This window comes from Saccopteryx leptura, chromosome 2 (genome assembly GCF_036850995.1).
Source record: "Saccopteryx leptura isolate mSacLep1 chromosome 2, mSacLep1_pri_phased_curated, whole genome shotgun sequence".
In the NCBI taxonomy this organism is placed as follows: domain Eukaryota; kingdom Metazoa; phylum Chordata; class Mammalia; order Chiroptera; family Emballonuridae; genus Saccopteryx; species Saccopteryx leptura.
The window spans coordinates 368,223,100-368,367,278 of record NC_089504.1 but is presented as its reverse complement, the minus strand read 5'-3'; the positions used below and the strand labels follow the sequence as shown (position 1 = coordinate 368,367,278).

Below are 144,179 nucleotides of genomic sequence, written 5' to 3'. Positions count from 1 at the left end.
AGAACAAAAATTATATGATTCTCTCAATGCAGAAAAAGCATTCAGTAAGATACAACATCCATTTATGTTTAAAACACTTGATAAAATGGGTATAGAAAGAAAGTACTTCAAAATAATAAAAAACGTATATGATAAACCATCAGCTAATATCATAATAAATGGTGAAAAACTGAAAGCTTTTTCTCTAAAATCAGAAATGAGACAAGGATGCCCACTCTCTCCACTCTTATTCAACATAGTACTAGAAGTCTTAGCCATAGCAATCAGCAAGAGAAAGAAATAAAATGCATCCATATTGGAAAAGAAAAAGTAAAGGTATCACTTTTTGCAGATGACATGATCCTGTATATAGAAGACCCCCAAAACTCCACTGAATAATTTTTAAAAACAATAAACCAGTACAGTAAAGTTGCAGAATACAAGATCAATATACAAGAGTCTACTGTATTCCTATATGCCAAAAATAAAATTTCAGAAATGAACTTGAAAAACAATTCCTTTTACAATTGCAACAAAATTGGAGAGACAAGATGGCGCTGGAGTAGGCGGACGTACCAGCATTTACCTCCCAGAACCAAAGTGGATTACAAACTAATTTTATGAACTATCATCTGGAAAAACCAACTTTGGACTAAACTAAGAGGACTCTTCAACCAAGGAACACTGAAGAAGCCACACTGAGACTGGTAGGAAAAGCGGAAACGCGGAAATGCTGAGAGGACTGCCCAGCTCCTCGGAGCGAACAGCAGCAGGGAGAGACTCGCGTGGCGGGAAGTGAGTTTAGCAGAGGGGAAAGGGTCCTGAGCCCCAGGAACAAAGCCCCAGCCTGCAGCCCCAGAGCCCAGAAGAGGCGTAAGGACAGTATTTAGCTGGAAACAAGTCAGGATACTGTTTGTGAGAGAGTCTGATTTCTCAGACCCAGGATCCTTCTTAAAGGGACCAAGCAGAACATCTCTCTCAAAAACAATCACCTGGGGCTCCTGGGGACGGGGGGGAGAGAGGAGAGGACCAGAGTAACTAGAAGAGAGTGTAATCTAGGAGGCATAGGGAGAAACATTTTGGGAGATAGCCACCCTAACCCCTGGGACGAGTCACTCCCCAAAGCTGAAGTGAATATTTCCCCCGGAAACAGCAATACCAGCAAAGGGAAGCAGGAGAGCAGCCAAACAAGCTCCCCTGCAGCATTCAGAGCAGAGTTGCATAGAAGGAGGGAGCTTTCGGGTCTACAGTAGTGAGTCTTAGGGTCCGAGCTGCAACGCCCCCACCCACGCAGCTGAGGGCGCACCGGAGAGCGGGCTGCAGTGGGAGACAAAAGCGCGGTTCTGCTTGCAGGGACGGAAGCCGGCTGGCCACCACTGGGCTCAGGTGTGAGCTCAATCTTGCCCGGCTGGGGAGAAGGGGGCATGCAAAAGCGGTCAAGCTTAGCTGCCAGCAGCCTATAATCCAGCCTCCGGGAGAAGGGCGGGAACCCCAGAAAGGGTGGAGACCAGCCCCGGAGCAAGGGCAGAGGAGCACAGCCCTGCCCCGCCCATACAACCCAGGCTTGCAGTCTGACTTGATAGCTGGCTCCTCCCGCGGGGGTGGAGCCAAAAGCCCAGAAGAAGTGGAGTTCCGCTAAGGAGCTCAGCTTGGGGCACGCAGCCTTGCCCAGCGGTAGAGCCAAGGCTAGCAGCTGTTCCTTGAGTTGGATCCTCCTGCAAGGGCAGGGCGAAAGCTCAGAAACAGGTGGAGACCTGCAGCTGAGCAAAGGTGCTCGCCAGTGCCCTCAGGACCAAGCATAACGTCACACACGGGGGCAGGGCAAAGGCCAAGGCCACCAACGCTTGTGCACCCGAGCACGTGATCACAGCCACTCCCGTGAAGAGAAAATGCGGAGGCAGAGAAATACGACACAAATAAACCAAGAGAAACCCCCAGAAAAGGACCTAAGTGAATCAGATATAACCAAATTACTAGATGCAGAGTTTAAAATAACGATTGTTAGGATGCTCAAAGATATTAGAACAACCATAGATGGCCATTACGAAACCTAAATAAAGAGATAACAAATATAAAAAAGGACATTGAAATAATAAAAAAGAATCAGTCAGAAATGACAAATACAATATCTGAAATAAAGAATACAATGGAAGGAATTAAAAGCAGGATGGATGAAGCAGAGAATCAAATCAGTGAGTTAGAGGACACAATAAATAAAGGCACGGAAGCAGAGCAGAAAAAAGAAAAGAGACTCAAAAAGTCTGAGGAAACTCTAAGAGAGCTCTGTGACAACATGAAGAGAAATAACATCCGCATCATAGGGGTTCCTGAAGAAGAAGAGAAAGAACAAGGGATAGAGACTTTGTTCAAACATATTATAGTGGAAAACTTCCCCCAATTAAGGCAGGAAAACATTACACATGTTCAGGAAGCACAGAGAACTCCATTAAGGAGAACCCCAAAGAAACCAACACCAAGACACATCATAATTAAAATACCAAAGCTAAATGATAAAGAGAAAATATTAAAAGCTGCTAGAGAAAAAAAGACTATCACCTACGAAGGAGCCCCCATAAGGATGACTTCTGACTTCTCAACAGAAACACTTGAGGCCAGAAGGGAATGGCAAGAAATATTCAAAGTAATGCAGAACAAGAACCTACAACCAAGACTACTTTATCCAGCAAGGCTATCATTTAAAATTGAAGGAAAAATAAAAAGCTTTACAGACAAAAAAAACCTCAAGGATTTCACTGCAACCAAACCAAGGCTGCAAGAATTGCTAAGGGACCTGTTGTAAACAGATCAAAGGAAAAAAGAATATAGCAAAAGAGAAATACAGTTTTAAAGAAAAACAATGGCAATAAACAATTACATATCAGTAATAACCTTAAATGTTAATGGATTAAATGATCCGATCAAGAGACATAGGGTAGCTGCGTGGATAAGAAAACAGGACCCATACAAATGCTGTCTACAAGAGACACACCTTAAATCAAAAGATGCACACAGACTGAAGATAAAAGGATGGAAAAAAATATTTCACGCAAATGGAAATGAAAAAAAAGCTGGGGTAGCAATACTTATATCAGACAAAATGGACTTTAAAACAAAGACCATAGTTAGAGATAAAGAAGGTCACTACATAATGATAAAGGGAGCAATCCAAAAGGAAGATATAACCATTATAAATATCTACACACCTAATATAGGAGCACCTAAATATATAAAGCAGACTTTGATGGACTTAAAGGGCGAGATCAACAGCAATACTATAATAGTAGGGGATTTCAATACACCATTAACATCATTAGATAGATCCTCAAGAAAGAAAATTAACAAAGAAACAGCAGACTTAAAGGACATATTAGATCAACTCGATTTAATAGATATCTTCAGAACCTTTCACCCTAAAACAGCAGAATATACATTCTTTTCAAGCGCTCATGGTACATTCTCTAGAATAGACCACATGTTAGGGCACAAAAGCGGGCTCAATAAATTTAAGAAGATTGAAATCATATCGAGCACTTTCTCTGATCACAATGGCATTAAACTAGAAATCAACCACAATAGAAAAATTGAAAAACATTCAAACACTTGGAAACTAAATAGCACGTTATTAAACAATGAATGGGTTAACATTGAGATCAAAGAAGAAATTAAAAAATTCCTAGAAACAAATGATAATGAACATACATCAACTCAAAATTTATGGGACACAGCAAAAGCAGTCCTGAGAGGGAAGTTTATAGCATTACAGGCATACCTCAAGAAGCTAGAAAAAGCTCAAATAAACAACTTAACCCTTCATCTAAAAGAACTAGTATAAGAACAGCAAGTAAAGCCCAGAGCTAGTAGAAGGAAGGAAATAATAAAGATCAGAGCAGAAATAAATGACATAGAGGCTAAAGAAACAATACAGAGGATCAATGAAACCAGGAGCTGGTTCTTTGAAAAGATAAGCAAGATTGATGAACCTTTAACGAGACTCACCAAGAAAAAAAGAGAGAGGACTCAAATAAATAAAATTAGAAACAAGAGTGGAGAAATAACAACTGACACAACAGAAATACAAAATATTGTAAGAAAATACTATGAAGAACTGTACGCCAAAAAACTAGACAACCTAGATGAAATGGACAAATTCCTTGAATCATATAATCTTCCAAAAATCAATCTGGAAGAATCAGAAAACCTAAACAGACCAATTACAACAATTGCAACAAAATTAAATAAAGTAAAATACCTCGGAATAAACTTAACAAAGGATGTGGAGGACCTATATACTAAAAACTACAAAGCATTATTAAAAGAAATTTTTAAAAGACACATTGAAATGAAAAAATATTCCATCTTCATGGATTGAAAGAATCAACATAGTTAAAATGCAATGTTACCCAAAGCAATATACAAATTTTATGCAATCCCCATTAAAATTCCTCTGTCAATTTTTAAAGAAATAGACCAAAAAAAAAAATCACCCAATTTTTATGAAACTATAAAACATTCCAAATAGCCAAAGCAATCCTGGGGGAAAAGAATGAAGCCAGAGGTATCTATCACACTGCCTCAGTGGTTCTCAAAGTGTGTGCCAGGGCACACTGGTGCACCCTAGAAGATTTCCAGGTGCATCCTATGGTATTCCAGAGAAATATGTGCCTGTTGGGGACCGTAAATGGCAAAAAGCCATTGTAGATTCGAGGCTTAGCAGAAGGCTAAGTTCTCCCCACTTCACCTTCATATTGGCTATAATGCTGAGTATTTGAATCCATTTCACTTGCTTCCTTAAGTTGCTGAAAGCAATTTACATGCCCTTCTTCTTACTCTTTGTTCAGATGTTGGTTGATTTCACTTATGCATGGTGGGGGGATTCCTGTTTTTGTCTTGGGAGAGTTCCTGCTTTAGCCTCAGATGTGTAACTTTGTAAGAAGGACTTCCTTGATTTGCATATGGCTATATAATAAAGCAAACTGAGGCTATGGGGCACTCAGATATTGCCATCAGCATTTGAAGAGTCCTCCCAGTCCCATTTTTTCTTAATAAGTATGTTTCCTTAATTCTGCACCATTATTAGGAGCTGCGCTGGTCCGCGGCAAGTGGTGCCTGAATAGGGACTTGAGTATGAGTACGAGGAAACTAAAACTGAAGGCAGGTGACGTAACTCCCCAAAGTGAAGTGCGCACAGTGAGTAAAGAAAGTTTTGGGGGAAAGTATAAGCGGGAGTAAAAGATTATGGGACAGATAGGGTAAAAAATAAGGGACCTTTTTGTAGAAATGTTTCCGTATAAGGACAAATTGTTGTCTGAAGAGTATCAGGGTGAGCTGGAAACAGAGGGATGTGAATACAAGGATAACTTGGAGTCTGAGGATGACTCAGAGGATAAAAAATCCGTGGCTATGGCTGCCTTAGGCGTGGGGCCTCCACTGCCCTGGGCTCCTTCCTATGTTCAACCCTCTGCTCCTCTGTTCCCTTATCGGGCTGATTCTGGAGTCTATAGCTCAAAATCTTGGAAATCCCCTCTCCAACAATCTATAGACCAGGCTCAAAATATAGGGGCAAAAATAAATGGCTTTACCTGTTTTTCTGTTGTAGAAAGACAGGATGATACAGGGAGACTAGTGTGGGAACATGAACCTGTACCTTTTAGAGCTCTGAAAGATCTTAAACTTGCTTGTGTTCAGTATGGGCCTACTGCCCCTTTTTCACTTGGTCTATTAGATACTATTAGTGCAAAGGCTCTTCCCCCAAATGACTGGAAAGGGATTGCTTGTGCATGTCTCTCTGGGGGTGATTATTTGCTGTGGAAGTTGGACTTTCTTGAGAATGGATAGAAGACTCAGGTATTAGGAAAATTACAGCTTTTCCTGTCATGGTCTGATTTTTCTTTAATGTTTTAACTACAATCTTCTGAACTATCATTTTGTTTCTTTCTTATTCTCTGCCTGGAGATTGAGGCAGGGGACCTGTGTTGGATCTGACGACTATAGAAAATATCCCAGCAGCTGCTGAGAGCAAATTTTCTCGGGGAGATTCTGTTTAGTCCCATCTTCAGTCCCTCTGTCAGAAAATGCCCTGACTAAAATCAGGCAGGCATCTTTCTAATCTGGATGTGCTCTGAAATCCCGGATTTCTCTCTGGTTTGTCTGGTTCATCTAATTCTTGTTTCTGTTTAATCTTGTTTAATGTTGTCTAAAATGTGTCTTTTTTTAAGGCCTGAATTAAGTTCTTTCTTTTTTTTTTTTGCATGCAAAAATTGAAAATGCTGGCTCTAATATTTAGGAAAAAAAAATGATTTTAGAACTTGTAAGAAGCACTCATTTAAATTTAAATAGAATAGAATGTAGATCCTTAAGACTTACTGATTTGTTTAGTGCATTGTGAGGTGTGTTCAGAGTTAGGAGCCAAATAGCAATTTAAGTATTAGGATTGATCAAAGTTATATGTTATACTTGTGTTTTTTTGTGCGTAAATTGTCCTGTTTATGTGTAAGGTTATACTCAGTTAGGCAAAACAAAGGAATTGAGCAAAATTAAGCAAGACCCTAATAAGTCATTTCAAGAATTTGTCTCACGGCTAGTTCAGGCAGTTAGAAGAATAGTATAAGGATGCTAATTCTGCTTCTCAGGCCCCAAGGAAATTGGTGATTTGGCTCCTCTGATTTTGCCAATTGGATTCAAAAAATAGGTCAGGAACGCCCTGAAATGGAACTAACAATACAATGGCATAAATTTAAAGGACTTTTAGATACTGGGGCTGATGTATCTGTTATTGCTAAGCTACATTGGCCTCCTTCCTGGCCCACTCATGCAGCAGCCACAGAATTACAAGGTATAGGGCAGAGTGAATCCCCTCAACAAAGCTCTAGTTTTTACAATGGGAAGATAAAGAAGGTCATTCTGGATTTTTTCAGCCTTATGTGCTCCCTGGATTGCTAGTTAATTTGTGGGGTAGAGATGTTTTGAAAAATATGGTAGCATTGCTTGTCAGTCCTAATAATTTAGTCAATACTCAAGTGCTTAATCAGAAATTTTTGCCCACTAGGGACTAGGGAAAGAACAGAGGGGAATTCTCACCCCCATAGAAGAGGCACCCAATACCAGAAGGCATAGATTAGGATGTCAAAATTTAGCATAGGGGCCTTGGTAGCTCCTGCTACCCCAATAATGCATTGTGCAGACCCAGTTACTTGGAAATCAGATAATCCTGTATGGGTAGACCAATGGCCCCTTTCTCAGGAGAAACTTAAGGCAGCTGCTCAATTGGTATGAGAGCAGTTACAGCTTGGGCACATTGAACTATCTAATAGTTCATGGAATATGCCTATATTTGTCATTAAAAAGAAATCAGGAAACTGGAGACTATTACAAGATTTGAGAGCAGTAAATAAGACTATGAAAATTATGGCTCCTCTCCAGCTGGGATTCCTTTCGTCTACTACCATTCCATGAAAGTATCTCCTTGTAATTATTGACTTGAGGGTTGCTTTTTTACTATTCCTTTAAGCCCTCATGATTACAAGCATTTTGCATTCAGTGTTCCTTCACTTAATTTCCAGGCTCCAATGGAGCAATACCAGTGGAGAGTTTTGCTTCAAGGTATGGCTAATAGTCCTACCTTTTGCCAAAAATATGTTGCTCAAACTATCTCTGTAGTACAAAGGCAGCACCCTAAGGCATACATAATTCATTATATGAATGATATTTTTATCGCTCATCCAGATAAAGACATTGTGTTGACCTGACCATTTTGCAACAACTAGAATATTCTTTGAAAAAATCAGGACTTTATATAGTTCCAGAAAAGGTATGGCAATCTTTACCTTTTTCTTATTTAGGACAAATTATTGAGGGACAACAAATTCGTCCACAAAAATTAGAAATCAGAACAGATTATTTGCAAACTTTAAACGATTTCCAGAAATTATTAGGAGACCTTGAAATTAACTACTGGGGAACTGAAACCACTTTTTGATAGTCTTAGAGGCTTGGCTGAACCAGCTTCTTCTTAGCTACTTACACCTGCAGGACAGCAAGCTTTAAAGATCATAGAAAAAGCCTTGCAACAAGCACAACTAAAATGCATAAATCCTAAAGAATCAATTGCCTTACTAATTTGTCCCTCGAGTTACACTCCAATGGGACTATTGTGGCAAGCTTCAGGTCCTATTGAATGGATTCATTTAGATGTTACTCCTAAGAAAGTTTTATCTTCATATTTTGATCTTGTCACCTCCTTGATTATCAAGGGATGCAGGCGACCCTTACAGTTTATAGGTTTTGAGCCTCAACTTATTGTTCCTTTTTTCAAAGTATCAACAACAATGGCTCTGGAAAACTTCTACTAAATGGCAAATTGCTTTTGCAAATTTTACAGGCCAAATTGATTCTCACTACCCAGCTAATAAAATAGTTCAATTTTCATTTATTACTACATTTGTATTTCCTAAAACAGTTGTTAATGAGCCCATTCCTGAAGCACCTATAGTCTTTACTAATAGGTCCAGCTCAGGAATAGTAGGCTTAATAATTAATGGACAAGTTTATACTAAAATAATTCGCCTTGAAATCAGCTCAAAGAGTAGAATTACATGCCATTATCATGGCTTTTCAGCATTTGCCATGTTCCTCCTTTAATCTGTATACAGACAGCAAATATTTACTTACAGTTGTTTCCACTATAGAGACTGCTGTCTTAGGGACAACTACTAATGAGGAACTATTTCAGCAATTTCTCCTTCTTCAAGGACTTATATGTCCATGTTTTATAGGACATATTCAAGCTCACTCCATGCTCCCTGGAGCTTTAGCACAAGGGAATGCCCTTGTTGATCAAACTACCCAAACGAAAATTATTCGAGCAACCATGACAGATCAAGCAATTCAGTCTCATACTATTCATCACCAGAACACTGCAGCCCTATGTAAACAGTTTCAACTTTCTCAGGAAGCAGCATGGCAGATTGTTAAATCTTGTCCAAGGTGTCCTATACTACCATCTGTCCCTTCATTTGGAATTAACCCTTGAGGACTCCTATCAGGACAACTTTGGCAAATGGATGTTTCTCATATACCTTCATTGGCAAACAGTCCTTTGCCAACATTACAATGGATACTTAGTCTGGATTTATAGTAGCCTCTGCCAAACAGGAGAGGCTGCTAAACATGTTATAGCTCATTGTCTGCATGTATTTTCTATTATTGGACTTCCTAAACTGATTAAAACTGACAATACTCCTACATATGTAGCAAAAGCATTTACTATATTTTGTAAACCTTTCAAATTACGGGTATTTCTTAAAATCTTTAAAGTCAAGGTACTATTAAAGTGTACCCAAAAAATATTTAAGGTCAATTAAAAAAATATAGAAGGAGGAGTCATATCTTGGAATTCCTGCAAATCTGCCTTATCGTTAAAAAAAAAATTCTTTTGAATGCTGTTGAACAGGAGATGCCAAATCTTTTTCTCCTTCAAACTTCTACCCTCTTTATTTGATCCAACTAGTAACACTGTTTTGTCTTTTTCCAAATAGCTCCGGATATATGGAAAATGTATATATAGGCAGATGGGGATCCTCAAACCCCTCAATGAGATCTTCTGAGCATGGCTTTTAAGGTCTATAATGACCAAGAGGCAGAAAAAGCCCACAAGAGATCAGGTGAAATACCAGCTCTTGACACATGCCCTTAATGGCTCCAACGCCCCAAAGGGGTCTCATAGGACTCCATCTGGGCCCTGCTTCAATAGTGGAAAGGATGGTCATTGAGCTAAAGCCTGCCAGACTTATATACCTTTGCTGTGAGGAAAAAGAGACACTGGAAGGTAGGCTTCCCCATTGTTCCTGTAAGGGAGGGTTCAGTCTCTTCCAGCCCTGCTCCAACCACCTGTGACCTAACCTTGCCCAGTCTGCTGAGATTTGCCACTGAAGGCTAAAGATGCCCAGGGCCATTGGCCCCATCTACGTCACTGTGGATGAGCCTAGGGTAGCTAGGCTCCAAGTAGCAGGTAAACTGATCTCATTTACACAAGGGCTACTCAACTATGTCTTGCCTGAATATTTGGGTTTTTACTCATCCCTCGAAGATCTCTGTTGTTGATGTTGATAATCCTATTTTCTGCTGTTTTGTTTAATATATAGTGCTTCCTTTATTCCTCCTGCTCAATGCCCCATTCATATTTTAGGCTGGGATCTACTCCTAATTTAGAACTCTCTTTCCCCTTTTTTCCAACTTCTATTGCGAATTTACCTTTGCCACCCAGCTTAGTGTATCCCAAGGTTCTCTTCACCATGCCACGGTTGCAGAGCTCCAGGGAAATGCACCCTGGTCTCATTTATCCAGGCTGAGGAGAACAGAAACTCCATCTCCACACATGCTGCAGATGGCTTTTCCAGTCTACCTGAATCATTACCAGCTAGAAGCAGCCATCATTGGGACTTGGATGCGAGCTGCAGAGTGTAGAAATGTGACAGCAATTCCAGTGCCATGTGGACTTTTCCTGGACTCCTGCTCCTGTGACAGCTCCTAATGGACTGAACTGGGGTTGGGTTGCATTTGCAGGGATTTGGAATGGTGTTGGTGCCAACTTGGACTTGGTGAACATGTTAAGGACATTACTCTTTTTATAGATTCTTGTTATATTGGCTAAGAATTTGCTTAAAGGCTTTAATCACTGTAAAGTATTAGAATATTTGTTTGGGTATCTGTTAGTATTGTCTATACTAATTTTGTGTTTGTTCTTTATTTTTTCAGTCTGCCTCCAAGTTAGAATCTGGGAAACTAGGAAATCAGATGAGTGTAAATCTCAGCACACAAATTAAAAATAAAAAAGAAAAGGGGGGTATGTTGTGGACCGTAAATGGCAAAAAGCCATTGTAGATTCGAGGCTTAGCAAAAGGCTAAGTTCTCCCCCCCTTCACCTCCATATTGGCTGTTGTGGACCATTAATGGCAAAAAGCCATTATAGATTTGAGGCTTAGCAAAAGGCTAAGTTCTTCCCCCTCCATCTCCATATTTGGCTTTGATGCTGAGTATTTGCACCCACTCCACTTGCTTCCTTGGGTTGCAGGAAGCAATATACATGCCCTTCCTCTGACTCTGTTTGTTTCAGATGTTTGTAAATTTCACTAATGTATCCTGTTTTTGCCTTGGGAGAGTTCCTGTCTTAGCCTTTGATGTGCAACTTTGTATCAGGGTCCTTGATTTGCATATGTCTATATAATACAGCGAACTGGGGCTATGAGGCACTCAGATACTGCCAGGCAGATGGGAGTCCTCCTGGTCCCATCGTTTTTGTTTTGACAAAGTGTGTTTCCTTAATTCTGCACCGTTATTTGGAGCCGCGCTGGTCCACGGCAAGTGGCGCCCGAACAGACGACTTGAGTACGAAGAAACTAAAACTGAAGGAAGGTGACAGAACTCCCCAAAGTGAAGTGCACACAGTGAGTAAAGAAAGTTTTGGGGGAAAGTGTAGTTGGGAGTAAAAGAATATGGGACAGATAGGGTAAAAAATAAGGGACCTTTTTGTAAAAATGTTTCTGTATGAAGACAAATCGTTGTTTGAAGAGTATCAGGGTAAGCCGGAAACAGAGGGATGTGAATATAAGGATAACTTGAAGTCTGAGGATGACAAGGGGGATGAAAAATTCATGGCTATGGCTGTCTTAGCCTTGGGGCCTCTGCTGCCCTCAGCTCCTTCCTACATTCAACCCTCTGCTCCTCCATTCCCTTATCAGGCTGATTCCATAGTCTATAGCTCAAAATCTGGGAAATCCCCTCTCCAACAATCTATAGACCAGGCTCGAAATATAGGGGAAACAAAAGATGGCTTTGCCTGTTTTCCTATTGTGGAAAGACAGGATGATATGGGGAGACTAGTGCGAGAACATGAACCTGTACCTTTTAAAACTCTGAAAGAGCTTAAACTTGCTTATGCTCAGTATGGGCCTACTGCCCCTTTCACACTTGGTTTATTAGATACCATTAGTGCAAAGGCTCTTCCCCCAAATGACTGGAAAGTGATTGCTCATGCTTGTCTCTCCAGGGGTGATTATTTGTTGTGGAAGTCAGACTTTCATGAAAAGGCTGTAGAGCTGGGTGAGAAAAATCAGCAAGAGGAGGTTGCTGTTACTGTAGATATGTTAACTGGAGAAGGACAATATGCCCATACAGCAACTCAATTAGAGTATAGACCAGCTATTTATGATATAATTAATCAGATAGCCACACAGGCATGGAAATGCCTGCCTATTCCAGGGACCAAACCAGAAGAATTTGGTAAAATTAGGCAGGGTGCAGACAAGCGATTTCAAGACGTTGTCTCACGGCTAATTCAAGCAGTTGAAAGAATAATAGAAGATAAAAATGTGGGAAAGATTTTAATAAAACAACTAGCCTATGAAAATGCTAACTCTGCTTGTCAGGCTGCACTTCGGCCTCACCGCAAGAAGAAAGATATAGAGGACTATATTAGAATATGCGCCGATGTTGGGCCTTCATACATGCAAGGTCTTGCTTTTACCACAGGTAATAAGGCAAGATTTCCAGGACAAAACTTTGATAAAGGACAGAGCAGGTGAAGGAAGGAAGGTCAGGGAAGTACTTTTGCCCATGGAAACTGTTTTCAATGTGGGGGTTCGGGTCATTTTGCTAGAAACTGCCCTGCTTTCCCTGGATATTGGTCTTGGCCTCTCCCTCAAGGACAGCCAGCCCTTAAGGCTCCAGACCTCTGCCCACTTTGTAGACAGGGGAAATATTGGAAGAATAAGGGGAGGCCTAAATGTACTACCGGAGGGCAGGGAAATGGACAATGGGGCCCTCCCCGGCCCCATCAAACAATAGGGGCGATGTCAGTGTTTCCTCAGCAAATTCAGATTCCAGCAGGCCAAACATTACCCAACTATCCCAGGCAACAACAGGCAGTACAGGACTGGACCTCAGTCCCACCTCCCAATTCGTATTGACTCCAGAAATGGGACCTCAAGCCATACCCACTGGAATTTTTGGGCCACTTCCCAGTAACACAGTAGGAATCTTGTTAGGCAAAAGTAGTTTAACTATGAGGGAATTCTTTGTTCTTCCTGGAGTAATAGACTCTGATTATACAGGGGAAATTAAAGTAATGGCTCACACTTTGAGGAATATAGTCACTATCTCCCCTAATATGAAAATTGCTCAATTAATCCTTTTACCTCTTTTAAGACAAGGCCAAACCCTGCTAAAGGGACCCCAAGAGAATCAAAGATTTGGCTCCACTGATACTGCCTATTGGATTCAAAAAATAGGTCAGGGAAGCCCTGAAATGGAACTAACAATACAATGGCATAAATTTAAAGGGCTTTTAGATACTGGAGCTGATGTATCTGTTATTTCTAAGCTACATTGGCCTCCTTCCTGGCCCACTCATGCAGCAGCCACAGAATTACAAGGTATAAGGCAGAGTAAATCCCCTCAACAAAGTTCTAGTTTTTAACAATGGGAAGATAAAGAAGGTCATTCTGGATTTTTCAGCCTTGTGTGCTCCCTGGATTGCCAGTTAATTTGTGGGGTAGAGAGGTTTTGGAAAATATGGGGGCGTTGCTTGTCAGTCCTAATAGTTTAGTTAGCACTCAAATGCTTGATCAGGGATTTTTGCCCACTAAAGGTCTAGGGGAAAGAACAGCGAGGAATTCTCACCCCCATAGAAGTGGCACCCAATACCAGAAGGCATGGATTACAATATCAAAATTTAGCATGGGGCCTTGGTAGCTCCTGCTACCCCAATAATGCATTGTGCAGACCCAATTACTTGGAAATCAGATAATCCTGTATGGGTAGACCAATGGCCCCTTTCTCAGGAGAAACTTAAGGCAGCTGCTCAATTGGTACAGGAACAGCTACAGCTTGGGCAACATTGAACCATCTAATAGTCCATGGAATATGCCTATATTTGTCATTAAAAAGAAATCAGGAAACTGGAGGCTATTACAAGATTTGAGAGCAATAAATAAGACTATGGAAATTATGGGTCCTCTCCAGCTAGGACTTCCTTCTCCTACTGCCATTCCATGGAATTATCACTTTGTAGTTGTTGATTTGAAGGATTGCTTTTTTTACTATTCCTTTAAGCCCTCATGATTGCAAGCATTTTGCATTCAGTGTTCCTTCACTTAATTTCCAGGCTCCCATGGAGCGATACCAGTGGAGAGTTTTGCCTCAAGGTATGGCTAATAGTCCTACCTTGTGCCAAAAATATGTTGCTCAAGCCATCTCTCCAGTACAAAGGCAACACCCTAAAGCATACATAATTCATTATATGGATGATATTCTTATTGCTCATCCAGATAAAGACATTGTGTTGACCATTTTGCAACAACTAGAATATTCTCTGAAAAAATCAGGACTTTATATAGCTCCTGAAAAGGTACAGCAATCTTTACCTTTTTCTTATTTAGGACAAATTATTGAGGGACAACAAATTCGCCCACAGAAAATAGAAATCAGGACAGATCATTTGTGAACTTTAAATGATTTCCAGAAACTGTTAGGAGACATTAATTGGCTTAGACCTTCCTTGAAATTAACTACTGGAGAACTGAAGCCACTTTTTGATATTCTTAGAGGCTCAGCTGAACCAGCTTCTCCTCAGCTACTTACACCTGCAGGACAACATGCTTTAAAGCTTGTAGAAAAGGCCTTGCAGCAAGCACAACTAAAACGCATAAATCCTGAGGAATCAATTGCCTTACTAATATGTCCCTCGAGTTACACTCCAACAGGACTATTGTGGCAAGCTTCAGGTCCTATTGAATGGATTCATTTAGATGTTACTCCTAAGAAAGTTTTATCTCCATATTTTGATCTTGTTGCCTCCTTGATTATGAAGGGGCGTAGGCGACTCTTGCAGCTTATAGGTTTTGAGCCTCAGACTGTTGTTGTTCCTTTTTCAAAGGATCAACAACAATGGCTCTGGGAAACTTCCACAAAATGACAAATCGCTTTTGCAAATTTTACAGGCCAAATTGATTCTTACTACCCAGCTGATAAAATAGTTCAATTTTCATTAATTACTACCTTTATATTTCCTAAGACAATTGTTAATGAGCCCATTCCTGAAGCACCTACAATCTTTACTGATGGATTCAGCTCAGGAATAGCAGGCTTAATAATCAATAGACAGCTTTATACTGAAACAGTCACCTTAAAATCAGCTCAAAAAGTAGAATTACATGCCATTATCATGGCTTTTCAGCATTTAACGTACTCCTCCTTTAACCTGTATACAGATAGTAGATATTTACTTATGGTTGTTTCCACTATAGAGACTGCTGTCTTAGGGACAACTGCTGATGAGGAACTATTTCAGCAGTTTCTCCTTCTTCAAAGGCTTGTATGTCAACACACAGCTCCGTGTTTTATAGGACATATTCGAGCTCACTCCATGCTCCCTGGAGCTTTAGCACAAGGGAATGCCCTTGTTGATCAAGCTACCCAAAAGAAAATTATTGGAGCAACCATGACAGATCAAGCAATTCAGTCTCATACTATTCATCACCAGAACACTGCAGCCCTGCGTAAACAGTTTCAACTTTCTCGGGAAGCAGCACGGCAGATTGTTAAATCTTGTCCAAGGTGTCCTATACTACAATCTGTCCCTTCGTTTGGAATTAACCCTCGAGGACTCCTCCTACCAGGACAACTTTGGCAAATGGATGTTACTCATATACCTTCATTTGGCAAACAGTCCTTTGTCCATGTTACAGTAGATACTTATTTTGGATTTATAGTAACCCCTGCCAGAACAGGAGAGGCTGCTAAGCATGTTATAGCTCATTGCTTGTATGCATTTTCTATTATTGGACTTCCTAAACTGATTAAAACTGACAATGCTCCTGCATATGTAGGAAAAGCATTTACTACATTTTGTCAGACTTTTGGACTTGACCTAAGGACGAGAATTCCTTACAATCCCCAGGGTCAAGGCATTGTAGAGCGTGCACATCAAACACTTAAAAACCAATTGGAAAAAATAAAAAAAAGGGGAATTATACCCTCAAACTCCTGCAAATCTTCTTTGTCATGCTCTTTTTACTTTAAAATTTTTGAATACTGATGTACAGGGTCATTCAGCAGCAGAGAGACTCTGGAACCCTGCAAGGAAAGTCTTCCCTGAAATGCGATGGAGGGACCCGCTCACAGGAATCTGGCAAGGGCCAGACCCTGTTCTCTTATGGGGCCGAGGATATGTGTGTGTTTTTCCTAGGTCTGCTGAAGCTCCTCAGTGGATCCCTGAACGACTGGTGAGACACCATGATTCTAGATGAGAGACTCACTTCACAAGAGCAATTGCTCTCTTCCCTTTCTCAATTATTATTACCTAATTTTTTAAATGTTTTAGATCATTTTATTTCTTTCCTGCTCCATTGCTTAAAAAGAGGGCAAAAGGGGGGCCTGATTTGGGTGTTGCTGAACAGAAATCTCATATGGCCATCTTGAGATTTTTCGAGATAGATCTCTGTTTAGTATTTTTCCTTATTACGTTCCTATTAAGGTAGCCCTACTTAAGATCAAGCAGGCCATAGTTTAATCTCTAAAACCCCGGGTTTCACTCTTGATTTGTGTGATTGTATGTGAAGTCTTTGTTTAATGTCTAAGTGTTTTTGTTTATAAGGCCTGAATTAAGTCCTTACATGAAAAGTAATAATGATAATAGTTTTGGAAGTGCCAGCTCTAGTATTGAAAACAAAATGGGGATAATTTCATTTCCCTATATAAATATAATTTTGTTTGGAATAAGTAAAGCATGCTCATTTTGGATCCAAAAGACTTGCTGGTTTGGCCAGGCTGCTCCAGGCTGCAAGTGAAAGGCTTGAAGCAGCATAGATTTACATAATAAAAGTATAAAGATTTTTTTTTTTACTACAGGAGAATAATGAAGATCACACTGGGATTTTTCAATTTTGATATGTACTCTTTAAGGTGCCTGTTAATTAATATTAAGGGGGTGTTTAGATAAGTGTGAGAATGTTGCTTGAAGGTACATTTACTCTATTTTTGTTAAAAGTTAACAAAGTCAAGAATTTCTTGCAATCTTTGAAGTCAAAATATTGTAAAGTGTGCTTAACATTTGCTTGAAGATCAATTGTAAATTATATAAAAAGAAAAAGGGGGGGAGTCATGTCCTGGAGCTCCTGCAAGTCTACCCTATCATGCTTTTTACTTCAAACAGTTTCTTTTGAATGCTCATGTATAAGAAATGCCAAATTTTTTTGTCCTGCAAACTACTACCCCTTTTTTATTTTTATTTGATTCCAGCTAATAACACTGTTTTGTCCTTTTCTGAATAGCTCCAGATATATAGGCAGATAGGGATTCTCAAGCCCCTCAGCGAGATCTTCTGAGCATGGCTTTTAAGGTACCAATAGGCTGAAAAAGCCCAAAGGAGATCAGGTAAAATACTAGCTCTTGGCATATGCCCTCAGAGGCTCCAACGCTCCAACTGGAACTTCATCAGGGCCCTGCTTCAATAGTGGAAAGGATGGTCATTTGAGCCAAAGCCTGCCAGGCTTACATGCCTTTGCTGTGAGGAAGAAGGGACACACTGGAAGGTAGGCTCCCCCCTCGCTCCTCTAAGGGAGGGTTCAGTCTCTTTCAACCCTGCTCCAGCCACCTGTGACCTAATCTTGCCCAGAATACTGGGATTTGCCACTGAAGGCTAAAAGGTGCCCAGGGCCGTTGGCCCCATCTACGACACTGTGGACAAGCCTGGGGTATTTCTTCCAAGTAGCCGGTAGACTGGTCTCATTTACACAAGGGCCACTTAACTATGTCTTGCCTGAATATTCAGGTTTTTTATTCTTCCCTCGAAGATCTCTGTTGTGGGTATTGATTGTCCTGTTTTCTGCTGCTTTGTTTAATATATAGTCTTTACTTTATTCCTCCTGCTTCAATGCCCCACTCATATTTTAGGCTAGGACCTACTCCTAATTCAGAGCTCCTTTTTTCCTTTTTTGCCAAATTGCAAATTTACCTCTGCCACCCAGCTTAGTGTACCCCAAGGTTCTCCTCTCCACCCCATGGCTGTAAAGCTCCAGTATAGGACCCCAGGTTTCGTCTTTCCAGTTTAAAGAAAATGGAAGCTCCGTCTTCATGCGTGCTGCAGATGGCTTTTCCAGTCTACCTGGGTCATTGCCAGCTGGGAGCAGCAGTCATTGGGACTTTGACGCTCACTGCAGAGTGTGGAAGTGTGATGGCAATTCCAGTGCCATGTGGACTTCTCCTGAATGTGGACTTTTCCTGGACTCCTGCTCCTGTGACAGTTTTTGATGGACTGAATTGGGGTTGGGTTGCATTTGCAGAGATTTGGAATGGTGTTGGTGCCAACTTGGACTTGGTGAACACTTTAAGGACATTACTCTTTTATAGATTCTTGTTGTATTAGCTTAAAGAGTTTGCTTAAAGGCTTTAATCACTGTGGTGTATTAGTATACTTGTTTTTGGGTATCTGTTAGCATTAGCTATACTAATTTTGTGTTTGTTCTTTATTTTTTCCGTCTGCCTCCAAATTAGAATAAATCAGATAAGTGCAAATCTCAGCACACAAATTAAAAAGAAAAAAGAAAAGAGGGATATGTTGTGGACCGTTAATGGCAAAAGGCCATTATAGATTTGAGGCTTAGCAAAAGGCTAAGTTCTTCCCCCTTCATCTCCATATTTGGCTTTGATGCTGAGTATTTGCACCCACTCCACTTGCTTCCTTGGGTTGCAGGAAGCAATATACACGCCCTTCTTCTGACTCTTTGTTTGTTTCAGATGTTTGTAAATTTCACTAATGTATCCTGTTTTTGCCTTGGGAGAGTTCCTGTCTTAGCCTTTGATGTGCAACTTTGTATCAGGGTCCTTGATTTGCATAGGTCTATATAATAAAGCGAACTGGGGCTATGAGGCATTCAGATACTGCCAGGCAGTTTGAGGAGTCCTCCTGGTCCCATCGTTTTTGTTTTGACAAAGTGTGTTTCCTTAATTCTGCACCGTTATTTGGAGCCACGCTGGTCCGCGGCAATTGGCTATGGTGCTGAGCATTTGCACCCACTTCACTTGCTTCCAAATTTACATGCCCTTCCTCTTACTCTTTGTTCAGATGTTGGTTGATTTCACTTATGCATGGTGGGGGGATTCCTTTTTTTGCTTTGGGAGAGTTCCTGCTTTAGCCTCAGATGTGTAACTTTGTAACAAAGACTTCCTTAATTTGCATATGGCTATATAATAAAGCAAACTGAGGCTATGGGGCACTCGGATGTTGCCATCAGCATTTGAAGAGTCCTCCCAGTCCCATTTTTTCTTAATAAGTATGTTTCCTTAATTCCACACCATTATTAAGAGCTGCGCTGGTCCACTTCAGGGACCAAAAAACCAACAGGGTTTTTGGAGTTTAGATTTGTGGGGGACAGAGGTATGAGAAATTGGCTGTAAGCTGACAGTCTGCCCAACCCCCCACCTCATTTGCCTGATTAGGTTACAAAAGGCTGTTAAGCTGTGGTGCTGGATTGTTTACACTACCCCCTCAAGTTCCCCGGAAAGACTGGAGGCAAGTTTCTTCTATCCTTTGTTTGGTGTAAAGTTAAGATGATATGTATGATGGGGGTTTACTGCACTTGGTAAAATTCTTGGGTTGCCTTGGAAACGTGATCAAAGATCTCAATTTGCTAATGGCCCACTTTGCCCTATAAATAAAGCAAGATGTGGTTTTGGGCATGCTTTGTTCTTGCCAGCAGCAATTACAGGGCCCTCCCAACCCATATTTTCTTAATTCCATGTATTTTCTTAATTCCACACCATTTTCCCTCGGGACCTGGAATTACTAGCTATGCTGGTTTGCAGCTGTGCCCAGATATAAAAATAAATATAGTTATTCTATTATACCATTTTATTACAGAAATACTGCTCTTTTTATTAACACATCATTATTATATTTATTAACACATCATTATATTATTTTTAGATAAATACACCAAAATAAAATGGGTAGATTTCTCAAAAAGAAGCATGATCTTGAAGAATCTGATTCTAGAAGTGAGCAAAAGTTAAGTGTAAATAAAATAGGACTTGAAGGCTGACAGGCAGAATTTAATTTATAGCATTTTCTATTTAACACTGAACAATACAATTGGATTAGAAACCCATTCATGGAAGCTTCAAGTGATTTTGGTTTAACATTAACAGAAGAAAAAGAACTGGTAGCTATATCCACTGATTGTGGATTGATGATTAAACATAGGAATTGTCTCTTGAAGCCTTTTGGATTTCTATAAAAGAAGAATACATGGCAATATCTAAAAAAGCTTTGAACATTTTACTACAATGTTCGACATCCTATTTATGTGAATTAGGATTTTCTATCCTCAATACAATTAAAGAGTAAAAAGAAAGGAATTCTTCAATGTATTGACAAGGAAATAAGAGTTTGCCTTTCAAATATATGCCCAAACATTGAAGAAATCTCTAGGACACATCAGGCTCATGTTTCTCATAAACATAAGAATGAAAAAACTTAACACATTCACACTGGGACCTGCCAAATTTACTAAGTCTTACTAAGAATGTATTTATATATATATAAAAGAATAACTTTTTGTCATTTTTTTTATTCTTTAACCCCTCTTTTCTATGAATTCTAAAAAGCATAACTCAAAAAATGTAACATAAATATGTTTTGTATTTTGGGTTTTTATAGGTTATTTCTTTTTTCTTTTCTTCTTTCTTTCTTTCTTTATTTATTTTGTGATAAAGAGACAGAGAGAGGGACAGATAGAAAGGGGAAGAGATGAGAAGCATCAATTCTTTGTTGCAGCACCTTAGTTGTTTATTGATTGTTTTCTAATATGTGCCTTGACCAGTGGGCTACAGCAGACTGAGTGACCTCTTGCTTGAACCAGCAACCTTGGGCTCAAGCTGGTGAGCCTTGCTCAAACCAGACAAGCCCGTGCTCAAGCTGGCAACCTCGGGGTCTCAAATCTGGGTCCTCTGCCTCCCTGTCTAATGCTCTATCCACTGCACTACTGCCCAGTCAGGCTAAATGTTTTTTAATGTCAGAATAAATTTAATTTTGTCATATTTATTTTGTTTAATTACCATAAAAGCACGCTTGGACTTTATATTTTTTCTTTAATATTTGACTTAATTATTATAACATATTTCCCAGAAATTTGTATATAGTGTGCTATTTGTAGGATTTTAAATGCACCCTGACTTTAAAAATGTTAAGAACCACTGCACTACCTAACTTCAAATTATACAACAGAGGCACAATAACCAAAACAGCATGGTATTGGCAAAAAACAGACATACAGACTAATGGAACAGAATCGAGAACCCAGAAATAAAGCCACATATATATGGTCAAATAATCTTTGACTAAGGAACCAAAAACACACAATGGAGAAAAGAAAGCCTCTTTAATAAATGGTGCTGGGAAAATTGGAAAGCAACCTGCAAAAGAATGAAACTTGACTACTGTTTGTCCCCCTGCACAAAAGTTAATTCAAAATGGATCAAATACCTAAATATAAGATCTGAAACAGGGGTGATGTCAGAGAAATGGCACCATGAGGGGTGCTCCTGATATCTCCCCTTGAAATTTCAACAAATCCAACAACTAAAGACAGAGAAAAAAATCTCAGGAGCACCTGAAATATACACACACCAGACAAAGGTATGATTAGGCAAAAAGGTGGCTGAATATATAATCCACTCTGAAGGAAATAAGACAGAGAATGGGGTATTTCGCTTTCCTCACTGATCTGAGGAAGGAGCACTTTCATCTGAGGCCCAGCAAAGCAGAGGGTCGGAGGCAGAGGGAAGGAGCAGGGCTAGGGTGGATGATCAAGCAGGAGGAATAACATGCCAGCTCTGCCTGAGATGGAGGCTGTGGGGTGCACACCAGCAGCAGGCTCCGACAAAGGTTACCAGTGAGGAGTGCTCACAAGAGCCGGCGCTGGCATCAGCAGGTTTGTGTGCTCCCTGCTCCGCAATCACGGGCGGTGTGTGAGTGGCTCCAAGTATGATTGTATTATTGTAGGTTTTTATTTTTAGATCAGTTAGTAGATGTCTTATATACTTTGGTGCTCCTTGGTTTGGTGCATATATATTAAGAAGTGTTATGTCTTCTTGATTCAATGTCCCCTTTATCATTATGAAATGACCATCTTTGTCTCTGATTACCTTTGTTGTCTTGTAGTCAGCATTGTTAGATATGAGTATGGCTACACCTGATTTTCTTTGGATATTATTTGCTTGGAGAATTGTTTTCCAACCTTTCACTTTGAATTTGTTTTTATCCGTGTAGCTTAGATGCGTTTCTTGAAGGCAGCATACACTTTTTGATCCACTCTGCTACTCTGTGTTTTTTTATTGGTGAGTTCAATCCATTTACTTTTAATGTAATTATTGACACTTGAGGGTTTCCTATTGCCATTTTATATATTGCTTTCTGATAGCTGCGTATACTATTTAGTTCTTCTCTTTTGTTTTTCTGTCATTTGCTTTTCTTTGGTTGTGAAATACAAGAAAGCTCTGTTTCTTCTTTTTTTAAGCCATGGTTTCTATAGTGGTTTTTTCAGGGGTGGTTAGCATTAGATATTTAAAAGAATATATATCATATTCATTGTAGACCATTGTCTCATAAGTGCTTCTGCATTCCATCCTCCTTTGCTACTGTTAATCTTTGTCCTCTCTCCTTTTTTGTTTTTGATGTCACAGATTATTCTTGTTTTTATTGTAATCTTGTTGGAGCTTTTACTTGTGATTTTTTTGTTTTTTGTTCTTTGTATCAGGTTGGATAACCCTCTTTAGTATTTTGTAAAGTGGGGTTTTTCTGATGATAAATTCCCTCATCTTCTCTATATCTGTGAATGTTTCTATTTCCCCTTCATATTTGAACTATAGCTTTGATGGATATAGTATTCTTGGCTAGAAGTTCCTCTCTTTCAGTACTTTAAATATTGGGGTCCACTTTATTCTGACTTGTAGAGTTTCTGCTGAGAAATCTGATGATAGTCTAATGGGATTTCCTTTCTATGTTGTATTCTTCTTTTCCCTAGCTGCCTTGAGGATTTTTTTCTTTATCATTGGTTTGTGATAATTTCATGATGATGTGCCTTGGAGTAGGTCTGTTTGGGTTAAGATAACTCAGTGTTCTGTTTGCTTCTTGGATTCGAGGATCTAATTCTTTCCACCAGCTTGGGAAGTTCTCATTGATTATTTGTTTGAATATGTTCTCCATTCCCTTTTCTCTCTCTTCTCCTGATATACCCATTATTCTTATGTTGCTCTTTCTGATGGAGTCTGACAATTCTTGTAGGGCTTTCTCATTTTTTTTTTAATTCATGAGTCTCTCTCCTCTCTCTCTATAGTATCTCTAGTTGCCTGTCTTCTATGTCACCAATTCTCTCCTCTATCTGGTGAGTTCTATTAGCTAAGTTTGTTACCTCCCTTTTCAGTTCATATGTTGAGTTTTTCATCTCTGTTTAGTTCCTTACTATAGTATCATTTTCCTTGATGAAGTATTCTTTTTGTTCATTAAATTGTTTTTTGAACTCTCTAAATTGCCTTTCAGAGCTTTCTTGCATTTCACTGAGTATTTTTAGAACTTCAATTTTGAATTCTCTGTCATTTAACTCCAAGATTTCCAAGTATTTGAAATTTTTTTCTAAAGATTTTTTATCATCTATCTGAGCTACATCTCTGTCTTTTGTATTTATGATATTTGATTTCTTTTTCCTTAATGGCATATGAGAGTGGTATTGTTAACACTAATAACAGATAATTAAAAAAATAAAATAAGCCTGACCACACTGTGGCACAGTGGATGGAGCATCGGACTGGGATGTGGAGGACCCAGGTTCGAGACTTTAAGGTCGCCAGCTTGAACACGGGTTCATCTAGTTTGAACAAAGCTCATCAGCTTGGACCCAAGGTCACTGGCTCGAACAAAGGGTTACTCAGTCTGCTGAAGACCCACAGACAAGGCACATATGAGAAAGCAATCAATGAACAACTAAGGTGTCACAACAAAAAACTGATGATTGATGCTTCTCATCACTCTCTGTTCCTATCTGTCTGTCCCTATCTATCCCTCTCTCTGACTCTCTCTCTCTGTCTCTGTAAAAATAAAATAGAATTTAAAAAAAAATACAAATTGAAAAAATACAGTGATAAAATGAAAATTCTATAATGATATGTGGAACAAAAAGTACAGAGAACAAGGAGCAGAAACTGAGGGAAAATGACAAAAGATAGAAAAAATGAAATAAAAAGCAAGCATAATGCCACAAAGAAAAACATGGGTTCAAATAATAATTTGATGATAAATGATGATTGGATGAGAGAAAAAAAAAGAAAAGAGATGAAATGGGAAGAGAGAAGAGAATAAAAAGGAACAGATAACAACAACAACAAAAAAGTAAAGGTTTCTGAAATAAAACTCTCACAAAAAACAAGAATGAAAAATGTAACAGCTATGAATAATGAAGTTCAAAAGGAAAAGTAGGAAACAAGAAAAAATGACCAAAATGTGTTACAAAAATGTAATTTTTTCCTGGTTTTGAGAGGTGACATCTTCCTTTTTTTTTTCCAGACGGTGGTGCTATACTACAAGTTTGGCTCTGTGGTGCTCTTGGGCAGAGGTCTTTTGGTGTGTGACTATGGCAATGATGTAGGCTGGGCCTCAGCCCTGTTGATAGGTGGGACTTTTTAGGGCTTTGCAATTTTATAGCTCTAGCAATGGCAGTCTCAGTTTTCTAGGTGCCTCTTCCCATGTCCCTCCCACTGGAGCTAGTAGCCTGGGGACTTAGCTGTGAGGTTCGCCTCAGCCACTGTCTGCAGAGCAAGAGGATCTATGAGCTGCCAGGTCCTTCCTCTAGTACCGCTCAAAGCACAGTTATGGGCAAGGCAGTGGCAATGAGAGCCACCAGCGAGAGCAAGCAGGCCTGGGAGCAGATCGCAGATCAAGCGCCTTTCTGTTACACATAGGTAAAATTCTATGGGCTGGTGGGTGAGTCTAGCACACCTCAGCATGGGTCTAATGTCCATGGGCTTCTCCCTCGTGCACTGTTTGGTAGCCCACAGTAAGCCACGTGTATGTCCAACTCCAACAACTCCAGCAATGCAAACAGAGGCCTGCAACCCCCCCCCACACACACACACACACACACTCAGGCACCCAGCTCCTGTGATCTCAGTCAGTGCCGGGAATGTACTCAGACGCTTGTATGGGCCCAAGGAGGCACCCAGCACAGGCAGTCTCAAGCTAAGGATTTTAGCCCACACACATGCCCCTTACTGGTGATCGTGGAGTCAGGAATGCACAAAGATGCTGGCATCAGCCCACGCGGGCACCCTGCATTGGTCATTTTAGGTGGAGCCAGCCACCCATGTGCATGCCCTGCCTCTGCAATCTCAGGCAGAGCTGGTGTGTTCTTTCTTTTGTTTGAGCACCTACCCTAACTCACTCAGCTCCTTCCCCTCGATCTCAGTCTCTCCACTTTGCTCTGCTCCAAACAAAAGTGCCCCTTCCTTAGATCAGTGAGGAAAGCAAAATACCCCATTCTCTGTCTTATTTCCTTCAAAGTGGATTATATTATATATTCAGCCACCTTTTCATCCAATCAGACCTTTGTCTGGTGTGTGTATATTTCAGGTGCTCCTGAGATTTTTTTCTCTGTGTTTAATTGTTGAATTTGTTGAAATTTTGAGGGGAGAGATCAGGAGTATTCCTCATGGCACTATTTCTCTGACATCTTCCCTTTGCCTATTTTTAATAAGATTGCTGCTTTTTTTTTTTTTTTTTTTGGTGTTGAGTTGTAAAAGTTCTTAATAAAAATGGTTATTAAGCCTGACCTGTGGTGGCGCAGTGGGATAAAGCGTCGACCTGGAAATGCTGAGGTCACCAGTTCGAACCCTGGGCTTGCCTGGTCAAGGCACATATGGGAGTTGATGCTTCCAGCTCCTCCCCCTTCTCTCTCTCTGTCTATCTCCTCTCTCTCTCTCTCCCTCTCTTCTCTAAAATGAATAAATAAAAAATAAAATAAAAAAAAAAGGTTATTAAGCCCTTATCAGATGTATCATCGGCAAGTACATTCTCCCATTTATGGGTTGTCTTCATTTGGATGGTTTACCTTGCTGTGCAGCTTTTTAGTTTGATGCAATACCATGTGTTTTTCTTTAGTTTCCTTACCCGAAGTGATATATCAGAAAAAAATATTCCTATGAGACATATCCAAGATTTTACTGCATATTAGAATTTTTATGGTTTTCAGTCTTACCTTTAAGTCTTTGGTCCATTTTGAGGTTATCCGTGTGTGGTGTAAGGTGATACAGTTTCTTTTTCTTTTTCTTTTTGCACAAATCTGTCCAATTTTCTCAACATCATTTATTGAGTAGACTATCTTTACCCTATTCTTTGTTTTTGCCTCCTTTGTCAAATATTTATTGGCCACAAAGTTGTGAATTATTCCTAGCCTCTATTTTCTGATCCATTGATCCATATGCCAGTATCATGATGTTTTAACTAATATTGCCTTGTGGTATAGTTTGGTATCAGGTAGCACGATTCCTCCAACTTTGTTCTCTCAAGATTGCTGTGGCTATTTTAGATCTTTATGGTTTCATGTAAATTTTTGGAATATTTGTTGTAGTTCTGTGAAATACACCATTAGTTTCTTGATAGGAATTGCATTGAATATATAGATTGCTTTGGTTAACATGGACATTTTAATGATGTCCATAAACATGGTATATGTTTCCACTTATTTGTATCTTCTTCAATTTCTTGCATCAGTGTCTTATAATTTTCTTTTTACATCCCTGGTTAAATTAATTCCTAGATATTTTTTTAAAGCAATGGTGAATGGTAGTGCTTTCTTAGTTTCCCTTTCTGATAGTTCATTATTGGTATATAAAAATGCAACTGATTTCTGAATATTTATTTTGTATCCTATTACTTTACTAAATTCATTTATCAGTTTCAGTAGCTTTTTGAACTTTTTAGGGTTTTTTATATACAGTATCATATCATCTGCAAATAAGGACAGCTTTACTTCTTCCTTTCCAGCTTGGGTGCCTTTTATTTCTTCTTGTTTGATTGCTGTGGCTAGGACTTCCAGTGTTATGTTGAATAAGAGTGGTGATAGTGGATACTCTTGTCTTGTTCCTGACCTTAAGGGAAACACATGTAGTTTTTGCTCATTGAGTATGATGTTGGCTGTGGGTTTGTCATATATGGCCTTTATAATACATTGAGGTATTTTTCCTCGATTCCCACTTTGCTGAGAGTTTTAAACATAAATGGGTGCTAAATTTTATCATTTATTAATATAATCATATGATTTTTATCTTTCATTTTATTTATGTGGTATGCCATGTTTATTGATTTGTGGATGTTGTACCAACCTTGTATTCCTGGAATAAATCCACTTGATTATGGTGTATGATCTTTGTGATGTATTGCTGGATCCAGTTTGCTAATATTTTGTTGAGGATTTTAGCATCTATGTTTGTCAGGAATATTACAATATTCTGTGTAGTGTCTTTATCTGGTTTTGGAATGAATTTGAGAGTCTTCCTTCCTCTTGAATTTTTTGGAATAGTTGAGAATAGGTGTTAATTCTTCTTTGGATGCTTGATAAAATTCACCTGTGAAGCCATTAGTCCAGTACTTTTGTTTGTTGAAAGTTTTTAAATTACTCCTTCAATTTCACTAGCTATAATCTGTCAATTCAGATTATCTGATTCTTTCTTAGATTTTATGTTTCTAGTAATTTATCCATTTTGTCCAGATTGTCCAATTTGTTGACATACAATTGTTCATAATATTTTTAAATTTTTATTTATTTATTTATTTTAGAGAAGAGAGACAGAGAGAGATAGAAAGGAGGAGAGGGGAGAAAGAGAGAGAAAGAGAGAGAGAGAGAGAAAAGTGGGGAGGAACAGGAAGCATCAACTCCCTCATGTGCTTTGACCAGGCAAGCCTACAATTTCAAACCAGCAACCTCAGCATTCCAGGTTGACACTTTATCCACTGTGCCACCACAGGTCAGGCCCATATTTTCTTATAATCTTTTGTATTTCTTTGGTGTCTGTTGTTACTTCTCCTCTATCATCTCTGATTCTATTTATTTGGGTTCTTTTTCTCTTTTTTCTGATGAGTCTAGTTAAAGGTTTGTCTATCTTGTTAAATTTTCAAAAAACAAGCTCTTGGTTTCATTGAAAATTTTGTATACTTTTAGAATCTATTTCATTTACAGTGGTACCTTGAGATACGAGTTTAATTTATTCTGTGACCGAGCTTGTAAGTCAGTCAACTCATATATCAAACAAATTTCTCCCATTTAAAATAACTGAAATAGATATAATCAGTTTCAGCCCTGTGAAACATCCCAAACCATCCTAAATTATGAAAAAAGCCATGTTTTTAATTAAGAAACACACATGTATACTTTACCAATACATAAAAAAATATATAAAATAAAAGAAAAATGTGTTATTCAGTACTGTATTCTTACCTTGGAGACAGACGAGTGCGGCTAATGGAGGTAAATGGCGGAGGAGGAGGGAAGGAGGAAGCGATGCAGGCACTGTAGACACATAAACTAAAACTGCACTTTCTTCACACTAAATGTAAACTAAAATTGCATTTTCTTTACTTTAAACAAAACTAAAACTGCACTTTCTTTACTTAAAATGAAACCACAAAAATTTAATTGTAAAAAAAATGCACTTTAAACTTTAAACTTAACCTAAGCTTAACATTACATATTTTTCATTTAATCATCACCTATTTTTGCCTTTTTGGCTGCACTTTTGGTACTTTCACTTGCAGGACTTTTGAATGAAAATCTATCCAAAGAGACTTGCTTTTGCCTGCCTTTTAAAATGTTACAGAAATGTGACAAACAAGTGTCATTAAAAAGTGCTGAAGCACGATCAGTTGATTCCAACTTGTACCTCGGAATTTCGCTCAGATCTCAAACAAAAGTACAAACTGAGTCGCAACTCGTATCTTAAAAAAAAAAATTGTATGTTGGTCTGCTCATATCTCAAGGTGCCACTGTACAACAAAAGAGATTGAAACAGTTATCAAAAAACTCCCAACAAACAAAAGTCCTGGGCCTGATGGCTTTACAGGCAAATTTTACCAAATATTTCAAGAAGAACTAATTCCTATTCTTTTCAAATATTTCAAAAAAATTCAATAGGAGGGAAAACTTCCAAATTCCTTTTATTAGGCAAACATAATACTCATTCCAAAACCAAGCAATGACACTACAAAGAAAGAAAACTATAGGCCAATATCCCTGATGAACTTAGATGTTAAAATTCTCAACAAAATATTAGCAAATCAGATCCAGCAATACATGAAAAAAATCATACATCTTGATCAAGTGGGATTTATTCTGGGGAGGCAAGGCTGGTACAATATTTGCAAATTAATCAACATGATTCATCACATAAACAAAAGGAAGGATAAAAACCACATAATATCAATAGATGCAGAAAAAGCATTTGATAAAATCCAGCACCCATTTATGATCAAAACGCTAAGCAAAGTGGGAATACAGGGAACATACCTCAACATGATAAAGGCCATCAATGACAGACCCACAGCCAATATCATACTCAGTGAGCAAAAAATTAAAAGCAATCCCCTTAAGATCAGAAACAAGGCAGGGGTGCCCCCTTTCACCACTATATTCAATATAGTTCTGGAAGTCCTAGCTACAGCAATCAGACAAGAAGAAAAAATAAAAGGCATCCAAATTGGAAAAGAAGAAGTAAAACTATCATTATTTGCTGATGACTTGATACTGTACATAGAAAACCCTAAAGTCTCAGTCAAGAAACGACTGAACCTGATAAAGGAATTCAGAAAGGTGGCAGGATAGAAAATCAATATTCAGAAATTAGTGGCATTTATATACACCAATAATGAACTGTAGGAAAGAGAAATTAAGGAAACAATCCCCTTCACTACTGTAACAAAGAAAATAAAGTACCTAGGAGTAAACTTAACCAAGGAGGTTAAAGACCTATACTCGGAAAATTATAAAACATTGATAAAAGAAATCAAGGAAGATACAAACAAGTTGAAGCATATACTGTGTTCATAAATAGGAAGAATAAATATCAGTAAAATGTCTATACTACCCTAAGCAATATATAAATTCAATGCAATTCCTATTAAAATACCAATGTCTACTTCAAAGATATAGAACAAATATTCCAAAAATGTATATGGAACCAGAAAAAGAACACGAATAGCCTCAGCAATCTTGAAAAGGAAGAGTAAAGTGGGAGGCATCACACTTCCTGATATGAAGTTACACTACAAGGCCATTGTACTCAAAAGAGTTTGGTACTGGCATAAGAACAGGCATATAGATCAATGAAACAGAACAGAGAACCCAGAAATAAAGCCACACCTTTATGGACAACTGATATTTGACAAAGGAGGTAAGAGCATACAATGGAGTAAGGACAGCCTCTTTAACAAATGGTGCTGTTTACAATAGCCAAGATCTGGAAACAGCCCAAGTGTCCATCAGTAGATGAGTGGATTAAAAAGCAGTGGTACATATACACAATGGAATACTACACGGCCATGAAAAGAAGGAAATCTTACCCTTTGCGACAACATGGATGAACCTGGAGTCTATTATGCTAAGCGAAATAAGCCAGGCAGAGAAAGAAAAATATCATATGACCTCACTCATATGAGGAATCCAATGAACAATGTGAACTGAGGAACAGAAGAGAGGCAGAGAAGGGGTCAAAGAGTCCAGATGGAAAACGGTCAGAAGACAAGGGGATGAGAGGAGGGGATCAAAGAAAAGAAAGACATTAGGGAAAGTGTATACACATAACCCAGAGAGATAGAGGGCAGGATAGTAAATCATGGAGCGAAGGGGTGTAGGCAGTGGGAAGAGGGGGCAAAGGGGGTGTATCAAGGAAAACATGGTGGGGAGGGAGTTATATTCAGGGAAACACTTGTAACTATGTAAACACAACAAATTTAAAAAAAACCCAACCAAATACCACAGGCACAGTACAAGCTACAAATGAGCATTAGCCAAAAAAAACATTAACCTATAATTCTTAATAGCATGTACTTTAATTTTGTGGTACGCACTCCACAGGGTAGGATACATTGCCAGTCTTATTAGTTCTTTCAATGCAATAAAGGGCTGGCACATAACTCAACACGTATGGTGGCCAGCCAGCTTAGTCCAGTTTAAATTGCATGGCTGAGAGGCAGTCAAGGTTGTGCTTAAGTCTAGTTTCTGACCCACCATAAACCCTCCCAAATTAGGTGGAACACCTGTTCTTTAGTGATATTGAAAGTAGGGTCAGTGTGGTTCCACCTCTGCAAGCAGGTCTGTTCTGTGTGATTGGCTGGATGTATTTGCCAGCGTAATCTATTTGCAGTCAGAGCTGTGGACTGATGCTTTTGGTCTGGTCCTCAAGGCCTGACATCTGAGCTAGGGAAGCAGTCTAGTTGGCATCATATGCCTGGAAAAAAAAAAAAAACACACACACACACATACTCAGACAATTCTACAATACAGATTAATGTATCAGAGATATAACTATTGTCTATTCCCTTACATTTCCTATTGTTAGTTTTAACTATTTTATTTTTATGAGATTAGTTTTATGTGGAAGTAATTATTTTGCTATCTGGGCCTGGAGCACAACTGAGGCCTCAATGTTATCCATAGGGATAAATGTTTAAGCACTCTTCTCTGGCTCCCTAGTTCATTCTGCTGCTAAAGGAGTCTAACCCACATGACCAGCAATATGCGAGTGAGAAAGGGTTACTTTGGGGGACCAAGTCCCTGCCCTGCCAGCCTTGCCCATTGCTAGACACCCAGGACTTTCTGCCCTGCTGACTTATGGTGCTTGGTCTATGGTCCCTGCTTTGTTCATGTCTGTCCAATTGCCTATTATATCCCCCTTAAGGATTCTCGGTCTCAATCCTTTCAGGGAAAAGAGTCTGTTCTGTAGCTGCTCCTTGATGAAGAGGGGTAATGTTTTCCTTCAGAGATAAAAGATCCTTGCTTTCTGTCAGCGGGATGATAAGGTCTGGGCACGAAAGGAGGTGGTGGTGGTGATGTTATTTAGAGGTGGTGTTCCTCAAGTACGAATAGGGCTTGTAACCTGGTAGATACAAACTGTGTTACAAATCTTAGCATTACTGGGGGAAAAGCTAGAATGACAAGAATTATGATGAATAGTCTGCTGCAGGAAAACTAGAGAAATTCAGAACCATACCCGTTTTTTATATTTATAACTGTGTTATATGTTGTACTGAAACCTGACATCCCTCACCTAAAATTATCTAAATTTTTATTAAAGAAGCAAGCTAAGACCAATCTATTTACTGTATAACTCTTTGAGTGAGTTTTTTTCATGCTCGCTGACCCCAGTTCCAGTTTTATTAACTTAAAATCATATTTGTTTGATAACCAATTTATCAAAACAAGAACAGATATTTGCCTTTTTTTAAATGTTGCCTTACACATTTTAAAAATATATGATAAATCGATCGTACTCTGGATGGTCAGGAGGCACAAGGACGTACATGAACATTCGTACTACTCAAAGTTAAGTCCAGTTATAACTTGGCCTGATTATTTGCATAAACACAACAAGAATACCAATCGATCATACAGGCTTTTAAAAATCTGCTTCACTGGAGTTTCATCAGGAGTTAGATTGAGCTTTAATTAACCCTTCCAGGCAAAAAGAGCCAAGCCACACAGTGGCCACCAGATTTTGCCTGCAGTACCTATAAGTTTGAGTGAATTCCTCAATCTCTTGAGGTCCTCCAAAATGTCTTGAGGTTCCCTCTGTGACATCTCCTAAAAAAAGCAACCTTTGTTCCTTACCTAGAAAGACTTGCCATGAACCATGTGAAAAGCAAGGTACCAGGCTATTTCTCCATTTTCTCTTACCGGCTTCAAAGTTGATCTCAATTCCTTACAGCTTTCTGATGAAATCTGCAGTCCAGGCATGTCTTTTTCAAACATAATATTCTAACCAAAGTCTTGGTTAATAAAACCACAACTGGAAACTGGTTCTGTGTCTTATAAAGAGAACAAATTCTTATTGGATTTATGCAAACAAATATATTACTATTACAATAATACTTATGAGAGCTCTCAGATCTTTTGGAGGGATCAAGTAGGGAGGAAAAATATAAATGTCCCAGTATTGTTTATACAGATATACTCTACTTTATTAAATTGTTTATGAAAGTGTATATGTAAATATATACATATATATGGAAAAAAGATTTTAAAATTGATAGTCTTGAACAAAGTCATAAAAATATTTTATTTAGTCCTAATCAATTTATTCTGATTATTCATCAGTATTTTTATGAATCCAGATAGTTTCCAGACCCTATCAATCTTCACCTTGTTCAAAGGTATGATCTAATTATTTATTCCCATATTTTAAAGTCTAGTAATAGCAGATGAGTAAATAGGCAGGGAAGACGGCTTCCTTCTCATTCAGGGCTCCCAAAACCCTGACTCATTTTCCGGACTCTCCTGGACTCACAGGCCCCCAACCAGCTTCAGCACCCACTTTCTCCTTGCACTCTCCTCACTCTGCAGCCAAACAGGCTGGGGGAAAAGACCCCTTCTCCAGCAAACAATAGCAACATTAGCCCTCCCAAGCAGGACAGCAATCCGCAATTTGCAATCTGCCACCCTGAGGGCAAGTACCCACAGCCTTCCATAGACTATACACACACAAGGCTCCCCTCAATACAAGCGAGCAAAGCTAAAAAACATTTTTTTACCCAACAGCTGGCCACCCTGGGGTTCCTCCTGGCAACTTCTCTTGGATTACTCACTGGTACTCCCCAACAGGTAGTTGGTCAACTCAACCTGGGGGTTTTCCAGAATATCCTGCTGACAAAAATTGTACTGCAGGAGTTTGAGACCAGGTATTACCTGTCTTGCAGGTATTTTGAAAAGTCCACATGGAGGACCAAATAGAGCAGACATAGCTTTTATTACTGACATTATAGAGGAACCCTGATGGTAACCAGTCAAGAAACAAGATCCACACTGGCCACGCAGGTGGTCTTATAAAGCAGTTAGACAATAGCAGTACAAAGCCAAAGGCAGAAGGCATTCATGCTGGGAGTCAGGGAAAGGAAGCCTTCTTCAAGGTCTGTTTGTTTCTTGGCAGAATATAATGCACATTCAGGAGCAGACAGCCCTGGGCCACCTGCCAGGTGTGGAAGGGCCATGTCCAGCATTAACCCTACATACCTTGCTTTAGGGTGAAATGCTCTGAAAATGTCAATTAAATCCAGTTAATCTAGTGTGTCATTTAAGGCCACCATTTTCTTACTAATTTTCTGTCTGGAAGATCTATCCATTGATGTCAATAGGGTGTTAGAATTCCCTACTTACTGATTGCTGTCGACCTCTTCCTTAATGTTCATCAAGATTTGCTTAACATTTTTAGGTGCTCCTAGATTGGGTGCATAAATGTTTACAAGGATTATATCCTCTTGTTGGATTGCTCCTTTTATCACTATGCAGTGTTCTTCTTTATCTCTTACTATATATAGTCTTTGTCTTAAATTCTATTTTGTCAGATATAAGCATTGCTACCCTAGCTTTTTATTTCCATTTGAATGCAGTACCTTTTTCTATCCCCTTACTTGTAGGCCATGTGTACCTTTCGTTCTAAGGTGGATCTCTTGTAGACAGTACATATATGGGTCTTGCTTTCTTAAGCATTCAGCTATCCTTATGTCTTTTGATTAGGACATTTAAGCCATTTACATTTAAAGTGATTAGTGATCGGTACGTATTTATTGCCATTTTTTTTCTTTTAACTATGTTCCTGATTTCTTTTTTCTCCTTCTCATTTTCTTAATGCAGACTCTACAACATTTGTTATACTGGCTTCATGGTAACTTCTTTAGCTTTTTCTTGTCTGGGAAGCTCTATTTCTCCTCCAATTTCAAACAGCCTTGCTGGGTAAAGTAGTCTTGGTTGTAGGCCCTTACTTTTCATCACTTTGAATATTTCATGACAATCCCTTCTGGCCTGAAATAATGTTTCTGTTGAGAAGTCAGCTGGCAGCCTATGGGAGCTCCCTTTTAAGTAACTGCTTTTCTCTAGCTGCTTTTAAGATTTTCTCTTAGCCTTTAACCTTTGTCATTTTAATTAGGATGTGTGTTGGTGTGGGACTCTTTGGGTTCATCTTGTTTGGGACTCACTGTGCTATTTGAACTTGTCTTTTTCCTTCACCAGGTTAGGGAAATTTTCAGTTATTATCAATATTTCTTCAAACCGGTTCTCAATCCCCTGCTCTCTTCTCCTTCTGGTACCACTATGATAAAGATGTCCTTCCATTTCATGTTGTCCCAAGCGTCTTTTAAACTATCCTTAGTTTTCTTTTTTTTGCTGATCTGCTTGGGTGTTTTTTTCTACCTTGTCTTGCAAATCACTAATTCAATCCTCTGCTCCATTAAACCTGTTTATTCCTTCCAGTGTATTCTTGATGTTGAATATTGTATTCTTAATTTCTGACTGGTTCCTATTCATGGTTTCCATGTCCTTTTTTATGCTTGCTCTCTTTATTGAAGTCATCACTTTGTTCCTCGAGCATCTACATAACCATCACTTCGAATTCTGTATCTGAGAAATTGCTTATATCTTCAGTTAGCCCTTTTTATGGAATTTCTCCTGTTGTGTTACCTGGGTCTGTTTCTTTTCCTACCCATTTTGATTGCCTCTGTGTTTCTATCTATTAAATAGAGCTGATACGACGGCCAGTGTTTGTGGGGTAGTCTCCTTGATCACCTGAGCTGGGTGTTCCAGGAATGACCCTTGTGCGGGTTATGTGGGCCCTCCTATTGGAATTGAGTTTTGACTGCTATTCATCCATTTTGCATGGGAGCAACCATCAGGCTGACTGAGTCTCTACCTTAACCACTGTGTGCAAGCTGCTGTGCAAGTGATCTAGTTTTAATCCTTCATTTTGTTTATATGGTGAGTCACATTTATTGATATGCAGATATTGTGCCAACCTTATATCCTCAGAACAGAACAAATCCCACTTGATCAGGGTCTGTGATCTTTTTAATGTATTGCTGGATCTGGTTTGCTAATATTTTATTGAGGAGTTTAGCATCTATGTTCATTGGGAATATTGGCCTGTAATTTCCTTTCTTCACAGTGTCTTTACCTGGTTTTGGAATTAGGATACTACCAGCCTTATAAAGTGAGCTTGAGCATCTTCCCTCTTGAACTTTCTTTGAATAGTTTGAGAAGGATGAGTGTTAGTTCATCTTTGAATGTTTGTTAAAATTCACTTGTGAAGCCATCAGTCCAGGACTTTGTTTGTTGGGAGGTTTTTGATTACCTCTTCAATTTCACTAGTTGTAGAATAATTTTTTCAATAGCTAGTACTAAACTAGATAGACATATGAAGAAAAAATAGAACTTCTGTTTGACATATACAAAAACCATTTTCAGGTGGATTGTGGATCTAACTGTGCAAGCCAAAGCTATAAAGCTTTTATAGTATGGAAGAAAAATTTCATAATCTTAAAGTAGGAAATGAGTTCTTAAATAAGAAACAAAAAATGTTAGCCAGAGGAAAGATCTTAATTGTACTATGATTAAAATGAGAAACTCCCATGAAATGTGTAACAATAAACCACAGAATAGAATATGCAAGCATTCCATGTTATTGATGAAGAAGTAGTATGCTGAACATATGAAAAAATAAAAGCATTAAGAAAAAAAACAATAACAGAATGAGCAAAAGACTGCAACAGGCATATCATAAGACACTCAACCTCATTTAAACTTAGGTAACTATATAGATGTTACACACCACCAAGTTGGCAAAATATTAAACTATATATAGGCAAAAATTTGAAATGCTAGACACGCATATTCTATGAAAATTCTTATACTTTAGTAAATCATCCCAAATTATTTTTGCAGTAATTGCATACTCTTTACAATGGTAGTATAAATTGGTACAAGCACTTCAGAAACAAGTTTGACATCGTTCTATAAAAGTTAAAGATTCAGATGCTAAAACTCAGCAATCCTACTCCTAGATATATGTCCTAGACTTTTCATAGAGAACGGCCTAGAGAACTTCAGACATGTACAAGAATGTTCTGAGCAGTACTGTTATTAACAGCATCAATCTGTAAACAATCCCAATATCCATTAGCAGTAAATGAATAATTGGCAGTAGGTTCATAAATGGCATTCTAGATAGTAATTAAAATCAATGAGTTAGATATATGCAATAGTGTGAATATTTAAAAAAACCAAAAATACATAATGCATAATTTAATTTATATAAAGTTCAAAAACATGCAAAACTAAATTATAACTTTTTTAAAGATTTGTGCCCTGGCCAGATAGCTCAGTTGTTTGGAGTGTTGTCCCAGAGCATGGAGGTTGCCAGTTTGATTCCCTGGTCAGGGCACATACAGAAGCAGCTCAATGTTCCCATTCGCTCTCTCTCTGCCTCTTTCTCAAAAAAAAAAAAAAAAAAAATTTATTGCATTTTAGAGAGAGGAGAAAGAAGGAGGGAGTAGAGGAGTGGGAAGCATCAGCTCATAGTTGCTTCATGTATTTGCCTTGACTGGGTAAGCCCGGGGTTTTGAACCAGCAACCTCAGCATTGCAGGTCAACACTTTATCTACTGCACCATCACCGTTCAGGCTAAATTATACTATTTAATGATGCATAAATAGTTAAGAAAACCAAGGAAAGTATTACAAAAATAGATTTTGTGATTACTTCTGGAAATATGCAGGTTGTAGTTGGAAGGGGATACATGTACAGGTAGCCTTCTGCGGTCTGGAAATAATCTTTCCTCAATTGAATTGTGGTTAACCAGATGCTGCCTTTACAATTGCTTGTTAAACTGTACATATTTTGTGTGTTTATATTTATCTCAACACACACACTATACTACACACATACACACAGCGTAAGTTGATCTTTCATCAAAATTTTAGCTGCTATAAATTTTTCTACCCCCATTTCTAAACTTCACAAATATTCACTGATTAGCAGATACTTTTAATAATGGAAGCAAATAACTTCTCCCAATAGTATAATGAACACTATAGAAAAATTATGGCAGCTATGTTTACCGAATGCCTTTTTTGTGACACAATATACTATACTCTTCATATACATTAACATATTTAAGATTATAAACAACTCTTAAGAGTAGTAGTATCAGCCTCTTTACAGAGGCAACTGCCAATGTCCACATAATTATAAATATCAGTTAATCTGTCCAAATCTGTGTTGGACTTTGCCACCATTCTACACAAATTCCAATAGCTGATAAGGCTTATTTACTACCCATCTACTCACCTTCCTCTTATAATAGTCTATGGCAATTTTCCCCATCTGATATTTAATTAATCATTTACTCAACATTGATTCATTTATCCAAAGTATATTTCTTTAGTACCTAATGTATTTCAGGTACTGCTCTATATACAGGACATACAGGGATGAAAAAGAATGGTAAAGTCTAAGCTTGCATTTTGGTGGGTGAAACAGACAATAAACCAAATAATATCAGAAATCAGTTCTATAAAGAGAATAATGTGATAGTGATTGGGGGAAGTAGAAACATTTGGCTGAGAGGTGAATGCTGTATCAGTCATGCAAACTACTAGATGGGGTTCCCTGCAGAAGCTGTAAAAATCAATAAATAGAATGGAGGCTACTCTGCCTGTAGTACAGTGAAAAAGAATGGCAGGTGACTCATGCTGGGCCAGGTCAGTCAGAGGAAAGAATTTAGATTCCATTCTTGATATAATGGGAAGGCACTGGAAATTTTTAAGCAAAGGAGTGTTACAGTATGATTTACTTTAAAAAAAAATAACTTAAGACCTATGTAATGAAAAGACTGCTTGGAGGTCAGAATGGGAATTGGCAAGCAAGAGGATGTGGGAGACACTCATTTTTTTTTAAGATTTTGTTTATTCACTTTAGAGAGAAGAGAAAGAGGGAGAAAGGGGAGAGAAGCAAAAAGTATCAATTCCCTTATGTGCCTTGACCAGGCAAGCCCAGGGTTTTAAACCGGCAACTTTAGCATTCCAAATCAATGCTTTATCCACTGCATCACCACAGGTCAGGCTATACTCCTTTTTTTTTTTTGGGGGGGGGGGGATATGAGAAGCATCAACACGTACTTGTAGCACTTTAGTTACTCATTGATTGCTTCTTATATGTGCCTTAATGGGGGTCTCCAGCCGAGCCAGTGACCATGGGATCATGTCGATGATCCCACACTCAAGCCAGCAACCCTGTGCTTAAGCTAGTGAGCCTGTGCTCAAGCTGGCAACTTCAGGGTTTCGAACCTGGGACCTTAGCATCCCAGTTCAAAGCTCTATCCCAAGGGTCGGAAACCTATGGCTCACAAGCCAGATGTGGCTCTTTTGATGGCTGCATCTGGCTGCAGACAAATCTTTAATAAAAAAAATGTTAAAGCCCTGGCCGGTTGGCTCAGCGGTAGAGCGTCAGCCTGGCGTGCAGGGGACCCGGGTTCGATTCCCGGCCAGGGCACATAGGAGAAGCGCCCATTTGTTTCTCCACCCCCCCCTCCTTCCTCTCTGTCTCTCTCTTCCCCTCCCGCAGCCAAGGCTCCATTGGAGCAAAGATGGCCCGGGCGCTGGGGATGGCTCCTTGGCCTCTGCCCCAGGCGCTAGAGTGGCTCTGGTCGCGGCAGAGCGACGCCCCGGAGGGGCAGAGCTTCGCCCCTGGTGGGCGTGCTGGGTGGATCCCGGTCAGGCGCATGCAGGAGTCTGTCTGACTGTCTCTCCCCGTTTTCAGCTTCAGAAAAGAAAAAAAAAAAAATGTTAAAAATATAAAACATTCTCATGTATTACAATCCATTCATTTCCTACCGCTCATGTTCATGGTTGCAGGTGGCTGGAACCAATCACAGCAGTCCTCCGGGACAACACCAAATTTTTATTGGATAATGCAGAACGTACATGGGTCATTGTATAGCTCTCACGGAATTACATTTTAAAATATGTGGCATTTGCCTGACCAGGTGGTGGTGCAGTGGATAGAGCGTTGGACTGGGATGCCAAGGACCCGGGTTTGAGACCCCGAGGTTGCCAGCTTGAGCGCAGGCTCATCTGGCTTGAGCAAAATAAAAAATGCTCACCAGCTTAGACCCAAGGTCGCTGGCTCGAGCAAGGGGTTACTCGGTCTGCTGAAGGCCCGCGGTCAAGGCACATATGAGAAAGCAATCAATGAACAACTAAGGTGTCGCAACAAAAAATTGATGATTGATGCTTCTCATCTCTCTCTGTTCCTGTCTGTCTGTCCCTATCTATCCCTCTCTCTGACTGTCTCTGTAAAGAAAAAAATTTAAAAAAATAAACTTAAAAAAATTTTTTTTAATATGTGGCATTCATGGCTCTCAGCCAAAAAGGTTCCCAACCCCTGCTCTATCCACTACACCATTGGTCAGGCAGGAGATATTCGTTTTTATTAAGAAACCCAGGGAGGAAAGATGAAGGAGGCTAAACTGCATTGGTAGCAATAAAAAAAAAGTGTTCAGCTTCCAGATATATTTTGAGGGTAGTTCAGATTAAATGAGTGTTTATTATTCTTAAACAACTATTTATTGCATGGTATAATGTAGCAGACATTGTTCTAGGTACTAGGGATAAAGAGATAGGTCCCTGACCTCAAGATTATATATTACATATTCCCATAGGGAAAAAGACACTTAATAGGTAAATAAAACTATCCTACAATGTCAGATATGTTATGATAAAAAAAAGAGTAACAGGGGTGGAGTAATACCTTAGATAAATCAGGGAAAGTCTTTGCAGAGGAGGTAACATTTAAGTAAAGATGTAGAGTGAAGCACAAGCCACAGAAACATTAGGAATTAAAGTACCTTGGGTAAATGGTACAGCATAATAAAAGACCTTGAGGTGAGAATGTGCTTATGTTGTGAACAGAACAGCCAAGGCAACATGGCTATAGCAGAATAACCAAATAGGAGGGTGGCAGACAAGGTCAAAGAGGTCGCTAAAGGACAGATTCCATAAAGCCATGTAGATCAGAGAAATTTTCAAATTTTGATGGAAGTGTGATGAAAAGCCATGACAGCTGAGAGCAGGGGAGGAATACAAGATTCACAGTTTAGAAGGATCACTCTATTTTTCTGAAGTTGAAGGATAGTAATATGAAAATATTGTATAACAGTGCCTTCAACTTGAGAGGTACTAGTAGAGGTGTGTGAAGTGGGATATATTTTAGATATATTAGTTGAATTGAAAAGGGTTTGCTGAATTTAGTGCAGAATATGAAAATCACATTAAGAATGATTTCTAGGGTTTTGGCTTAAACAACTGAAAAGCTGTAACATTAACTAGGATGGGGAAAACTGGAAAGGAAAAGGGTATAATACAGGGATCAAAAGTTTTGGGTCTTGCCCTGGCCGTTTGGCTCAGTGGTAGAGCATCGGCCTGGCGTGCAGAAGTCCCGGGTTCGATTCCCGGCCAGGGCACACAGGAGAAGCACCCATCTGCTTCTCCACCCCTCCCCCTCTCCTTCCTCTCTGTCTCTCTCTTCCCCTCCTGCAGCCGAGGCTTCATTGGAGCAAAGATGGCCCGGGAGCTGGGGATGGCTCCTTGGCCTCTGCCCCAGGCACTAGAGTGGCTCTGGTCGCAACAGAGTGACGCCCCGAAGGGGCAGAGCATCGCCCCCTGGTGGGCGTGCTGGGTGGATCTCAGTCCGGCGCATGTGGGAGTCTGTCTGACTGTCTCCCCATTTCCAGCTTCAGAAAAATACAAAAAAAAAAAAAAAAGTTTTGGGTCTTGAGATGACTATTAGTCTAGCACAGTGGTCGGCAACTCATTAGTCAACAGAGCCAAATATCAACAGTACAACAATTGAAATTTCTTTTGAGAGCCAAATTTTTTAAACATAAACTATATAGGTACATTCCTTATTGAGGTAGCGCCCGCAAGTGGTATTTTGTGGAAGAGCCATACTCAAGGGGCCAAAGAGCCGCATGTGGCTCACGAGCCGTAGTCTGCCAATCAGGGGTCTAGGGGAAATGTAAGATAGCTGTAGCTACAAAAAGTCTAGAGCTCAGGGGAGAGGTCAAAGCCAGACATAACTATGGCTGACAATCTTCAAATACAAAATTTCTTCATATTTGAGAATTTACTGGCTCAATTCTTAGGAGCCACCTATCAATTCAGATTTATTCCTCCTATGAATATATTGCAGTAGCACAACTTACCAGTATATATATACTAATATATAATAAACTTTAACTATAAAATTCATATGTCCTCAGCTTCAGATTAAGATAATTGATTGATTTTTATAAATCATTAAGAAATAGAAATATAGGGTCCCAACCTAATATATTAAAGTCAATATAAATTTTATTAGAACAGTCTTAGAAAAACTAAAAGAATCAGGAATCAGTCTATTTTTATTACAGCTTCCTTACTTCTCCCACCTCTTTTATTCTTTACCACCAGAAGCTTAGTCAACAATAAGCTCACAGAGTTAGCTATTTATTTTCAAAATAGAATTTATTTCTGTAATTAAGAATTAAAATATTGCTGTGAAAGAAAAGTATAGAAAAATATTTATAATGTGCAACACTAATTTTAGAGCAAAGGCAATTAAACACTAGAATTTATGCTCAACTTCTACTTGAAAGACCAACCAGTATTTTATATTTTATTAGTACAGTGGAAAAAAATATATAAACTTGCATTTCAATTAATAATTATAATTCAATAATAGGTTTAAGATACCTGGTCAGGTCTTTTTGAAAATAAGTACAAATCTTGGGGATACATTTTTTTGAAGATGACTTCATAGTCTGATAAATCTACTGTCCAAAAGCCACAAGGATTTATTTTTTACAATTAATCTGCGTACTTCAATCAGTGTGGAAACAGTATGTGCTTTTTGGATAAAACCAAATGTTTTGGAAAAAAGGGACAGTAGTATCATCTTTAATTATAATGGTACAAAAGCAAGTAAACTCATATATCCTCAAAACTTGGTTGCCACCAGGTGGATCTCAAATTTAGACAACAAACAGAAATAAAAAAATATAAAACAAATCCTATCCATCCTTTCCCCAAAGTTTTATTTACAATTAAAATATAGGTATTATTTTTATGCAGAACATTCAAAAAAATTGGCGAAACGTTGACTAAGGGGAGGACAATTCTTCAGGGACTACTGTTTGCAGTTTGCAGATAAAAATAATCTTCTCTAGGAAGAATAATGTCAACATAGCAGCACTATATTCACCCGGAATTCCAAAGCCAATGGATCTATCATGTGGCAGGAAGCCAAACCTTCTGGCTGCTCACAACATCACTCAGCTTCCCTTTAATCTTCAGGAAGTGTCTCTTGAATTCCAATCCATCACCCTATATTAGAAGTAATATCCAAAAATAATGTAAAAAAAATTATCAAACTCTCTGTAGTGGTACATAGAGACAAACTTCTACAATTCCCTTCAGGTCCTCTTAATTCTGACTTGATTTCAGGCCCATCACTATTCATACCACACTGAGCGCTCAGAGCAGATATAAGCACATCCTGTCTGTTTCAAGCATTGATATCTCTGGATCTCAGTCATTGTTTTCCATAACCATTGGAGGTTCATAAACTAAAAACAAGCTAAGCATCTACAGTGAATCCTTGCCCAAATACTATGGCAACAAAGCCAGTGATTCAGTTATAAGAAAAATTTTATTACATTAGAATCTTAATAATATAATTCTATACCAAGAATCTGGACAACAGTATAGCAACATATCTCCAATATAAAGAATGTGACCCCCTCCTCCGAATTCCTTTAGAGCTACATACAATCTCTCAGGAAAGAGAGAAGATACTATTTTTGTCTTGTATGCCAAGAGCTTTAAAACTATATATAACCTCAGCACCAATAACTTCTAAATAAATAATAAGGAATGTGAACAAAACTCTATGTATATGAGTACTTACTAATCATAGAATTACTTGCAACAGATAAAGGTTCATTTAATGTGTGAATATTTTTGACAAATCATAATTTTTATAATAAAAATATAAATTCAATAAGAAAAAGTTTGGAATGCTTCAAATTATTAAGGGTAATTAAGGGTAATATTTTAGGTAAGGGTAATTAAGGGTAAAAGTAATTTAGGATTATTTTTATTTTCTTATTCATTACTAATAGTTTCTACAAAACCCAAAAACATTTATAAAGAAAATATAATTTGAATAAACAATGTTTTAGAAGACTAGATGACAAGAACAGATGTTCAAAATATTAAACAAAAATGCAAGTTACCATATATTTACAAATGCCATGTACATATGATACCATTTAAATATAATCTCCACATAAGAGTTATCTCCATAGAAGGAAGACTACTATAATGAACATATATCCAAAATAAACCTATGTTCTCTATGGATAAGATTAATCTTAATTTTCATTTTATTCTTTATATATTTTTATATTTTAAAAATTTGTACAATGAACACATAAAAATACATTTTAAGCAAAACAAAAAAAATTTTTTTAAATGCGCTGTTCTACATACCTTAGAAAGACGGAAGTCAACCAAGATCTTCTCATCCATTTCTACCAAATTCACTTTGAAAATCAGTTTATTGTTTCTTCTATCAGTTGTTGATACAGTAACCTAAGGCAATAAAAATAAGGTTAAGCCAGATATGTGGGTAGAGAGTGCTCTAAATAAAAACTGTAATTTCAGGTCAGTGATACTACTGGGATAAAACTTTGAGATGCAGCTTTATAGTACTATAGAAGCAGTGCCAATCAAGAGCCTAATTCCTTCCAGGGATTTTCCTCTCCCTGTCGGTGTGTGCTCCACTCAGACCAACAGGATGCAGCTCCATTACCAGGGCGTGAGCCTATGTGAACTCTCAGCAACAATATAAAGAAGTATTTTACCAAAACAAAACAAAAAACCCTTCATAACAAAAAAACAACAAAAGAAACACACAACTGAAAGAAGAAACAAACAGAGAAAATATAGAGAAAAAGTAAGATTATTAAAACATAAGGAAGAGCCTGACCAGGCGGTGGCACAGTGGATAGAGCGCCGGACTGGGATGAGGAAGGACCCAGGTTCGAGACCCAAAGGTCGCCAGCTTGAACACGGGCTCATCTGATTTGAGCAAAGCACACCAGCTTGGACCCAAGGTCACTGGCTTGAGCAAGGGTTACTCGGTCTGCTGAAGGCCCACGGTCAAGACACATAAGAAAGCAATCAATGAACAGCTAAGGTGTCGCAACAAAAAACTGATACTTCTCATCTCTCTCTGTTCCTGTCTGTCTAACTCTCTCTCTGTCTCTGTAAAAAATAAAAATAAAAATAAAGCATTAGCCTGACCAGGCAGTGGCGCAGTGAATAGAGCTTCGGACTGGGATGTGGAAGGACCCAGGTTCGAGACCCTAATGTCGCCAGCTTGAGCACGGGCTCATCTGGTTTGAGCAAAGCTCACCAGCTAGGACACAAGGTCGCTGGCTCCAGCGAGGGGTTGCTTGGTCTGCTGAAGGCCCACAGTCAAGGCACATATGAGAGGGCAATCAATGAACAACTAAGGTGTCGCAATGCGCAATGAGAAACTAATAATTGATGTCTCTCATCTCTCCGTTCCTGTCTATCCCTCTCTCTGTTTCTGTAAAAAAATAAAAAAATAAAAAATAAAACACAGTAATTGAAAAAAATAAAAAATAAAGCATTAAAATAACTCTATGTTGATTAATCATAAAGTTGTGATTTGTGATCATAACAGCCAATAGAGAAGCAGAGCTATATAAAAGCAAGGTTTTATGTAGTATTAAAATTAAGTTAGAATGAATTCTAACTAGATTGTTAAAAAATAAGATTTTAAGTGCAATCCTCAAGGCAATCACTAAGAAAAAAACTTTATAAAGAAAAAAAAGATTTAAAACAATACACCTGAACATATCTACTGAAAACAAAAGGCAATAATGGAAAAACTGAAGAACAAAAAAGACAAAAGTTATGTAGAAAAAAGCAGAGGCAGAAATAAGTCATTCTTTTTCAGTATTCGTGTTAAATATAAATGGTAGATATTAGCAGAACAAATTTTAAAAACATAATCCAAATATATACTGTCCATACTAGAAAAAAATTTTAGGTTGAAAATAAAGGAAAAAATAATCCATGAGAACTATAACCAAAACAAAGTTGTTTTGGCTAAACCCTTGGTCAGCAAACTGCGGCTTATGTGCCACATGCAGCTCTTTGGCCCCTTGAGTGTGGCTCTTCCACAAAATACCATGTGTGGGCGCTACCTCAATAAGGAATGTACCTACCTATATAGTTTAAGTTTAAAAAATTTGGCTCTCAAAAGAAATTTCAATCGTTGTACTGTTGACATTTGGCTCTGCTGACTGAGTTTGCCAACCACTGGTAAACTAACATCAATCAAAGTAGACTTTAACAAAAAAATTTTTTAAGAGACAAAGGATATTCTATAATGTTAAAAAGGTCAACAGAACAGAAAAATATAGCATTATAAACATATTTAACTAGAATTCAAACACTAAAATATGAGACAAAACCTATCAGAATAAAAAGAATTCAGCAATAATAGCTGGAGAGTTGAACACTTCAACTCAATAATGGGTATAAAAAATCAGATAAATATGAGAGTGGTACCTCTGAACAGGTAGCCCACAGATGGTTACAAATTATCTGACATCAACCCATAACTAAACCACACCTAACTGTATTGACAAAAAACACAACCAGTAGTGGGTTTCAGATCACACCAGTGCTAGACCCAGCTAGGTACACATGTGGCACATTCAGAGGGGAAGTCCAGCAAGCACCAGACCCTACTGAGAATAACTCCGCCCCATGGGGCAGCCACTTCAGTGTCTCATACATAGTGATCAAGGCTAGACCATACATACATAGTGATCAACCCCTAGAGCCAGCAGCCTGAAGGGTTTACTCCACCCACACAAGGGCCAACAGCATTCAAGACTCATATACAACAGGAGGGTGCATATATCCTGCAAGAAACATTCTGAGAGCAAGGAGCTCAGGTGACCTGGAGGTCTGTACCACTGAGCCCAACAAGGTATCTTTATCATAAAAACATCACAAGTTTAGGAGTCAGAGAAGAGCTACCTAATACACAGATAAAATGGGCAGACAAAGCAGTATGCTCCAAATGAAACAACAAGAGAAATCCCCCAGAAAGAGAAGTAAATGAAATAGAAGCAACCAAACTATCACATGCAGAGTTTAAAACAATGGTTATAAGTATGCTCAAGGATCTAAGGGTAAGAATAGATGGTCTCAATGGGAATTTCAAGAGATAGTAAATATTAAAAAAGAAACAGAAACCATAAAAAAGAACCAGTCAGAAATGACGAATTCAATGTCTGAAGTGAAGAATATAACAGAAGGAATCAGCAGCAGGCTAGGTGAAGCAGAGGACTTCCTCAGCAATTTAGAGGACAAAATAATAGTAAGCACCCAAGCAAAGCAGCGAAAAGAGAATTAAGAAAGCTGAGGGAAGTCTAAGAGATCTCTGAGACAATATCAAGCAAAAGAACATCTGAATCACAGGGGTACCTGAAGGAGAAAAGAGAAAACAATGGACAGAGCCCTGGACGAATAACTCAGTTGGTTAGATCGTTGTCCTAAAGTGCAGAGGTTGCCAGTTTGATCCCTGGTCAGGACACATAAGGGAGCAGATGTTCCTGTATCTTTCCTGCTCTCCTCTCCTACTCTTTAAAATCAATAAAATAAAGATAAAACAACAACAAGGTATATAGAACCAGTTTGAAGAAATAATAGCTGAAAACTTCCTAACCTGGTGAAGGAAAAATTCACATAAGTTCAGGAAGCACAGAGTCCCAAGCAAGATGAACCAAACCTAAGAGGCTAACAACAAAAACATCATAATTAAAATGTCAAAGATTAAAGACAGAGAGAATCCTAAAAGCTGCAAGAGAAAAGCAACTAATTACCCATAAAGGAGCCCCATTAGGCTGTCAAGTGATATCTCAAAAGAAACTCTTCAGGCCTGAAGGGACTGGCAGAAAATATTCAAAGTGTTGAAAAGCAAGGAACTTCAACCAAGACTATTCTATCCAGCAAGGCTATCATTTAAAATGGAAGAAGAAATAAAAAGCTTTACAGACAAAATAGGCTAAAGGAGTTAATTGCCCACAAAACAGTATTGCAAGAAATGTCAAAAGGCCTGCTATAAGAAGAGGATATGAAAAAAGAAAGAGTAGTATAGGTTTAAAAAATAGAATAGTAATAAATAAGTATAGATCAATAACCTTAAATGTAAATGGATAAAATACTCCAATCAAAAGACACAGGATAGCTGAATAGACAAGAAAACATGACCTATATACATGCTGTATACAAGAGACACACATCAAAACAAAAAATACAAGCCTGACCAGGTGGTGGCACAGTGGATAGAGCATCAGACTGGGATGCAGAAGACCCAGGTTCGAGACACCGAGGTCGCCAGCTTGAGCGAGGGCTCATCTGGTTGAGCCCAACGTCGCTGGCTCAAACAAGGGGTTACTTGATCTGCTGAAGGCCCGAGGTCAAGGCACATAAAAAAAAAAAAACCAAAAAAAAAAAACCAAAAAAAAAAACAAAAGATACACAATATCTATTTCAGTATTGACTGAAAGTGAAGGGACAAAAGAAAAGCAGGGGTAGCAATATTTATGTCTGACAAAATAGTCTTTAAATGAAAGGCTATAGTAAAAGACAAAGAGGGACATGACATAGTGATTTTAGGCAGCAGTCGAACACATGGATATACACTGTAGACATTTATGCACCCAATGTACAATCACCTAAATATACAAAGCAGATTTTGATGGACATAATGGGAGAGATCAACTGCAACAGTCATAGTAGGGGATTTTAACATCCTACTGATATCAATGAATAGATCTTCCAGACAAAATCAACAAGAAAAAGTGACCATAAATGACACAGTAGATCAACTGGATTTAACTAATATCTTCAGAGCATTTCACCCCAAAGCGGCAGACTATACATTTTTTTTAAGTGCATGTGGTACATTTTCTAGGACAGACCACATGTTAGGGCACAAAATAAGTCTCAATAAATTTAAAAGACTGAAATCATATCAAGCATCTTCTCTGACCACAATGGCATAAAACTAAAAATCAGCTGCAACTGAAAAACATCCAAACACTTGGAGGCTAAATAGCATGTTATTAAAACATGAATGGGTTAACAATGAGATCAGAAAGAAATAAAAAAATTTTCTTGAAACAAATGAAAATGAACATACAACAACCTAAAATCCATGAGACACATGGCCTGACCAGGCAGTGGCACAGTGGATAGAGCGTTGGACTGGGATGCAGAGGACCCAGGTTCGAGACCCCGAGGTCGCCGGTTTGAGCGCGAGCTCATCTGGTTTGAGCAAAATTCCACCAGCTTGAGCCCAAGGTCACTAGCTCCAGCAAGGGGTTACTCGGTCTGCTGAAGCCCCACGGTCAAGGCACATATGAGAAAGCAATCAATGAACAACTAAGGTGTTGCACGCAATGAAACTAATGATTGATGCTTCTCATTTCTCCGTCCCTGTCTATCCCTCTCTCTGACTCACTCTCTGTCTCTGTAAAAAATAAAAAAAAATTTTTAAAAATTAAAAAAATTTTAAAATCTATGAGACACAGCAAAAGCAGTCCTGAGAGGAAAGTTCATAGCATTAGAACCTCAAGAAGCAAGAAAAATCTCCAGCCTGACCTGCAGTGGCAAGGTGGGTAAAAGTGTCAACCTGGAACGCTGAGGTTGCAGGTTCAAAACCCCAGGCTTGCCTGGTCAAGGCACATATGGGAGTTGATGCTTTCTGCTCCTCCCCCTCTTCTCTCTCTCTCTCTCTGTCTCCTCTCTCAAAAAAATGAATACACAAAATCTAAAAAAAAAAAAAAGAAAAAAAAGATCTACCAGAAGACATTAAAAAAAAAAATCTGGCCCTGGCCGGTTGGCTCAGCGGTAGAGCGTCGGCCTGGCGTGCAGGGGACCCGGGTTCGATTCCTGGCCAGGGCACATAGGAGAAGCGCCCATTTGCTTCTCCACCCCCCCCCCTTCCTCTCTGTCTCTCTCTTCCCCTTCCGCAGCCAAGGCTCCATTGGAGCAAAGATGGCCCGGGCGCTGGGGATGGCTCCTTGGCCGCTGCCCCAGGCGCTAGAGTGGCTCTGGTTGCGGCAGAGCGACGCCCCGGAGGGGCAGAGCATCGCCCCCTGATGGGCAGAGCATCGCCCCTGGTGGGCGTGCCGGATCCCGCCTGGTCAGGCGCATGCGGGAGTCTGTCTGACTGTCTCTCCCCGTTCCCAGCTTCAGGAAAAAAAAAAAAAAAAAACTCCAATAAGCAACCTAACTCTGCACCTAAAATAACTAGAAAAAGAACAACAAACAAAGCCCAGAGGAAGTTAAAAGGAATAAAGGTCAGAATAGAAATAAATGACATAGAAACTAAAAAAAAATACAAAATACAAAAGATCAATGAAACCAAGAGCTGGTTCTTTGAAGAGATAATACAAGATTGACAAACATTTAACTAGTCTCATCAAGAAAAAAAAAAGACCCAAATAAATAAAATCAGAAATGAAAGAAAAGTAACAACAGACACCAACGAAATAAAAAGGATTTTAAGAAAATACTATGAAGAACTTTATGCCAACAAATTGGACAACTGGGTGAAGTGGATAAATTCCTAGAAACATACAATCTTCCAAAACTGAATCTGGAAGAATCAGAAAACCTAAACAGACCGATTACAACCAGTGAAACTGAAGCAATAATTAAAAAACGGCCAACAAACAAAAGTCCTAGTCCAGATGACTTCACTGGCAAATTTTACATTCAAAGAACATCTATAAGTTCTCAAACTATTCCCAAAAATTCAAGAGGAGGGAAGGCTTTGAAGCTCATTTTACGAGGCAAGTATTTGAATTTTAAAACCAGATAAAGACACTATAAAAAAGAAAACTACAAGACAATATCCTTGATGTACATAGGTGCTAAAATTCTCAAAAAAATATTAGCAAACCAGATCCAGCAATACATTAAAAAGATCATACATCATGGTCAAGTGGGATTTATTCCAAGGATGTAAGGCTGGTACAATATTCAAATTAGTAAATGTGATATATCACATTTGAAGGATAAGAATAACAAAATCATATCCATAGATGCAGAAAAGCATTTAATAAAATCCAGTAATCATTTATAATAAAAAAAACTCTCAGCACAATGGGAACAGAGGAAATGTACCTCAACATAATAAAGGCCATATACAACAAACGCACAAACAACATCATCCTCAATGGGCAAAAACTGAAAGCAATTCCCTTCAGATTAGGAAAAAGACAAGGGTGTTCCCTTTTCACCACTCTTATTCAACATAGTTCTAGAAGTCCTTGCCACAGCAATCAGACAAGAAGAAGAAATAAAGAACATTCAAATTGGAAAGGAAGAAGTAAAACTGTCACTATTTGCTAAGGATAGGATATTGTACATAAAAAACCCTGAAGTCTCCACTAAAAATTACAGGACCTTATAAATGAAATTGGCAGGGAAGCAGGATACAAAACTAATACTCAGAAACCAGTGGCATATTTACATATCAATAATGGACTATCAGAAAAAAAAATTAAGGAAACAACCACATTTACCAGTCCACCAACAACAAATAAAGTACATAGGAAAAAATTTAAGCAAGGAAGTAAAAGACTTATACTTGCAAAATTAAAGGACATTGAAAAAAGAAACTGAGAAAGATACAAACAAATGGAAGTATTTATCAGGTTCATGGTTTGGAATAATTAACATCATTAAAATGTCTACACTACCCAATGCAATCTACAGATTCAACTCAATTCCTACTAAAATACCAATGGCATACTTCACAGATATAGAATATTCCAAAAATTAATATAGAACCCAAAAAACACCTAGATAGCCTCTGCAATCTTGAGAATAAAGAACAAAGTGGGAGGTATCATACTACCTGATACTACAAGGCCACTGTAATCAAAACAGCCTGGTATTGGCATAAGAACAGGCAAGATCAATGGATCACAACAGAGAACCCAGAAATAAACCCACACCTTTATGGTCAATTAATATTTGACAAAGGAGGCAAGAATCTATAATGGAGTAAAGACAGTCTCTTCAACAAATGGTGCTGGGAAAATTGAACAGGTACATGAAAAAACAATGAAACTAGACCACCAACTCATACCATATACAAGAATAAACTCAAAATGGATAAGAGACTTAAATGTAAGTTGTGAAATGATAAAATCCTAGAAGAAAACTTAGAAAATAGTGTATCAAACATCTCTCATAGAAATATTTTTGCTGATACATCTCCTTGGTCAAGTGAAACAACAAAAAAACCCAAACAGGACTAGATCAAACTAAAAAGCTTTTGTACAGCAAAACAAACCATCAAGAAAATGAAAAGACAACCCACTGAATGGGAGAACATATTCACCAATATATCTGACAAGGGGTTAATAACTAAAATTTATAAAAAAAAAAACTTATATAACTCAACACTAGGAAGACAAACAATCCAATTAAAAAAATGGCCAAAGGCTTTGAATAGACACTTCTCCAAAGAGGACATATAGATGGTCAAGAGGCATATGAAAAATGCTTATCACTAACCATTAGAAAGACATAAATTAAAACCACAATGACATATCACCTCACACTGCCAGAATGACTATCATCAACAAATCAACAAACAAGTGTGGCGAGGGAAACCCTTGTGCACTGCTGGTATGAATGCAGATTCGTACAGCAACTGTGGAAAACAGATGGAGTTACCTCAAAAGTTAAAATGGAACTGCCTTTTACCCAGCTCTTCTGAGAATTTACCCTAGGAATCCCAAAACACTAATTCAAAAGAAGATATGCTCACCCTGTGAGCATTATTTACAATAGCCAAGATTTGCAAACAGCCCAAATGTCCACAGTGGATGAATGGATAAAAAAGCTTTGGTACTCTTACACAATGTAATATTACGTGACCATAAAAAGAAGGGAATCTTAACTTTTACAATAGGATGGATGGACCTGGAGATTATTATGCTAAGTGAAATAAGCAAGGCAGAGAAAGACAAGTACTATTATGATCTCACTTATATGTGGAATCTAATAAACACAATAAAATGATGAACATAATAGAAACAGAGGCAAAATAAAGTCAGATAAAAATAAATAAGAAAATTAAAGATATAAGTAACACTATAATGCCACTGGACCTAACAAACATGTATAGAACACCTGCCCCAACAACAGAATACACATTCTTCTTAAGTACACACGAAACATTCCCAGTGCAGACCACATGTTAGGTAACAAAACATGTCTCAAAAATATAAAATGATTGAAATAACACTAAGTATCCTCTCTGATCACAGTGGAGTACAATTAGAAATCAGTGACAAAGAATTCTGGAAAATTTAACAAATACGTACAAATTAAACAATGTACCAAAATAACCAATGGATCAAAGAAGAAAAAATCACAAGGGAAATTAGAAAATAGTTTGATATGAACAAAACTCAAAACACTAAAACTAATAGGAAACAACAAAAGCAGTGCCCAGAGGTACCTGTATACCTATAAGCATTTACATTAAAAAAGAATGATTTCTAATGAATCAGCCTTCCACCTTCAAAAACTAGGAGAAAAAACAAGGTAAATAAAAAGAAAGAAATAATAAAGATGATAATAATAAATAAAATCAAGACTAAAAGAATAGAAAATTCAATGAAACCAAAAGTTAGTTCTTTGACAAGATAAACAAAATTGACAGACATTTAGCAAACTTGATCAGGGAAGACACAAATTACTAAAATAAGAAATAAAAGTGATGCCTGACCAGGTGGTGGCACAGTGGATAGAGCATAGGCCTGGGACACAAAGGACCCAGGTTTGAAACCCCAAGGTCAAAGTTGCCAGCTTGAGTGTGGGCTCATAGACATGATCCATGGTTGCTGGTTTAGGCCCAAAGGTCACTGGCTTGAGTAAGGAGTCACTGGCTCGCTGAAGCCATCCCCCTCATAAAGGCACATATGAGAAAGCAAAGAATGAACAACTAAGGTGCCGCTGTGAAGAATTGATGCTTCTCACCTCTTTCTCTTCTTGTCTCTCTTGCAAAAAAAAAAAAAAAATTGTATTTGCAAATATGTAACATCTTATATATAGAACAGCTTAAAGAATCTTTAAAGAATCTGCAAAAATAACTACTAGAGCTAATAAATGAGTGCAGCAAATTTGCAGGATATATGTTAAATTCATAAAAATCAGATGCATATTTATACACTAGCAATAAATAATTTGAACCTAAAATTAAAATTTTTCATTTACTATAACATCAAAAAGAATTAAATCTGGCCCTGGCCGGTTGGCTCAGTGGTAGAGTGTCGGCCTGGCGTGCAGGAGTCCCGGGTTTAATTCCTGGCCAGGGCACACAGGAGAAGCATCCATCTGCTTCTCCACCCCTCCCCCTCTCCTTCCTCTCTGTCTCTCTCTTTCCCTCTCGCAGCCAGGGCTTCATTGGAGAAAAGTTGGCCCAGGCACTGAGGATGGCTCTATGGCCTCTGCCTCAGGCGCTAGAAAGGCTCTGGTTGCAACAGAGCAACGCCTCAGATGGGCAGAGCATCGCCCTCTGGTTGGCATGCCGGGTGGATCCTGGTCGGGCGCATGCGGGAGTCTGTCTGACTGCCTTCCCATTTCTGGCTTTGGAAAAATACCCCCCCAAAAGAATTAAATCTTAGAAGTAAACTTATTCAAGGAGGTGCATAATTAATTGAACACTAAAATCTACAAAATATTCTACAGAGAAATACCAGTAAATGGAAAAACAACCTGTGTTAACAGATTGGAAGACTTAACACTGAAAAAGACAAACTTAGAACATTCACATTTGACAAATTATTATCATTATTATAATAATTATTATAATTATTATTGAGAGGCAGGAAGGTAAAGAGACAGACTCCCACATGCACTCTAACTGGAACCCACCCAGCAAGGCCCCTATGGGGTGATGCTCTGCCCATATGAGGCCATTGCTCTGTTGCTGAGCAACCAAAGTATTTTAGTGCCTGAGGCAAGGCCATGGAGCCATCCTCAGTGCCCAGGGCCAACTTGCTTGAAAAAGCCATGGCTGTGGGAAGGGGGAGGGAGAGAGTGAGAGAAAGAGAAAAGGGGAGGGAGGTGGAGAAGCAGATGGTTTCTCTGTCTGCCCTGACCAGGAATCGAACCCGGGACTTCCACATGCTAGGCTGATTCTCTACCACTGACCCAACTGGCCAGGGCCACATTCTATAATTTTTAAATTTACCACAAAGCTACAAAAATCAAAACTGTATGGTACTGAAAGAAATATAGACATACAGATCAAAGGAACAGAACTGAGAATCCAGATATAAAACCATAAATCTATGGCCAATTTATTGGCAGTGGAGTGCTAAAACCATCCAATGGGAAAAGAATAGTCTTTTCAACAAATAGTCTTTCCATCAAAATGGATGAAAAGACCTAAATTTAAGAGTTAATACTAAAAAATCTTGTTAGAAGGAAATAAAAGTGTACACCTTCATGATCCTGGATTAGACAACAGCTTTTTTAAACCTGGTATCAAGAGCACAAACAACAAAAGAAAAAATAAATATAAATTCTAAAATGTTTTAGGTTGCCTGACCTGTGGTGGCACAGTAGATAGAGCATTGACCTGGAATGCTGAGGTAGCTGGTTTGAAGCCCCAAGCTTGACAAGTCAAGGCACATGTGAAAAGAAACTACTACAAGTTTGTGCTTCCCCGTTCCTCCCCACTTTCCCATGTCTCTCTTTCCTCTCTCTAAAACCAATAAATAAAATATTTTTTAAAAAAATGTTGTAGGTCAAAGGACACTAACAAAAAAGTAAAAATGGGAGAATTTCTCTCACAGAATTGGAGAAAATATTAACATACCAGGTATCTGACAAAGATCTGTCCAGAAAATATAAAGAAGTCTTACACTTCAACAGTAAAAAAAGAAACAACTTAATTCACAAACAAAGGATCTGAACAGACATTTCTCTGAAGAAAGTATATAATGGTCAATAAACATATGACAAAATGATTAACATCATTAGTCATTAGGGAAATGCAAATCAAAAGCACTATAAGATAACATTTCACACACACAAAGAAAGTTATAATCAAAACAGACATTAGGAAATGTCGACAGAGTGGAGAAACTGGAACCCTCATACATTGCTGGTAGGAATGTAAAACGGTACAGCTGCTTTGGAAAACTACTTGGCAGTTTCCCTCCAAATTAAATAGTTATTATATGCTTTAGCAATTCTCTTCATAGCTATATACCTAAGAAATTAAAAATTGTCATATGCTCAATGTGTCCCTTCTACATTCGTACATTGAAGCCCATTAGCCCAAATGTGACTCTTTTTGGAGACTGAGCCTTTTTTTTTTTTTTTTTTTACAGAGACAGAGAGAGAGTCAGAGAGAGGGATAGACAGGGACAGACAGACAGGAATGGAGAGATGAGAAGTAGTCAATCATCAGTTTCTCACTGCACATTGCGACACCTTAGTTATTCATTGATTGCTTTCTCATATATGCCTTGACCGCGGGCCTTCAGCAGACCAAGTAACCCCTTGATGGAGCCAGCGACCTTGGGTCCAAGCTGGTGAGCTTTTTGCTCAAACCAGATGAGCCCGCACTCAAGCTGGGGACCTCGAGGTCTCAAACCTGGGTCGTCAGGATCCCAGTCCGACGCTCTATCCACTGCGCCACCGCCTGGTCAGGCGAGACTGACTGAGCTGTTAAAGAAGTAATTAAGTTAATAATGAGACCATTAGGTAGGTCATAATACAATCTGACTGGTGTCTTCATAAGAAACAAAAATTAAGCCTGACCAGGTGGTGATGCAGTGGACAGAGCGTTGGACTGTGATGCAGAGGACCCAGGTTCGAAACCCTGAGATCACCAGCTTGAGCACAGGCTCACCAGCTTGAGCTCGGGGTCACTGGCTTGAGCAAGGGGTCACTCGCTCTTTTGTAGCCCCCCTCCAACCCCTTGGTCAAGGCACATACGAGAAAGCAATCAATGAACAATTAAGGTGCTGCAACAAAGAATTGATGCTTCTCATCTCTCTCCCTTCCTGTCTGTCTGTCCCTGTCTGTTCCTCTCTCTGTCTCTCTCTCTTTGTCTCTGTCACACACACACGCGCACACACACGTACACACACACACACACAGAGAAATGGAAATTAACATTCAGAGACAGATATAGAGAAAAAAGGCCATATGAATAGGCAGTCAGAGCGTGGCCATCTAAGAGCCAAGGAGAGAGGCCTCAAAGGAAACCAACACTGCCAGGACCTTGATCTTGGACAGCAATCTCCAGAACTGCGAGAAAATAAATTTCTGTTGTTTAAGACACTCTATCTGTGGTCTTTTGTTATGGCAGCCCTTGGAAACCAAAATACAAGAATGGTCATAGCAGCATTATTCATAAGACAAAAAGTATAAACATCCCAAAATTGTCCATCAACAAGTAAATGTAGTCTACCAATACAATGAAATATACTGACCCATATAAAAGATATTCTAAGTACTGATAAATGCCACAACATGGACTAACCTTGAAAACATAATGCTAAGTAAAAGCAGACACACTCATTTACATGAACTGTCCAGAACAGGTAGTCCACAGAGACAGAAAGTAAATTAGTGGTTGCCAGGAAATGAAGAAGAGAGAAATAAAAAGTGACTGCTAATTATATAGTTTATTTTGGGGGTGATGAAATGTTCTGGAATTAAATAATGATGAGTGTACAATCTTGTGAATATTCCAGAAACCACTGAATTGTACACCTTAAAATAGTGATAATTTTCATGTTATGTGAATTTTACCTTAAAAAAAAAGTGAATTATCCTCACAAGGGAGAGAAAAATTGGGCTGGTTGCAGATTTTTGCAGAGCAGCATTTCCTCCTTTTAGGTTTTAAAGCTTATAAATCTACAGGAAAACTGAAAGAACCATATAATAAATAATGCTATACCCTTCACTGGCTTTATCGACCTAGATAAGTATGTATATAATTGTACTTTTTTATGTGCTTGTTTTTGTATTTTTAAAAACTAAGTAACAGACAACATATACTTCACTTCAACATGTTTCTCCCATGAACCAAGACATTCTCTGACAAACCACAATTTTATGATCATACCCAAAATATTTGAAACTGACACAAAAACATTACCCAATATAAATCCATATTCAAATTTCCCCAATTGATTCAATACATCCATTACAGCTTTTTCCTTTAAAGTCACCATCTAGTACAGTGGTAGTCAACCTGGTCCCTACCGCCTACTAGTGGGCGTTCCAGCTTTCATGGTGGGCAGTAGCGGAACAACCAAAGTATAAATGAAAAGATAGATTTAACTATATGGTAAGTTGTTTTATAAAGATTTATTCTGCCAAACTTAGCAAAAATCTGACATAAAGTACTTGGTAAGTAATTATTATTATATGCTTTAACTTGCTGTAACTCTTACTTTATAAATTTTATAAAGTAAAGTTACTTCCCTACTTTATAAATCACCATTACTGTGGAACCGGTGGCGGTTAGAAAATTTTACTAACAGAGATACAAAAGTAGGCGGTAGGCATAAAAAGGTTGACTATCCCTGATCTAGTGAAAGATCCTGCATTGCATTATTTATCAGGCCTCTTTAGTCTCCTTAATATTAGAAAATATTCCATTTGTTTTTCATGATATTAAGATTTTTGAAAAGCCTAAAGGCAGTAGAATGTCAATGTTACAAATATGCTATAACAATATAAAAAAAAATTGATAGGTGGGAACAGGACATGGAGGAAGTGTGAGACTGTTAGTGTATGCATCTTTCAAAGAAGAATCAATTGTTATGGTTAAAATTTAAGCATAGTTTTTAAGAAAATAATGAGTCTCAATATTTTTAATAACTTAGAGAAGTCTTAAATATTATTTCTTTCTTTTTTTTTTTACCGAGACAGAGAGTCAGAGAGAGGGATAGATAGGGACAGACAGACAGGAACAGAGAGAGATGAGAAGCATCAATCATCAGTTTTTCGTTGCAACACCTTAGTTGTTCATTGATTGCTTTCTCATATGTGCCTTGACCGGGGGCTTTCAGCAGACTGAGTAACCCCTTGCTCAAGCCAGCAACCTTGGGTCCAAGCTGGTGAGCTTTGCTCAAACCAGATGAGCCCGTGCTCAAGCTGGCAACCTAGGGGTCTCGAACCTGGGTCTTCCATATCCCAGTCCAATGCTCTATCCACTGCGCAACTGACTGGTCAGGCTTAAGGTAAAAAACATTTTACTTAAATTTCCTCAATTTCAACTATTTCTTTTTCAAAAACTAAACTAATTATATTTTAAAAACATATGATGACAGTTTTCTTAAATCAATGAAATATATACCTGGTTCATACAACTCTTCTTCCACTGATAGCCCAATTTCTCACAAGTTTCTTTCAGACACTGGTAAGACTTGTCTGCATCCAATTTGGTAAAAAACCGTGTCATTCTTCTGACCAAGCGTTGCCAGGGGTTCTACATGTCAAATAAAGAAAAGCAAAAATAAATCTGGTATCATCAAAAGCAGTCATATAACTATTTAGTCTGAAAATTCTTTCATGTGATTTAAGGTTCTTATACATAAAGGTCTCTAATTATCCCTCCCCCTTGTCAAAAAATGCTGTATAAATTAAAAGTGTTAAAAGTCTTAAAAATAGACTTTAAGACAAAAAAAAATACATGGCTTCTATTATTTATTTGAAAAACTAAATTCTCTTACCTGTGAGGATCCTGGGGTGCCAAGTAACTGACTATTCAGAAGCATATGATCTGGACATGTGGGCTGGGAAAAACTGATCCCTTGTACTAATTTATCAATGTATGAAGGGCTGGTGTCCCATAAGGAAAGACCTGTTGGTGGTTCTGGTTGAGAGCTGGAATACTTCACATTTTCTTCACTGAGGCATTAAGATATGGGGAAAAATATATCATTAGATAAAATATATCAGGTCTTTTTTATATCACATTACCATTTTTACACCAATAAAACTGATAATCATTATTAAGTTAAAATATATACATGTATTACTTTCCAAGAGGAACATTATCTTTAACAACTACCGTATTTCCTCATATATAAGATGCACTTTTTTCCAAAAAATTTGGGGTCTAAAAATTGGGTGTGTCTTAAACAGTGGTTGTACTTTTTTTTTTTTACTTGCATTTCCTGCTTTTTTGCCATAGATGAAACTAAGGACGAGGCAATATATGAAGACAGTGATTCATCATTAGACATTGATAGGGACAAGCTAATGGATGGGAGTTTTGACAGTGATGAGGAGTTGTATAAATTTCGTAATGAATAAAACTTGAGTTCAATAACTTTATGTAATACATTTTTTTCAAATTTCAGGCCTCAAAATTAAGGTGTGCCTTATACATGGGGAAATATGGTACTTGATCTTTATTAATTAATCTTACCTAGAAGCACTGTTTACTAGAGAAAAATCCAAATTGGATTGAACTTGCTTAGAGAATCCACTAGGAGACTCTGATACACCACCTGACGTGACTCGAGGCCTCTTTGCCCCTAAAAAAAAAAAATAGATAAATATAATAAATACAAATGATTTTAAGTCTTTTATGAAGATACTCTTTTTTTTTTTGGTGGTGGAGTGGGGGCGGGGGGAGAGACAGAGGCAGAAAGACAGAGAGAGAGGCATCAACTCATTGTTCCATTTAGTTGTGCCACTGATTGCTTCTCATATAAGCCCTGACCAAGGCTCAAACTGGCGATCTCGGTGGTGGAGCCCTAAGCAGGGTCTCAGCGGCACCCTTGGGATAGAGCTGGTGACCTCTGGGTCCCAGGACAGAGATTCATCCACTTGCCACAGGCCAGAGCACACAGATATTTTTAATTAACATAACTGGCAACCTGAAAAAGTAAAACTACATCTGAATTTATTCAACACAAAATATTTACACCAAATACTGGCTCCTTCTACATGATTTTATGAGAAATGTGGTTGTTATGAACTTACTAGGACTCATTTGTAAATTGACACAAATCCTGATCATAAGTATGTTCCAAGTGTGGAGTACAATGCCATAATCTTAATGATACCATTTATGGTATAGGCAGATACCAGGTTACAAAGAAGATAGATTCTGAAGGTTTGTTATTAAGTTGAATTTGTAAGTTGGAACAGGTACATTTACCTATGAAATGCAACTTAGACAGATGTTTGTCTTAATATAGTATTATTTTCACCTTTCTGTGCCTGCAAATGCTTGAACATTTTCAAACCTACAGAACCTATCTGATTCGTAACCCGGGGACTGCCTGTAATAGAAAAATGTTCTATAAAGACAGACCTAAGCCTGACCTGTGGTGGCGCAGTGGATAAAACGTCGACCTGGAAATGCTGAGGTCGCCGGTTCGAAACCCTGGGCTTGCCTGGTCAAGGCACATATGGGAGTTGATGCTTCCAGCTCCTCCCCCCTTCTCTCTCTCTGTCTCTCTCTCTCCTCTCTAAAAATAAATAAAAAAATTTAAAAAAAAAAGACAGACCTAAGCTAAAGGATCAAAACTTTTTAGAATAAAAAATAATTTCTAATAGCAATTACGCATCTGCTATAACCAACATTGCTTGCTCCACTAGAAAACCTTTAATAAGAATAAGCATTATACAGAAAATGATGCCACTATAAATTCATGGTTACTACCCTCAGCTGGATCCTAAACATCCAGTCAGTCCTATGTTTCTCTAGTCAGTTTCCCCTCTTTTTCTCCACAATGATTGTTTCAAAATTTCTGCACTATTGTCAATTTCCCAGACCTCCCTAAAGCACCTCATTTCTTAACAGTATGATACCATCACATATTTCACAAAGAAAATAAACGTCATTAGAAACTCCCTCAAGTTGCAGTACCGAATCTGTCAATTTATTTGCATTCCTACCAATCTTCTCCCATCAAATGTTCATCCCTCTACTTGTACTTGAGCCCATACTCTCCTGTCACCTCAGGGACCTAGATGCTCCTTTATTCCCTCTCTTTTCAGCCTCTTCCACTCAACTGGATCTGTCCGCAAACCATTTAAACATACTAAAGTTTAAGACTGTTATTTGCTAATCCATTCATTCAAATATTTTATTGAGCCTACTATATATCAGGCAGTAAGATGGAAGAAATTTCATGTTAGTATGCAGATGAGAAAGATCCAGTAGAGAGGACAAAATTAATGATGCAGAAGAAAGAAAGGGTAGGCCTGACCAGTGGTGGCGTAGTGGGATAAAACATCGACCTGGAACACTGAGGTTGCTGGTTCGAAACCTTGGGCTTGCCTGGTCAAGGCACATATGGGAGTTGATGCTTCCTGCTCCTCCCCCTTCTCTCTCTCTCTCCCCTCTCTCTAAAAATCAATAAATAAAATATTTAAAAAAAAATTAAAAAAAAAAAAAAAAAAAAGAAAGAAAGGGTAATTACTAGACAATGTTCCTGAGTAGGCAAAAGAGAACTGGTGTAGTGCACAAGAGAAAGCGTTGGCTTATTTCTGGAGCAGACAATTTATCCATAGCAACAGGAGAGAAAGCAGATTATACGAGCAAAGAGGCAATTAGGTGGGTGGAGATGGCGAGAGTTTGTGGAAGTTTTCTTGTGATTGCTTTGATTTCCCAGTGAAATAGGAAGTACTGCCACCAACAGACTGAGCATAGGGAAGAGATATTAGGAGTTGAAGAGAAAATAAAATATAATGATATGACTTAGGAGTGGCATTATGAAAGTAGGGAAATGCATTCCGACTGCCTAGGAGAATTAAGGGACAACCAGAGATTAGTGATCCTGAATTTAAAGCGAACATTGTTTTATGTTCTTCTCCAGCTACAATGAGCTGTACAGATATAAGTGTAGAACTGGACCAAACTTGGGTTAGGTTTTGCGCAATAAGAATGCTGAAGAGGCCTGACCTGTGGTGGCGCAGTGGATAAAGCGTTGACCTGGAAATGCTGAGGTCGCCGGTTCAAAACCCTGGGCTTGCCTGGTCAAGGGACATATGGGAGTTGATGCTTCCAGCTCCTCCCCCCCTTCTCTCTCTCTCCCTCTCCTCTCTAAAATGAATTAAAAAAAAAAAAAAAAAAAAAAAAAAAAAAAAAAAAAAAAAAAAAAGAATGCTGAAGAGAGAACGAGGCAAGGAAGTTGAAGATGAATGTAAACAAGTATTACAGTGACTGACCTTAGGCTTTAAAATAGGATGAAACTCAGGACTTAGGGAGAGTATAGATAAGAGATAATGAAAAGGAAATAGAATTAATGGATTGCCAGTCCAGAGAGTATCAAAGGATTGTTGGAGTCAGGGTACTAGAGGGAGGAGAAAAAAATACAACTAGTGTTTGGAGCAGAATACCTGAAGAAAAGATCATCAGACTAGCAATGGTCAAGCAAAAGGATCATACAGATGAATATTTTATTTCTTTTTTTCATTTTCTTTTTTAAGTGAGAGAGGCAGAGACAGTGAGACAGACTCCCGCATGTGCCCTGACTGGGATCCACCCAGCAACCCCTGTTTGGAGCTGATGCTCAAATCACCCGAGCTATCCTCAGTGCCCAGAGCTGACACTCACAGCAACCAAACCACTGCCTGTGGGAGGGAAAGAGAGAAGGGTGGGGGAGAGAAGCAGATGGTCACTTCTACTGTGTGCCCTGACAGGGGATTGAACCTGGGATGTATATATGCTGGGCTGGTGCTCTATCCAAATCCACTGAGCCAACTGGCCAGGGCAGGATGAATATTTTAATCACCAAGAATCATGACAAAAATTATGTGGATTTGTGTTGGAGAGAGTGACAATGTGGCAGGAATTTTAATTTGGGGACTAGAAGTTGATTATAACAAGTAGGGAATAGTGGGTGGTAGTAGAGTCTGATAATGAAATTAGAAACGAAGGGAGGAGGAATAAGAAAAGAAAGTGATAATGAAGAAAAAAGAGGACAGTTGCCCCACTCCCAAATCCAAGGGAACAGAGAGTGTGGGAAAGAAAACATCTAACATTTGAAAGGAAACAGTATCTTAGGGAAGAGGTGGGCTTCAACTAAAATAAGGTGAAAGGTAAGAAACATTCCGAGAAGGGTTAAAAATTCCTCATTTGTCTCCACCTATTGTCTTCTCTCAGCCAAACTTCTTGAATGAGCTGGCTATGCTCTGCTTCCTTACCTTTTTTAGACTGGTCACTGTACAAACACTATACACTAGAGCAGTGGTTCTCAACCTGTGAGTCGCAACCCCGGCGGGGTCGCCTAAAGCCATCGGAAAATACATAATGCATATCAGGTATTTACATTCCGAATCATAACTGTAGCAAAATTACAGTTATGAAGTAGCCACCAAAATTATTTTTTGGTTTGGGGTCACCGCAACATGAGGAACTGTATTGCGGGGTCACGGCATTAGAAAGGTTGAGAACCACTGCACTAGAGTTTTCTCCAACTCTAACAAAACTTCCTGCCAAGGTCATGAATAACTGCCATAGTATGAAATCTAATGGACAAGCTTTTCTGTGTCCCTGGCTTCCACTCACCACTTAAATGTTGGCATTCCTGGCCCTGACCAAGGCGCTCAGTGGATAAAACATCCTTCTGGTGCACCAAGGTCAGGGGTTCAATCCCCAGTCAAGCCATATATGAGAAACAATCACTGAGTTCATTCAACTAAATGAACACCTAGGTAGAACAAGGAGTTCATGCTTCTCTCTCTCTCCCCTTCTTCTCTCTCATCCCTCCTCAAATCAGTGGAAAATTAAAAAAAATAATATTGGCATTCCCTAGAATTTCATACACTCAATTTCATCTACCACAGTTTAAATTACTGTCTATTAGAAGAAAACACCTAAATCAGCATCTCAAGCCTAGTCCTGTCTCCTAAGTTACACACACACACATACCTATTTGACAATTTTACTTAACTTCTCAAACTCAACATGATCAAAATCAAATAAAATTTCCCCCCAAATCTGTTTCCTCCTGAGCTACATTCCAGTAAATGGTATCACCATTTACACAGTTGTTCAAACCAGAAAGGAATCATCCTTGATTCCGCATTCTCCCTCCTTTCCTGCATATAACAACCACCAGTCCTGTCAATTATAGTTCTTAAATTTCTTTGGAATCTCTCTCTTCTTTCCAACTCCATTGTCCCTAACCTAGTCCAGTTATTATCTTCTCATATCTAGGATGAAAAACATCAAAAGCAATGGGGAAAAAGTAGCCAGAAAGATCTGATCATGCCATTTCCTCACTTAAAATCTCTCAAAGTTTTCCCCAAAACCCTTAAGAGGAAAGCACAAAATTCATAATGTAGATTACAGGTCCTCCTCTATAACTTGGAGCTATTTACCTTTCTGGCCTCATCTCAAACCTCTTTCCATCTTCCCCTTCTCTGTTGAGTCATTTGCTCAAAAACACTTACTGATTGCCTACAACATACCACACACTGTGCTAACCACTTGTGAAACAAGGACAGAAAGGTCAAACATGGTCCATGCTGTACCACTCTTCTTTCAAGGTCCTCAATGCACCACTTTCTAAGCTCCAAAACATTCTAAAGGCTGCTTCCTAAGTTCTGAATCTACCACTTATCTTGCTAGTACTCATCTGGCTAATATTCCTTTAATGTTAAAATCTTAGATTTAATGTGATTTCCTCAGAAAGACAAGCTCTGTCACTTAAGACTTGGCCAAACATTTAGCTATAGTGCCCTGACTTTCAACTATATAATTTTTGATAAACATAAACTTATTTTTTACATCTGTTTTTCCTGTCACACATCATAATCTCCATGAGGGCAGAGATCAAAGCTATCACATATATTGTTGACTGCAAGTTCTTTATTTTCACAGAAAAAAAGTACTTATGTTTTAAGGATATTACCTTTCTTGAGTGGCTTGTTGTACCATCTATCTTTTTTGATGTCTGAGATAGTAATCCTTAATGATGGATTCTCAACTAGGATTTTATGCAGCAGCGCTGAAAACAAACCAGTAAGACAACATTTATAAAAGAGTCATGCAGATTAGAAAAGTCTATAGCTTGTGATACAGAACACATTCTCTCTTGATCTTATGTTCAAATATTACCTCTGAGGAAGAGAAAAAATAAATTATTAAAGCTATTAAATTATTGCTTTAACTTCATGCAGTTGTGTTTTGCTACTGTCTATATTTTAGAATATTCTGCCCAGATTTGATTCTCCGTTATTTGTAAATAGTAGCATAAGAGTCAGGTAGAAATATTTTTCCCCCGGTGATATTAAAAAAAACCTCTCATCCATTTTCAATACCAAACTTGTTCTAATTTCAAGTCCTCATTCAAATAGTTTTATAAAAAAAATTTTACTTTCCAGAATCCTGAGGTATCTTAATTATATTGATAAAGAATTCATATAATCTCCCACCACAAAACAATCTTCTAATAGACAAAAGATTTAAATAAAAAATATTAATCCATAAAAACACAAATGAAAACATAAGAGATTTTTTCCCCCTAGTATCAAGGTAGAAAAGACCTTTCCAAACATGACAATATTGTCAGAAACCACAAAGAACAAGATAATAGATTTAAATAAGTAAAAATATAAAATTATATGCATTTCAAACCAGCACAAACAAAATAAAAATACATGATAAATCGTGGGAAAAATTTGTAATAAATGCAAAGATTGGAGGTAGGAGAGGGTAAAGGGATAAATAGTGATGGAAGGAGACCAGACTTAGGGTGGTGAACATACAATACAGTATACAGATGATGTGTTATAGAACTGTACACCTGAAACCTATGTAACTTTATTAACCAATGGCACCCCAATAAGTTCAATATAAGTAAATAAATGCAAAGACCTCATAAATACGTTAAAAAACTAATAAATATAGTGGATATACAACCTCATTGGTACTAAATTTAAAATAAAAACAAGTGAATATATTTTTATAGGTCTCTTAGATTAAATATTTTTTAATGTAAATTTATGAAGCTGTGATGAAATGACACAAACTTTTTGAAAAGCAATTTGGCAAAGTAAACCAGAATAATTAAAAAGTGCATACATCCTTGACCCTGAAATTCCATTTCTGGGATTTTATTTTAGCTAAATAATTTAAAGGTATATGCAAAAATGAAGTTATACAGATGATCATATCTCTTTCATAATGGTGAAAAATTAGAAAAAATATAAATCTCTATAAAAGTGAATTGGATGAGTATAATAAGAAATATCCATACAGCAGAAGACCTTCAGTCTTTAAAAACAATGATGGAGACCTATAGTTAGTCATGAAAAAAGTTCATAAAGCATTAACACAAAAAACATTATAAAATATTATGTGTAATATCATCTCATTTCTTGTAAAAACATACATACTTATAAATAGTATACCTAAAACAAATATATATACTTATATATTTTTATAACAAAGTACAGAAACACATCAAAATATTAATAGAAGTTATTTCTGAGGGATTATAGGACTAGTTTTTAAAAGTTTTTTACTTATTTTAAAATTTATCTACAAGGTTCATGGATTATTCACATGACCATTTAAAAAAATTTTTAATGTAAGAACAAAAAATCATATACCACTATCTTCATTATCCTAGAAATCAGTACTTTTAATCAAGATAACCTAGTTACCTAGAGGAGCAGAATCAATTTTCTTCCAAGGATTGAGGTATGTTTTTTTTTCTTTCCAATCAGAATATTCCTGACAACTGTCACTGGGCTGGTCCCATGGCAATTCTAGAAAAAAAATAAGTCCCAGTTTTCTGAGTGTTCATATCATTAAGTAGTAACATTCCAATGGAAAATAATCAATAATACAAATCCATTTCCTCCAAGTTAACTCAATGGTTTTCATACTAAGAATACCAACTCTTTTCAAAAGTATTCACATGCATCTTAAAAGTGAGAACTATTATGGTATTTCACTTAGTAGCTATACATATTTTAAAAACTTTGGGAGTAAAGTTCCAATTTGGTTATAAATAATTTAAATAGTGTCATATAAATATGGATGCCCTTGGTTTATTTTATTTATTTTGGTTTAAGAAATCTATCTATCCATAGGACAGAAGCTCTTACCTCCAGCCAACATTGCAGTAAGTACTATTCCACAGGACCAAACATCAACTGGTTCTGCATGAAATTCTCTTCTCTTTAGAAGTTCTGGAGCAACATAAGGTAAAGTTCCACACATCTTGTTCAATAAACGCTCACGATTATTATGCCGAAACACTGTTGCCAAGCCAAAGTCAGAGATTTTGAGGTTATCTAAACCAAAGGAAAAAGAGATGGCACTGGATAAAAATGTTTTGTAACTAGATATACTTAAATAGCTAAAGTTTTATTAGAAAATCACTGGTATCACTTAAGGTTTGTAGAACTACTCTACCTTAAAATGACCAAAAATATATATATATTTTTTAAAGAAATAAAACCTGCCTGACCAGGCAGTGGCGCAGTGGATAGTGTGTCAGACTGGGACACAGAGGACCCAGGTTCAAAGCCCCGAGGTCACTTGAGCGTGCACTCATCTGGTTTGAGCAAAGCTCACCAGCTTGAACCTGGGGTTGCTGGCTTGAGCAAGGGGTCACTCTGTCTGCTGTAGCCACCCCACTCGTCAAGTCACACATGAGAAAAAAATCAATGAACAAGGTGCCGCAATGAAGAGTTGATGTTTCTCATCTTTCTCTCTTTCTGTTTGTCCCTATCTGTCCCTCTCTCTGTGTCTCTGTCTCTGTCACACATACACACAAAAGAAATATAACTCATCATCACCTAGCTAAAATTAGTGAAAGGACTCATCGTTTCTGTTAATTTAAGAGAAATATCATCAAATACACAAAACAGATTAAAGAAAGATACTGAAGTAAAAAAAAAAGGACCTATTCTGGAAAAGGGCACTCCAGACTTAGCTTAAAAGCTGAGCCAAGCCCTTTATTGGGTTGGGCAGCAGGCAGGAAAGACATATCAATAACATTAGACCAACATTCCCAGCCGCAAACAAACCTTGCTGGCAGGAAGAAAATACAGAGGAAGGCAAAAGTAGGTTTACAACTGTTCATATGAAAAATGACATGCAGGTTACGATTATTTCAATAGCTTTATTAACTCCATATTTCACATTCTCACAACTGTAAACATACTTTTGCTCACCCTTGTACTTAAAAACTTGCCAAAACTAAAGATCCACAAACCTCCAGAACTTCTTGTCAAAGGAGTTTACAAAAGGAGAAAGAACTCTGTATAAAAAACCAACCAGAAAAGCAAATTTCCACTCTAACTTCCCATCTTCAATACACACAAATACAGGCAGAACTTTCCATTTAACCTATACTTGGTGAATGTCTACTGTAACAGTGTGACACTGGGCTAGCCAATGTGGTTAAATAAATTACTGGAAAAGACTAACAACAGACAACTGTTGTGAAGGTTACGGCAATATAGAACATTACAAAATTTTACAGAAAATGAATCTAATCTCGTCTTAGCAGTTAAGAAAGATTCCTTACATTCAACCTTTTCAGAGGACAACCTGGCAAAAGATGTCAAAATCTGAAATATTCACACACTCTTTGAACTAGCAATTTCTACTTCTAGGATCATATCTGTAAGGACCAAGAGAAGATCAGAAAATAAGCAGGGCACTAATGGAACAGGGAACTTAAGGGTTATAGGCAGGTCTTGCTCCTGTTCTGTTAGGAATAACATGCCCAAGGTCGTTCAAGAAGCAGAGACAGATAGGGACTCTGGGAGGCTGAGAGAGAAAAAAAAAAGAGACAAACGTTTGCATTCTATTGGTTAAAAGACCCTTATCAGAAGTTTAGGTTTGGAATTCGCCAATGAGCTAGACCCCAGCCCCTGTTGCTATGCTATGTGCAGCCCCCTTAGCAAATAGGTTACCGCCACATCTGCTTCTGTATTAGGCTTGCTTGCTTGGCTTATAAAAAGATTTAGCTGTGAGCGCTAGGTGTGATTCCCATCTGCAGCTCCTTGTGAGCACAGTGTCTCTGGACACCTCGGGAATTTGCCCCTGCGCAGGTAAAACTGGCCAATAAAGTTACATCTATACTCCTGAAAGTCTCCGACGTTTGTTCTTGTACCCAGTGGATGTTACAATATCCACAGAAATACTCACACAAATTCACAAAGATTTTCATAGCAGTATTATTTGTGAATAACTTAAATACCTATCAGTAAAGAAACAATTAAATCTTATAATACATGTACACAATAAAACTATATAAGTAATTGTTTTTAAAAAGGTATATCCAGCCCTGGCCGAATAGATCCATTAGCTAGAGCAGCATTCCGAAATGCAGAGGTTGTCAGTTCAATCCATAGTCCGGGCACATACAGGAACAGATCAATGTTCCTCTGTCTCTCCCTCTCCCTTCCTCTCTCTAAAATCAATAAATAAAATAAAAAGGGTGTGTGTATACATATATATATATATATATATATGTACTGACACAAAACTGGATAAAAGTGAGAAAAAAGGCAAGAACAAATATTCATTATAACATGACCTTATCTTTTTTTTAAAGCAAGAGAGAAACCAGGAAGAGATGAGAAGCATCAAGTCATAGTGACAGCACTTTAGTGTAGTTCACAATTGCTTCTCATACGTGCCTTGATGGGGTGAGGGTCAAGCCAGCGACCATGGGATCAAGTTGATAATACCATGTTCAAGCTGGTGACCCTGAGCTCAAGCCCAATGAGCCTGTGCTCAAGCTGGTGACTTCAGGGTTTGAACTGGGGACCTCATTGGTTGATTCTCTATCCACTGTGCCACCACCAGTCAGGCACATGCCCCAATTTTTATATTGGGTCTATGTGCAAATTTATAGAACAGTCATCATTGTTTTATTTGCTTTTAAAGCTATAAACAACTGTCCCATAATAGGGAATTCTTTAAAAATTAATTATATTTGTTTAATATGTAAGCCGTCGATGATGTTTACCTGTATTTGAGTTGGGAAGTAGCAACTGTAATTACCTTTTAATATCTATATGTGACATAATCTTTAATCAAGCACTGAAATTGAGTTTTAAATTACTTATAAGTAGTACTCACTGAAAATACTAATGGATGACCACAGTACTCCTTGTATTTTGTTGTTTTGTTAAGCTTGCAACATAATACTCAAGTTAGAGAAGTACATATAATAAATTCTAAATTAAGGAGTGTGGTTACTTCTGAGAAAAAAGGAAATACCCTTGTGAAGGAATACACAAGATGACTTCATATTTAGAGACATGCAATCTCTCTTTTCTTTGTTTTTAATCCCTCTTTACCAGAGGATTTTATGTAGCTTGAAACCTGCATTTAATCAAAAAAGGACTTAATTTGTAGATGAAGAAAGAGAAGAATTGATTATAGGCATCTAGGATTCAAAAAGTAATGGAAACAGAATTTTTAAAAAAAGCAAAGGGAATTCTCCCAGCTTGTGCATTCATTTCTCAGGATTCATCAACAGGCCATTCTGTAGTTCCTTTTTTCCCATATATCAAATTTCCCAAATATCTAAAATTTTGCTATGTGCCTTATGAAACAACTTGCAGAAGGCCAAATAACGGAAAGAGGATCTTAGATAGCTAGGTTAATAGATGAGTTAATAGAAGGTTATCTAAAAGATAGTCACCAAAATATTAACAGTAGTTGTAACTGACTTGGGGTTTTTAGTGGTTTTTTCACTTTCTTCTTTATACTTTTAATCTTATCTCATGATTATCTTTTATCTCTACAGAGAGGAAAAAAACTCCAATATTTTTAATTTGGGAACAAAGTTTTCATATTCCAGATATTATTATATATACACATCTCTATTATTTATATAAGCTGGCTTTTCTTAATTTATCTCTTTATACGAAAGTCAATTATAGAGTTCAGGAAAAAGTTAGAAAGAGGTTAATAAGACAAATACACTGTTACTTCTGTGGGTAATATTGCCAGAAAAAATAAACTTCAAGATTGGACAAGATCTTAAAAGTACTTTGGTTCGGGGGACCAGAAGATGGCGACAGAGTTGGCAGATGTTACAACTCCCACCTCCCAGAACCAAAGTGGATTACAACTTAACTTGGAAACAATCATCTTGAAAAACCAACTTTGGACTAAACTATGAGGAATCTATCATCAAGGATCACCAAAGAAACCACACTGAGACTGGTAGGAAGGGTGGAGACGCGGAAAGGGCTGCCCCGCTCCCAGGAGCGAGCGATGGCCCAGAGGAATTCTCAGGGTGGGGTGGGTTGCCCAGAGAGTTGTGGGTCCTCAGCCCCAGGACCAGAGCCTCAGCCTAGAGCCCTAGAGATTACAAGAGGCATACGGACAGTATTTAGCTGAGAGAAGAGCCAGGTTACTGTTTGTGAGAGGGAGACAGAACTCTCAGACCCAGGCACCGTCTTAAAGGAACCACACAGAAAACCTTGTTCACAGCCACTTACCCAGGGCTCCAGGAGCAGGGAGCGTTGAGAGGACTGGAGCTGCAAGAGGAGAGTGTGATTTCTGCGGAGACAGCCATCCTAAACCCTGTGCTGCAGGGTCACTCCCCAAATCTAAAGTGGCCATTTTTCCTGGGAGAAGCAATGGCAGCAAAGGGAAGCAATTACCCCACCCACTGGAGACTCTCCTACTCCAGTCAGAGCAAAGACTCACTTAGAAGCAGAGGGCACGTCAGGGACACAGGTTTTGAGTGCTGAGGTCTGGGCTACCCCGCCATGCTGGGGTACCCCCACACTGCTGAGTACTTCCGAAGGGCGGGCAGGCAGGCCCAGCTGCAGCGTTGATGGGGCAGCCCACGCGCCCGGCAATGCCCATGCCCAAACACCAGAGGTGCACTTAGGCCAGCGGGCAGACCACACCTTGGGAACACAGAGGCCACACCCACTGGCCAAGAGTAGATAAAAGCCAGCCTAGGAGTGTAGCTGATATTTACAATAGCACCTGGGCCCAGCAGAGAGGCAGCTACAAATTCTCCATCGCCTGTAGCTCCAAGAAGGTTGCTAACGGCATCATAGGCAGTGACCCCCACTGGTCCGTGTCACGTTCCGGCCAGAGAAGTCCAGGGCTGACACATCCAACAGCCAGATATAGAGAGCATCAGCTCAGGACCTAATAACCCTTGTTAGAGTGGTATCTTAAGGAACAGCTCCTCACACCTGACCCAGCTAAGGCATTGAAAATGCCAACACAAATAGCAAAAAAAAAGCAGTAGCAGAATATAAGTAGCCTACAGTAGATTACAAACAGCTGAAGTCAACTCAAGAAGATCTAGAAACAACACAACTGGAAGCTGGAGGCAGAACACAAACCTTATACTCTGCTAGCTACACAAACAGCACACCCAAAGAAGCAGTCTATATACAAACAAAAAGGGAAGACAGAGAAGTGCAATCCAAATGAATCAACAAGAGAAATCCCCAGAAAAAGAACTGAATGAGATGAAAATAACCAAGATACCAGATACAGAATTTAAAACAATGATTGTTAGGATGCTCAAGGATCTTAGAGCAACAATGGATAGACATAATGAGCACCTAAATAAAGGGAAAGCAAGCATCAAAAAGAACATTGAAATCATAAAGAGGAATCAGAAATGACAAATACAGTATCAGAAATAAAGACTACACTAGAAGGAATTAATAGCAGGCTAAATGAAGCAGAGGATCAAATCAGCAATTTAGAGGATAAGATAAACAAAACCACGAAAGCAGAACTGCAAAAAGAGGCTCAAAAAGTCTGAGGAAACTCTAAGAGAGCTCTGTGACAACATGAAAAGAAACAATATCCACATCATAGGGGTTCCTGAAGAAGAAAGAAGAATAGAGAACCTGATTGAAGAACTCACAGCTGAAAACTTCCCTAAATTGATGAAGGAAAAGGGACCACAAGTTCAAGAAGCACAGAGAATCCAATTGAAGAGGAATCCAAAGAGACCTACACCAAGACACATCATAATTAAAATACCAAAGTTAAGAGATAAAGAAAGAATACTAAAAGCTGCAAGAGAAAAGCAGTCAATCACCTACAAAGGAGCCCCCACAAGGATGACATCTGATTTCTCAACACTTGAGATCAGAAGGGGATGGCAAGAAATATTCAAAGTAATGAAGAACAAGAACCTACAACCAAGACTTCTTTATCCAGCAAGGCTATCGTTTAAAATTGAAGGAGAAATAAAAAGCTTCCCAGACAAAAAACAAACAAACAAGGAATTCATTACAACCAAACCAATGCTGCAAAAATGTTAAGGGGCCTGTTGTAAACAGAACAAAGGGGGGGGGGGGGAAATCTAGAAGACGAATGTATATTTAAAGAATAAAATGGCAATAAACACCTACAAATCAATAATAACCTTAAATGTAAATAGATTAAATACTCCAACCAAAAGACATCGGGTAGCTGCACAGATAAGAAAACAGGACCCATACATATGCTGTTTACAAGAGATCCACCTCAAAACAAAAGACACACATAGACGAAAAGTGAAGCTATGGAAAAAAATATTTCATGTAAATGAAAATGAACAAAAAGCTGCGGTAGCAATAATATTTGACAAAATAGACTTTAAAACAAAGGGATAAAGAAGGTGACTATATAATGATAAAGGGAGCAATCCAACAGGAAGATACAACCATTATAAATGTCTATGCGCCTAATATAGGAGCACCTAAATACATAAAGCAGACTTTGATGGATATAAAGGGTGAGATCAACAGCAATACTATGTCTGACCGAGTGGTGGCGCAGTGGATTGAGCATCAGACTGGGATATGTAAGACCCAGATTCGAGACCCTGAGGTCGCCAGCTAGAGAGTGGGCTCATCTGGTTTGAGCAAGGCTCACCAGCTTGAGCCCAACATTGCTGGCTTAAGCAAGGGGTCACTTGGTCTGCTGTAGCCCCGGTCAAGGAACATATAAGAAAGCAATCAATGAACAATTAAGGAGCCACAATGAAGAATTGATGTTTCTCATCTCTCTCCCTTCCGGTCTGTCTGTCTCTATCTGTCCCTCTCTCTGACTCTCTCTATCTCTGCCACACACACACAAAAAAAATAGCAATACTAGCCCTGGCTGGTTGGCTCAGTGGTAGAGCGTCGGCCTGGCGTGCAGGAGTCCCGGGTTCGATTCCCGGCCAGGGTACACAGGAGAGGCGCCCATCTGCTTCTCCATCCCTCCCCCTCTCCTTCCTCCCTGTCTCTCTCTTCCCCTCCCACAGCTGAGGCTCCATTGGAGAAAAGTTGGCCCGGGCGCTGAGGATGGCTCTGTGGCCTCTGCCTCAGGCACTAGAATGGCTCTGGTTGCAACAGAGCAACACCCTAGATGGGCAGAGCATCGCCCCCTGGTGGGCGTGCCAGGTGGATCCCGGTTGGGCGCATGTGGGAGTCTGTCTGACTGCCTCTCCGTTTCCAACTTCAGAAAAATACAAAAAATAAATAAATAAAAATAGCAATACTATAATAGTAGGGGATTTTAATGCCCCAGTAACATCACTAGATAGATCCTCAAGAAAGAAAATTAACAAAGAAACAGCAGCCTTAAAGGACACAGTAGATCAACTGGATTTAATAGGTATCTTCAGAACCTTTCACCCTAAAACAGCAAGATATACATTTTTTTCAAGTGCTCATGGTACATTTTCTAGGATAGACCACATGTTAGGACACAAAACGAGTCTCAATAAATTTAAGAAGATTGAAATCATATCAAGCATCTTCTCTGATCACAATGGCATAAAACTAGAAATCAACTACAACAGAAAAACTGAAAAACATTCAAACACTTGGAGAATAAATAGCATGTTATTAAATAACGAATGGGTTAACAATGAGATCAAGGAAAAAATAAAAAATTTCCTTAAAACAAATGAAAATGAACATACAACAACTCAAAATTTATGGGACACAGCAAAGGCAGTCCTGAGAGGGAAGTTCATAGTATTACAAGCATACCTTAAGAAGCAAGAAAAAGCTCAAATAAAAAACTTAACCCTGCATAAAAAAGAACTAGTAAGAGAACAGCAAGTAAAGCCCAGAAGTAGTAGAAGGAAGGAAATAATAAAGATCAGAACAGAAATAAATGACACAGAGGCTAAAAAAAAATACAGAATATCAATGATACCAAGAGCTGGTTCTTTGAAAAGGTAGACAAGATCGATGAACCTTTAACCAGACTCACCAAGAAAAAAAAGAAAGGACTCAAATAAATAAAATTAGAAATGATAGTGGAGAAGTAACAACTGATACAGCAAAATACAAAGGATTGTAAGAAAACACTATAAAGAATTGTACGCCAAAAAATTAAGACAACCTGGATGAAATGGACAAATTCCTTGAAACATATAATCTTTCGAAAATCAATCTGGAAGAATCAGAAAACCTAAACAGACTGATTAAAACAAATGAGATTAAAACAGTTATCAAAAAACTCCAACAAACAAAAGTCTTGGGCCAGATGGCTTCATAGGTGAATTCTACCAAAAATTCAAAGAACTCCCTCCTATCCTTCTCAAGCTATTTCAAAAAATTCAAGGGGAGGGAAGACTTCTAAGGTCCTTTTATGAGGCGAACATAATTCTGATTCCAAAACCAGGCAAAGACAACACAAAGAAATAAAACTAAACTATATCCACTATCCCTGATGAACTTGGATGCTAAAATTCTCAACAAAATATTAGCAAACCGCCTGACCGGGTGGTGGCGCAGTGGATACAGCGCCGGAATGGGATGCGGAAGACCCATGTTTGAGACCCCAATGTTGCCAGCTTGAGTGAGGGCTCATCTGGTTGGAGCAAAGCTCACCAGCTTGAGCCCAAGTCGCTGGCTTGAGCAAGGGGTTACTCTGTCTACTGAAGGCCCGCAGTCAAGGCACATGTAAGAAAGCAATCAATGAACAATGAAGGTGTTGCAACACGCAACAAAAACTAATGATTGATGCTTCTCATCTCTCTGTTCCTGTCTTTCTGTCCCCGTCTATCCCTCTCTCTGACTCTGTCTCTGCTAAAAAAAAAAAAAAAAAAAAAAATTAGCAAACTGGATCCAGCAATACATGAAAAAAATCACACATCATGATCAACTGGGATTTATTCTGGGGAGGCAAGGCTGGTACAATATTCACAAATCAATCAATGTGATTCATCACATAAACAAAAGGAAGGAGAACAATCATATAATAATATCAATAGATGCAGAAAAAGCATTTGATAAAATCCAGCACCCATTCATGATCAAAATTCTAAAAAAGTAGGAATACAGGGAACATACCTCAACATGATAAAGGCCATCTATTTCAAACCGATAGTCAACATCATACTCAATGGGCAAAAATTAAAAGCAATCCACTTAAGATCAGGAACAAGGCAGGGGTGCCCCCTTTCACCCCTCTTATTCAACATAGTTCTGGAAGTCCTAGCCACAACAATCAGACAAGAAGAAGAAATAAAAGGCATCCAAATTGGAAAAGAAGAAGTAAAACTATCATTATTTGGCCCTGGCCAGTTGGCTCAGTGGTAGAGTGTCAGCCTGGCGTGCAGGAGTCCAGGGTTTCATTCCCGGCCAGGGCACACAGGAGAAGCGCCCATCTACTTCTCCACCCCTCCCCCTCCTCTCTTTCTCTCTCTTCCCCTCCCGCAGCCAAGGTTCCATTGGAGCAGTGTTTGCCCGGGTGCTGAGGATGAGCCACTAGAATGGCTCTGATTGCAGCAGAGCGACACCCCAAGATGGGCAGAGCATCGCCCCCTGGTGGGCGTGCCGGGTGGATCCCGGTCGGGCGCATGCGGGAGTCTGTCTGATTGCCTCCCCGTTTCCAACTTCAGAGAAATAAAAAAACAAACAAACAAAAAAATCTATCATTATTTGCTGAGGACGTGATACTGTACATAGAAAACACTAAAGTCTCAGTCAAAAACTACTGGGCCTGATAAATGAATTCAGCAAGGTGGAAGGATATAAAATTAATATTCAGAAATCAGAGGCATTTCTAAATACCAACAATGAACTGTCCAAAAGAGAAATTAAGAAAACAATCCTCGTCATTATTGCAACAAAAAATATTAAGTATCTAAGAGTAAATTTAATCAAGGAGGTTAAAGACTTATACTCAGAAAATTATAAAACATTGATAAAAAAAATCAAGGAAGATAAAAACAAGTGGAAGCATATACCATGTTCATGGATAAGAAGCATAAACATCATTAAAATATCTACATTATCCAAAGCAATCTATAAATTCAATGCAATTCCCATTAAAATACCAATGGCATACTTCAAAGATACAGAACAAATATTCCAAAAATTTATACGGAACCAAAAAAGAACATGAATAGCCTAGCAATCTTGAAAAAGAAGAATAAAGTGGGTGGTATCACACTTCCTGATAGCAAGTTATACTACAAGGCCACTGTACTCAAAACAGCTTGGTAGTGGCATAAGAACAGGCATACAGATCAATGGAACAGAACAGAGAATCCAGAAATAAACCCACACCTATATGGACAATTGATATTTGACAAAGGAGGTAAGAGCATACAATGGAGTAAAGACAGCCTCTTTAACAAATGGTGTTGGGAAAATTGGACAGGTAATGCAAAAAAATGAAACTAGACCACCAACTTACACAAAAATAAACTCAAAATGGATAAAGACTTAAACGTAAGTCTCAAAACCACAATCATCTTTGGAAGAAAACAGGCAGTAAGCTCTTCGACATCTCTCACGGCAATATATTTACTGATTTATCTCCATGGGCAAGGGAACAAATGGACAAGATGAACAAATGAGACTATATCAAACTAAAAAGATTTTGCACATCTAAAGACAATATGAACAAAAAAAAATACAAACCATATAATGGGAGAATATATTTAACAATACGTCTGATAAGGGGTTAATAACCAAAATTTATAAAGAACTTGTAAAATTCAACACCAGGAAAGTAAACAATCTAATCAAAAAATGGGCAAAAGAAATGAATAGACACTTCTCCAAAGACATACAGATGGCCAACAGGCATATGAAAAAATGTTCAACATCACTAATTATTAGAGAAATACATATTAAAACCACAATGAGATACCACCTCACATCTGTCAGAATGGCGCTCATCAACAAAACAACACATAATAAGTGCTGACAAGGATGTGGAGAAAAGGGAACCCTCCTGCACTGCTGGTGGGAACGCAGATTGGTGCAGCCACTGTGGAAAACAGTATGGAGATTCCTAAAAAAAATTAAGAATGGAACTGCCTTTTGACCCAGCTATCCCACCTTTAGGAATATATCCTATGAGTATCAAATCACTGATTCAAAAGAAGAAATGCACCCCCATGTTTATAGCAACATTGTTCACAATAGCCAAGATCTGGAAACAGCCCAAGTGTCAGTCAGTGGACGAGTAGATTAAAAAGCAGTGATACATATACACAATGGAATACTATGGGGCTGTGAAAAAGAAGGAAATCTTACCTTTTGCAGCAACATGGATGGACCTGGAAACTATTATGCTAAGTGAGATAAGCCAGGCAGAGAAAGAAAAATATCATATGAGCTCACTCATTTGAGGAATCTAATGAACAATGTGAACTGAGGAATTTAACAGAGGCAGAGGTGGGATCAAAGGGACCAGATTAAAGTGGTCAAGGGGAAAGGGGCAAGGGGATGAGAGGAGGGGATCAGAAAAGGGAAAGAGGGGGAGGGGGAAGGGGAGGAGCACAAAGAAAACTAGATAGGTGACGGAGGACAATCTGACTTTGGGTGATGGGTATGCAACAGAACTGAATGACAAGATAACCTGGACATGTTTTCTTTGAATATATGTACCCTGATTTATTGATGTCACCCCATTAAAATTAATAAAAATTTATTTATTAAAAAAGAAAAGGGAAAGAGATTAGTGACAGCAATTCCTGGAGGGAAAGGGGGAAGGTGTTGGGGGGAGGGAGGCAAGGGGGGTGTCAAGGGGAACATGGGGGTGAGGGTAGAGATATATTCGGTGGGATACTTGAATCTATGTAAACACAATAAATTAAAATCAATAAAAATTTTTTTAAAAAGTCCTTTGGTTCAACTAGCCAAGCAATGTTTAAATTCTCTTTATAATGTCCCTGATAATCAATAATCCAGTGTTTGACTCTCATCTTATAAATTCACTCTTCTCCAAAGTAACTTATTCAGTTTTTATGCAGACCCATTAACAGGGGTCATCGCTGTAGTAATCCAAACTGTTTCTGTATAGTTTACACCCAATGAAGATCTGCATTTAACAATTAGTAGGTTTCTCCTGAGTTCCTTCAATTATTCCTTATTATACGTAGTTTTTAGCCCTTTCATCATTCTCGTCATTCTCCTATAAAAGTACTTCAGTGGCCCACATGCATTCTATAGTATTATCCCAGGATACTTATTATTTCTGGTGTGTCCACACCAGAGAAGTGCTGGACTATTTTTCTCACTCTGAATATTATCACCTCAGTTTTTCAATGACCAAATTGCACTGGTGATTATTATGAACTTTGCTGCCTAGTAGTCGTCTGTTGTAACCTGCATTGCTACTGAAGATATGTTCTCATCTGGTACTTTTTTCAATACAAATATTGGGCTTTAGATTTTTCCCAAATGGAAAACAACTTGTTAAGTCTGACTCACCTCTCTGATGTGCAAAATTCATTCATTCAATAAGTATTTTTGAAAGCCAACTATTTATCAGACAATATTCTAATGCATTAAATACAGCATTCAACAAAACAAAGAAATCGCCTGACCAGGCGGTGGCACAGTGGATAGAGCGTCAAACTGGGATGCAGAGGACCCAGGTTCGAGACCCTGAGGTCGCCAGATTGAGCGCGGGCTCATCTGGTTTGAGCAAAATTCCACCAGGTTGAGCCCAGGGTCGCTGGCTCCAGCAAGGGGTTACTCAGTCTGCTGAAGGCCCGCGGTCAAGGCACATATGAGAAAGCAATCAATGAACAACTAAGGTGTTGCAACGCGTAATGAAAAACTAATGATTGATGCTTCTCATCTCTCTCCGTTCCTGTCTGTCTGTCCCTGTCTATCCCTCTCTCTGACTTACTCTGTCTGTAAAAAAATAAATTAAAAAAAAAAAACACAAAGAAATCACTACCTAATGTAGTTAACATTTTTTATGATCCTGATTCTATAAGCTAACTTTCACCATCCACCCTCTCAATTTCATCCATAAAATATGGCTAAACTGCCTGACCAGGCAGTGGCGCAGTGGATAGAGCATCAGACTAGGATGCGGAGGACCCAGGTTCGAGACCCTGAGGTCGCCAGCTTGAGTGTGGGCTCATCTGGTTTGAGCAAAGCTCACCAGCTTGGACCCAAGGTCGCTGGCTCGAGCAAGGGGTTACTTGGTCTGCTATAGCCCCACGGTCAAGGCACATATGAGAAAGCAAACAATGAACAACTAACGTGTCGCAACGAAGAACTGATGATTGATGCTTCTCATCTCTCTCTGCTCCTGTCTGTCTGTCCCTATCTATCCCTCTGACTCTCTGTCTCTGAAAAAAAAATATGGCTAAACTCCTTGTCCCTTTATCCCAATCACAGATTAGCCTGACTAAGCAGTGGCACAGTGGACTGGGACGTGAAGGACCCGGGTTTGAAACCCCAAGGTTGCCGCATGAGCGCAGGCTCACCAGCTTGATTGCGGGGTTGCTGGCTTGAGCGTGGGATCATAGACATGACCCCATGGTTGTTGGCTTGAGCCCAAAGGTCGCTGGTTTGAGCAGGAGGTCACTTGCTCTGTTGTACCCCCCCACTCCCAGTCAAGGTACATATGAGAGAGCAATCAGTGAACAGCTAAGGTACCGCAACAAAGACTTGATGCTTCTCACCTCTCCCGTCCTGTCTGTCCCTATCTCTCGCTCTCTCTCTTCCTCTCTCTCTGTAACAAAAAAAACCAAACTAATATTCTTAAAAAAAAAAAAAAAAAAAAGGTACAAGCATGACAAAGCTAACATCCAGGCTATTCCAAAAGAAACTAACATTCATTAATTCATTTAAGACTATTCATATAGTTATCTATCAAGAGAGCTACCCTTGCATCTAGCTCAGATTTCTCTATCTCATCCACAATTATATCATGAAGGACTTGTGAAGTCTAAACATACTACAAGTCTCTAAAATTTCCAAGACCTTTCAGATTCTTTGCCCAGAAATTTAAAAAATGCAGAAGTCTTGAAACAGCTTTGCATGGCTATACCAAAATAATCTAGGTAGCAGTGACAAAATGCTAAACTTACCTCTTTCATCCAATAAGAGATTTTCTGGCTTAATATCCCTGTGAGTTATTCCAATACCATGCAGATAAATCTAAGAAGAAAGCAAAGGAAAGCATACTAAAATTTAGTAAGTAACTTCATTCATACTAATTTTAAGTAAAATGAAAAGAGACAACTGTACTTACTACCCCTGCCATGAGTTGATGGAAGAATCTCTGAGCATCTTGTTCAGGCATACCTATATCTGGCTCTATAGAAGTTATGCAAGTTAGTTTACAAGGTAAATATAATCAGGAATCAACCACATAACCTCCAAATTCTAAGGTTAAACATTGGTGATTATACTTTAGCAAACAGAAGCTTATGCTAGCAATTAAGACTCTCTAGTCCACTAACACATACAATACCTAGTAACTCACATTAATCCATGTTATGTGGTGAAAATTAATTAACACAGAAAAATTAGAAATAACAATCTATTATCCAAATCAAGAATGCAAATCATACCTTGAAAGCCCCTACTTTACTTATTTTAACCATGATTTATTTGATCTTTCCATTTCTCCTCTAATTTCATCAAAATGTTATGCCAATATTTTTCCACTCCTGAAATGTAATTGTCAAAGTGGAAGCTTGGGCAAATCTCAGCAAATTTCAATAAATATTTAACAGATTTAAACTTCATATAACCTCTCACACTACCAAGTCATGAATGCCTGTGTAATTTCTTTGGGAAACAGTTTTATTAAGAAATAGCCTATTGTCAGTTACCTTTTTACATTTTGATCTCCCTTATTAACTCATGATTTCTTTTATATAAAAGAAATAAATACTTTTGAGATAAATACTGGAGATTCTAATAACCAATTTTGACTATTAATACAATAGCTTTAAATAATAAATATAGATCCACAGATTTTATGCACTTCTCAGTGTTCTGTAACATCAAGTCTTTGAGTCTACCTGAACATTTAAGTAGCAGAAACATAATTCACTTAATGTATAAAAGCAATCCTAGGAAATTCCAAATTATTTCACTTACATAAAGGAAAAAATGTAACAACATGGTATTATTTTGCATCTGTAAATACATCCAATAATTTCGTGTAATTAGTATTTACAAAAAAATTATAAAAGTGCTTGGCCAGGCGGTGGCACAGTGGATAGAGTGTCGGACTGGGATGCTGAAGACCCAAGTTCAAGACCCCAAGGTCTCCAGCTTGAGCGCGGGCTCATCTGGTTTGAGCAAAAGCTCACCAGCTTGGACCCAAGGTCGCTGGCTCCAGCAAGGGGTTACTCGGTCTGCTGAAGGCCCGTGGTCAAGGCACATATGAGAAGGCAGTCAATGAACAACTAAGGTGTCGCAACGAAAAACTAATGATTGATGCTTCTCATCTCTCTCCGTTCCTGTCTGTCTGTCCCTATCTATCCCTCTCTCTGACTCTCTCTCTGTCCCTGTAAAAAAATAAAAATAATAATAAAAGCAAACAATGCATTGCATTTCTAATACTTCACCATGAGATTACAGTTTATCATTCTTAAAACCTACAAAGCAACAATACCAACCAATTCATAAGCAATTCTCAGGGGACAATGACCAAATTAGCAAACCCAAGCTTAAAAAACAAATTTAGAAACTTTGTTTAGTAGAATATTTAACTGAAATCCTTTCCATACCTATTCGATCAAAAAGTTCTCCTCCACTACAATATTCCAGAAATAGATATTGGATATTGCCTTCTCTCCTGTGACCATAGAATTTCACTACATTCTCATGATTTAACATTTTATTGATACAGATCTCTTTCTTAATATTTTCTGGACAATCTACAGCACGCTTCATGTCTACAATCTTCACTGCAACGGCTTCTTCAGTTCTTCTATTCACAGCAAGTTGAACTCTAAAAAGTAAAAGGAAAAGGAAACGTAACATTCCAGATGCTTGAATTCTATTAATTTTAAAACTTCAAAAGATCAAACATGACCCATCCAAAGCTACTTTTCCTTTATTAATTTCTCCACCAAGGAGAAACCATGGTTTCTGCTATATTCTTAACAGACACTACTCCTTTCTGAAATGAGGTATAAGAGGTAATGCACCAAGGAAATCATTATGCTATATGACCAAAAGTCACTTAATAAACACTTGAGAATATAAACTACAGTGGGATAATAGTAATTCTAGGCCACATTTAATTTTAGTAACATTTCCTAACGTTTATTCTTCCTGTGGAAATTGCTGTAAGCACCTATGGGGTAAGGACTGCAATTGCCATCTTATAGCTAGCTAAGAAAACAAAGGCACACATGACATTTGGAAGCTTCCCTAAGAACAGAACATTTGACCCCACGCAGTCTGACTCCAGAGTCCATTCACGCGCTCCTCTTAACTTCTGTGCCCAACACCCAATAAGGAACACGTGGCAGGAGAAACTGACCGCAGAGGTCCTTTCCAGCTCTTCAGAAACAATGTCAAAGGGGAAAAAGGCCTTACAGCTTCAGCTTCCAAGTCTTGGATTTCAAATGCAGAGATGTGTCTTCTAAGGCCCCATTTATTAAATAACTCCAAAACAACGAATATGCCCTCAAACCGGGCCAGACAGAAAAGGAAGCAAGTATGAAAGCGGGGGCGCGGGCTCACTCACTCTCCATAGGCACCTTCTCCCAGGGTCTGCACCAAGTCCCAGTCTTCCACGAAGGGCACCGCCATGGCCGCTGTGTCCCACGGCTGTAACCGGCGGGGTCCAGAGACTCGGGGATGAGCGCCAGCTTCAGCACCTGTGAAGCCACTGAGCCGCGCGTCCTCAATATAAACAACAGCACTGTTCCCCCTGACACCTCATCGCCCACATTTCGACCCAGCCCAAACCGCAGAAAGGGTTCAAAATCGTGGCGTGCGGTTCTGTAACTCTGCAACCCCACGCACACCGAGGGCACATACTGGCCTTTCCCATCCGGAGGAAACAGAACAGCTGTGACAAGGCGGGGACAATGCCCCGGCGGATATCGAGGGGTGAAAGGTGGGCTCGGGGCCGAGAGCACAGGGTGCGGGGACCAGGAGCTGGCAGCGCCCCCTCCCACCCCTGCAGCGTCCGCTGGGCCGGGAGGAGGCCGGGGCGGGGCCGAGTTGCCCGACGGGCGGGAGGCAGGGCCGGGGGCACGCAGGCCGGGCAAGAGGTAGTCCCTCTACCACCGGGACCGCGGTACTACCTCCTCCGCCCTCTGGAGCCGCCCCTCCGGGTAGGGGCGTTTGTCCGAACCCGTGGCCATGACCCTCCTAGCTAATGAGGACCCTGGACTCGTCGGCAGACGCCCTTCCCCCCCCTACCCGCCGCCCTCCTCACCAGGTCGTCTTCTGCCCGCTACTACAGGAATCCAAATGCAGCGTTTTTCCCGCCAAAACTGGCTAGCGCCAGTGTCGCAAACGCGCGCGCGCCCTACCGTAAAGCAAGGAGGTGCGCTTTCCCGTTTTCGGGTTTGGAAGGCCGGCCGCTCGGAGCGGTTGGGAATGGCAACTGGGCCTTACCCACTGTGGGTCTGGGAGGTCTCGGCTACCAAACGTATCCATGCCAACGGGACAGGACTGCGGGCCGTGCTTGGGCCGCGCACGAGCGGAGAAGCTGGGACCGGCTGCCCAGAACTGGTTCTGGATGGACGGAGGAACGAGGGGGGCCGTCGAACCGGCTCCAAACAGTACCCAGCCGCGCTGTTTAGAAAAATAGAGAATCTTCATGGCTTAGTCCTCCGTGCCTTCTCATTCTGAATGTGGAACAAACTTACACTGGCACAACGGAAAGGCTGTTTTGCCTCATTTTACAATTCAGGTGTTAAAAGTAACCAGTTTATGGGAAAGGAAATTCTGGGGAAAGGGGCCTGTTTAAGGAGTAAAGAATGTGGAAAACTTAAATAGGTCTTCCACCTTGGGAGTAAAAGAGTGGGGAGCCCCAAGATTCAGGCAACATCATCTCCATTAAGTTCTCCACCTCTTAAAACTGGGCCACATACATGGGGCATAACTAGCTCAATTGTGTTACGGGTAACGGAGGAAAATAAATGTAAAATAGGTTACAGAAAAATGCACACATCTGTTTTCAACCAAGACTGGAGCCCTTCAAAATGCCTATTCAGGAAGTTAACCAGGACATCACAGGTGAGGCTTCATGTAATAAAGGAAGTTTTCAGGTCACTTACTACATTGTATGCTGCTCAGTTTCCTATGTTTCTGGACAGAATTAAAAGTATCAGCCTGGCCTGACCTGTGGTGGTGCGGTGGGTAAAGCACCGACCTGGAGCACTGGAGGTCGCTGGTTCAAAACCCCAGGCTTGCCAGGTCAAGGCACATATGGGAATTGATGCTTCCTGCTCCTCCCTTAGCTGTCTCTCTCTCCTTTCTAAAATGTATAAATAAAATAAAAGAATATTTACTTCTTGAGTATTCATAAAAAAAAAAAAAAGTATCAGCCTGAATAAAAAGGTATACAGACCAGGCAGAATGCAGTTAAAGCTAGCATATGGGAGAATGCCCAGTAATCTCTGTTCCCTTCTGAAACCTACTAAAATAGTATACCTTTAAAAGACATTAGAAGAGAGTATGAAAAACAGGATTTTGGCAAGCGGAACGTCTTCAGTTAAAACAAAGATGAATCCTAGAGCCAACAATGCCAAAGCAGAAAAGCAACTTGATTTACAATCACATAACTTCCAAACGGCTCAATCAAGTAACTGAAAGGTAGGTGAAGGTGGGGCATAAAAGAGGGTAGGTTCAAAGACTAGGTAAGAAGCAAATAGACCCTTGGATCCAGAGCTGCCCCTACCCAAAGCTGGAACAGACTTGAGGATAAACACATGGTATCTGAGCTAGAAAGCTACAAGGATGGTTCAAGGCTTGGATGCTTTACTGAAAAAAAAGGAATTAAGTTTTTTTTTTTGTTTGTTTGTTTGTTTTTTAATTTATTCATTTTGGAGACGAGAGAGAGAGAGAGAGAAAGAGAGGAGAGACAGAGAGAGAGAAGGGTGGAGGAGCTGGAAGCATCAACTCCCATATGTGCCTTGACCAGGAAAGCCCAGTGTTTAGAACCAGCGACCTCAGCATTTCCAGGTTGACTGACGCTTTATCCACTGCGCCACCACAGGTCAGGCAAAGGCATTAAGTTTTGCACTGAAGGTTGGACGGACCTCTTACATCTTTTTTCCACGTTACTCTTAGAAAAATCTAGCAGCTTGGCTTGTATCCTTAGAGCAGTGATTTTCAACCTTTTTTGAGCGGCAGCACATTTTATACATTTACAAAATCCTGGGGCACACCACCTACCAAAATGACACAAAATGACACTCTAACACAGTACATATACATATAGTTAATAATATAGTTTCTAAATGTATTTATACTCAGTGTGAAACCTGGGCCTGTTTCGATGAACACAAAAGGCAGGTATGGTAGAAAGACACACACGAAGCTCTTCCTCAACAGTTCTGTCTCTGTTTTAGTTTTTATCGCAGTCAAGCTTGAGAAGCTCAGCTCACATACATATGTGGTTGAAAACGGGAGCAATATCAAAATAGCTTTGTTGGCCAGAATGGGGAACTCCTTGGCAACAGATAACCAAAAACTGTCCAGAGGAAGATCAGCAAACTTTAGCTTTGAAGTTAGATAACATTGTGATGCATTGTTTATCTCCCTCTGCAGGGGCCTCTTTTAAAAAGAACAAGGTCAAATATCTATATACACCATCAGGATAGACATAACCGGCTGAGGCTTTATCTAGTGGTGGCAACATTTACCTCGTCCTGACCAGGATTAGAAATCTGGACCATGGGGAGGAGTAGCAGCTTCAACTACTTGCAGTGGCCACACAATGACAAGTGCGCGGCAGCCTGAGCGGGGACCTTCCTGGGTGTGGATGAGAGGCGGCCTACTATTGGTTCATCGCTAGTGGTCGGGATAAATCCTAGAAGGTGACTGGTCAGTGAGTGTTCCCTGTGCCTCCACTCTTCCTGTCGCTGATAGCTGGAGGGATTGTGAGGGGAATGTTTATGTTCGGATGGAGGTGGCTGGCGGTGAGCCGGATAAATAGCCTCTGCAGGCCGTAGTTTGGGGACCCATGTTTAATTTCCCCACAGCACACCTGACCATGTCTAATGGCACAATGGTTGAAAAACATTGCCTTAGAGGATATGCAAGCCTTCCCAAGGGAATGTTATCTATATAAAAGATCTGCCTAACCTGTGGTGGCACAGTGGATAAAGCTTTGACCTGAAATGCTGAGGTTGCCCATTCAAAACCCCAAGGTCTCCAGCTCTGAGCCAGGGCTCATCAGCACTAGGTTGCTGGCTTGAGCATGGGGACATTGGCACAGCCCTGATCAAGGCACATACATACAAGAAGCTCAATTCACAACTAAAGTGAAAGCAACTATGACTTGATGCTTCTCACGCTCTCCCTTCCTGTCTCTCTCTCTCTCTCTCTCTCAAAAAAAAAAAAAAAAAAGAGCTAATTCTAAGATTCCAGTATCAGGGATTTCCTAATGTAACAACTCAACCAAATCACAGCAGTGAGCCTGACCCTGCTCCCCAAATAACCTTCCCATCAGCTTTTCAGGGACCTGCTGTCTTTTTCCACAAGAGAAAGAAAGGGAGAGAGGAAGGGCGAAAAATGAGAAACAGCAACTTGTAGTTGCAGCACCTGAATTGTTCACTGACTGCTTTTCATACCTGCCTTGAATGGGGGCACCAGCTGAGCAAGTGACCCCTTGCTCAAGTCAGTGACTTTTGGGCTCAAGCTGGGATAGTTTTGATGATCCCACACTCAAGCGGGCGACCTCGGGGTTTTGAACCTGGGACCTCAGCATCCCACGTTGATGCTCTATTCACTGCACCACCACCAGTCAGGCTAGGGTCTCACTCTTAAAAAGAGCAGACAACCAAGAATTTAAAAAGGACTTTAATATGAAAGATGTCAAAACAAAGGAATATTCAAACAAAAACACCCCCAACATTAAAAACTGTGATAGCAGAAAATAGGGAAACTAAATATGTTACAAAAAATTATTTTATAAAAAGTTCCATGAGGAAGCATGAAGATGGAAACCAAAGTAAGAATAGTATGAGAGAGTTATCTGCAATGCCCAACATCCAAATAGCTTATTTTTCAGAAAGAGAAATAGAATTGGGGGAAATCCACAAATAACTCGAGGAAATTTCCCAGAACTGAAAACTTGACTTTCCACACGCATAATGAAAGATCCACTCCAAGACACATCATTGGGAAAATTCCAAAACATTACATACAAAGAGAAGATTCCAAGAAGTTTAAGGTGGGAGTGAGAGGAAATGGACACATGCAAAAAAAGGAAAAATCAGAATAGCACTGTATTTCTCAACATTTAGAACAGAGAAAATAATGAGCCAATGCCTCCAAAATAATTCTAAGGAAATGTTATTCATAACCTGGAACTCTATTAGCTAACCAATTAAGTGTGACATGAGACATGCAAGATCTCAAGAAATTTACCTCCTACACACTTTCTCAGGAAGGTAGTTAGAGGTGACAGATAAAGAAATGTAAGGGGATTAATATGCATAATAAAAGTGAAAGGATACACCAACCCAGGGGTCCCCAAACTTTTTACACAGGGGGCCAGTTCACTGTCCCTCAGACCACTGGAGGGCCGGACTATAAAAAAACTATGAACAAATCCCTATGCACACTGCACATATTTTATTTTAAAGTAAAAAAAAAAAAAGGGAACAAATACAATTTTTAAAATAAAGAACAAGTAAATTTAAATCAACAAACTGACCAGTATTTCAATGGGAACTATGCTCCTCTCACTGACCACCAATGAAAGAGATGCCCCTTCAGAAAGTGCGGTGGAGGCCGGATAAATGGCCTCGGGGCCACATGCGACCCGCGGGCCGTAGTTTGGGGACCCCTGCACCAACCCAAGAGTTGTGTAGCAAACCTAAAGAATCAAACAGGGACATACCAGAACAGAAAGACATCACTAATGAGTCTGAACAAAGAAAAAGAAAGTTGGCACAAATGAAGTTGAGTTTGGGGAGAAATTAATGACAAGTACAAAAATGAAAAAACTACAGTTATGCAGGTAAAAAAAAATAGTAGTATACCACATGGCCTAGTTGTAGAAAGCCATAGGGTTAAAAACTATAAGGTTCTATATAACCATAATAGAACCTTAAAATGTTCCATGGGAATAGCAGGATGGTGAAAAAGAGCTAAATTCTCAATTCCCACACCAGAAAGCCAACAGATGACACCTAAAATTGAAAAATCAATACATTGCAAAAGAAAGTAAGCTATTTAATGAGGTGGAGGTAAGCAATGTGAGAATCAGCAGAGTTGAAAGTAGTTGCCCCTCCTGGGAGTGGAAAACACTTGTTGCTTTTTAGAATTGAGTTAAGTGTACTCTAACAATGCAAATGAAAAGTAAATTTTTCAAAAAGATGGCTTCATGCAGCCTAAAAAGTAACAAAATCATCAAAGCAACATCTATAATGATAAAGGGTTATCCCATTTATACTATGGAGGAAGACCATGAATGATCTCTAAATGGTATTCATATTGGTAAAAGAAATAAAAAATAAATAAACCTCAGAATAACCTCTTACAATAGGGAGAAATTCTTATATAAACCAAGTAATGTATTTTACCTATAGTAAGTCAAATATTACATCAAATCTAAACTTCACACAGTTGAAGCACTTTGTATATATATTGTTTACTGTGTATAGAAGTATACCTGAGCACACTTTATAGGAGCACCATTTTTACTTATCTAAAAGCCATGTAATTGCTCCCATTCCTTCAACTGGTAACACTAATTAGTTGCCTCGTATTTTTAAAAATGATTTAAGGTTTGGAAATACCACTGATACTTGTCTTATGTTGTAAAATACATACAATGTCCTTCTCTATTGTGATTTTAAGTTTCTCTTCTCCTTTACCTCCGTCACGCTAGCACTGCTTTCTAGGTACCTGCTACTAGCAATTCTTTCTCTTAACTCGAAAGCTAATTTGCCAAGGACTTCAAAACCAGATCATTGAGATTATTAGTGGTACATAATAACAACGAATAGGCAGACTAAGGGATAAAAAAGCTCTCCTTTAAATAACCATAGAATTTTAGTGTGTAATCTAAAGCAAAGAGACATTTGCTGTATCATGGATGAGATACAAGCTGGATTTCAAATAGGTATGCATGATTCCATTTCAACATCTTCCAAAATACCTACTAACCATCAAGTTTTATATATAATATTGGAGGAGTTTCTTCCTCCACTGAGAATGAAAATAATAATTTCACTGTTTGTCTTGAGTCTTCAAAACCGCTGATTTATTCTCCCTGTATTTATTCCTGCTTCAAAACAAAACAAAACAAAAAACAACCTAGCTAGTCCCAAAGAATAGTGAGATCACCTTCTCTCCCTCCTAAAGTCAGTTTCAAGGATGAGATATGTTGAAAAGAGACATGACAGCAACACAGCTGCCTTTCCTCCCAGAAATGGCACTCCTCTAGTCCCACTTATTCATTCAATAAATGTTTATTGAGCATCCCGTGCAAGGCATGGTGCTCGGAGCTGCAATTTTTGAAATGACAAAACTGTTTACATACGTCGGATCTGACCTAGTCCTAGATAGTTTCCCTGATTTGTGAAAGACAGAATGTCCCTACACAGCTGATTTAGAGAACTAAAAACATGGATGAGGTCTGCTTTCTGTCTATCAGCCCAGCATAAACTTTGCCTTCCTCAAATCAGTTAAAAGTAAAAACAAGTAAGGCACATTAAAAAAAATTCCCCCCCTTTAATTGACCAAAGTAAAGCCATGACATTTCATTTGGTAACCTGCTCAATTATATAACTCTTTGCATTTGGCCCAGCCCCTACTGCCCAGGGCAAAACTTCCAGAGAATTCTAATCCCATCGTGCTGTTCTTTAAACTACATATTTAAAAAATGTCTTCAGCGTCCTAAATTTGACGCGCTCAGTGCAAAGCATATCAGATCAGAGCGGGACGTAATCTTTATGTCCTTGACAAGCCTCGATTATCCAGGTCCTTTACCTGCAACAAAAAATTTAGTATTTACAATCAGGTCAACTTGGGAGAGCTTCTCCCCTTACCCAGACGGGAAGGACTTATGTTGGATTCTACTGCCTGGTTTGGCTTTGTGATTAATCAAGCACTAGTTTGAGGCTAGCTACTCTCTGCTTAGCCTTTTGAAATACCTCTGTGAGGAGCAGTATAAATGATCTACCTTCCAAATACATCAAAGTATGTTAGAGATAAAACACACTTATATGTGACTTTATGACATAAGTTCTTCAGTAGAAGAAAATGTAGTTCGAAAACACAAACAGACACTCTTGCTCTTTCTCCCCTGCCCCAAAAGCTCGATAATCCTAAAAAAGATCAAGTTCAGCCCCAACTGGAGGAGTATCACTGCAACCACTGCTAAAATGACAACAGATCAGCAGACTGGGGTGTCTACTCTCTGAGAACAATCTAAAATAAAAACAGTAAAATTCTCAGTGAGTTGCAAACTCCTCTTCAGACATTAGAAAAGTCCCTATTTTAGAGATATGTTGCCTGCTTTTAAGCACTAGAACCAATCTGCAAACATTACAGCAGCTTTCTCAGTGTAAGATCTGCTCACCTTGTATATCCTTACTAGCCAATGTTCTGTGGTATATGCTTCCTCCAGGACATCAAGCTCAAAGTCTTTATTCCCAATCTCAGCATTCCGCACACGGTCAAAGCCTGGTGGACGCTCTAGAAAGAGACAAAAAAGAAAAAGAGATACACTTCTTTCTACAGTACTGATTTCCTAAAGAAATAGTAAATCAATTGGTAAACCATCTACTAATTGGAATGCAGAATATTTAGGGTAGGACCTGCAGAAAAGGATGTCAGGTAGTAAAGGCAAATCCAGTGTTACTCTAACTCAAGTCCTCTCCAAGATGATGATGCTTCTCATGCCTTCTAAGAGACAGGGCTAACTTCCAAACCCTCTATTCCTGAGGACTGCCACCCAGAGGCCTCTGTGTTACCTAGTAATCCTTCCATGGATCAGAGAAGAACCTATCAGAAGTCAAAGGCCTGTATCTGGTTCAGAAATTGTCCCTAAGGCAGAAATAAGAAATTGAAGTCAGAAGGAAAGACTTAAACTAATCAAATTACTCTCAATTTATTTAGCTAAAATGACAAGTCCTTTATTCTATCCCCCCTCATTCCTTTTTCCACTGGAGTACAGTTTACTGAGAGGCAATAAAGAGTAATGGGTAAAAGCATTAGAATCTGGAGCCAGACTGCCTGGACTTAAGCTGACTCTGCTACTAGTTATGTGACTCTGAGCGCTTAAGTATCCTATACTGCTCACAAAAACTAGGGGATATTTTATCGCTTCATATCTATTTTTGAAATATCCCCTAATTTTTGTGAGCAGTATATTTATACCTTCATTTCCTCATATATTAAATGTGAGTAATACCATCTACTTTTTTAGTTTTTGTGAGAATTAAATGAGTTAATAGATGTAAAGGACTTGGAACAGTGCCTGGCATATGAAAAACACTCTGTATTAGCTATTACTGTTCTTCTTATTTATTGTTATCAATGTTGCTATGAATCACTCACTGGCTTCTGTATAGACTTGTCCAAAGCGATAGTAACACATCTTGTACATTAGGCAGTTGAGCAGCACTGGAGAACCTTCACGGTCCACACGGAATTCCCCAGTTGGAGTATAGTAATCATGCTCCTTGATATGTCTGCCTGTGTCTGTGCTCCCTCCGATTCGGACCATCCACAGAAACTTGTTGATGTCTAGGAAAAGAAAAAAACTGTTGCATCACAAAGGTTGCTGGAGCTAAATCACCTACTGAAAAGGTCACTACTTCTAAAGAATTCCCCAAAATATTTTTCTAATGGAGAATGGTACTATTTCACTCATTTGTAATAACTGAAAAGACAATGTGTGGGCAAAACGTTTTTATTTAAAGTATAAAACTTGTCCTATAGGTTATTAGACTCCTGAAATCCTATACTATTGGTTCAGACGTAAGTCACAACTGAAATTAGACCCAGGTATTACCTGTGGCTGAGCTGTCCAATACAGTAGGTTGCTAGCCACATGTAGTTACTGACACTTGAAATGTGGCTAGTCCAAATTAAGATGTGCTGTAAGTATAAAATACACATTGGATTTCTAAGACTTGGTCCAAAAACGTGTGTAAAATATCTTAATTATGTTACATAATAATACTCAGTTAAATAAAATTATTAAAATTCATGTCTTAGGGGGTTGGGGAGGTAGAAGAGGGTATAAGGGAGATAAATAGTGTTGGAAGGAGACTTAACTTGGGTTGGTGAACCCATGATACAATATAGAGATGACGTATTATGGAACTATACACCTGAAACCTATATAATTTTATTAACCAATATCATCCCAATAAAATCAACTAAAAAGTTTTAAAATGTAAATAAAAATAAAACAAAAAATAAAAATAACAATAAATTTCTCCTAGTAAAAAATTTAAAATAAACAAATAAATAAAATTAACTTCCCCTATCTTTTTACTTATTTTGATGTGGCTAACAGAAATTTTTTAAATGACATACGTGCCTCCATTATATTCCTACTGGACAGTACTGACCTAGGGAGTAGTAGTTTTATCATATATACATGTAATGGAATACTATCCAGCCATAAGAAAAGGAATTTCTGCCATTTATGACAACATGGATGGACCTTGAAGGCATTATACTAAGTGAAATAAGTCAGACAGAGAAAAATGAAAATTAAATGATCTCACTTATGTGTGGAATCTAAAAAAAAACAAATTCATGGAAAGAGATCAGATTTGTGACTGCCAGAGGCTGGGAAGAGAGATGGGAGATTTGGGTAAAAGATGGCTAAAAGGTACAAACTTTCAGTTGTAAGGTTAAGTCCTGGGGATGCAATGTATAATATGGCTATAGTTAACAATACTGTATCATATAACTAGAAGTTGCTAAAAAAGTAGTTCTTTTTTTAAATTATTTTTAGCGAGAGAGGCAGTAAGGGAGAGGGGGCAAGGAGAGATATGAGAAGCATCAACTCATAGTTGCTTCACTTTACTTGTTCATTGATTGCTTCTTATATGTGCCCTGACCGGGGGGGGGGGGGGGAAGAGGGCTCCAGGTACGCCAGTGATCCCTTGCTCAAGCCAGCAAGCAACCTTGGCCTCAAGCCAAAGACCTTTGGGCTCAAGCCAGCGACCTTTGGGCTTCAATCCAGTGACCTTTGGGTTCAAACTGGTAAGACCGTGCTCAAGCCAGTGACTCTGCACTCAAGCTGGCAAGCCTGCTCTCAAGCCTATGAGCTTGCGCTCTAGCCAGCAACATGGGGGTTTCAAACCAGGGCCCTCAGCATGCTAGGCTGACCTTTAATCCATTACACCACCACAGGTCAGGCAGTTTTTTTGTTTTAATTATTTTGGGAGTATTTTTATTAAAGCTAGGAACAGTGAAACAAGGAAGGCTTAGAAGAAGCAACAGGAGAGCCTAGGCAGAGCTGCTCTGGCTCACTGGAAAGTCAGGAAATGGGGCTTTAGAGACAGGTTCAGGGGGTGAGCCTAGGATGAGCTACCATTGCCCATTGCGTCCCTGGATGCAAGTATCACGAGATCCCTTAGAGTTTAGGAGATGTATGCCTGTGGGGGAATTAAGAGAAGGAAGGGAAAGGTGGGTGTGCTCCTGGGAGGGGGAGCACACATGGGTAGACCTTAAAATTTCTTACTACAATAAAAAAACTGTTAACTATGTGAAGGAATAAATGTTGACTAAAATTACAATAATCATTTTGCAATTATATTTATGTCTGTATATGTGTATACTATATATATAGTATATGGATATATATATCAAGATATACCTTTAAGATATATCTTAATATATCTTATATATGATATATATATCATACTATACTATATATATATATATATCAAGTCATTATGTTGTACAACTTAATGTTATGTGTCAATTATATCAATAGAAACTGGAGAAAAATGGTAATACATAAATGAATAGGTATGGCTGTGGTCTTAATAAATAAACCCCTAGTCTACTGAATCATCAGTCAATGAATGATATATATGATATGTATCTTATCTTAAAATCTCTATATAATGTAGTACCTGGGAAGACATTTTAAATCTCATTTGTTTTCCACAGGGATGTAAAGTACAGCATAGGGAATACATATAGTCAATAATATTGCAATAACTATGTATGGTGCCAGGTGCGTACTAGACTCACTGAGGGGATCACTTCATAAGTTGTATAAATGTCTAACCCTTATGCTGTAAACCTGAAACTAACATATAATATTGAATATCAGCTGTAATTGAAAAATCAAAAAAATTTATTAAGAAATACACTTCAGGCTCTGGCCAATTGGCTCAGTGGTAGACCATCAGCCCGCTGTGTGAATGTCCCAGGTTTGATTCCTAGCTAGGGCACACAGGAAAAGCACCCATCTGCTTCTCCATCCCTCCTCCTCTCTCTTCCTTCTCTCTCTCTCTTCTCCTCCTCCCCTCCTGCAGCCATGGCTCGACTGGAGTGAGTTGGCCCCGGGCACTGAGGATGGCTCCATGGCATTCGCCTCAGGCACTAAAAAATGGCTCCAGTTGCAACAGAGCAAAGGCCTCAGATGGGCAGAGCAGCGCCCCCTAGTGGCCTTGCTGGGTGGATCCCTGTCAGGGTCCATGTGGGAGTCTGTTTCTGCGTTTGCTCCTCTGACTAAATAAATTTAAAAAAAAAGAAATGTACTTCAAAACTGTATCTAGTTAATATCACTGATATGGGCAAGGACTGGAAGAAAATACAGCAGAATCTGAGCCTTAATAAATTTCATTTGTTTTCTACTAAAAATTTTTAAAAAGTGGAAGAATGAAAAGTAATAGGAATTGTATGAAAAACAGCCCGTTGCTAAAAAATGTTTACAAAAGAGAAGAAGTTAAAAAGTAGTACTGTCAATTTCTAACGTAAGAGAATCTGGACTATAATCAGATATAAATATTTTTAGATCTATGTGAGAAAATAAATAACATGAAATAACCATAAGTTATAAGGGCAAAATCTTGTCCATCACGCTAACATTGTGAAGAAGTTTAAATTAAGAACATTTAAGAAACATGAGATGTGACCATGGTAATGAAACTTTTTAAAAAACACATCACAAAAAAATTAAATAAATAAAAATAAAAAACACATTACAGCCTGACCTGCGGTGGCACAATGGATAAAGCATCAACCTGGAAAGCTGAGGTCGACAATTTGAAAACCTGGGCCCGGTCAAGGCCATACAAGAAGCAACTACTACAAGTTGATGCTTCCCACTTTCCCCCCTGCCTTTCTCTCTCCCTTCTCCAAAAAATCAATAAACAAAATCTTTAAAAAAAAAAAAGAAAAAGAAAACTAGGATGCCTCATAAATAACCTAATTTTAAAAAAGCATATTACACAAATACTTTCCTGAAACATTTGTATATATTATCATTATTAAAGTGAAAACCTACAAATAATTACACAAAAGTAAACAATGCTGGTGCAACTGTTTATGAAAGTTCAAGTCTGAGGACATACATCCCTGCCATCATCATTCCTTCTCAGCTTGTAGATACAGATGGAAATTAGTCTCATTACTTTATACTTACACTTCACAAGCACTATCTAAATGGATTAGTTAAGCCTGTCTGTATCAGAAGCCAGGATTAATCTAAAAATTTAATTACTTTCAGAAGCAGCCACATATTAAAAGAAAATTAAGACAAATATGAGGTAATTATTAACTGCAGGAAAACAAGTTATTCTAGATATGAACGTAATGACAGTTTACCGGTTGACTCAGCAGTGAATAACATTTACATAATCATGATTTAAAATCACTTTATCTGGATTTAACCTAAACTGAAAATTAGACCTACTGAGAAGATGCAAGATGGATAGAAGGCCAGTGGGGGGGGGGGGGGGGTGTAGATACAAAGACCTGAATTCCTTATCTACTATAAGAAGTTGAGTTGATATAGGTTATCCAAAATGATTAATTAGTGAATAGCAAAATATACCTATTATTTAGAAATATGAATATAAGTGCTACAAGAAACAACTGAAGGAATAATTAATTGCCTCTACGAACTGATGTCATAAGAGGGTTTAGGTTTAGGGACAGGCACTACCACTCTACTACAAACATTCCGAAGTGTTTCAGATTTTGGTATGAAAAGATATTGCTTTAATTTTTTAAAAGCTTTTTTTTTTTTGTATTTTGTATTTTTCTGAAGCTGGAAACGGGGAGAGACAGTCAGACACACTCCCGCATGCGCCCAACCGGGATCCACCCGGCACACCCACCAGGGGCAACGCTCTGCCCATCAGGGGGCGATTATCTGCCCCTCCCGGACGTCGCTCTGCCGAGACCAGAGCCACTCCAGCGCCTGGGGCAGAGGCCAAGGAGCCATCCCCAGCGCCCGGGCCATCCCTGCTCCAATGGAGCCTCGGCTGCGGGAGGGGAAGAGAGAGACAGAGAGGAAGGAGGGGAGGGAGGTGGAGAAGCAAATGGGCGCCTCTCCTATGTGCCCTGGCCGGGAATCGAACCTGGGTCCCCCGCACGCCAGGCCGACGCTCCACCGCTGAGCCAACCGGCCAGGGCCTTTAAAAGCTTTTTTAAGACAGAGAACAAAACATGGATTCTTCTAAAACTATGGTTTTGCTAATAATCGTAGGGAACAAGGTAACTTATAGTGTGTATGTACATTCATATGAGTATCTGTGTATACAATATATATAAAACATTTTAAACTGACAGACGATTCTATGGCTTAAATCCACTAAAAAATGCTAAATCTAAGTTCGCTTTCAGAAACCTTATGTTGTTTGTTTACGGGTTGTGGAACTACTCCTGGGTCTTAGATATAAGTATAGCACGCCTTACCTACATATGAAATATTTACATCATTTATCATTTACTTCCTACTTATTGCCAAAACAAAACAAAACCCACCAAAACTCAAGTTGCAAATACTTAGGAACTTCCCCAACTAAGAATATATGTTAATCACAATAAAAGGACAGAAAAATGGGAGCATCATCTAGTTTTCCTAGAATCTATACCCTATAGGTAGAAATAAAATCAAGTACATTACCATCAGAGGAATATCCAGTAAGTCCTCCAAAAATTACCAGCACATAGCTAACATCAAGCTCTCTCATGATCTCATATGCTTTTTCTTCTGTGGATGCCATTGCCTAAAAAAATACATGGACATTTCTCAGAACAAAATTCCAGGTCATATGATCCCTCATGGGGAAATATATACTTCCCACTTGACCCTATGGGCCAAACAACCCAAAAGATTCCTTTACCTTACCTGTCCTACTCGAGAAATATGGGTATTATTCCATGTGTTATTATCTACTAAAATCGTCCGATTCGCCATCGCTGTAATCTGGTAGCCATAATCCCACCATGACATGACCTTTGCATCCTGAAAAGAGCATGGGCAATGAAAGTAACAGCTTCTCGCCTGCCTTGTGGTGGCGCAGTGGATACAGCATTGACCTAGAACACTGAGGTCACTGGTTTAAAACCCTGGGCTTGCTGGTCAAGGCACGTATGAGAAGCAATCAATGAACAACTAAAGTGAAGCAACTACAAGTTGATGCAACACTCTCCTCTCCTTCTCTCTAAAAAAAAATTAATAAAATTAAAAAAGAGAAAATTACAAGCTTCTCATTACCTACAAAAATCACATCACATACAAGACAAAATCTTGTCCATAATACTAACATCACAAAGATGTTTAAATTGAGAATATTTAAGAAACATGAGATGTGACTATGGAGTAATGAAACTTAAAAAACACATTACAGCCTGACCTGTGGTAGCATCTGATAGGAAATGAGGCATGGCTAATTTATTTCTTCACAAAATAATGCATGCCTAACCAGAAAATCTATCTTTGCACCTGGTCCTACATTTATATACAATCATGAAATCTCAGTACAATCCAATGTTCCCAATAATTTCAACTCAGACCACCTCATACAAACAAGTATAATGGAGAGGAAGGTGTAGGAGGACTATTCAATATTTCCAAATAAATAGACTGTCATCAAATAATTGTATTAAATAAATGGTCTTTAACAATACCACAAAATCAGTTATAAAGATGGGGTAAAACAAATTACAGAATAGAATGGGAAAGAATTAAAAAATTCTCAAAAGTCTTGACTCTATGAGTCTAATGCACAAGTGTCCTTTCCAATAGCTACTGCAATCATTTCAGATTATCAAAGATATAAAGCAAAATGTTAAAAGGTGGTTATCATTAGGTTATCACTTTATGGTAAATTTTTTTCTTGCTTCTATGTATTTTCTGATTTTCTTCATGTATTATTTACCTGTACCTTTTTCTTCTTCTTTTACAATTGGGATAGTCTACCTCATGATAAAATCACCATGCTGACAATACAAATAAGTGTGAAGGATAAGAGTCACTTTAAAAGAAATCCTGAATTGAATGGATGTGACCTTTAAGGTCCTTTCAGCACTCCAGTTCTATAGTTAATTCCTCCAAGCTTTCCACCCATCTAAAAGCTATGATTTGCCTTAGCTGAGTAGCTCAGCTGATATGCCAAGGTTGTGGGTTGATCCCTGGTCTGGGCACATACAAGAATCAACAAATGAATGCATAAATAGTAGAACAACAAATCAATGTTCTCTCTCTACCACCCTCTTCCGCCCCTCTAAAATAAATAATTAAATGAACGAATGAATAATGTTAAAGCCATAATTGACTATAACATCAACTGTCTTCTCCTTCACCCTATTCCACAATCTCATTTTCCTGAAATCTTCACCTCTGGAGTATTGTGACGAAGCCAATAGTATGCTTCTCGAAAATCATCAAAAATGATCCTACTGCCATCCCCACCACGAGCAGACAGCACGATGGAGGGAGAAGAGTAGGCCTCACTGGTCACCCAGGTTGAATGGAAAGTGTAGGTGATGAGGAAGAAAGCCATGACCAATATCATCCCACTTGCCACCTAAACAAGGAAAAATTGGGTTATAAAACCAAACTAAATTTATACAAGAATAGCTTCCTGCACAGTTAATAATAAAAAAAAAAATCAACATAGGTCAGGGACTATATGAATTAAGTCTGACCACTTATGACAGCCCCCTACTCCCTTACCCAAAAAGTAAAATAAAGTAAAATAAAATAAAACACACACACGCATAAGCATATAATTTCCTAAGACTGCTCTTAGTCTTGCTTAATTCTCACTTCATTCTTAATAGGATAGGTAGAATCCTGTTGTTTCTTGCTCTTCTTGTCTGGACGACTTATGTCCAGATTCTTCATATAAGTGGACAGCACTTGGGAGACTCCAATGCCAGAAAGAATGCACATAACAGGTGCCAACACTAGCATTAGACGCACCTAAAAGAGACAGGAGGCAAGATCATAGTCTAATAAGTGTTTAACAACTTATTGAGTCTAACCTATGAGTAGATCAAGACATCAATTTAGGGGGGTTTTCAAAAAACATGACCTTTCAATGAAATAGAATAAAACAGACAAAAAGTCACTGATAAATCTACAAAAGTATATATTTTTTAAAACTTCATGTTCAGTTATATATACGTGTGTGCTCTGAATGATATAATATAAAATGTATTTCTTAACTGTGATTTGGGATCAAAAAAGTATCAGAAACAGTCTTGTTACAATATATAAAATCTTCCGTTTTACCAAAAATCTCAAAAAATAAAAGAGAAAAGACATAAAAATCATCTCTCCCTTTTTAGATACCCAGAAAGAGGCCCTGGCCAGGTGGCTCAGTTGGTTGGAGGGGTCATTCCAATACATCAAGGTTGTGGGTTCAAACCCCAGCAGGGCACATACAAAAATTAACCAATGAATGCATAAATAAGTGGAACAATAAATCAATGTTTCTCTCTTTCCCCATTTTTATCTCTCTAAAATCAAATTTAAAAAAAAGATATGAGAAAGAGAGGGGAAGGAACCTGTCCAGGGTCACTTTCTCCAACAAGTGTAAAAGTGCTTCTCCCTAACACAAGGCTATGAACATAAGGAAGCTTGGCCTCACAATCAGAATGTGTAAGTGTCTCACACACTCCTGTGAGGATCAACAACAGTGAGCAAGCAGTTCACAACTCAGCCCTCAAATGCTCAGGGGGAAGCATCTGCACAATCCTCAGTACTCTGTGAATCCTGCTATGCAGGAAACAAAAAAGCACCTCAAAGTTAGGAGTGGAAAGGTTTGCTAGGACTGAGGGAATTCCTCACCATGACAGCAGAAAAGTACATGCTGGTCACACCATACATGATGATGAAAATCCGGGCATCGGACAGGTTGCTAAAGCAGTAATAGAGACCAACTACAAAAGTAAAAGTAAAAAGAAGCAAGCAGCTAAAAAAACAATCAAAGATATGTGCAAAGATGTTCATTACAGCACTCTTTAAAATGGCAAAAAAACAGTAACCACATAAATGTCCAACATTAAGGAGGTAAATTATAGTACATTTATAAAATAGACTGTAACATCAATTAAAATATTGCTACAGAGATTATGCACCATTTGCTTTCTCTTTGACACATCTCTTTAACTTTAAAAAAACTAACAAATGATCTTAAATATTATTTCTCTAAAATAATTCTAAACAGAAACCATCATGTTTCTTCATAAAATAAAAAAAATCAGAGGAAAAAACTATTATTGCATTTTTATTCAATAAGTAGGTAAATATACATAAAAATGTTAACAGTGGCAGATGTGTGGTGAAAACTGAAAATTTTAACTTTTTTCACTTATCTACAGTTTTTACAATAAATAACTTACTTTCATAATAAAAAAAAGAATGTAAAAATTATTTTATTAAAAAAAAAAAGAAGCCACCTACAACTGGCAAATTCTAAAACTTATCTGGACTGGTCAGAACAATGGTCGGCAAACTCATTAGTCAGCAGAGCCAAATATCAACAGTACAAAAATTGAAATTTCTTTTGAGAGCCAAATTTTTTAAACTTAAACTATATAGGTAGGTACATTCCTTATTGAGGTAGTGCCCACATGTGGTATTTTGTGGAAGAGCCACACTCAAGTGGCCAAAGAGCCGCATGTGGCTCACGAGCTGCGGTTAGCCAACCACTGGGCCAGAAGATAAGTTAAATGAAGAGGTTTTACTATCAGCCATGCCTGTTCTGGATTTCAGTAATGCCAAGAAGATAAATAGGGAGGAGTCAGGGGTGGACAATGGGAGAGAGGTACACCAGAAGTATTCCAAAAAAAAAAAAAGAGAGAGAAAAGCTTGAATACAAATTAGGGTTGAATCTTAACATATAAACAAAAAGAAACTGTGAAGCTCTGAACTTTCCAGGGTCTACAACTGTTCAATTCTAACATCTACTCTGCTTCAGATATTAGGGAAAAAGTGCTTTGCCATCTTCTGTACTGCACAGGGTAAACAGGTAAAAAACAAACAAACCCAAAACACAAGGACAAGAATATTTTACTTATTTTGAAACAAATGCTGATTCTTACAAAGAAAGCCACTTTAGAATACAAGGCAGACAGACCTGGAAACATGAAGACGAGAAGCTGCAGGTCAAAATAGTAAGACGACCAGGTAGTAGGCTGATGTTCAGACACAGAAGCAATGATGGGAATATTGTTCTTAGCGTAGGAAGGGTCCAGCAGTGAGTAGAAACGCCCAGTCCAGGGAGATATTTTTCCTGGCAGCAAAGAGATACAAATATGTCACAATCACTCCTGCAACAAAATAACAACTAATCCTAATTAATCACAACTTCTCATTGAATAAGATTCTCAGAGACAGAGAAAGACAAGGTTTTTGTTTACATGTCATCAATACTTTGAGAATTTCACTTCCTTTTTTATACTTAAAGAGTATTTATGGCCCTGGCCAGTTGGCTCAGTGGTCGAGCGTCGGCCTGGCGTGCGGGGGACCCGGGTTCGATTCCCGGCCAGGGCACATAGGAGAAGCACCCATTTGCTTCTCCACCCCCCTCTCCTTCCTCTCTGTCTCTCTCTTCCCATCCAGCAGCCAAGGCTCCATTGGAGCAAAGATGGCCCAGGCGCTGGGGATGGCTCCTTGGCCTCTGCCCCAGGCGCTAGAGTGGCTCTGGTCACGGCAGAGCGACGCCCCGGAGGGGCAGAGCGTCGCCCCCTGGTGGGCAGAGCATCGCCCCCTGGTGGGCGTGCCGGGTGGATCCCGGTCGGGCGCATGCGGGAGTCTGTCTCTCCCCGTTTCCAGCTTCAGAAAAATACAACAACAACAACAACAACAACAACAAAAAAGAGTATTTATGTCAGCACAGTGAGCAGAGTAAATAAAGTCAGGCTGAACATTAACTCAGAAGAAAGGCAGAAGTGCTTCCTGGAAGAGTTTAGGCCAAATCTGGTCCAAACAAGGCCAACTCTATAAATTAAGTCAACTACATCCTCTGGTGCTGCTCTGAGTTAGACAATAAACAGAAACCTGGCAAATCAAATCAGCCTCTGGGAAGTGGAAGTGAGGAAAAGGGGGCATGCCAACTAAACTAAACAGCTGCAGTTTAGCATAAATAGGGTTAGATGAGGCCATGTTGTAGGGTTTGGTAAGCAAAGTTAGGATTTCTTCCATCCTACTGCCAAAATGAAAAAAGAAAAAAACAATTAAGGTAACACACAGTCCTCAGAAGTGTGATTCTTCTGAGATTATGAGCTGCTCTAACACAGCATCCTTTACTATGCTGGATCCAAACACTGGGCTGACAAGAGAGAATGAAGAAGTAGGCCTTTGTGCCCTGGCCAGTGGCACAGCGGATAGAGCATCAGCCTGCAGCACAGAGGTCACTAGCTCGATTCTGAGGGCACCAGCTCAATGCTGGGATTGTGCTGGATCCCAGGGGGGGTCTATGGCTCAAGCTGGGGGTCGCCAATCACCAATCTCGAGGGCATCAGCTTGAGCCCGGGGTCACCAGTTTAAGCCCCAGTCAGGGCACATAGGAGAAGCCAACAATGGCACAACTAAGTGAAACAATGAGCTGTAGCCCCACCCACTCTTTTCCCTTCCTCTCAAAGAAATTACAAAAAAGTAGAATTTCATGTTTAAAATGAAAACATAGTAGAAAAAGAATGAATCTTTCTTAACCCATGTTTTTGGAGTTATTCTATATCAGAACTCATTTACATTTAATTCTAAAAGCCATGAGCCTTTCCTACCTGTCAGCATGAGGAGAGCTCCCACAGTGAGAAGGACAAAGCCTACCAGGGAGATGACACTTCGGAAAAGAACTTCAAATTGCTGTGGGTTCAACTTGCTGCGCAGATAATCCACAAAGGCGTGGATCTGGCAGAGACCAAAGACCCCGAAGGCTGCCATGTGCTCCGATGAAAGGACAGGCTGTTGGGGAAAGCATAAGTTGGAGAATTAATGTTAGAAGAAGAATGGGTCCAGCCTAGACCTGAACTATGCTGAGTTCAGACCAAAGGGTCAAAGGAGTTCTGAAGCTAAGGAATTAGGACCAATCTAGAGGAGGGTCTAATTCACCTGTTACATTTTCCAAAGAAAATTAACATATACTTTGACATCTCTGGCCTTAGTTCAGGCTATTTTCTTTTTTTAGGCTGCACTGCAATTTTCTCATTTTCCCAAAATTTGCATTTACTGAAATTCTCCTCATTCAATGCCTGATGCAAATACCATTTCCTCTAATTTTCAAAACTAAAATCCATCACTCCCATCTATGTTCCCTGAACTTTAGATCTTCTCCATCACTTAAATTCTTTGTTTAGACCAGCTATCTCAAACTCCAGTAGGCATCATAATTATGGGGGTGAGGCAGGTGGGATTGCTGAGCCCCATCCCCAGACTTTCATCTCCAGTTGGTCTGGGTGAGGCACCAGAATGTGCATTTCTAACAAGTTCTCAGATACTGCTGATGCTGCTGGTCCAGGAACTGTATTTTCAGAACCACATCCTATAGACCATATACAGCTACATGTAAGTCTTTCCCTGCAGCAAGTCTGTATCTTCTTAAGGACCAGGACCACACTATTACTTTTCACATTTCCCAGTGATTAGCAAATTGCATATAATAGATGATCAGTAAAGAAATACTTGCTGACCTCGGAACAAAAATTCTATTTTCAGAAGACTCACATGAAAAACCAAATGTTCCACATTATTCTGATTTAATATATAGTTGTGTCTTAACTCTAGAAGGTAATGTGGCTAAAAGGTTTGTGCTCTACAGGGTCGTCTGGCTTGAGCATGGGATCATAGACATGAACCCATGGTTGCTAGCTTTAGCCCAAAGGTTGCTGGCTTGAAGCCCAGATAGCTGGCTTAAGTCCAAGGTGGCTGGCTTGAGCAAGGCGTTCACTGGCTCAGCTGGAATGTCCCTAGTTGGGGCACATGAGAAAGTAAACAACAAACAACAACTAAAGTGCTGAAATTATGAGTTGATGCTTCTCATCTCTCTCCCTTCCTTTCTGTCTCCGACTTTCTCTCTCACTAAAAACAAAAAAAATGAATAAAAAATAAAAATAAAAGGTTTCTGCTCTGCTACTTGAAGGACTTTCACTTAGGCCCCATTAAGAAGTTCAGGGGTCACGGCCCTGGCCGGTTGGCTCAGTGGTAGAGCATCGGCCTGGCGTGCAGAAGTCCCGGGTTCGATTCCCGGCCAGGGCACACAGGAGAAGCGCCCATCTGCTTCTCCACCCCTCCCCCTCTCCTTCCTCTCTGTCTCTCTCTTCCCCTCCCACAGCGAGGCTCCATTGGAGCAAAGATGGCCCGGGGATGGCTCCTTGGCCTCTGCCCCAGGCGCTAGAGTGGCTCTGGTCACAACAGAGCGATGCCCCGGAAGGGCAGAGCATCGCCCCCTGGTGGGCAGAGCGTCGCCCACTGGTGGGTGTGCCGGGTGGATCCTGGTCGGGTGCATGCGGGAGTCTGTCTGACTCTCTCCCCGTTTCCAGCTTCAGAAAAATACAAAAAAAAAAAAAAAAAAAAAGAAGTTCAGGGGTCACTACTATTAAATGGGGTCATTATCATTTAAAAGGACTAAAACTAACTTTGATCACTTACATCAACTCAGCTCAACCGAAATACCGTTCCTCCTCCTACAAACCTAAGCCAAACTAAGAGTCACAAATTCAAACTTCATGGAGCAAATATTAATGTACTCCTATAAAAAGATGTCAATGACCAATGATTCTATTACTTCAGTTAACATGAGCAGTACAAGGATAGACCTGTGAATAAGTCTTATTCTCCTTACCAAAATATAAGATAAATAAATCTAGAAGGAGCTGCCTAAAAAATGTAGAAACTAGCCTTGGCCAGTTAGCTCAGTGGTAGAGCATTGGCCTGGTATGTGGAAATCCTGGATTCGATTCCCAGTCAGAGCACACAGAAGTGACCATCTGCTTCTCCACCCCTCCATCTCCCCCTTCTCTCTCTCCTCCTCAAGCAAACATGCCTCAATTGGTTCATGCAAGTTGGCCCCAGGTGCTAAGAATAGCTTTACAGCCTCACTCAGGCACTAAAATAGTTTGGTTGCCGAGCAACAGGGCAGCAGCCCCAGATAGGCAGAGCATCGCCTGGTAGAGGGCTTGCCAGGTTGATCCTAGTCAGAGCACATGCGGGAGTCTGTCTCTTTGCCTCCCCTCCTCTGACTTAATTTAAAAAAAGAAAAAGTAGAAGCTAAAAACATCACTCAGTCTAGGGCTCACCTGGAAACCCACAAAGGAGATCTGCATGGAAAGAATGGTGCCCAGGCAGTAAACAGTACAGTAGGCCACATAGATCCGGTGGGAGAAACGTCCTGTGAGCATCAGCACCAGTACATGGAGAGGGATCAAGTTGATCAAGAACACATAACCTCCCCATGAAGAGACCTACGACAGGATGAAAAAGAACAGTTCCTCTCAGGACTCCTCCCCATACCACCACATTATACCTTAGGACGTTACCTGTGAACTTTTCAAAGAATATCCCTTTATAATAACTAGTACACTTTATTCATGCCAAGCGGCTTAAAGAGTTTAAATAACTGATTTCTCTAAATAGGAAAATCAAATTCACACCCTTTGTTCAATCCCCTGTTCCCTCTGGCTCCTGACATCAAAATTACAAAACAAGAAGCACCCAATCTTCAAGGTTTTATCTAGATTTTTTAGCTCACATGGAAGATTTAGGGACACATGGCGAACGGGAGCAAGTAGAAGTAGTTAAGGGAAGAAGTCTAAATGTACGTAAAATCAAATATAAAAGGAAAATTTAAGGGGAATATATCAGAAAAAAGAGTTGGCCAACCAATATGTACCCATAGGAAATATAATATCTGGAGAACTTTAAAATTAAAACAACTCTCTCTTGCTATTATACAATCGTTATCCATGCTTGCCTTGGATTAGTCTTTGTATGAATACAAGAGACAATAATGACTTCTAGCCCCCACTCCATGGTCTCAAAGCCCAAGAGCTACTTCCAATTTATATTAGTTGATCCCAGTAGGTACTGAGATACAGAGTGGCTCGTAGAAGAAAGAAGTAAAAAGTTACCATGTAGAAATAAGCAAGGGCACATTTGGCTGCCCAATAGATGGAACCAGTCTTTACTGCTTTGATCCACATGTAGTAGGTGAGTAGCATGCAAAAGATGGCAATTCCTGCAGAAAGAATGCACCAAAAAGTCAATAAAGGGCCATGCTGAAATAATATTTAAGAATATCATTCTAAAACAAACTGCCTGGATTCATATCTCAGATCTATTACCCATTTACAGTATTTTTTTTTTTTTTTTTTTTTTGGTGACAGAGAGAGACATACACGGAGAGAGGGAAAGATAGGGACAGACAGACAGGAAGGGAGAGAGATGAGAAACATCAATTCTTTGTTGACGCACCTTAGTTGTTCATTGATTGCTTTCTCATATGTGCCTTGACTGGGGGCTAGAGCAGAGCAAGTAACCTCTTACTCAAACCTGTGACCATGGGGTCATCTGTATGATCCCAAGCTCAGGCCAGTGACCCCGTGCTCAAGCTGGTGAGCCCATGCTCAAACCGGTTGAGTCTGTGCTCAAGCCAGCAACCTTGGGGTTTTGAATCTGGGTCCTCTGCATCCCAGTCTGACGCTCTATCCACAGTGCCACAGCCTGGTCAGGCAACAGTATAAATATTTTGACTTTGTCTATTTCTTACACAAATGACTCCATAATACTATCTACTTCATCATAAGTGTTGTAAAGAGAAATTGTTTCAAGTAAAGTACTTACAACAGTACCTTGCATACAGCAAGCACTCACTGAGTGTTGGCCATTATCACTAATATTCTTTCCAGGCACTAAATTCACAGCTAGCGTAGTCCTACATATGCCCTGTACCGTCCTGCATCTCCATCTTAACACAGGTGGTCTTCAGGCCCTGACTGCCATTCTCTTCACTATTTACCTGTTCGAAGTCCCAATCTAAGGGTCCAGTTCAACCTAAACTACTTCCAAAAAAAGCCTTCCCTGATCTAAAAATCTGAATGTTTCCGGCCCTGGCCGGTTGGCTCAGTGGTGGAGCGTTGGCCTGGCGTGCGGGAGTCCCGGGTTCGATTCCCGGCCAGGACACACAGGAGAAGCGCCCATCTGCTTCTCCACCCCTTCCCCTCTCCTTCCTCTCTGTCTCTCTCTTCCCCTCCCGCAGCCGAGGCTCCATTGGAGCAAAGATGGCCTGGGCGCTGAGGATGGCTCTGTGGCCTCTGCCTCAGGCGCTAGAATGGCTCTGGATGCAACAGAGCGACACACCAGAGGGGCAGAGCATCGCCCCCTGGTGGGCATGCCGGGTGGATCCCGGTCGGGCACATGCGGGGAGTCTGTCTGACTGCCTCCCCATTTCCAGCTTCAGAAAAATGAAAAAAAAAAAAAATATCTGAATGTTTCCTTTAACTACATTCACAAAGTACTTCATACTTCTCTCATGGCACACAATACTGTCTATTATTAGTTACTTTTACAGGTCTGTATACTGTATTTATCTTCCTTAATAAATTACAGGCTAATGTAATTTTATTTATGACCTATCTCTACAATTCCTTAATTAAAGTCATTATAGTTTTAAGGACATCCCTTCTGCTCATCTAGGAAAAAAAAGTAAATAAATGTTAAGAGTACCATCCAACACTAAAAATTAACTTTAATGACCCCAGAGATGAGTCAAAAGTGTTAGGTTAGAAAAATTACCAGCTACCTTTTACAGGGGTGATAGAAAGAGCACATAAACTTCTCTAAGGTCCCTTCTTGTTCATTTTTAATCTTCTTGTCCAGATGCCGTTTTTGCTATTGCAAAATGAATCCAAACTCTAATGCACTTCATGTAGTTCTATGGGAAAATAAAATGGACTGATCTTCTTCAGCATTTTAAGTCTTACCCTCATTATCATAGGAGCCAGCCACAGATCGGGAAATATATCCAGGAACTACAGCAATCATGGCCGCAGCAAGAAGTCCAGCCCCTGCATCCTGTAAGAAAAGAGGGTAATAGGAAGTTAACATCAGCACATCTAAGCAAGTCAAAGAAAGGATCCATTAACCCATTCAGTTTAAAATGGATCCAGAGAACAGTCCAACACTTAGAAATGTTCACCGCACAGAGCTAAAAACTTCACAGCAACACCCCATGATGATATCAAGTCTGAAACTGAGTACACATATACTAAGGACAAACAAATCATGTAAGCTGTCAAAAATTAGACAATGCCCCCACATGGGCTGTTTGGCTGAGGTATCTGAGGATTATGCATCCCTATCCCTAACAATATCTACACAGCACAGGAACACCAGTCACACCTCTAAAAGCTATGCAAGTACAAGCAAAAGAAGATAGTTATTACTTGAGCTAAAAAAACCCAACAAAGACAGGTGATCATCTATCTGGACCAAAGATGCCAGGAGTTTGGATAACCAAATTGCAGTATCACCAGGCAATAAGTGAGCTCAGAAGAGAGGGACCACAAAATGCAGCCCACGTCCAAAGAGAGAAAGAACTTGACTGTAACAGTTAAATCTGGGACAAAGGCAGCAAGAAGAAGGATGAAGAGGCTTCCGAACTAAATTCAAGTTTCCCAAACCCTTCTATTAATTTAACACCTCTCAGGTATCTCCCCAACACCATCACCACAAACTAAAAATAGCCTCCAAAGAGCCAGGTCAGCATGCAGAAACCTAGATAAAGAGAGTCAGTATTATCGAGTCTACTATAGAGGCCCTGACCGGTTGGCTCAGTGGTAGAGCGTCGGCCTGGCATGCAGAAGTACCGGGTTCGATTCCCGGCCAGGGCACACAGAAGTGCCCATCTGCTTCTCCACCCCTCCCCCTCTCCTTCCTCTCTGTCTCTCTCTTCCCCTCCCGCAGCCAAGGCTCCACTGGAGCTAAGATGGCCCGGGCGCTGGGGATGGCTCCTTGGCCTCTGCCCCAGGCGCTAGAGTGGCTCTGGTCGCAACAGAGCGACGCCCTGGAGGGGCAGAGCGTCGCCCTCTGGTGGGCGTGCCGGGTGGATCCTGGTGGGGCACATGCGGGAGTCTGTCTGACTGTCTCTCCCGTTTCCGGCTTCAGAAAAATACAGGGAAAAAATAAAGAAATAAATAAAAATAATAATAATCGAGTCTACTATAATAAAAGCCAAGTTGTTTAAAAAAGTTTTTTTTTTTTTTACAGAGACAGAGAGAGAGTCAGAGAGAGGGATAGACAGGAATGGAGAGATGAGAAGCATCAATCATTAATTTTTCGTTGCGCGTTGCAACACCTTAGTTGTTCATTGATTGCTTTCTCATATGTGCCTTGACCGTGGGCCTTCAGCAGACCGAGTAACCCCTTGCTCGAGCCAGCAACCTTGGGCTCAAGCTGGTGAGCTTTTTGCTCAAACCAGATGAGCCTGCACTCAAGCTGGCGACCTTGGGGTCTTGAACCTGGGTCTTCCACATCCCAGTCCAATGCTCTATCCACTGCACCACCATCTGGTCAGGCAAGGATTTCTAAATATTAGGGGTTGAACACACAATAAAGTATACAGATGATGTGTTGTAGAATTGTGTACCTGAATCCTATATAATTTTGTTAACCAGTGTCACCCAATAAATTCAACAAAAAGGAAAAAATTTTTCTAATACATGTTAAAAAAAATCAACAAATAACTGCTAAGTGTTCATTTTCAGTAGGAAGAACTAACCACTTTAAGAGTTATTTTTCTTTCTTTTTTTTTTTAAAGTGAGAGGAGGGGAGATAGAAAGACTGAATCCCATGAGACCGAACCGGGATTCATCCAGCAACCCCGTCTGAATCCGATGCTTGAATCAACTGAGCTATCCTCAGCGCCTGCAGCAGATGCACAAACCAATTGAGCCACTGGCTGTGAGAGAGGAAGGGGAAGAGGGGGAGAGAGGGGAAGAGAAGTGGATGGTTGGTTCTCAAGTGTGCCCTGACTGGGGATCGAACCTGGGACTTTCGCACACCAGGCCAATGCTCTATCCACTGAGCAAACCAGCCAGGGCCGGAAGTTATTTTTCCTTTCCCTTAGACTGTGAAGACTTCAAAATTTAAACCTTACATTTTGAATTTTCAATGTTTTTTTTTCCTAATGTAGGAATTCACATTTGAACCTCGAATGTTCTCTTTAAAGGACAAAGTTATTAATGATAAGAAACCACATATTCTAGAAAGGGGCTGGAGTGAATCCAGTAATTTGGCCAGTGAAAGCTGTCTTTAGCCTCTGGTTCCCTACCCTGCAAAGATTCAGTCCCCCACCCTTTACCAACGACCAGAAAGGTTCAACAACATTCATTCCCACGCCTCCTGTCACCCCAAATCCTTCACCTTGAGCTCTTTGGTAAGGTGGTACGTGACGATGGTGGTGAAGGAAGAGAAGAGAGGGGCCAGGAACACACAGACATTCCGAATGTCGATGGTGATGTGGAAAAAATGGAGTACATGGTAGATTGCAGCAGAGGTGATCATTAAGCCTGTAACAGGAAGAAGAAACTCCATTAGGTTATCCTAGAAGAAAGAACTTAAAAGAAAAGGGAAAGGGGAAATCCAAGTATCAGTAAGTGACAACTCGGTCTTGATAAACCACCAGAAATACTAACAGAGAAACTACAGTAGTCCTATAAATTTCTCTCCTAAGGATTTAATCGGAAGTCCAGAATTTATGAAAAACTCCATCCCCACTCTCCCATACATGTTCTTCTGTCTATAATATCCACTTTTTGGAATCTGTAATCAAAATGAAATTACAAGTGTCACAACATTAAGATATTAGAAATAAATTGTTCTATAATATACAAATATTTCTGTTTTTTAAAAAAAATCCTGGCCCTGGCCGGTTGGCTCAGCGGTAGAGCGTCGGCCTGGCGTGCGGGGTACCCGGGTTCGATTCCCGGCCAGGGCACATAGGAGAAGCGCCCATTTGCTTCTCCACCACCCCCCCCTTCCTCTCTGTCTCTCTCTTCCCCTCCCGCAGCCAAGGCTCCATCGGAGCAAAGATGGCCCGGGCGCTGGGGATGGCTTCTTGGCCTCTGCCCTAGGCGCTAGAGTGGCTCTGGTTGCTGCAGAGCCACGCCCCGGAGGGGCAGAGCATCGCCCCCTGGTGGGCAGAGCTCCCCCCCTGGTGGGCGCATGCAGGAGTCTGTCTGATTGTCTCTCCCCGTTTCCAGCTTCAGAAAAATACAGAAAAAAAAAAAAAATAAGAAAAAAAAAATTAAAAAAAAAAAAAAATCCTGTTTCCCTCACCTGGGTATATTGTTCCTCCAATGATTCGGCCCAACGGATACCAGGCCCGGTCATCAAACCAGTTATGGAATTTATAAAATCCCTCTTCAGCCAGGAACCGGGTAGTCCGATAATTAAAGTAGCTATAGCAAGGAAAAAAAGATCATACCTCCTCTTCATACTCAAATACTTACAGTAAATTTTGCTCCTCAGGTTATACCACTGAAGAACTTATCATAACTCCAATATAGTCAGTTTGGTGCCAAATATTATGCCAAGCATGAAAATCATTTTAGTATTACTGTAAGTATCATTTCTAGCTCCATGCTTGTCTCAACTAAAGCACTGCTTCTCTCATAAGAGAATGCAACTAAAGCCTAACATTATAATAAAGCTCTCTAGCAAGATACCTCATCAGGCTGGCATGTAGCAGGCATTACCACCAGGCAGAACATTCAAGCATCCAAAAGGCAAAACAGCTGCAACGTGGACACCAATAAATTTGGCTTTTTTCAAGTGACAGGAACATTTCCATATTGCACACAAGGACATGTGGATAAGTTCAAGTGATGAGACTCTCTAAAGATGTTTGTTTAACATCATACACAGTATAAAAATTTTTTGACCCACTCCATAATACAAACTTAATTCTCATGTTATTTAAAATAGCTCTAAAGGCTACCTACAAAATAGTGTAAAATGTGGCCCTGGCCTGTTGGCTCAGTGGTAGAGCGTCGGCCTGGCGTGCAGAAGTCCCAGGTTCGATTCTCGGCCAGGGCACACAGAAGTGCCCATCTGCTTCTCCACCCCTCCCCCTCTCCTTCCTCTCTGTCTCTCTCTTCCCCTCCCGCAGCGAGGCTCCATTGAAGCAAAGATGGCCCGGGCGCTGGGGATGGCTCCTTGGCCTCTGCCCCAGGTGCTAGAGTGGCTCTGGTCGCAACAGAGCGTCGCCCCCTGGTGGGCATGCCGGGTGGATCCCGGTTGGGCGCATGCGGGAGTCTGACTGTCTCTCCCCATTTACAGCTTCAGAAAAATACAAAAAAAAAAAAAAAAAAAAAAATTGTGTAAAATGTAATTTACAGTAAAAATATTTGATATAAAACACAGCATTATACATGGAAAGATACAATTCTTTAGGTCTAAGCCATATAACCAACCCCTTCTCTTAAATTTCTCACTTAAATTTTTTTTCAAAAAATAATTTAAAAGGCAAAAAATATAAATAAATAAATAAATAAATAAATAAATAAATGGAATTGTTTAATGAGTAAAGATACTCATTCCTGCTCACCCCTCTAATCCTATTTCCTCCTCGGTCAGTCAAGTTTCAGTAGCTAAAGTAGAAGAGGGAGAAATCCCTATCCTTCTGTTTATTGCTAATGAATTTATAATGATAACTGTCAGACAGGAGGGTAAGGATAACAGGCAGTTAACATGTGTCAGAACTGTGTCCTTTGCCTAACCATAGGAGAGGCAGTATATATATATAAGAGAGGAAGTATAAGTTAGTGGGAATAGGTCTGGACTAGGGTCACACCCCAGGCCTCAATTTTCTGCTCTGCAAGTGGAAATGTCAAATCATAAGATTTTTTTTGTGTGTGTGACAGAGATAGTGAGAGAGGGATAGGGACAGACTGACAGGAAAGGAGATGAGAAACATCAATTCTTCGTTGCAGCTCCTTAGTTGTTCATTGATTGCTTTCTCCTATGTGCCTTGACTGGGGGTCTACAGCAGAGCAAGTGACCCCTTGCTCAAGCCAGCGGCCTTGGGCTTCAAGCCAGCAACCATGGGGTCATATCTATGATCCCACACTCAAGCTAGTGACCCCGCACTCAAACCGATGAGCCTGCACTCAAGCCAACGCCCTTGGAGTTTCAAACCTGGGTTCTCTGTGGCCCAGTCCGATGCTCTATCCAATGCACCACCACCTGGTCAGGCACAAATCACAAGATCTTTACAGTAGGTTCCAGTTCTCTGACTAAAGAGCAGGTATTCTTGCTTTCCCTGGCCATCACACCTCAATGTTTGCCCATCTAGAGGTTCTGAAAGAAAGCCCTGACTCAAGATTAAGAAACAAAAGGAGCCTGACCAGGCGGTGGCATAGTAGATAGAGCATCGGACTGGGATGAGGACCCCAAGTTCGAGACCCCAAGGTCGCCAGCTTGAGTGTGTGCTCATCTGGTCTGAGCAAAGCTCACCAGCTTAGATTCAAGGTCGCTAGCTCGAACAAGGGGTCACTGCAGCCCCACGGTCAAGGCACATATGAGAAAGCAATCAATGAACAACTAAGGTGTCGCAACAAAAAACTAATGATTGATGCTTCTCATCTTTCTCCATTCCTGTCTGTCCCTATCGATTCCTCTCTCTGACTCTGTCTCTGAAAAAAAAATAAACAAAAGGAAGTGCATTTCCTCATTCATGAGAAAATATATAAACTGTTTTAGGGGAATCCCAAAGAAGGTATCTGTATGCCTTCAAAGTGCTTTCAAATATCTACACAAAACAAAATGACAAATTTACAAATATAGGCAGGACATTTTGAATCAATCCTCTATAATCAGAATATGCTATTTTTAAGTTATCAATGATATTTCAAGAACCTATGCTTCTGGCTCTCCAATTTTTTAATTAAGCCTTAATTTTAGGCAATATAACATAGTGACTCCAGTGTCTAGAGACAGATACACCTAGAGTCAAATCTTGGCTCCTCCATTTACTGAATGTGTAACCCTGAATCATCTCTCCCAAGCCTCAGTCTCATTTGTGAAAAACAGATGAAGCACTACACCTCCATCTCATAGGGCTGTAGTTAGGTTTTAGAGACAATCTGTAAAACAGTGTTTGCAACATAATGAATGCTCCATAAATGTGTTACACCTATATCGTTTTTATTTAATGATCAAAATCCCTAATCAAACTCATATCTTTAAATTTTCCTCAATGTCTTAGAATTTAACTGGTAGGCCCAATTTCTAACATATAAATTGTTAAACAAAAAAAAATGTCACAGATTTTAAGTTCATGACTTATGATTTTCTTTTGAGTCTAAAACACACACCAGGCCCCTTTCCCTCAATCTGCATCCTGTTGACCAAGCTGAGAAACCAGACGGCTCTTAGTCTAGCTAAATTTTAAGTGACAGGCAAGCACGCCAGCAACACTTCTTACATTTTTTTAAGTTTAAGAGAGTCACTTGGTTATTTCTAATAAAATGTTTCAAAAGACAATTATCTCCTTTAGAAAACTTGAGGGATTTTCCCCTAAGTATATATAGAAAGTACATCCCCATCACTACAAGCTGACTGGAATGTGAATTTGAGACCCATGAACCTGAATGCTCTTCAAAGAAAATACCAAACCAAGCAAAGGTACTCACGGATCAAACTCATGGATGACACTTTCAAATCTCAGAACAGCAAAGAGACGAGTGGAGAATGCTACAAACACCAGAAAATTAATATTTCAATGGTAATATCCCATGAAAAATAATAGTAGTTATATTATAAAAAGAACAGTATTATCCAGCACAGAAGTCACAGGATATATAAAAATGATCACTGAATCAAGTATTTATCCGTCCCTCCCACATAAAAGAAAGCAGCTCATTTTCTCCTGATAATGACATCTACATTTTCCACTTAGGCAACACACATTTAACTGGTTATTATCAATACCTATAATAGTGCGTTCATCTATTAATACTGCACTCAACTTACATGGTCATCTTTCATATATGTTGAATTACCCACACTAACCTTAATTTTGAAGCAAACCAAGAGGTAATGCAATCAAGACTATACCTATAACTCATAAAGAGCTAAAATACCTAAAAACAGGAGGTTCTGAAGAGACTTTCAGAAATACTAAGATAACTAAACTGAAGAAAACTGTCTTTTTGAAGTTTAGTATCTAAAGGCCCTATGAGAAAACAGAATTAGTATAACATGGCTTCCCATTCTTTCTCAGATGATCACTAGTCCTTTTATAATTCTTGCTTCTTCTGGCTTCATAAAGTTATACTCATGGAGAACAGTAAAAAGAACACATTACAATGTGCTGAAAGAATAAGAAAGGCAGTCTTGGTTTTTTTCAAGATTTTCTTCCTTTCCATCCCCAAAGAAAGAGTGTTCCACATGCATACTCACATAACACAGCAGCCATTGATAGAATGAGAAGCTTCAGAAGTGTGTCCTGCTTCTCATAGGACAACCGCAAAAATCCCAGCTTAGTCATCTTGATATCAATGGGTGGCAACAGATGACACTCAAATAGCTAAGATGGAAAAATCAAGACCACTGGATATTGAATACCTTCAATATACCTAATAATTCACTTTCATATTTTATAGTGGTAAAGAAACATAGAGGAGACAGGACCTAGAGAACACACCAGAGGGTCAAGGGCTAATACTAATAAGCAAGTCTTGCCTGAATTATGTATAACTGACTGGCAAGTAAGTAGGCACAAGTCCGGCCTATGTGTTAAGACTAAAAAGAAATGATTAGACCTATCACCATAATTCTGGTTCCTACCTCCTCACAGCTAACAAGTACCATAGCAAAGCTGGCAATAGTGTGGTATCACAGGTGTAAAGAGGAAGTAAATGAATAGAAAAATGGGAGTTGGAGATAGAGATGCAAAGAAAATAGAAAAGACTGCAAATAGAGAAAAAAAATAACTGGAGACAGAGCATTCAAGAAGAGGCAGGTATGTATGAAAGAAAGCAAGGGATGAATATTGAATACAGAGTGAAAGTAGAAAGCGGAGAAATAACTGAATCAGCACAATTTACTGAGAGTCTTCTGTTCCAAACACCAGTGGGAATGCAGGGTCAACTAAAAAGGCCTGACTGATCAGGAACACAGTAGTGCACTCGGGAAGAGGGGGAGATACATATACACAGATCACTGCACTTTCAATCAGATACATCACACTGTAACTGTTGCTCAGATTTATACCTGCTTTTAATCAGCTGTCTCAAGGCATCTCTGTAACTGACACTGCTGATTTAAGCCACTGATCCCAGAAAGAACTCAGGGAACCAGAAGACAATCTGAAGGGAAAAGAAAATGTTTCCTACTGAAGAAAAGCTAAGGGGAACGTGATGAACAAAATTTGTTGGCAATAATTTACCAAAGGAAATTAGCTATTTCTGTTTAAGATACTGTATTACCTTCTTAAACCATAAGTTGGCCAGTGGCTAAGTGATAGACAATATAATAATAAAGGATATGCAACATTGTTCAAAGCTGCGGAGGGGGGGCTGCACCCCTCCTGATCTTTTAGTTTTTACATTTACTAGAGAAAAAAAATAACAATGAATTGGGTGGGAGGCATGAACATGAAGAATCATATATTCCTATCTCAACAGTGAGAAATCAAGCATCTTTTCCACAATTAACTGTTCCAGGGGAGCAGTTTTACTTGTGTTTTTAATTACAATCCCAAAGAAAAGCCTTATCTTGCGATCAAAAATCAACATCTACTCCAGGAAGTCAATATCGCAGCCACATCCCTCAGGTTTGTGTTTGTTTTCTGGAATGCCTGAAACAAAAACTTAACACCACTGAGTTGATATGAGCCACACTTAGAAGAGTAAGCAGAGGAAAGGAGAGTAGGAGAACCTCTACCTGAAAGCCGAGTACAGGAGCTGGTAATTTAAGACAGGACCTTAAGGGAGTTCCAGTGTGCTCTCTGGTCATTTTCTAACAGCCTCACGCAAGGAAGTGTAAAGATACTTGGCTTTAATTAAACACTTAGCATCTCTCCGCAACCTCGCCTGCAAGCTGTGGCACCCTGGTCCCACCCAGGTTCTAGTTCTCAAGACAGCACCCTCCCACAGCCGTTCGCCTGCACCCTATCTCATCCTCCCACACTCCTGCACTCCCCTCCTCCCTCTCACTCCCTCCTGCGGTCCCACGTCCTGTCCCCCACCCCCACCCCCAGACAGCCGCCACCTCAGCATCCTGAGCACCTTTCCCTCCAGGACCAGTCCCAGGATCCCTGCTTCCCCCTGCACTCCGGAGGAAGAGAACCTGCACCCCAAACCTGCACCTCTTTCCAATCTCGGGCGCTCCAACACCACACCCCACGTCCCATCCTCCGCGCCCTACGGAGGGTTTTCCTTCCCCATCCCCCCCCCTTTGGAGCCCCACCTCTGATACTTCCCTCAGCCCCATTAACGCGCTGGCTCGCACCTGCGGCAATTCTCAAGTGCGATCCCACAGCCGTCTCACCTAGCGGCGTGCCTCAGAATTCCGCTCTCTTCCCACCGCCATCCGCTCAGCGGCGCACTCAACCCTGGCAGAAGCCGATTCCTCCTCCCGGATAGCTTCTCATTGGCTGGCTCAGAGCCGACACGACACTTCGGGAGAACAATAGGGTCATGGAACTGTCTGTCAGACCCAAAGGCGTGAACAAAGCCGCGCTCGCAATTCTTAATTGGACAATACAAAAGTTACTTAGCATCCGGGAGAGGGGGGAACTCGTACTCCCGCCGACCTGTGATTGGCCGGCTAGTGAGAGCGAGGGCGCAGACGGAACGCGCTCAAGGCAGTTTGGTTGAGGGCCGAGGAGTGACGTGTCGGTCTGCGGACCTCGAGGAAGTCGCGGGGTGGGGACTGAGTGACCCGTTGACCCGAGCACGTGACGGAAGCGGAAAACACGTGAAGGGTTAGCCAATAGAATAAATCTTTGGTCTCTGATTGAGGAACGTTTTTTTCTTGAAGGTAAAAATTGTTACCTAACATAAATAAAGTTTTCTACCTGTGATCAGTGAAAACGCAAACGCTTCCTGGTGTACATCCCGTGTCGGAGAGCTCGCCAGGGGCTGTTTTCCACGGCCTTCTGGAGCCAGCGGCGGACAGAGCCCTGCGGACTCGACGCGGTTCCCTTCTAAGCCCTGACTGGGTGACTGCGCGTCTGACCCAAGGGGCGACGGCCCACTGAAGGACACCACCTGACCCGCGGAAGCCGTCCTCTGCCCTCGCCACGAAAGACTGTTGCCGAAGGCTGCGCTGCTTCAGCAGCCAGCTCCATCTAGGAAAGCAGTCTACCACACACACTTACCGAAAGCACATTTAAATCAGTGTTTCGGAATCGCGTGCATTTTTCAGAATTCATGTGACCAGGTTCACGCCCCCCCCCCCCCCGACTTTATGATCCAATAGGTGTTTGTTTAATGCAATTAAACAAAAGTTTATTCAATGTAATTAACTGAAAGAGCTGCAGAATCTCAAGTACATGCTTCTTCAAAACAAGTTAGGTTTCTTTTTTTTTTTTTTTTTTTTGTATTTTTCTGAAGCTGGAAACGGGGAGAGACAGACAGACTCCCGCATGCGCCCCACCAGGATCCACCCGGCACGCCCACCAGGGGCGACGCTCTGCCCACCAAGGGGCGACACTCTGCCCACCAAGGGGCGATGCTCTGCCCCTCCGGGGCGTCGCTCTGTTGCGACCAGAGCCACTCTAGCGCCTGGGGCAGAGGCCAAGGAGCCAACCCCAGCGCCCGGGCCATCTTTGCTCCAATGGAGCCTTGGCTGCAGGAGGGGAAGAGAGAGACAGAGGAAGGAGAAGGGGAGGGGTGGAGAAGCAAATGGGCGCTTCTCCTATGTGCCCTGGCCGGGAATCAAACCTGGGTCCCCCGCACGCCAGGCCGACGCTCTACCGCTGAGCCAACCGGCCAGGGCCACAAGTTAGGTTTCTTTCCCGGGGTGGGGGATTAAAATAAAAGATTCCCATTAAAATAAGAAAGATTCCCTTAACATTTTAAAAAAATATTGTTGCGGCCTGACCTGTGGTGGCGCAGTGGATAAAGCATCGACCTGGAAATGCTGAGTTCGCCGGTTCAAAACCCTGGGCTTGCCTGGTCAAGGCACATATGGGAGTTGATGCTTCCAGCTCCTCCCCCTTTCTCTCTCTCTCTGTCTCTCTCTCCTCTCTCTCCCTCTCTCTGTCCTCTCTAAAAATGAATAAATAAAAAAAATTAAAAAAAAATATTGTTGCAAGAACATTAAGATGGGGTTCTCATTAGTTTTTTTTGTTTGTTTTTTGTTGTTTTGTTGTTGTTTTTTACAGAGAGTCAGAGAGAGGGATAGATAGGGACAGACAGACAGGAATGGAGAGAGATGAGAAGCATCAATCATTAGTTTTTCATTGCGCGTTGCAACACCTTAGTTGTTCATTGATTGCTCTCTCACATGTAGCAACCTTGGGTTCAAGCTGTCCAGCCCTTGCTCAAACCAGACGAGCTCGCGCTCAAGCTGGCGACCTTGAGTCCTCAAACCTGGGTCCTCCGCATCCCAGTCCAACGCTCCATCCAATGCACCGCCGCGTGGTCAGGCTAGTTTTTTAAATTATTGAACATGTTTCTTAAACTTTCAGAAGTCAAAATATACAGTACTAAAGAACAAAGTAGAAAATCTGAACCCATTTATAGGATCATTCTTTAATCCAATTGATAGGGAAAGGCTGGGTCACCCTGGCTATGAGTATTCCAAAGTTGCCATTGGATCCTGGTCAGGGAGCATGCAGGAGTCAGCTGATGGGTGCACGAATGGGTGGAACAGCAAATTGATGCTTCTCTTTCCTTTCCACTCTATCTCTAAAATCAATTTTTAGCCTGACCAGGCGGTGGCGCAACAGATAGAGCGTCGGACTGGGATGCGGAGGACCCGAGTTCAAGACCCCGAGGTCACCAACTTGAGCGCGGGCTCATCTGGTTTGAGCAAAAGCTCACCAGCTTAGACCCAAGGTTGCTGGCTCGAGCAAGGGGTTACTCAGTCTGCTGAAGGTCTGTGGTCAAGGCACATATGAGAAAGCAAGCAATGAACAACTAAAGTGTCGCAATGCGCTAAAAAATTTTAGGCGGCTATTTTTTGCTTGCTTTGTAGGAAATTATTGTCATTTCCTCTGGAGCTCTTGGTCTCTCCTGAAGTGTCTACGTACCTCTTTTGTATCACAGGTCAAAAGAAACATGTTTTCTGGAGCATATCAGAGTAATCTATTTTCTTTTTTTTTTTTTAGTTTTTTTTTTTTTTCCCTTCATGCATTACTCAATAGTGCCACATTTATCATTTTTACCAAATACATTTAAACAACAGTTTTACAATTCCTTTGAGGGCTCTCTAGGATTTTTTTTTTTTTTTTTTTTTTTTTTTTTTAAAGAGACAGAGAGGGAGTCAGAGAGAGAGAGGTATAGACAGGGACAGACAGACAGGAACGGAGAGATGAGAAGCATCAATCATTAGTTTTTCTTTGCGCATTGCAACACCTCAATTGTTCATTGATTGCCTTCTTATATGTGCCTTGACCGCGGGCCTTCAGCAGACCGAGTAACCCCTTGCTCGAGCCAGCGACCTTGGGCTCAAGCTGGTGAGCTTTTGCTCAAACCAGATGAGGACTCGCTCAAGCTGGAGACCTTGGGGTCTCGAACCTGGGTCTTCCGCATCCCGTCCGATGCTCTATCCACTGCACCACCGCCCGGTCAGACTCTATTTTCTTCTTGATGTACTTCCCAGAACCTACCTTTCCATGTGGGCTGCAAAACTCTACAGTATTACCAAGATTTCTTCTCAATGCACTGATTCCACTGTTTCATATCATTTGGTTCGATGTTTTGTTTTAATTAATAATCTATTTCTTGTATTTCACCGCCCGGTCAGACTCTATTTTCTTCTTGATGTACTTCCCAGAACCTACCTTTCCATGTGGGCTGCAAAACTCTACAGTATTACCAAGATTTCTTCTCAATGCACTGATTCCACTGTTTCATATCATTTGGTTCGATGTTTTGTTTTAATTAATAATCTATTTCTTGTATTTATTTTTCATTTTGATAGATTTTTCAGGTAACTTTTTTCAGGAAAGCTGAATGTAAAGCAAACAGTGCCTTCATTTTGTCCTTAATCACTAACAACTAGATTTAGAATTACAAGAACGTAAGTGGGACCATCCTATTCCATATACACAGCAGCACAGATAAAAGTATTTTAAAGGTATTACAATTTTATATTATCCATGGTTGACCTTGAGACGTTTGATGCCAATGTAAATCACATTCCTGTGTAAGTAACCTGTTTTTCTCCAATAAATTATTTTCCCTTAGAGATCTTATCAATGTGTGTGTGTGTGTGTGGGGGGGGGGGTCCTTCATTTTTCCTGCTCTATATTTGTCCCTATTTGCAAACTCCAATTTTCATCATCAGTCCAGGAAATTTTTTGTCTCCATGCATATTTTCTCAAGTTGCTATTAGACAAATGTTGGAATCCTGATTCTTGGATACCTGTGTGATTCTTAACTTTTTCCGTGTCTTGATCATTTTGCTCTGTTCTGGGAGATTGCCTCAACTTTATCTGGTGCTTCTCATTTAGCCTCCTCAGTATCACTTTTATAAGGCATTTCATTTTATGTCAAAATACTGCTTTAATTTGAGAGAACTTTCCTATTTTGTCCCTTTTTCACAACAATCTGTTCTTATTTCATTGATGCAATAGCTTCCCAAATTTCTGTGCAAGTAGTTATTAGAATTTTTAAAGTTTTGTTTCTAGAATCACATTTCCTCCCTGGACAGGTAGTATTACATGTATTTTTGGAAAGCTCCTTAGATAACTCTGAGGTTGATCCCAAGTTAAGAACTACTTTTCTAGCCCTGGCCAGATAGCTCAGATGGTTGGAGCGTCATCCCAAAGCGCAGGAGTTGCCAGTTTGACCCCGTTATGGCACATACAAGACAGATAGAAGTTCCTGTCTTTCTCTCCCTCTCTCCCTCCTGTCTCTCTCTAAAATCAATACAATAAACATTAAAATAAAATTATCTAAATGGTCAGACGGTTGGTATTTTCCCCATTGGTCTGAAAAGACTACAATACATCTAAATTTGGAATCAGCAAGTTAGTAAAACAAGAATGAGGCTGAACACATGGCCTACTCTCTCATCCTAATCAGATTCTCGGAATCCTGATGTCTTATTCAAGTAGAGAGACCTGTGGAAAATAGTAGCTAGTTATTTGAACACATAAATTTTAAAAATTTGCTTCATCACTTTTGTCAGTCTCTTTTACTGTACTGTTAGGTCCAAGTGGGCAGTACTTCTTTCTGGCTCACCCTTGAATCCACAGTGCCTGACGGAAAAGGGGCTCAAATGCTTGTTACATGATTAAGTCATCTATTCTGCCACTTAAACCTTTTACTGGTTCTGTAGACTCACTTTAGGTCCATCCAAAGTATCCCACTGATGTATGGCTCCTATTGTTAAAAGGCCTAAGTTACACTGACCTAAAAAGTCAGCTTCCTTTCAACTTCTGGGAGTTAGGTAGCATGGAACTGCTAGTGGGGTAGGAAGGGGAGGGGTGGGATTGATGACTGCTAAATCTCTCTTCCATTGTACTACTTAAGCTGGTTCACAAACCTCCAACCATTAGTCGCTCTTCTGGGTTTCTCCTAATTCCTCTTAAACTTTATCTTGGCCCTTACAATGTAAAAGCAATTAGTAAGTCAGCTCATGAATCTGTTCACTTAAGTTTTTAGCAGACTTAACCTACCCTGCCCAGATCTGAAACACTTACTTTCTAATTCCTCCACAGTTGCTATAATGTATAACTCAGCTCTAGATAGGATAAAAGGGTAGTGTTTTGAACCACATACACCCGTCCAAGCTGTGATGTTTATACCTAAAAAGAGCTTTTATGAACATGATTCCTTAGATCTTAATGGATGCATGATTAAAACTCACCTCTCTGATTGTCATCTTTACGAATTTCCAAATTTCTATTGTAGATGTGCCACAAGCCTGCCCTCTCAATTACACTGAAACGGGAGATTCCTCACTTCCAATCACTGTAAGCATTTTCTATAGTGCTAGATAAAATCATGTGCCTTCATCCACTCAACCTTTCTAAACTAACAGTTGGTACCCATACAAATTTTATGCAGCAAAGATGTGGCCACTTAAATAACCAAGTTGAATTTAAAACAAACAACTAATCTTAAGGTAATCAATGATGAGTTACAAGCTGATGAAATACAGAGGTCTTCAAACCACCTCCACAGCAAACTGGCAGTTCTCTGCAATATTAGTGTACTGCCAAATGATCAGAGATGTCACGGAGTAGTACTATAAGTAAATCTCATTTTAAATTATGTCTTTTACAATTTTTTTGCACAAGCTGGAAAACAATGCCTAATTCCAAGATATCCATTATTTTAAAAACTTCTGCACCTTGAACTTGGTTCTTATCTCCTAGCAGGGACAGACAGACAAGAAGGGAGAGGGATGAGCAACATCAATTCTTCGTTGGGGTTCCTTAGTTGTTCATTGATTGATTTCTCATATGTGCCTTTACCAGAGGGCTACAGCAAACCGAGTGACCCCTTGCTCGAGCCAGCAACCTTGGGCTCAAGCTGGTGAACCTTGCTCAAACCAGATGAGCCCGCGCTCAAGCTGGTGACCTCGGGGTCTTGAACCTGGGTCCTCCACATCCCAGTCCAACACTCTATTCACTGTGCCACCACCTGATCAGGCCCAGCAGTGATTTTTAAACCCTTTATTTGTCTTGTACATAATAAAAGTTTGTGTTAACCAAATGTCTAATTTCTAATGAGAATGTTCAATACACTGAAATTGAAAAAGATCTCTCCATTCATAAATACACAGGAGAGATGAACACATTGACTTTAAGACAAATAATTCAACAATCCTAAATTCTTTCCAACTGTTAACATGATCATCATCATCAAATAATCCAGACTCCCTCAGGGAACAATTTTCAGGACTAAACTCTCAAAAAACTGGCCCTGGCCGGTTGGCTCGGCGGTGGAGCGTTGGCCTGGCGTGCGGGGGACCCGGGTTCGATTCCCGGTCAGGGCACGTGGGAGAAGCGCCCATTTGCTTCTCCACCCACCCCCCTCTTTCCTCTCTGTCTCTCTCTTCCTCTCCCGCAGCCGAGGCTCCATTGGAGCAAGGATGGCCCGGGCGCTGGGGATGGCTCTTTGGCCTCTGCCCCAGGCGCTGGAGTGGCTCTGGTCGCAGCAGAGCGACGACCCCCGGTGGGCAGAGCGTCGCCCCTGGTGGGCGTGCTGGGTGGATCCCGGTCGGGCGCATGCGGGAGTCTGTCTGTCTCTCCGTTTCCAGCTTCAGAAGAATACAAAAAAAAAAAAAAAAAACTAACCAAATTTATTCAAGACAAAGTCTTGCATTCCATGAATATATGTTTCTTGAGGTGATATGCAAATTCAACCATTACATACCTTATGGGAAACCAGCTCATGTTTAATTGTGACATTTCAAAATTGTACAAGTATTTTGACATCTGCCCCCTCCCATATTTAATCTTTTTAAAATGACAGAAAAACACCAATCACAGGTTTAATGGGTTTAATAAGTTTACCCCTTCAGTTCCTATTTGCAGCACCCAATATTCCTTTGAAACACCAGACAGACCCAACAAATAGCTGACAGTAAAGTTCAGACCTGCAAAGTTTAAAAGTTCAGGTTCTCTGAGCATTCTGTGTTGCAGTGGCACTTGTCCAAAACTGGTACCTCCCTATAGTTGGGGAACTTTAAATGTACCAGCGAAAAAAACTTTTTTCCCCTTCAAGGGGAAGAAAAATCACTCCTTAAAACCCAGCAGATCTGGCTGTGAGGTCTTTCCTCCTGTCCCATCTCTTCAGGCTTATTTTTTGCAGTGGAGCAAGAGAGACCAAAATCTAACCTGAGTTACAAGAAACAAGACAGTGATGGCTATAAAGGAAGTGACAAGGAGCAAATGAGATACTCCTTTACCTCCCACATCCAATATATGTGCTTCACAGAAAAACAACAAAAATAACAGGTCCACAAAATACAAAAGCTAGAATTACAAAACCCATTCATCCAAGGGTGGTGGAAGGCTGGAAGGGGAGGTGGGAGAATAAATGGCACAGGGAGAAAAGGTATTCAAATCAGTCCAGGCACAGGGGCTGGCAAATGCTAGAAAAGAGCTGCAGAAAAAACCTGTGGTCCTTTCAGACTTATGGTGTTAAAAATCCACACACTGGTGGCAGGAAGATTGTGTCTTACGTGCACCAGAAACAAAAAATCCTCAGAAGGGAATACGCAGACGGCCCTTGGCAGAGTGGGTCCTGCCTTCCCTGGTCGGGGAGGTGAACAAGGAAAGAGCTGCACAGCCTCATTCCAATCCCGATCATGCCCTCTGGATGGCAGGTGACTCAATGGCCTACAGCAGCCTTCAGTTTGGCAGGAGACGAATGTGGTGACGGGAACTTCTCTGCAGAGGTTGAGCTACTAAGGGCAGACTGCAGGTAGACTGTCTTGTGGAAGAGTCTGTTGCTTAAGAAAACCACCAAGGAGAAGAGGCGCAATTGGAAAAGGCTAAAAGGCAAGAAACCAAACTTGTTAGATCCCTAGTTGATCAGCATTATTTGACAAATGAAATTTGACTACATTGAATTTAGAATGACATGGGAAAGTAAGACAAGTGAAATCTGATTAAGGAAGTACATATATCAGACATGGATTAAATAGGCAGCAACTAAAGAACACACTGGGTCCTCTCATTGTCCTGGGCGCAATGAAATCGCACCATTTAAAGTATCAAAGCTTAATGGGAATAAAGTTATATTTCAGATTAATTCTGACTTGAGAAACACTTTTATAGCTGATTTCAGGGCACAAACTTTAAGCTATGTTGGAAGATATCATATGCTGTATATAGTTCATTTTCAAGCGTAAATTATGCCTAAGACTCACACTGAGCATTCTAAATGGCAAAAGCATGTAAAAATCCAAACAGATGTGATATTCATAACATGTGCATCCTCACTGACAACCAAAACTGATCAGAAACTGAGCTTTTCTTTGAAGTGATGAAACTTTTGGAATGCTAGTATTACTGCTAAAGATTCATTTTAAATACTTTGTTTTACTATTATTATCAATAAACTCCCATCAGCAGATCACATGCCATAATTATGTTTTTAAAAAGTTGGCCATTGGCCCTGGTAGAGCGTCGGCCTGGCGTGCAGAAGTCCCAGGTTCGATTCCCAGCCAGGGCACACAGGAGAAGCGCCCATCTGCTTCTCCACCCCTCCCCCTCTCCTTCCTCTCTGTCTCTCTCTTCCCCTCCCGCAGCCGAGGCTCCATTGGAGCAAAGATGGCCCGGGCGCTGGGGATGGCTCCTTGGCCTCTGCCCCAGGTGCTAGAGTGGCTCTCGTCACAACAGAGCGACTCCCCGGAGGGGCAGAGCGTCGCTCCCTGGTGGGCGTGCCGGGTGGATCCCGGTTGGGCGCATGCAGGAGTCTGTCTGACTGTCTCTCCCCATTTCCAGCTTCAGAAAAATACCAAAAAAAAAAAAAAAAAAAGTTGGCTATTCTCCCTGGCCAGTTTGCTCAGTGGATAGAGCAACTGCCCAGTATGCATATGTCCTAGGTTCCATCCCTGGTTAGGGCACACATGAGAACCTACCATCTGCTTCTCTTCTCTTCCCTCTCCCCCACTTCTCTCTCTCTTTCCCTCTCACAGCCAGTGCCTCAAATGGTTCAAGCATCAGCCCCAGGTGCTGAGGATAGCTTGGCTGATCTGAACACTGGCCCCATTCAGAGGTTGCCAGGTGAATCCCAGTTGGGGTGCATACAGGAGTCTGTCTATCTCTCCTCCTGTGACTTAAAAAGTTGGCCATTCTTACAAAAATGAGCTTAAGTACAGGTGTTTACAAGTACCTTATTCAGTAAATAGTTAAAATTTTAAAATATGTATAATAGCATCGATTTTTAAAACATATATATGTGCATATGGAAAATTTTGGGATATATCCCAGAAGTGTTTTTCCATTAAACTATATATAAATGTTTTCGTGCAATTTAAGAGGTTATTTTAAAAAGAGTCTAATTCATATAATTATGGTATTGTAGCCCCAATTCTTTACACAGAATAATACTTACTACACTTTGGCTAATACTTACTAAGCTTTGCCAGGGGTCTTTGCTTCATTGGCGCTGATAATGAATAAAGGAAAGAGGATAGAGAAGAGGCAGCCACTATAAAAAAAAAAAAAGGAAATAGTCACCTTCATAATAGCCATGACTTTGGGAAAAACATGAGAAGCTCAAAATTCCTTTGCCTCTGGTACTAACATTATGGCTTGATAAATCCGTAATAAATCAAACACATCTTTCAAAAAACAAACTTTTTTTTTGTAAGAAAGCATTGGCTATGTTTAACACTGCTCCAGGAGGAAACATAGAAGAAATATGGCATATAGCAGTGTTTTTCAACTACCATTCCAGTGCACTTGCCAGAAATTTCATGCCGGTTTGCAAGACTTAACCTCCCTGATACTGTGATTAACTCTTTCACGAACCAGCACAAAATTTCTGGCAGACCAAAAGTTGAAAAACACTGGCACATAGGATACTGCAGACTAGATGTTAATACTGACCAATGTCTACGATTATCAAATGTCAAGGAGAAAAATCCTATGGACATCGTAATGGTCAAATAGGAATGCAGAATGCCTAGCACAGAACCAGGCATTCAGAAGATGTTCCCTACACTGAGTGTTTACTAGTCCCCTTCCAGTCTCTCAAGCCAAATTACCTGATAATATAGGAGGACTGCATTGCTGTGAGGAAAGCCAAGGGCAAACCAAATCCGAAGTAGTAAGGCCAATTCCTCTCTATGTTTGACAACCGCTGGTGCATTTCAATTCCTAAAACAAGGAACCAACACAATTAAAATTTCTATTTCCTTTTAGTAAAATGAGGTTTGAGTTTTAGCTACAGGGCTGCCATTTAGAACACAGATAAAGCATATAATTCAGAATTGTACAAATCTGATATAAATCTTCTATGCAAAGTTTTTACAGTTCAATAATCACAATTACAAAGCTGGCAGGTTAAGTGAATTATGAATTTTATCACCATCAATCCTTTGTCAGGATTAGTCCTAAGCAAAGCAAGACATCAAATAAAAGAGCAGTCATCATCTAGAAATTAACCTTTCAACCATACATACCCAGACAAATATGCCAAGGGCTTTTAAAATATCCAAAAGAATCTGAATGCACTGACATCAAATTAATTTAGAATAATAACTCATGCTCATTTATGCTGACTTATGGCTCAGTCAGAGCTACATCACATTAAGTACAATAAAGGAAATGCTACACTGCTTAACGCCACCCCCTCCCTCAGCATCAAAGTTAAGCGTTAAACCTCCTAAGCAAAATGTAGGTCCCTCTTGCCAAAAATGCTACTTCCATCCCAAGATGGTTTTCCAAGGGCCTAAGCATTAAATAGTTTTAAGAAGTCTGCTCGGCAACAGCATTTCCAAACTGGGCCTCCAAGTTTTGAGTTTCTTTAGATGGACTTACCTTTATTGAACCAACGATATTCAAAACAGTATAGTGAGTAGAGAAGGGACATATGCAGGAGACTAACCAGCTGACCAACAAGGTAGATGGGAAAGAGACTCACAAACATGCCCTGAAGAATAAACAGGGAAAATCTTAATTCCAAAGCTTCAGAGACCTAACACTATTCTCCTGCCTCTCTGAGTCATTACACTCTGCCTAAATAGACACACAGTTGTTTCTCAAGTTTCTGAAGAGCTGGAAAGTGGAGAATGCCCAGGGTGGCAGGGAAGAGCAGGTAAATTCATGTTTATAATTTTGTGATTTTTAAATCTAGTTGTTTCTGTAAAAAAAAGTATTTAAAAATTATTACCTCCCATAAAGCATATCTGTCCCAATAAAAATGCAATACCTTGTCTTTGTAAACTTCCCTTTAGTGAACCTTTTCTTTTTAAATCTGTCCATGTGCCCAGAAGGCCAGTCTCACCTGGATGAGGAAAAGAGCCTGAAGCAGAAGGTTGAAGAGCATGTCAGCAATGATTTTGCTAACACTAGGGAATGGGTGAGGCTTCCTCCCTGATACCTCGAATGCCAGATCAGCTATATCCTGTAAAAGAAAAAGCAGCTCACCAAAACAGAAATTAAATGGCCTCAATATCCATCCCCAAAACTAAGAACAATGCTCTGCCCTTGGACCTGCCAGGTGAGAAATGCCCCTGGATATCTGGCAATGAGATGTCTCTGATGGCCTGAGACAGTAACTCCATTTTACAAGAGCACAAATATCAACCACTGGCTGCCTGACCAAGAAAAGCTGTGAAATTTCTCCCTACATGGCCACTAACTTCATAGGCTACAATCTGCCACTTGTCAACCCCTCATGCTATGGGACCCAGTCTCCATTCTGCCCTCGACCTACTTGAAACCAAATGGCATTCACAACTTTGCTAAGCACAAACAGGGGGAGCACCCAGAGAGCACTGAAAATTGATGTGAGGAAGAATTCCAGCCATGACCAAACGTCTCCATGTAGAGAAGGATCACCTAAGAAAGGGGAAAAGAGTTAGTTTAATTGGAGAAATGAAAAACCAGAAGACCAAATAGGGAACCCCTAGTTTGTGACCATGCCAACCCCACACACAGCTTTGTTTCTTCCCAGCACATCACTATACTTATTTTAGATAGTCTTATTCTTTAAAGATACACCAAATTCTGACAACAACTCCAGTTCAGAGTAGCCACAGGTATATGCTGCTTACCTTAAGACAAACCTGCTTATCTGGTGGTGACTGAGATGTCACAGTGATTAACAGTATACAATATGTAGGAAACTACCTGAGTTTAAATTATACGTAGTAAATCCTAGTTCTGCCATTTACTAATGATTTAACCTTGGTACTACTCAAAGGGTTGTTGAAATGTTTGGGTTAGAAACATCCCAAGCTTCTGGCACATAGGCAGTGTTTAAAAGACTGAGGGAGACAGGAAACAATTGCCTACTCAATCCTAGGTGGACAGCAACAAATGTACTCACCAATAATTTGGGCAGTTACTGACTGAAGTACAGGAATAAACACTCGATAAAACAAGAGGAGACTGAACTAAAGGAAAGAAACAATAAGGTAAACATTAAAAGCCTTTCTTCGAAACAAGAGTTCCAAGTTTCATTGTAATTATTTCCCAGATAGAAGTGACTTATAAATTAGAAGGCCTGAAAGGGCAGCAAATTGGACCCATTTCTATTCTCTTTTATTTTTTTCTTTCATTTATTTATTTATTTATTTATTTATTTTTGGTGGAGATGCCAGGGATCGAACCCGGGGCCTCATACAGGCGAAGCATGCCATTTCTATTCTTAATACTCCAGCTGAGAGGTACAAAACGGACATTGACTACGAAAACAGTAAAGCTTGCCCTGGCTAGATAGCTCAGTTGGCTAGAGCATTGTCTTAATATTCCAAGGTTGTGGGTTTGATCCCTTGTCAGGGCACATACAAGAATCAACCAGTGACAGCATAAATAAGTGGAACAAATCGATGTTTCTCTTTCTCTCTCTCTCTCCCGCCTCTCTCCTTTCCTCTCTATTGAAAATCAATATATAATATTTTTTAAATAAGTAAAACTTCTGGGGGCAGAGAAGAACATTTCAAATAGAATACAAGACAAAATACAGACACAGATTAAATGCACAGAAATATTTTATTAATTAAAGCTAACACCTAAAAACATGTGAAATGTTTAAATTAAGGAAACTTGAATTATGTTGAATTCCAAGTCAAAGGAAATATTTAACTACCTGTTCTTCAAAGTACTCAAATTTCACCTAAGCTGGGTTACTTCTCAGTCAACTGTAGGCAATCTTTTTTGGAGTTGGTTTCAATAGATAGCAGTTCTAATAGATTGCTACAACTAGATGAGGGGAGACTGTCCTTACCCTCTGATCCCTCATAGATACTCTTAGCCAAAATGTCAAGAGAAACTGTTAACCTATAACATTAAAACTTGTGAATAAGTCATTTTTTAAGAAAAATTAAAATGCTATCCCTTTATTTCAGGGATAGCCCTTTATTTACATACAAGTGTTCTCTAAGTGGGAGCAAAATCACTGCAGTTGCATAGAATCTTGAGCTATGGTCTTCAGTATATATCAGCAAGTGAGAGCTATTTGTCTCAGTTTAAAAAACAGTTGAGAACTATTAATAGCAACAATCTGAAGATGCTTATAAGGCACCTGGAATTTAAGGAAAAAGAACTTACCCAAAATACTCCTCCATTCCAAGCGCAGCATTGGAAAATTCTACTAACAATACGTGGCTCACTGGAAAAGACCACATGTATTTAGCTTAGAAGGCATATAGGCCATTTCCATATTGTCATATAGTAGCTCTCCATTTTATATCTTTTGTTGGTATCATTTTTCCAACACCTATTGTTCTCCTGATGTTCTCCTAATGTCCATCAATGAGAAAAGACTAAAAATATTTCCAGCCCTGGCTGTGTAGCTCAGTTGGTTAGAGCAATCATCCCAATATGCCAACGTTGTAGGTTCCACCCCTAGTTAGGGCACATACAAGCATCAACCAACGAAGGCATAAATAAGTGGAACAACAAGTCAATGTTTCTCTCTCTCTCTCTCTCCTTCCTCCTCTCTAAGTCAATAAAAAAAAAAAAAAATTTTTTTTTAACCCTGACTAGATAGCTCTGTTGGTTGGAGCATCACCCCAAAGCGCAGAGGTTGCTGGTTCGATCCCTGGTCAGGGCACATACAGGAGTAGATCTATATTCCTATTTCTCTCTCCTTCTCTCCATTCCTCTCTCTAAAATCAATACAATAAACATTAAAAAAAAATTTTTTTAATTTCTAGAGAAGCAATTTTTCTTAAAACAAAAAATTTATTTTCTAAAATCCAAGACTGGAGAAGATTAAAAGAGGATGTCCGAGGTTCTATCAACAAATATGTCCACACAGGCTCTCCTGGAAGCATCCATCAATCCAAATAAATTTTTTGTGGTTCTCTATTCACCATTCTGATTAAAAAACAAACAAACAAACAAACAAACAAGCAAAAATAAAACAAACCCATGACATTTCAGCAAGGATTATTGCTAGTTTAATTCAATGTGGGAGGGTGGGGGAGTATCACTTATAACATATTTTGGGGGAAAAGTCTAAAAAATAATGGGGTACAAAAACTCCAAGTTACTACACATGGTCTTAATTGTAAACTAAGGATCAGTCCCTTCCTAAAGTGCCTTCCAGAAGGGAGCTCAGACGTTTCTGACACTAGCCCCCACTCCTTACCTCTCTTGTTTCCTCTCTATGCTCTGGGCTCTTCTCTGCGCCAGGATACTGCCTGCCCTTCTTCGACGTTGCTCTTCTCTCTTCTGCTGAATTCGAGCGTCAAGCTTTGAAATGGTACAAATTCCCCAGATGGAGTCTTTGATTCCCTACAGAGACAGCATTATTTTTAAATAGGAAAAGTTATGAATCAAAGAATACTTTCCAAAGTTAATTGCAGTACAGTGAAATCACAGTGGAAACCACTGTACTTATTTTGCTACATGGCTTAAGGGAACCTTGACTTTTTTTTAAATTTTGAAATAATTCCCAATTTGCAGAAGAGTTATAAGAATGGAAAACATCCTAATACCGCTTTCTCCAGATTCACCAGATTAATATTTTGCCACATTACTACTTTTATACACACACATTTTTTCTGATCTGAGTATGGTGCCACATCATGTCCCTTTAATTTTTAATTCTTCAGTGTATATTTCCTAAATAATAAGGTATTCTTTTATATAACCACTAGATAGTTATCAATTTAAGAAACTTAACATTGAAATGCTTTAATCCTACTGTCTATACTCCGATTTTTCCATTTGTTCCAATGATGCCCTCTACAATATTTTAACTCCTCAAGTATCAGAATTCAGTTCAGAATTACACATTGTAGTTGTTATCTCTTTAGTCTCCTTTACTCAGGAACAGCTCCTTAGTCTATCTTTCTTTTTGAAGTATATAGGCCAGGGTTTTTTTTTGTATTTCCTCAATTAGGTTTGTTTCCATGATTAGATCCAAGTAACACATTTTTGGTAGGAGTATCACAGAAGTATGTACTCCCAGGTATTATTACATCCAAAGGCACACAGTGTCTGTCCTTACTGGCAATGTTAATTTTATAAATTCAGTCAAGGTGTTATATAGCTTCTCCATCATTGTATGGTCGCAAATTCCCCTTGCAACTAATAAGTACTCTGTGGGCAGACACTTCTCAGACTGTCCAAATACCCTGCTCCAGTTCTCTCCCCTAGATTTAGCATCCATTGACAATTCTTGCCCAAATCAATCTTCAATAATGTGATAGCAAAACAGTGGTTCTCTAATCCCTCCACACTTATCAATACTCTAAAGCCAAGTTACTGCCCTCCCCTATATCTTTCAACATCAATCAAATGCCTATGGTATGACCAATATCCTCTTCTAAACTAGTGATACAAAGATAAATTAAACACTGGTCTCTTGAAAGGACCAGGCCAGACCAAGGCTGGAGAAAGACACAAAGAAATAATTACTGTAAAAATGTGAAAAGCTGTAGGAAAAGAACATACCAGTAAGAAAGAAACAACATGATGGAGTAGCTGGAGGAGAATGTCCTTACAGGCATGTATAATGGGGGAGGTTGTTGAGTCTATAAAGACTGTGACAGAGGCACTTGCCAACCATATTGGAAGAGCTACAATAGCAAAAATACTGTCTGCTACTAACACCAGAACAGCCTATCACGCAGTTCAGAGAACTGCATTCACTCATCTACCCAAAAACCTACCAACCATCTTCAGTGAGCTAGACACTGGCCATATGAAAATGCTCAAGAAACATAACTTAGCAGGAAAAGAATACAAGTAAACAACAAAAATTATAGTTTAGGCCTGGCCTGTCGTGGCACAGTGGATAAAGCATCGACCTGGAAATGCTGAGGTCGCCAGTTCGAAACCCTGGGCTTGCCTGGTCAAGGCACATATGGGAGTTGATGCTCCTCCCCTTTCTCTCTCTCTCTCTCTCTCTCTCTCTCTCTTCTCTAAAAAATGAATTAAAAATTTTTTTTTAAATTATAGTTTAAGTAAGTGCTGCAACACTTTTATGTCTAAAGTAGAGTGGCAGCACTGGACTATTCAACTTTATGAAGCAGCAGCACATAAAGGTAGTTTGGAAGGCATGGCATTTTCAACTATTGTTTTTTTGTTTGTTTGTTTGTTTTTTCAGAGACAGAGAGTCAGACAGAGGGACATATAGGGACAGACAGAAACAGAGAGAGATGAGAAGCATCAATCATCAGTTTTTCGTTGCGACACCTTAGTTATTCATTGATTGCTTTCTCATATGTGCCTTGACTAAGGACCTTCAGCAGACCGAGTAACCCCTTGCTTGAGCCAGCGACCTTGGGTCCAAGCTGGTGAGCTTTTGCTCAAACCAGATGAGCCCGCGCTCAAGCTGGTGACTTCGGGGTCTCGAACCTGGGTCCTTCTGCATCCCAGTCCGATGCTCTATCCACTGCGCCACTGCCTGGTCAGGCTGAACTATTGTTATTAGCTAAAACAAATATTGCAGACAATTGCCAGGATACAGAGAAATAAGCAAGTTTACGAACTACCGACTGATAGGACCATAAATTGGCATAATGTGCACCTGATCTTTTACCGATGAGTAATTTTTAGCATTATTTTGCTTTTAACTTCTAAATCTTCCACAAATAGTTTAAATATTCAAGAGTGTTGAGTTTAAATGGCTGAGGGCTTAGTATGTATTAGAATGACGACAGGACCTCCACCTGAGATAGTTAAAGTCTTGTAAAGTGTACAATGTAGAATGGATACAGGGTTGACATTTTATCACAAGAGGGGAATGACGAGGTAAAGCTATCAAAAGTATAGCAGATCATATTGTATGAATTCTCTTTAGTCCTAAGATACTCCTTCAATTTCCCTTTAATTCAAAGATAATAAACTTTTAAACAATCCCTCCCCCCCCCACTGGCCTCTCCCCTGCTCCTAGAAATATAGCTAGAGGGGTTGCAAGTAGGGCACTAGACCTCAGACATCCAGTTTAACAGAATTTTATGTTATCGGAAATTTGGCTGACTACGTCCTAGACAGATCTTTATGGGACATTTTCTAGAGAATCATCATCTGTACCTTATAGAATAGCAGGGAGGGGGTTCCTTTCATGTAAATCCAAATAAAGTAGTTTAAGTAACAGTAATGTATCCAATGTTCATTGTTTAGTTTTGACCAATGTACCATGGTTATAGATGTTAACATTAGTAGAATCTAGTGAAGGATACAGGGGAACTCTGCATTACCTTGCAACTTTTCTTTAAGTCTATAATTATTCCAAAATAAAGTTTAAAAAAGAAAAAGGCTCTGGCCTGACCAGTGGTGGTGCTGTGGATAGCACATAGGCCTGGGAGGCTGAGGTCTCAGGTTTGAAACCCCAAGGTCACCAGCTTGAGTATGGCTCATCTGGCTTAAGCACAGGCTCACCAGCTTGAGTGCAGGGTCACTGGCTTGAGTGTTGGATCACTGGCATGATTCCATGGTCGCTGGCTTGAGCCCAAAGGTTGCTGGCTTGAAGCCCAAAGTTGCTGGCTTGGGGTCACTGGCTTGGCTGGAGCCTCCAGGTCAAGGCACGTATGAGAAGCAATCAATGAACAACTAAAGTGCTACAACTACAAGCTGATGCTTCGTATCTCTCTCCCTTCCTATCTCTCTCTATTAAAAAAAAAAAAAAAGGCTCTGGACCCAAGATGACCAGGATTCTAATACCAAAGACACTAGAAAGGTCTACCAAGCTTCTGCAAGATGCAGGATGATTCCTATCTCTTGAGTAGAGTAGATTAGAGTAGATTAGAATGAAAATCTGTATGTGAAAGATCCAACAAGTATGATATAAATTCTAAAACACCTAAAGGATTTCCTAGTCAGTTCCTACAGCAAAAGGGTCAAGAGATGGCTCGATGTACTCACCCTGGCAACGTCCTGGAGAAAGGTTTTGACACTGTCTGCCATCTCTTCACTACCCAAACTACCAACCACATAGAGAAGAGAGAAGCATCCCAAAATCTTTCATCATGAAGAACCTGGAAACAGAGAAAAAGGGGTAGGGGAGATTGGAATATCTATCTAAAGATAAGTAATTTCATGTACATTTCTGCATGATGCCATTTTCCACATACTTGCATCTCTATTAAGAGTACAGTAGAGTCTAGCATTTAGCTATTAGGACCGTGAACTAAATAAGGTGATCCCTGTAACAACTGAAATCTGCAATCAATAAATGATTTATTTATTTATTTATTTATTTATTTATTTTGTATTTTTCTGAAGCTGGAAACAGGGAGAGACAGTCAGACAGATTCCCACATGCGCCCGACCGGGATCCACCCGGCACGCTCACCAGGGGGCGTCGCTCTGTCGCGACCAGAGCCACTCTAGCGCCTGGGGCAGAGGCCAAGGAGCCATCCCCAGCGCCTGGGCCATCTTTGCTCCAATGGAGCCTCGCTGCGGGAGGGGAAGAGAGAGACAGAGAGGAAGGAGAGGGGGAGGGGTGGACAAGCAGATGGTGCTTCTCCTGTGTGCCCTGGCCGGGAATCAAACCCGGGACTTCTGCACGCCAAGCCGACGCTCTACCACTGAGCCAACCGGCCAGGGCCAATCAACAAATGATTTTAATCACTTACTACCCCTTCACATTTACAGGAGTAAACTGCTCTGGGACCAGCAGTCCCCTCACTGGGCTTTGCTGTCCCTAACTGTCTCCCTCCTACACATTCCAATATCCTGTTAAGCTATATTTATCCTTGACGTATAATATCAAGCACTTGAATAAAAATACAAGAGCAAGATGGAAGTCTTGGCCCTGGCCAGTTGGCTCAGTGGTAGAGCATCGGCCTGGTGTGCAGGAGTCCCAGGTTTGATTGCCGGCCAGGGCACACAGAAGAGGCGCCCATCTGCTTCTCCACCCTCCTCCTTCCTCTCTGTCTCTCTCTTCCCCACCTGCAGCCAAGGCTCCATTGGAGCAAAGTTGGCCCGGGCACTGAGGATGGCTCCATGGCCTCTGCCTCAGGCACTAGAATGGCCCTGGTTGCAATAGAGCAGGGGTCCCCAATCTACAGCCCGCGGGCCACATGCGGCCCCCTGAGGCCATTTATCCGACCCCCGCTGCACTTCCGGAAGGGGCACCTCTTTCATTGGTGGTCAGTGAGAGGAGCATAGTTCCCATTGAAATACTAGTTAGTTGGTTGATTTAAATTTACTTGTTCTTTATTTAAATATTGTATTTGTTCCCGTTTTGTTTTTCTTACTTTAAAATAAGATCTGTGCAGTGTGCATAGGGATTTGTTCATAGTTTTTTTTTTATAGTCTGGCCCTCCAATGGTCTGAGGGACAGTAAACTGGCCCCCTGTGTAAAAAGTTTGGGGACCCCTGCAAGAGAGCATCGCCCTCTGGTAGGCGTGCCAGGTGGATCCCGGTTGGGCACATGTGGGAGTCTGTCTGACTGCCTCCCTATTTCCAATCTCGGAAAAATTAAAAAACAAAAACAAAAACAAAAACAAAAACCAACTAAGACCTTGCTTGACCTGTGGTGGCATGGCAGCTAGATCACTGACCTGGAACACTGAAGTCACCAGTTTCAAACATGGGCTGTGTGTCAAGGCACATACAACAAGCAACAAGCAAGCAATGAACAACTAAAATGAAGCAACCATGAGTTGATATTTCTTGCTATCCCCCAAGGCCCATAAAATCAATAAACAAAAGTTTTTTAAAAATATTAAGAACTGCCTGACCAGGCGGTGGCGCAGTGGATAGAGCGTTGGCCTGGGATGCAGAGGACCTAGGTTTGAGACCCCAAGGTCGCCAGCTTGAGCGCGGGCTCATCTGGTTTGAGCAAAAAGCCCACCAACTTGAACCCAAGGTTGCTGGCTCCAGCAAGGGGTTACTCTGTCTGCTGAAGGCCCGTGGTCAAGGCACATATGAGAAAGCAATCAATGAACAACTAAGGTGTTGCAACGCGCAATGAAAAACTAATGATTGATGCTTCTCATCTCTCTTTGTTCCTGTCTATCCCTCTCTCTGACTCACTCTCTGTCTCTGTAAAAAATAAATTAATTAATTAAAAAAAATATTAAGAACTGCCTGTCCGGGCAGTGGCACAGTGGACCGAGCGTCGGACTGGGATGCGGAGGACCCAGGTTCGAGACCCCGAGGTTGCCAGTTTGAGCGTTGGCTCATCTGGTTTGAGCAAAACTTACTAGATTGAACTCAAGGTTGCTGGCTCGAGCAAGGGGTCACTCAGTCTGCCAGTCTGCTGTAGCCCCCCCCCCCCCCATCAAGGCACATATGAGAAAGCAATCAATGAACTAAGGTGCCACAATGAAGAATTGATGCTTCTCATCTCTCTCCCTTCCTGTCTGTCCCTCTCTTTGACTCTCTCTGTCACAAAATAAATAAATTAAAAAAATTAAAATGCTTTAAAAAAAAAATTAAGAACTTGAAAGTTCATATGTATAAATATTCTTAAAATCTGTTTCCATTTAATATCATTCAGGTGAATGGAAAACCCATTTTCAAAAATTTTATTAAGAACTTGAGATTCTAAAGTTCTCAAAACATTACTGAAGCAATCTAGGGTGTTCTCAATTTGAGACAGATCACAATGGCAGAATTTCACAGGCTTCTATAAACCTCAAATTTCAACACATAAGCACACTTTCCCTGACCTATAACCTCTTCACCAAGTTGTACCTTACTGATCCAACTGGACTCTGCCACCCAGAACTGAAAGAGCAGAAACTGTAACAGCAAGGAAGAGGTAACTTGCACAACACCATCTGAACCATATGCTCCTTAGGTCAAATCCTACAGAGATGCACTCACTTCAGGTAGAGGTTTCTAGAGCGAGAAACTTGTTACTATTCCCACTTAACCAAAAATAAGTAACCGTCTCAGAGTGATAGATGCCAGGTGAAGAGCAAAATGCTCAATAATGACACACAAGACAGTAGTTTGTAAAGACTATCACGAATTTACTCTTAACCAGCTACTTCCTAATCTATCAATTAAGGGTATTAAAATCTTCGTATTTTTTTAGTATAAACTGCAATAACATGAAAATAAACACTTAACTTCTATATAAACATAACTCCACTACAGAATGAGCTAGTTGGGAATTTAAGCAAGTCAATTTCTTAGTCTGGGTTTCTCACAGGGCAGAGGGCCCTGGTCCAGTAAAACAGCTTTGTTATCTAAACCATGGCCATTCCGCATGTACCAAGCGGCAGGCTACCCGCTGACCAACAGTGGCCTTTGAAGGACAAATTAATTTTATGCGGAGGTCCTAGCAGCCTTCCTACAGGAATATTTGGTGGATGACCGGTTTGACAAAAAGCTGAGGCATGGAGAAAAGTAACTTGCCACAATCTGAGACCACGCAGGGGTACTCTCCATCTAACTGCAAGGAAAGAAGAGGCATCTGGTTCACGTCATGCCACAGATGTAGGAACAGAGTTTCCAAAGATAAACGGCTTACCCAAGATTACACACAGCAAAGTGAAGGCTACCGCAAACTTGAAACCCTGGTGTTCTAACCCTCAGTCGGCTTGTCTACTCCAGAGGGCTGTTGTTTACCCCAGCATCCTAGGGGCAAAACGTCTTTTAATCCTGTAAATATACGCCTGGCCACTAAATGCCTCACAGCCATAGAGTTTAGGAGGCATCCACTAAGGCAGTAAACCCAAGTCCGGAAAACAGGCTGCGGTCATACACTCCGGGTGCAGGAAAGGTGAGCACCCTCTTTCTCACCGGCTCCCAGACCCGCTGCACGTCCGCTCCGACGCGGCTTCCGCAAGTCCCGGCAGTCTCGACTGAAAACCCTGGTCTCGCTCCGCAACCACAGCTGGCACGAGACGCGGAGTCGCTCACCTCTCACCCCGGGCACGGAGGCTACGGACAGCCGCGCTGCACCTGGGCATTCTGCTTCCAGCCGCCGTCCCTCCCGGAGTCACCCGCAACCACACGACCCCGCGCTCGGGCCCTGCTGACCCTCACCGCACGTTCCTAACGCCCAGGGCCCTTCCACGCGCCAGCGGCCTGGCACCACCGAGCCTGCACCTACCCGGCAGCTCCGCCGCCCCGCGGCCCGGCCGCTCGCTCACCGAGGGCCACTAGGACCCTTCGCGTCCGACCACCGGCTGCCGCCCGGGCGCTCCCAGGGCCGAGGCCGCTGCGCCCGCACTGGGCATGCCCGGGCCGCGTGGGGCGGTGGGAAGTCCGCGGGCGCGGAGACCAGCTGCCCAGGGCAGAGGGGGCGGGGCTGTCGCGGTGGAGGGGCGGAGCCAAACTGTGCCTGCACTGGGCATGCCCGGGACTCACGGGCGGTGGGTAGTCAGAGGGCGCCGAGCCTCCAAGGCAAAGGGGGCGGGGTCGCAGCGACGGCGGCGAAGGCGGTGAGGTCGTACTGTTCTCGCGCTTGACGTGCCGGAGCAGCACCGAGCTGCTGGGAAGTCGGATGGGTGCTGAGGAGAGCGGTCCAGGGAGAAGAGGGGTTGGGGGCGACAAAGGGCGACGGAGCCTGTGAAATACAGTGGTTACACGGGACCTCCGCACGTCTGGCGCCGCGTCTGGGATGCCCAGGCTTCCCTGGGCCCTTCCCTAATTCAGTCCTTACGATCGTCATTCTGTTATTTGCCCTCCCCCATTTACTTCTGCAGGTTTGCTTGTCCTTATGAAACCCTGTGAAGCCTGACAACAGGAGAACAGAGGTATAGAGTTCACCATGGTTTATTTGGTTGGAGATTTATTGTAACCAAAGGGTGCAAAGAACGATGGGTTTAAGTCAAGCGTCAAATGATTATTAGTAGGAACCAGACGCAATGCCATTTGGTTGCATTAGGTGTGTGCGCTGCGACCCCTGGCAAAGTGAT

General features: G+C 40.0%; 3 protein-coding genes across 8 annotated transcripts; all 3 read right to left on the bottom strand.

Moving 5' to 3' along the window:
* Positions 1-42,046: 42,046 nt before the first annotated feature.
* Positions 42,047-85,880, bottom strand: CHEK1 (checkpoint kinase 1). 3 transcript variants are annotated; one of them, XM_066365148.1, is made up of 13 exons: positions 85,848-85,880; positions 85,149-85,292; positions 84,181-84,404; positions 82,689-82,753; positions 82,525-82,594; positions 68,342-68,530; positions 67,895-67,999; positions 66,139-66,234; positions 60,693-60,801; positions 59,992-60,169; positions 59,616-59,747; positions 44,639-44,740; positions 42,048-43,471 (listed from the first exon to the last, which is right to left on the bottom strand). In XM_066365148.1, exons 2-13 carry the CDS (start codon positions 85,211-85,213, stop codon positions 43,376-43,378), a joined length of 1,431 nt encoding a protein of 476 aa, XP_066221245.1. In that variant the 5' UTR covers positions 85,214-85,292; positions 85,848-85,880; the 3' UTR covers positions 42,048-43,375. The 3 variants fall into 3 exon arrangements, with proteins under 3 accessions (XP_066221246.1, XP_066221245.1, XP_066221244.1); XM_066365149.1 differs by lacking the exon at positions 85,848-85,880 and having other exon boundaries at positions 42,047-43,471; positions 85,162-85,801; XM_066365147.1 differs by lacking the exon at positions 85,848-85,880 and having other exon boundaries at positions 85,149-85,798.
* Positions 85,881-89,427: 3,547 nt separating this feature from the next.
* Positions 89,428-120,712, bottom strand: STT3A (STT3 oligosaccharyltransferase complex catalytic subunit A). 3 transcript variants are annotated; one of them, XM_066365145.1, is made up of 18 exons: positions 120,585-120,712; positions 118,494-118,620; positions 117,725-117,785; positions 114,369-114,490; positions 113,454-113,599; positions 111,014-111,104; positions 109,163-109,269; positions 108,332-108,496; positions 105,821-106,001; positions 104,173-104,328; positions 102,882-102,973; positions 101,856-102,011; positions 101,425-101,613; positions 99,933-100,049; positions 99,708-99,810; positions 94,157-94,345; positions 93,177-93,292; positions 89,428-92,584 (listed from the first exon to the last, which is right to left on the bottom strand). In XM_066365145.1, exons 2-18 carry the CDS (start codon positions 118,579-118,581, stop codon positions 92,546-92,548), a joined length of 2,118 nt encoding a protein of 705 aa, XP_066221242.1. In that variant the 5' UTR covers positions 118,582-118,620; positions 120,585-120,712; the 3' UTR covers positions 89,428-92,545. The 3 variants fall into 3 exon arrangements, with proteins under 3 accessions (XP_066221242.1, XP_066221241.1, XP_066221243.1); XM_066365144.1 differs by having other exon boundaries at positions 120,546-120,691; XM_066365146.1 differs by lacking the exon at positions 120,585-120,712 and adding an exon at positions 119,307-119,392.
* A 6,994-nt stretch (positions 120,713-127,706) lies between these two features.
* On the bottom strand, positions 127,707-143,524 carry EI24 (EI24 autophagy associated transmembrane protein). 2 transcript variants are annotated; one of them, XM_066365142.1, is made up of 11 exons: positions 143,372-143,524; positions 139,222-139,334; positions 135,497-135,642; positions 134,452-134,512; positions 133,229-133,295; positions 132,614-132,738; positions 132,182-132,301; positions 131,716-131,827; positions 130,941-131,052; positions 130,307-130,381; positions 127,707-128,717 (listed from the first exon to the last, which is right to left on the bottom strand). In XM_066365142.1, exons 2-11 carry the CDS (start codon positions 139,261-139,263, stop codon positions 128,555-128,557), a joined length of 1,023 nt encoding a protein of 340 aa, XP_066221239.1. In that variant the 5' UTR covers positions 139,264-139,334; positions 143,372-143,524; the 3' UTR covers positions 127,707-128,554. The 2 variants fall into 2 exon arrangements, with proteins under 2 accessions (XP_066221239.1, XP_066221240.1); XM_066365143.1 differs by lacking the exon at positions 143,372-143,524 and adding an exon at positions 143,179-143,344.
* Positions 143,525-144,179: the final 655 nt, after the last annotated feature.

Coding starts and splice junctions, on each gene's coding strand:
- CHEK1 (XM_066365148.1), bottom strand. CDS start 85,213: ATGGCGGTGCCCTTCGTGGAAGACTGGGACTTGGTGCAGACCCTGGGA. Junction 84,405..85,148: donor GGAGAAGGTGCCTATGGAGA/GTGAGTGAGCCC, acceptor TTTACTTTTTAG/AGTTCAACTTGCTGTGAATA. Junction 60,802..66,138: donor CAACAAGCCACTCAAGAAAG/GTAATATCCTTA, acceptor TTTTTTTTTTAG/GGGCAAAGAGGCCTCGAGTC.
- STT3A (XM_066365145.1), bottom strand. CDS start 118,581: ATGACTAAGCTGGGATTTTTGCGGTTGTCCTATGAGAAGCAGGACACA. Junction 108,497..109,162: donor CCCTTGCTTATTTCTACATG/GTAACTTTTTAC, acceptor ATCCTGTCGTAG/GTCTCTTCATGGGGAGGTTA. Junction 102,012..102,881: donor TGTACTTTTCTGCTGTCATG/GTGAGGAATTCC, acceptor TGTCTCTTTTAG/GTGCGTCTAATGCTAGTGTT.
- EI24 (XM_066365142.1), bottom strand. CDS start 139,263: ATGGCAGACAGTGTCAAAACCTTTCTCCAGGACGTTGCCAGG. Junction 132,739..133,228: donor AGTAACTGCCCAAATTATTG/GTGAGTACATTT, acceptor CCCCTTTCTTAG/GTGATCCTTCTCTACATGGA. Junction 132,302..132,613: donor TGAATGCCATTTGGTTTCAA/GTAGGTCGAGGG, acceptor TTTCTTTTACAG/GATATAGCTGATCTGGCATT.